At 45.0% G+C, this 141,929-nt stretch overlaps 1 protein-coding gene and 1 pseudogene across 2 annotated transcripts; one reads left to right on the top strand and one right to left on the bottom strand.

Moving 5' to 3' along the window:
- Positions 1-23,865: 23,865 nt before the first annotated feature.
- On the bottom strand, positions 23,866-24,373 carry LOC307112668 (small ribosomal subunit protein eS24-like; annotated as a pseudogene). The gene has a single exon. The product of its transcript is annotated as a small ribosomal subunit protein eS24-like (transcript).
- Positions 24,354-86,347, top strand: FRMPD2 (FERM and PDZ domain containing 2; the record flags this gene model as incomplete). The annotated part of the gene is given in 24 exon segments (XM_079793245.1): positions 24,354-24,395; positions 24,726-24,872; positions 30,518-30,553; positions 30,557-30,592; positions 43,049-43,143; positions 43,145-43,175; positions 64,582-64,626; positions 64,630-64,683; positions 65,704-65,739; positions 65,743-65,797; positions 66,613-66,643; positions 66,645-66,690; positions 66,694-66,699; positions 66,702-66,710; positions 68,653-68,683; positions 68,686-68,799; positions 70,110-70,117; positions 70,467-70,518; positions 70,521-70,654; positions 72,547-72,564; positions 72,567-72,597; positions 72,600-72,681; positions 85,072-85,246; positions 86,255-86,347. Coding segments are annotated over 24 exon segments (1,407 nt in total).
- Between the last annotated feature and the right edge of the window lie 55,582 nt (positions 86,348-141,929).

Genomic DNA, 141,929 nt, shown 5'->3' with positions numbered 1-141,929 from the left:
GTGCTGCCCTTTCCCCCGCCATCTTTGCTGGTTTAACGTGTATATTTGCTCCTGATTGGCTGGTGGGCGTGGCTGGTGGGCGTGGCTTATGGGTGTAGCGAAGGTGCGGCAATTTGCATATTACTGTTTTATTAGATAGGATGACCTGCTTTTGGTGGATAGATTTGGCTATGACACTGCTTCTCCTCTGGAGGAAACATTAAACCAAATATTCTTTTTGTGGGTTTGTGGCCCATAAGCCACTTCTCAACCTGCATTCGGTTGGGAACCCACTAAAGGCCCTACCATGCCTGGGTCCCTCACCAGAGACTCAGCGCCCAGCTGTCGCTATGGGGGCGGGGGGGGGGGGGGGCTGGGGAGAGAGCTAAGCTCTCTGTGGAGAGGGCCTCCTAGGCCTGTTTGCTCCTGAAGGAGGCAGTAGAGTGCTTCTTGCTAACTGCACTCACTGGTGGTTTTCCCAGCACACCAACCGCTTCTTTCACCTCTCCCTCTCCCTCTCCCTCTCCCTCTCCCTCTCCCTCTCCCTCTCCCTCTCCCTCTCCCTCTCCCTCGGGCGGCAGGACCAGTGAAGGGAATGAGTGTGCATCGTGGCTGCCAGGCAGAAAGGTCAGTTTAGAAGTGAGGCCTGTTTAACGTAACAGGCCCCGGGGAACATCCGGAGGAGCCAGGGCCAGAACCCGGCCTGCCAATGCCACTCTTGAAACTTTAAGTAGGAATAGTTATTCTACTATTTTATTTTATTAATAGGCTTTCTTTTCAGAGCACCCAGTATATATGCCCTTGAGGCCCAGGCAAGTTGGTATACGTGTTGATAGCTTGCTTTTCGTTGCTGAGTAGTAGTCCACGGTACAGCTACACTGCAGGCTGTTGAACACTCACTAGGCACGGACTTTTGGTGGCTCACAGATTTTGGTTGTTATGAATCAAGCACAAATAGTTGTGTTCAGGTTTTGGTGTGGACATGTTTTCATTTCTCCGGGACACGTGCCCGGAGTGGAACTGCGGGGTCCTGTGGTAAGAGCCGTTAGTTGTTCCGAGTGGCTGCAGCCCACAGCCCAGCCCGAGGTGTCGGTTCCGTCATCCTCAGCAGCGGTCGGTGCCATCGCTCCCCGCTGTGACGGTGGGCAGTGCTGTCACATCCCTCCCTCCCTCTCTGGCGAGCAATGGTGAACATCTCTTCATTTGTTTACCTGCCATGCATATTTCTACTTCATTGAAATGTCTCTTTATGCCTTTCCCCATCAAACTAAAAAACAAACAAACAACAGAATTTATTCTTTTTAGAGTACTTAAAGGTTTATAGCAAAACTGAGTGGCAATGGACAGAGATTCCCCATTTGCTCCCCACCCCCACTCCGGCGTAGCCTCCCCATCACAGCCCCCTCCTCAGCCTGGGGGATGAACTGCTACTGCTGGTGAGTATCGTACAAGTAGTTTTCCTGCCCTAAGAATCCTCTTATCCCCCCCCCCCCCCAGCCACCCCTTCTCCCCTCAACTACTAATCTTGTGACTGTCTCCACAGTCCCGCCTTTTCCAGAATGTTGTGTCGTTGGGATGACACAGTAGGTATCCGTTTAGGTTGGCTTCTCTCACTTGGTAATGTGCAATGACGTTGCCTCCATGTCTTCCTATGGTTCGATAGTTCATTTCTTCTTGGCACTGAATAATACTGCTTTTTCTGCATGTACCACCATTGCCCACTGCAGGAGACCTTGCTTGCTCGCACGTTTTGGCGACTAGGAACAAAGCTCCCTGGAACAGCTGAATGCGGATTTCTGTGTAGACATACGTTTCCAACTCCTTCGGGGAAATCCCAAGGACTGCCCCTGCCGGTCATACGGTGAGAGGGTGTTTAGTTTTGTAAGAAACCGCCAAGCTGTCTTCCAGTGTGGCTGCGCCCGGTGGCATCCCCACCAGCAGTTAATGGAGGTCCAGGGCTCCGCAGCTCCGTCCATGTTTGGTGTCAGTGTTCTGGGCGTTGGCCGTGCGACAGGGGCACAGCGCCGTCTCCTGCTGCTGGCCCTCGTGTCCCCTGATGGCGTATGACCTCCTCTCCTCATGCGCTTCCCTGCCACGGGGCCATCTCCTTTGGTGGTGCCTCTGTTGCGATCATTAGTCTTTTATTAAGTTGGGTTGTTTGTTTTCTTATTGTTGAATTTTAAGGGTCCTTTGTATATTTTGCATGACAATTCTTTATCAGACGTGTCTTTGGGAAATATTTTCTACCAGTTTGTGGATTGTCTTCACATTTTCTCTTTTCCTTTTTGTTGAATTTATGGGGGTGACATTGGTTAACAAAATTGCGCAGGCTTCGGGTGCACAATCCTACAATACATCATCTGCACACTGTGTTGTGTGTTCACCACCCTAGGTCAGGTCTTTGTCCATCACCATTTACCCCCTAAACTGTCCTCCACCCCCAACCCCTCTCTCTGCAGTCGCCCCACTGTTGTCAGTGTCTATGACTTTTTCTTTTTTGCTTAATCCCTCCACCCCCCTCACCCAGCTCTGCCACACCCCCAACAGCTGTCAGCCTGCTCTCTATCTATAAATCTGTTTCTATTTTGCTTGTCAGTTCATTTTATTGATTGGATTCCATATATCAGTGAAATTGTATGGTACTTGTCAGAAATTCGTCAGCATAATGCTCTCCAGGGTCATCTATGCTGTCCCAAAGGGTTAGATCTCCTTTTATATGGCTGAGTAGTATTCCATGGTGTAAATGTACCACAGCTTTTTATCCACTCATCTACTGATGGACACTTGGGCTGCTTCTAAACCTTGGCTATTGTAAGTAACCCTGCAATGAACATGGGGGTGCATATATTCTTTCAAATTAGTGTTTCAGGGTTTTTCAGATAAATTCCCAGAAGTGGGTCATAAGGCAGTTCTATTTTTAAAAATGTTTGAGGCACCTTCATGCTGCTTCCCACGGTGGCTGCACCAGTCTGCATTCCCAGGAAAAGTGCAGCTGGGTTCCCTTTCTTCCACATCCTTGCCAATACTTGTTGTTTGTTGTTTGATTGATGGTAGCCATTCTGACAAGTGTGAAGTGATGGCTCACTGTGGTTTTAATTCGCATTTCTCTGGTGATTAGAGCATTTTTTCATGTGTCTAGAGGCCATTTGTATGTTCTCTTTAGAGAAATGACTAGTCCAGTCCTGCCTCCATTTCTTAATTGGATTGCTTGTTATTTTGGTGTTGAGTTGTATAAGTTCTTTATAAATGTTGGAAGGTCATGTTGTTTACTGTTCTATTCATAGCACAGAGCTTAAAATATAATAGGTCCTTGATAAGCATTTGTTAACTAAGAGATGGCTGAGGCAAGGATGTGAGGACAACTTCCCACAGGAAGTTCAGGGCCACTGCCCCAGGGCCCACGCCAGGGAGTGGCCATGCCAGGCACTGAGGAGCCTGGGCCCAGGTGGGGCTCCTAGGCCGGGCCAGGCTCGGGGGAAAGGGCTGGGCGGTGGAGGCCAAAAGAGAGTCCCTGGGAGGCAGGATGCACCACACCGTGGACTCAGGGGGCCTAAGGAAGCTCTGGGATGGGCCCTGGCCTCGGATGGAAAGGAGACTTTCAGGCAGTAGACGGCCATGGGGGCCTCAGGGAATGAAGTCAGGGCAGAGGACTCCGCCCATGGGGCTCCCCGGAAGGCGCATGGAGATGCACCCTTGGCTGAGGCTCCTCCCAAGCCTCCCTGGGGGAGGACAGGGCTTATGTGTGGGGGTCCCGCCCATCCTTCAGGCAGTTAACGACCCTGTTTAGTCCACGGTGCAGCCACCTCAGCCACCAGACTGTGAGGAAAACTGGAAGAGAAGCCCAGAGGCATTGCCGCGGGCGGTGAAAGGCTCCTGGTGACAACTTCATAGCCTGAGATGAGCACAGGCGCAGCGTCCGGAACAGCCACCAGCAGGCGCATAGCAAGTACCTGTTGTCCTAGAGCAGTGGTCGGCAAACTCATTAGTCAACAGAGCCAAATGTCAACAGTACAACGACTGAAATTTCTTTTGAGAGCCGAAAACCGACTTGTGCACATGGGCCACGAAGTTTCAATCGCACTGTACGTGCGCGCCCGCACGTGGTATTTTGTGGAAGAGCCACACTCAAGGGGCCAAAGAGCCGCATGTGGCTCGCGAGCCGCGGTTTGCAGACCACTGTCCTAGAGGAAGCACCAGTTGGCTCTGAAAGGGAATCTTCACCAGGACACAGAGATAACAATGTTAATGTGAGGGCGGGGGGTTGAGAGAAGTCCCTGGAGCGTCCCCAGTACTTTGTCCGCATTGAAGTGCAGGGGTGTGGCTAGAGCTGCCGGAGAATCCAGAGGCCTGCGGTTCCCAGGCCTCGGCACTCTCCGGCGCCAGCCCAGCCCTGGGAGCAGGTCCTGGCACTCAGCTGTGACACGGCGTGGGACAGGGTCTTGTATACAGAAAAGTGAAAGGTACACATTTTCCTGCAGTAGGATCATGCATGTGCTTTGGAACAAGTGGGGCAGTTTTGGTTTGTTTTGCTTAATGGGAAGGGTAAGGAATACTTTGCTGGCACGGACTCCTGGCTTCAAGGCTGCGTTTGCTGTGAAAACTGTCATCCTGACACATCCACAACCGGGGCCTGACTGGGGATGATCAGTTACACGGTTTTCTAGATGTTAACCTCCTGGTCTCCCTCTCTCTCCTGGAGGGGAAGAAAAACATCTCAGGCATTTACCTGGTAAGCATTTGTTAGCAGGGTTTCGGGATAACTCTCTTCAGACAAGTTTAACCAACTGATGAAAGCTTTTGGATTCAATTTTCAAGAAAGGAGGTGGAAATGTGATATGCTCTTTCTTGGATTTGCTTTAAAATATTTTTATGAGGGCAATGCTTGCAATTGTTTTAAGCTTTTATTTGTAAAATAACAGATACAGAGACCCAACAACAAATGTGTAGCTTAGTGAGACATTATAAGGCAAACACCTTTGTAATCATCACGCAGGCCAAGGAATAGGACTTTGCCACCCATTCCAGAAGCCCCCCAATATCCTCCGTCTCAATCACAGTGCCGCTGCTCCCCCAGAGGAGGCCGCTCTCTGGCCATTGCAGTCGCCGCTTCCTTTTTGTTTCTTATGGTTTTATCCCTCCAATGTGCATTTCTAGATGCTGTTTTAAGTCTTGCTCATTAAAAAAATTGAAATGTCTTTTAGTTACAGGTTCTCCTCCATCTCTATATTCTCTCTCTTTTTTAAAAAAATTATTGAGAGATAGCTCACATACCATAAAATCTACTTTATACAAGTGGACAATTCAGAAGTTTTATATGTTCACAGACTTGCATAACCATCACCACTAATTCCAGAATATTGCTCTCCTTCTCCTCAGCAGGAACCCAGGCCCACCAGCAGTCTCCCCCCAGGGAAGAGGTCACATTGTTCTGTGGGTGTCTGATCTTAGGATGCTGTGTCCTTTGGTATTACGGTCCTACTGGCTTCATAGAAGAAGCTGAGAAGTGTCCCCTCCTTATCTATTTTTGGAAGACTTGGGAATGTTGGTGTTTATTCTTCGTTAAATGTTCTTTACAACTTCACCAGCGAAGCCACATGCCCTGAGCCTTCCTTGTGGGAAGGTTTTTGATTAGTAATCAGTCTGTTCACTTGATCTGTGGGCGCCTAATCAGATTGGCATTCCTTCAAGAGTCAGTCGGAGCAATTCGTGTCTTTCTAGGAATTTCCCATTTCATCTATAATTACTTTTATTTCTGTAAGATTGATAGTAATGTCCAGTCTTTCATTACTGATTTTAGTAATTTAAGTTTTCCCTCTTTTCATCTTGGTGAATCTAGCTAAAGATTTTTCCATTTTGTTGATTTTTAAAAATAACAAACTTTTTCTTTGTTCATTTTCTCTATTGTTTTCTAGTCTGTTCAATTCATTTTCTTTTCTTTTTTTTTAAAATATATTTTATTGATTTTTTACAGAGAGGAAGAGAGAGGGATAGAAAGTCAGAAACATCGATGAGAGAGAAACATCGATCAGCTGCCTCCTGCACACCCCCCACCGGGGATGCGCCTGCAACCAAGGTACATGCCCTTGACTGGAATCAAACCCGGGACCCTTGAGTCCGCAGTGTACGAATCCCTTTCCACGTCCAGCGTGGTCCAGGGTTCCGGTTCAGGGTTCGAGTTCTGGAGAAGGGCCGCACACAAATGAATGGAGACTTGAAGAGATTCAATTTGGCGAAATGGGGGGCCAGGCGGTAGTCCACCTCTAGTGGGAGAACTGACAACTGTTCTGGCTCTGCCATCCCTTTTATTGAGGCTTTGGGGAAAACATCTTAGTCAAGATAAACAGAAATATACATGTAGCCCTTAGGCAGGAAATAACAAAAACTTAATGGGACAAACCAAGGTGGAGGCTGCTTCAGCTAACAATGTAAACAACTAAAGGGTGAGTGGTTAGAGCAATTAAGGTTGTTGACCAGCCTTCCTGGCTTCCTGTCAACATCTCTCTTTTAGTGAAACTGATTTGTTTCCGGCACCGCAGGCCGACGCTCTATCCACTGAGCCAAACCGGCTTCGGCTTCAATTCATTTTCACTCTAGGCTTTATTATTTATGTTCCTTTTGCTTGATTTGGGTTACTTTGCTCTTCTTTGTCTAGTTTCTTAAGGTGGAACATATGGTTACTGATTTGAGGTCTTTCTTATTTTTAAATATAAACATTTGCACATATACTTCTCCTCTAAGGACTACTTTAGTTGCAACTGGTAGATTTGGTATGTCAGATTTTTGTTCTATTATCTCAAAGCATTTTCTAATTTTCCTTGTGTTTTCTTCTTGAGCCACTGATTATTTAGGAATATCTATATATATAAAAACCTAAGTGACTGACGGACTGACTGGTTGCTATGACATGCACTGACAACCAGGGGACAGACACTCAATGCATAGGATTGGGCTCCCTCCTGTCTGGATCAAGCCTGCAGGGATTGGGCTAAAACTGGCTATCTGACATCACTTGAGGGGTCCCAGGTTGCGAAGGGGCGCAGGCCAGGCCAAGGGACCCCACCAGTGCACGAATTCATGCACCGGGCTTCTAGTATTTTATAATTTCCACATTTGTCAAGTTTCCAAATTTTCTCCTCTTACTGATTTCTAATTTCATTCCATTGTTTGGGTACATAACTTGTATAATTATGGTCCAGTGGCAGGTTTATAGCGCCTCTGGGGTTAGTTGACTTGGAGTGTTGGTAAGTCCTTGCTGGTCCCTGCACAGCTGTTCTATCCACTATTGAACATGCAGTGCTAACGTCTCTGCTATTGTTGAACTGCCCATTCCTCCTTTCAGTTCTGTCAGGTTTTGCCTCATGTGCTTTGATGCATGGTTTTCAGGTTCATATAGATTTATAGTTATTCTATATTATAGGTGGGTTGATCTTGTTATCATTGTAAAGTCCAATAATGAGAATTCTCTGAACATCGGGGTTTAAAAGACCTACAACCATGTTTTGACCCTTACAGTGTCTGCTAAGCTGGTTTTATCCTTGCTTTTATGGAGGGAAGGTTTTTTAGAGGTTCTGATTCTGGCATTCCCATTACCTCATCCCCCCTTTTCTTATGATCTATTTATTTTTGTTATTTTTAATAATTTTAATATTTTATTTTTTGGTCCTCACCTGAGGGTATGTTTTTTACTGATTGAGAGAGAGAGAGAGAGAGAGAGAGAGAGAGAGAAGAGAAATGTTTCTCAGACAGAGAAACATTGATGTGAGAGAGATATATTGATTGGCTGACTCCCATATGTGCCCCTACCGGGGATTGAACCCACAGCTAGGTATGTGCCTTGACTGGGAATTGAACCTGCAATGCTTTGGTGCACAGGACAATGCTCAACTAATTGAGCTCCCTGGCCAGGGCTCTTGAAACATTTTTTTAAACAATCGTTCATCTGTTGGAGAATCTGGGCTGTGTGACTTGCAGCTTCCCAGGTTGGATTTTGCAATGGCACACTCTCTGCATTTCAACATGTTCTCGTGTGAAGCTCACAGCTTGGCAGCTGAGTGCAGAGCCCTGGTCTGACTCAGGTTTGGCCCCTTTGGTAGGACTTCAGATGGTGCTGTGTCATTCTACGGAGGCACAATGTTTGAATTTTTAGGGCAAATCAGTAATGCAGTCAAATTTAGTTTCAAGCAGGGAGGCAAGTACATGTATATTTTAAATTTTTTAAAAAGGACAGAAGTTTTGCCCAGCTGACATTGCTCAGTGGCTGGGCATTGACCTATGAACCAGGAGGTCACAGTTTGATTCCCCGTCAGGACACATGCTGGGGTTTCAGGCTCGATCCCCAGTGGGGGGTGTGCAGGAGGCAGCCAATCAATGATTCTCTCTCATAATTGATGTTTTTACCTCTCTCTCCATCTCCCTTCCTTTCTTAAATCAATAAAAAATATATTTTTGAAAAAGGGCAGAAGTTGTAATCAACAAAGCCTAGGTCAGTGATGGGCAACCTTTTGAGCTTGGTGTGTCAAACTTCGCCAAAAAACTGAGAATAACTCGGGTAGTGTGTCACTTTGAGGAAAAAACATTATTTAGCAAATGTTTCATCCTTGGCATGCGGCCGCCTCAGCGGCCGCGTGTCATCAGAAATGGCTACGCGCGTCAGTGCTGACACGCGTGTCATAGGTTCGCCATCACTGGCCTAGGTCCTCTTAACTGGCTACTAAATAAGAAAATTCAATATGTTGGTTTGTTAATCTAGATTTTTAGGTCCAAGACCATCTATAACTATAATAACTAGTAATATTTCAGTATAGTACATTAACTACCTACGCATGCTGGGTTAGAGTTGCCCAGTAATAATCATAAAAGTTAATACTTACAAAATGCTTATTTTGTTCTACATACCATTCTAATCTCTGTTGCGTGTTGTATATATTTTCACTTGCCTCTAGTTGGCCTGTGGTAAGTTGCAAGTGTGAGCATATACAGTACATACATTTCCCTTCCTGTTCAAAGACTGGAAATGTATGTCCAATATCTCTAAGTCCCCAACTTCAGTCTCTTCATTTTAAAAGTCTACATAGAAACCTGTGGTGGGCAAAATATTATTTTTCTGCTCAATTGTAGCTCTTCAAGAGATGATGTTAGAGTATCACCACAGGATATATCTGCTGAAGAAGCAGGTATGGCAACTGTAACCATTTCACACACATGTGTGCATTCATGTGCACGCCAGTGGGTGTGTCCACATGGTGCCATCCATGTTCACCTAGTCCAGTGTCACTCCATGCCTGAGAGCCCCATGAACTGAGCAACCTGACATGCGAGTTTTATTTTTACATGCATGTTAAAATGTATTAGTTCATGCTGATTTATTTTCCAAGATGGTTGATTGAACCAATTTACATTCTCATCTGCAGTGGATGAGAGTTTCACTTTAGTTCAGATATTTGCCAACAAGTGGTGCTGGACCTCTTATTCTTCCCCATTTAGTTGATGAAAATATATCTCATTGTGTTTTTTTTAATTAAACTTTTAATCTGGAGGTAATTGTAGATTCACATGCAGTTGTAAGAAAGAATGCAAAGAGATCCATGTACTCTTTACCAAATTTCCCTCAATGACAACATCCAGCAAAGCTATAGTAGAATATCACAGCCAGGAGATGGTGTGGAGGCAAGGCCAGATCCTGTTCTGATTTCCCACCTGTGCTCGCGTTAACACCTGTACTAGCAGTAGTGTTAGTTCGAGTAATTTTATCGCACGTGTAGGTTTGTGCCTACATCACTAAGTTGAGAAGAACAGTTCCATCCCCACAGGACCCCATCTGCTGCCTTTACTAGTATAACCACACCCACTTCTCCTCCATCCTTAAGCTCTGGCAACCACTAATTTGTTCTCTATTTCTATAATTTTTGTCATTTCAAGAATGTTATATGAATTGGAATCATACAGTATATAACCATTGAGACTTTTTCTCAGTATATTTCTCTGGAATTCATCTAAGTTGTATGTGTCTATAGTTCATTCTTTTTAATTGCTAAATAGCATTTTATTTAGTACCTGGTTTGCTTAATCATTCACCTATTGAAGATCATTTGTTTTGCTTCCAGTTTTTGTCTATTACAAATAGAGCTGCTACGAACATTCACGTATAGGTTTGTATGTAAATATGGATTACTATTTCTTTGGGGTAAATGCACGAAGTGTGATTGCTGGGTTGGATGCTAATTGCGTGCTTAGTTTTATAAGAACTGCCAAATGCTGTGTAGGCCGCAGCGCCATCGCATGTTCTCCTCAGCCCGGCCTGAGGGCCCAGCGTGTCTGCAGCCTCCCCTCCCTGGTGTCACAGTTCTCCCCACTGGCCATCTGGGAGGTGTGCAGGGGCATCTTGTCATGGTTTTAATGTTCATTTCTCTAATGGCTAGTGGCCTCCAACATCTTTTCTCAACTTCTTTATGATTTGCATATTCTCTTTGATGAAATATCTGTTCATGTCCTTTGCCCATTTCCTAAATGAATTGTTTTTATTATTGATGAGTTTTGCGAGTTTTTAATGTATTCCATTTATGTGTACTTTGTCAGGTATGGGGTTTTCAAATCTTTTCTCCCAGACTGTAGCTTTTAACAGTGTCTTTCTCAGAGCAAAAGTTTTTAATGTTGATAAGGTCCAATTTGTCAATTTTTTCTTTCAGAAAGTGTGCTTTTGGTGTTGTTTAAGAACAGTTTGTCTAGTCCTAGATCCTGAATATTTTCTATTTAAAAAAATAGTTTCATGTTCTACTTACCTCTATGATCCATTGTATAAGGTGTGACTATTTTCATGTTGAGCCCAGCACTATTTCTTGAAAAGGCTGTTTTTTCTCTATTGAATTACTATATTGAAATGATGGTCTTAATTAGCTACATCAGCCTAGAAGACTTTTAATGCATTTTTTTTAGTCTTAGATTGATTAGAAATAAGAACAATGGGAATGCCTACTCCATAGGTTTCAAACAAAGGTTAAAAAAAGAAATAGGATAAAAAGAAAAGAAAAAATAAAACAAGAGCGGCCTCCTGGACTTCAGCGTGAGTCCATCTATTTTGACCGGAACCTTGGACTGCTTTTCTGTCTGTAATGGGATCAACAGTCTCTCTTCCCCAGGCTTCCTGGGATAAGTAACACCTCACACCTAAAGCTCCCCGCCCAGTACCTCCTCCTGCCCCGGGGGCAGGTGGAAGAGGAGGGCTCTTTCTCCTGGGAACCTGCTTCCTGGGGCCTTAGGAGGCTGGGCTCAGAGGCATGAGCAGGGACTGAGCAGCTGGTGAGTGCAGAGCTTGGATGAGCTCTTTGGATGGAGGGCTGGGTGCCGCGGTGAGCTCCCCACCCGCCCCCAGCATAGCACCACCATCCCTGAGCTCTGGCTGTACAATGATCCATGACGTAAATGATTAGCAGAAGCCTTCCTGGCCTCTTCCTGCTGCCACCATGCTGGGGCTCTCCTTGATGGAGGTCAGTGGGTGGCAGCCTTGCCAGGGGCACAGACATGTACATGTCAGCACTGGTTTCAAGGAGCTCTTCTAAGAAGAGCGGGAAGAGAGGCCCAGCCTTCTGCACCCGCCTCCGGCAGAGCAGCCTGGCGCTTCCCTGCGAGTCTGCACCTTCCCAAACACCGCCTCGGCCTCCCTATTGCTTCTAGCGACTTCCTCTCGTCAGGCGGGTGCTGGTGACCATTAGAGACAGGACTGGGGCTGGAACCAAATCCAACTTCGCACGTGGCGGCTGGAGAGGAAGAGACCTGGCCCATCTATCCCAGGAAAGCGGGTTGTTAACCCAGTTTCCAGGGAAGGAAGCGGGCAGGCGAGGGGCTGCACCTGGCAGAGGTCGCTCTCTGCAGCAGCTCACGCCCAGCCTGGAGGGGGCGCCATTCGCGTGCTCATTTATGCATTCATTTATTCACCTAGCCCGTCATTTGGGAGTTTACTTATTTAATTCTCATTCACTGAGAGCCTATTAGCCAGCCAGCCTCTGACGAGCAGGTCCGGGGCGTAGCTCTGCGGGAGGAGGACATCTGGTCGCTCTTGTCCCTGGCGGCTCCTGGAGGACCCCTGTGAGGGTAAGGGGGGTGTTCGGGACATCTGAGTGGCAGGTGTGGGGTACAGGGTGGTGAGTGTGAAGCTTCCCAAACAAACACATTTCTGGGTGCTGCTTCTTGATCAGCCTGAGAATGACAGTGAGTAGGACCTGCATGCACTGCCTGCCTGCCCCCCCCCCCCCCCGCCACTGGCCGGAGCTGCACTGGGGGGGCAGGCCGTCTCGGACCCATGGCCCGGGGCAAGTTGGAAGAAGGCGAGCTTCTGCCTTGGCATTGCAGTTGTTCCGGGCATGGGGGCGGGGAGAGCGGTGGCCTGTCCACCGCTTGGGCATGGGGGGGCACACCAGAGACAGGAGGGGGTCAGCCCCTGGGGACGCTGTGCAGCCTGTGGTCCATCCAGAGCTGGAACCCACACTCCTGGTCCAAACAGGGCAGGGTAATGCAAAGAATGGTTCCACTCCACTAGAAGGTCCTGTAAGATATGAGGAAACCCTACACAGCCCCCTAGGGCTGAGGGCGGTCCCAGGGGGGACACACTTTGGGGGACCCGGGCCTGTGCTGCGGTGCCTGGCCAGAGTGGGTCTGTAGTCACTAGACAGGCAGGGGCGGGGATGGGGGTGGGGGTGGGGGTGGGGATGGGGATAGGGGGCCAGGCGGGTTTTGGGGCACCAGGAAGCAGAGGAGTTGGCAGCCAGAACCCATTGCCAGGGTGGGGAGGCAGGACTCTGTGAGCCCACGCTCCATGCATGGCTTTTGTCCTGTTGGCCACACTTGGAAAACACATGTTCAAAGATAGAATCATTACGATCTCACGGGGGCAACTGCAGAACATTGAACCCAAGCACAGCGCCCTTCCGAACATGGGTGACACTTTCCTCCCTCTCCCTCTCTCTCTCCCCCTGAACCACGTTAAGCAGCTGCTCAGGGGGTCCCGGGGGGCAGCAAGGGCGGCACCAGCAATGAGCTCCGGGCATCTTGCACAAATCTCCTCCCCCGGAGTCCTCAGATCTGCACTGGCCCCTGGAGTGCCTGGAGGATCAGGGTGTGGGCTGGTCTCAATGGGACTAAAGCCACAATGTCATTGTCCACCCATGACTGTCCTCTAAGGAGAATGTCCCAGGGAGGTCTGGGCCAGGCCCACGCTGGGCTCTGAGGCACAAGATTCTGTAGGAGCAGAGAAGGGCAGGGCCCTGAGGAGTCTGGCCCCTTCGCGGGAGCTTGCCCTGTGGACGGAGGGAGAAGCCCTCCATGTGGTGTACGGTGTAGGCAGAGATAGGCTGGCAGCTGGGGCAGTGGGAGAAGGCATTCTGGCTGCTGAGCAGTGGTGGGGTGGTCAGGGTGTGGTGGTCAGGGTGTGGCTGTGGTGGTCAGAGTGCAGGTGTGGTCAGGATGTGGCTGTGGTGGTCAGGGTGTGGCTGTGGTGGTCAGGGTGTGGCTGTGGTTGTCAGGGTGCGGCTGTGGTGGTCAGGGGTGGCTGTGGTGGTCAGGGTGTGGCTGTGGTGGTCAGGGTGTGGCTGTGGTGGTCAGGGTGCGGCTGTGGTGATCAGGGTGTGGCTGTGGTGGTCAGAGTGCAGGTATGGTTAGGGTGCGGCTATGATGGTCAGGGTGTGGCTGTGGTGGTCAGGGGTGGCTGTGGTGGTCAGGGTGTGGCTGTGGTGGTCTGGTTGTGGCTGTGGTGGTCAGGGTGTGGCTGTGGTTGTCAGGGTGTGGCTGTGGTGGTCAGGGTGTGGCTGTGGTGGTCTGGTTGTGGCTGTGGTGATCAGGGTATGGCTGTAATGGTCAGGGGTGGCTGTGGTGGTCAGAGTGCAGGTGTGGTTAGGGTGCGGTTGTGATGGTCAGGGTGTGGCTGTGGTGGCCAGTGTGTGGCTGTGGTAGCCAGGGTGTGGCTGTGGTGGTCAGGGTGTGGCTGTGATGGTCAGGGTATGGCTGTGGTGGTCAGAGTGCAGGTGTGGTCAGGGTGTGGCTGTGGTGGTCAGGGTGTGGCTGTGGTTGTCAGGGTGCGGCTGTGGTGGCCAGGGTGCGGCTCTGGTGGCCAGGGTGCGGCTGTGGTGGTCAGGGTGTGGCTGTGGTGGTCAGGGTGTGGCTGTGGTGGCCAGGGTGTGGCTGTGGTGGTCAGGGGTGGCTGTGGTGGCCAGGGTGTGGCTGTGGTGGTCAGGGTGTGGCTGTGGTGGTCAGGGGTGGCTGTGGTGGTCAGGGTGTGGCTGTGGTGGTCAGGGTGTGGCTGTGATGGTCAGGGTGTGGCTGTGGTGGTCAGGGTGTGGCTGTGGTTGTCAGGGTGCGGCTGTGGTGGCCAGGGTGTGGCTGTGGTGGTCAGGGGTGGCTGTGGTGGCCAGGGTGTGGCTGTGGTGGTCAGGGTGTGGCTGTGGTGGCCAGGGTGTGGCTGTGGTGGCCAGGGTGCGGCTGTTACTTTGGAGCCCGGACTTGGTCTGTGCTGTGAGAGGAGAGGCTGACGCTGTGCGTGTTTGGACGGGTCTCTGCTGTCCTTTTTCAATGCCAAGCGATCCCCTGGCTCCGCCCTCTCTCCATGGGATGTGTGGCAGCCCAGGTTCACCCAGCCGGGCTCTGGGGGCCTGGGGGGCAGTGTCCGGTGGAGCGGTGGCCCTGGGGAGTATGGGTTACGGATAAAGCCCTGGCAGTCGGTTTGGGAAGCAGAGCCCCAGGGACAGCGGGGCTTCCTGGGCGGCTCAGTGAGAACTGCCTCCAGGCGTCCTGGTCCTGCGGGCCCGGCAGGGGCGCCTCCCCATCGCTGAACCCCATTTCTCATTGCTGAACAGTGAGCCCCTGGGAAAGGCTCCATGTTTCACAATTATTGTTACAGTTGATAATACTGTTGTCTTCAGACCAAAAAGGGGAAATCCTTTGGAGTGACTTACCCGCAGGCCCTTGTGTGGAGCTGCTGAGTGGCAGGGTCTGGAGGTGCCGTGTGACACCTTCCATGCTGTCGTGGCCTTCGCCCACCTCGGGGTGCTCGCCTACTCTGGCCTGGCTTACAGGAAAGGTGAGTGTCCCCCGGGGAGCCCACAGCTGGCCTGGTGCCTCAGGTTCTCAGGCATCTAGGCCCCCGAGCACTCTGCCTTCCACAGGGGGCCTGGGCCCGACCCTGCGCACCTGGGGGTGAGCCCTGAGCACCAGCTGTGCAGCGTCTGGTAGTGTGGAAGCGGTCGTGACCTGGGCTTCTGTGATGTGTTGGGTCTGGTCCATCCATCTCGATGAACTGACAAGCAAATGTTAAAAATGCTGAAATGTTGAAAACGTTTCTATCTAGGTGGGATTATAAAATGGTGCCGCCACTGTTGAAAAGAGCAGGGTGGTTCCTCAAAAAACTACAACTAGTTTTACCTCAATCCAGTGATTTCGCTTCTGCATAAATACTTGAAATACTTGAAAACGGGTCTGTCAGAGATGCTTGTACACCATGTTTCTGGCAGCGTTACCCACAGCAGCTAACATGTGGAAGCAGCCATGTCCCCTGATGAATGGATGGATCAGCGAAATGTGGCCCTTAACCCAGCGGGATGGAACTCAGCCTTAAAAAGGAAGGACGCTCTGACACAGGCTACAACATCGATGCAACGTGAGGACGTTGTACTAAGTAAACTAATTGCAGGAAAGACAAGTACTATACGATTCCGCTTATGTAAGGTCCCTAGGGTAGTCCAATCCACAGAGACAGTGATGGTGGTGGCCAGGGGCGGAGGCAGGTGGGGTGGGGATGTACTGTTTAATGCGGATCGAGTTGTAGTTTTGCAAAATGGAAGGGTCTGGAGATGGATGGTGACGATGGTTGCTCAGCAATGTGAATGTACTTAACACTGCTGAGCTGGACACTCAACTATGGTTGAGATGGTAAATTTTATCTTATGTGTGTTTTATCACAATAAAAAATTTAAAAATTTTCATCTACTAATACAGTACTAATGGGAAATGAGCACCCCACCCTAAGTCAAGGATCCATTCTGAAGAGCCAAAGAAAAGGGTCTTCACACCCGCCTTTCATCTCCGCCTTCCACGGAGGGACTCTATTTCCCTCGCCATCTGATGTCCCTTCGCTGTGGCTGGAGCCCTTTAACCACTGTGTGGAGCAATGGGAGGGAGCCGCGCTGGGGTCACGTGGGCCTTCGGCTAAACCCTGGCGCTCCCAGGCCACCTTGCTAGGTATCAATCTCGGTGTTCTTCTCTTCTTCCGTCTACCCCACCGTGGGAGGAGCTACAGCTCTTGTGGGTCATTCAGCAGGCCATAGGGATTAGGGGAGTGCCCCCCCCCACCCCCCAGCCATAGTTCTCAGCAGACCTAGGAAGGCCCAAGTAAAAAAAAGCAACCATTCTATGCTTTGATGTGATCAATTGATGTGTGCTCCATCTTTTGTAAATTGTGAATAGAAGAATCGTTAGGGAACATTGTTTTTATTGGCCTGTAACATGCAGTCTAAGTAAAACCAGTGAGCTTGCTCTGGGAGTACACCTGGCCTCCGCCCACTGCCTCCTTCCGGTCGGTCAAGTGCTGGCCTAGGACCCTCCCATTCAGACTTTGAGAGCCGTTTAGCTGGGGCCTCCTGGGTAAGTCACTCAGAAGTGACCAGTCTGGGGTCTGGATATAAACCCACTTGGGAGGGTTTGCCAGCCAAACTGTAGCAGGGACCTGGCATTCCCTGGGGAAGTGACCCTAAGGGAAGGGTGAGTTGCCGTGGGAGTCTGATTGGGCTGCGAAGATGAAGGCACGGGAACCCAGATGAGGTTGCTTGAGTGTTTTTAGTTGTAGTTTTTGGCACTTCGGTATTCCTTTACCAAGACCTGGTACTTTTATTATCAAGAGCCTCCTGTGCCCCTCCCCTGGGTGGCTAGGAAACGTGGTGACAATTAGTTGGCTTATGCTTTAGGAGGCCATTTCTCAAAATCATTATATCGATTTCTGCCTTTTTTTTCCTGAAGTTGTGCTTCCCTAAAATGTTTTAAGCACTTAATTTTGCTTTTATATTGTTAATTGTCTTTTATTAAATCAAACCATTAATAAAACATGTTGCCAACCTGGAATTAATATGTTTTATCGAAATCACTGGCGCTGCGCGCTGACTGCTGTTTGAACTTCCACGGGCACCTCCTTCCCTCTCCCCAGCGATGCTCCGCAGGACCCCTGGGCCAGGCAGCCTGCCGGGAGTTCTCTGCTTGAGGGCGGAGTGTGGAGAAGGGGGCGCAGGGCAGGCCTGGGCCCTCCACAGGAGGCCCTGGGTGAGGGGGAGTGGCTGGGGGACCCAGGCCGAGGGGGAGGTGCCCAGAGGCAGTGGCACTGGTTCTCCTCCCTCCATAGGGGCTCCAGGGCAGACTCCACAGGAGCTGAAGTCCTGAGCCTGGCATGACGGAGTTTTCCAGCTGGCAACATTCCGGTCAAAAGGCAAACGAGGCTCCACTTATTCCCTCTTAGTCAGCTCGGCTGCTGAAACAAAATACTGTACCGGGGCCTGAAGGTCAGATGCTTATTTCTCACAGCTCTGGAGGTGGCGTCCAAGGCCAGGCCTGAGCTTCCAGGGGAGGGCTCTCTCCCTGCCTGTGGCCAGTCGTCTTCTCAGCGTGTCGCACAAGGCAGAGGGAACCCTGGTCACTCCCTCTTCTCCTTACATTAATCCCTCCGTGAGGGCCACCCTTCGGATCTTTGCTAGGCGCTGGGGGATTGGAAGGTGAACTAGTCAAGTGTGTACATTGCAATGTAGTTCTAGTCTAAGGTCCCTCCTAAAAACAGTGATTTACTAATTTATTGAGTTATCATCATCATCATGAGCAGCCAACCTTTATTAAGAGGTCATTGTGTACCTGCCATTGACCTAGACATTTTCCACAGTGTTAACTCACTTAACCATCAAAACAAAATTGCACGGGTGATACTCACATTTTCTAGAAGAGCAATTTGAGAGTCATGTGGCAAGAGAGTGGTAAAATCTAAATTTGAGCCCAGGTGCATTTGACACCAAGGCCAGACCACTGCCAGACCCAGACCCAGGGGGAGAGGCCCCTGTCCCCGAGGCCACGAAATCCTGTCGTTCTGTCGCATTGATTCTGAAAGGGTCATGAGCCTGCCCTACACCGATCCATGTGCAGGGAGATGCTGTGCGCTGATTGGCTGGACTGGAGTGGCATGGCCACCCTGGGAGCCAGGGTTAGAGCTTACACTAAGCAAAACGCTCACGCTGACTGGGAAGAGGGTGGTTCCCACTTCCAGAAAAGGGGGCACCGTTGCACGTGACCAAAATACGTGTCCACCAGTGAGCACTCTGTGGTGAGCAAAGGAGATGCATTTGGCTGAAGTTCCACATCTGCTGGGGTCATCTGAGTTTGGACTTGTGTTATACGTTGAAGTATGTTCCCCATAATTCATCTGTTGAAGCCCTAACTCTGGGCACCTCAGAATGTGACTGTATTTGGAGAAGGGTCTTTCATGTGGTGATTCAATTAAAGGGAGGCTGTCTGGGTGCCCCCAATCCAATTGGACTTGTCCTTATAAGGCGAGGGGATGCGGACCATCAGCGGGATGCAGGCCAACAGGGGGAAGACCACGAGAGGACGTGGTAAGAAGGCAGCTGCCTGCAGGTCAGGGTAGAGGCCCTGAGAAAGCATCCCGCTGACCCTTTGATCTCGGACTGCTAGCCTCCAGAACGGTGAGGAAATTAATTTCGGTCGTTTAAGCCCATCAGCTTGCTGTGCTCATGGCAGCCCCGCACTAATTGAGCGTGAGTGGAAGAGGAGGGGCTGCAGAGTGGCTGCCTCCATAGCTTTCTCTGTTCCTCATTCTCCAGGCACGGCGAGGGGGCGGGGACCTCAGCCACAGCATGCCTGCCTCATCCCAGGAACCGGGTTTAAGCGCAAGGACCAGCTCAAGCGTTAAAAGGGTTCTTTGAGACCAGTGGCTTTCAAACGCTCTGTGCCATGACCCATGCTAAAGAAGACCTTATAACCCGACATACACAGTGCACGATAACAGAACCGAGTCAAAGCTTTCTCCTTGTAACATTTCTCACCACCTTTATTTGCCAGTCTAGCGTCCTCTCCACTGGAATGAAAGCAGCCTGAAAGGAAAGGTTGGCTCGTTTTATCCTGCCATTTCCCCAGCACCACGGTGTGCCTGAGTCACAGCAAGTTTGCTCAAGAGCCATTGGTGAATGAGTGGGTACAGGCGTGGGACTGGATGACACTATGGATCAAAGTCACCTTGCTTGTCAGGTGATAACTGTAGCTCAATTCCCAGCCACCCCTCCGCCCTCACACCCCTGTGCCCACCTTGTCTACAGAGACTGGCTCCACTGGCTCCCCTGGCACTGCCCCAGCCTGGGAGGGCAGTCTCCCAGCACAGGCCTGGGTCCCGGAGCCTCCTCCCTGCCCCTTTGTCAGGACTTAGCCCTGTCCCGATTACACTGTACCCTCAGCCCACGCGGGAGTCCTTAATGCCTAAGCCAGCTCCTGCTTGCCCTGTGCTGCTGCATTGGGGGCCTTGGGAGGAGAAGGGCTCTGACCGTTGGAGAGGCTCTAAGCCGGGGGCCCAGTGAAGCGGTTGACTTCCTTGCTGCAGCCTCCGGTCCGATGCAGTGTGTGGCCATGTAGACAGGGGAGGGCGGCTTCCAGCCGCTGTGTTAGTCCACCCTGCAGGCTCCACCGAGCAGCATGGCCGCGTTTTGGAGTCAGATGGAACTGGATCCAAACCCTGCCTGTTTCGGTTAGTCGCTACGTGCATGACTTTGGGCACGTTACTAGGTGTACCGATTAATAATATGGATTTTTTTCAATAGATGGAGTTACACATATGTTGATATATATGTGATTTGATATATATGCTATTTTGTTGTATTGAGAGCAAGCTTCAAAACTTCATATGTCAAATTTTCTGAAGGTGTTAACATCATAGATATTTTTATGCTTAAAAATGTTGAATTTCATGCCAAAAAAAGAGCATTTGCGGGACGTTTTAATTCATTATTTTATTTTGAAGAAAAAGTTATCATATACTTCAGGAAGCTTATGGTGAACATGCTCCAACTCAAGATACTTGTGAACGCTGGTTTAAATGCTTTTAAAAGTGATGATTTCGATGTGAAAGACAAAGAATGTCCAGGTCAACTGAAAAAGATTGAAGACCAACAATTACAAGCATTATTGGATGAAGATGCGTGTCAAACTCAAAAACAACTTGTAGGAAGATTAAACATTGCTCAGTAAATAATTTCCGATTGTTTACAAGCATTGGGAAAGATTTTCAAGGGAGGAAAATGGGTGCCACATCAACTGAACGAAAGACAAATGGAAAACCAAAAAATCATCAGTAAAATGTTGCTTCAATGGCACGAAAGAAAGTCTTTTTTGCATCGAATTGTGACTGGTGATGAAAAGTGGATTTATTTTGAGAATCCCAAACGCACAAAATCATGGGTTGATCCAGGTCAACCATCAACATTGACTGCAAGGCCAAATCGCTTCAGAAAGAAAACAATGCTCTCCATTTGGTGGGATCAGGAATGTGTGGTGTAATATGAGCTTCTAAAACCAGGAGAAACCGTTAAGACTGATCGCTACCAACAACAAATAATCAATTTGAACCACGCTTTGATTGTAAAACGACCAGAATGTTCCAGAAGACATGGCAAAGTTATTTTGTTTCATGATAATGCACCATCACACACTTCAAAACCAGTTAAAGACATTTTAAAAGATCTTGCCTGGGAAGTATTAACCCACCCGCCGTATTCACCAGACCTTCCTCCTTCAGATTACCACTTGTTCTGATCGATGGCACACACACTTTCTGAGCAGCACTTCAACACATGCAAAGAAGTGGAAAATTGGGTCTCTGAATGGTTTGCCTCAAAACAAGAAAAGTTCTATTGGGACGGTATCCACCAATTACCTGAAAGATGGGGGAATGTATAGCTAGCGATGGAAATTACTTTGAATAAAGCACTTTTGATGTTTCTCTTGAAATTACTGTGTTTTCTTTGATGACAAAATCCGCATTATTAACCAGACACCTCGTATCTCTCCGAGCTTCAGCTCTTCATCTGCAAAATGGGAACAATCGCCGGTCCCTGCAAAGCTCCGTAAGGGCGGCAGAGGCTCTGCATGTATGACCCCCGCGTGCAGCAACTGCTCTTTGCAAACTTCCTTCGCCCCCGGAGTTAGGAGTTCTCTACAAACCACACAAAGGCCCGGCTTTCAGCCTCGGGATTCGGGTGGGGGATGTATAAGCTGAGACCTTAACTCTCGAGTTGGTGGACGCTGTGGGCCAGGTCCCCTGAAGGCAGCTGGGAGCCGGAATAAGACTCAGCCCAGATCCTTCTTGTGGGCTCACTTGTCCCAAGGCTCAGGGGCCCAGACCTGTCTGTGGGTGGCCCATTGGTGCCTCCCTATGCCTGTCCAGTTTTTGACGAACCTCACCCATCCCCTACCTTATTGATCTCACCCTCCATCTCTGTCTCCTCTCCCAGGCCCTGCCCAAGCTCAACCTCTCCCTCTGCCCTGGGGTCGGAGTCGTTCTGAGAGCTCTGATGCTCCCACATGGCCCCCACAGGCAGACCTTCCCCTGTGCTGTGTGTGGGAAGGCAGCAGGTCACACAGACATTCACCGTGCGCCCACTCGCTCATACTGTGTATGGGGCCTGCTCGGTGCCCGGCATCACCTAAGCCTGCGGCAGCCCTGCAGAGCCAGTGCAATTCGCTCTGCAGCTGAGAAACATTCTGCCTCTGTGCGGGGAGGGGAGCTGGTGAGAGCACCGCGAGGACCCATTCTCGGGCCTGGCTTCCCTGCGCTGCAGCCACTGTGGTGGGCACGTCAGAGGGCGTTGGGGGACTCAGAGGGAGAGCCCCTCCCTGCGAGTGTCAGCCAGTGCCTAGGACAGAAGGCTGCCTGTCCAGAGCGCGGTGGGTATCTCACCGCGGCTGCAGGGGCTGTGGGCTGGCGGCACTGCCATGGGCCCAGGAGGACCTAGTGTGCCCTCCTAAGGGGCTTGTGTTTTGTTTGATAAATGGTTCTAGTGATGGAAAAAAATAATTTGAAAATCACTGTAGTGAAAGATTGGGAGCACGCATGAATTCTAAGCAGGGAAGTGACATGATTACATTTGCATTTTAAAAAGAGACAAAGACAATTTGGTATAAAAATAAATCTTCTAAATCACATCATTGCAGCAGAACAGCCTTCCCCGGGGCGCCTCCCCTGCAGCCGTGTCACGTGCCGAGAGGCGCACGGTGTGAACACTGCCAGGCTGCATCCCTCTCTCACCCGATGGCCCATGAACTGCAGCCGCCTCGTGACCGTTGGGGACAGCTCTGTGTGACCCTCAGGGCTGGACCCCACTCGCTGGTGGTCAGAATGCTGAGCATCACCTAGAGGTGCCATCAAAGTGGTAACTGCTGTTGTTATTATTCCAGCTGCTGATCTTCCCTCGTAATAAACGACGTGGAAAGCCATTCTGGTGCTGGAGCTGTCGCAGCTGCACGCCGACGTCTCCTCTTGGACATGTTCCTGGCAATGAGATGCTGGGTTAAAATTCATAAAGACTTTAACAGAAGTTTAATAGTTTTCAGTTCATAGCAATGGCAGGAAGGTACAGAGAGTTCCCAAATACTGCCTGTCCCCCCTCCCCCCAGGCTCCCCCATTTTCAGCATCCCCCGCCAGAGTGGTACATTTGTTACTATGATGAGTCTACACCGACACATAAAACCATAGTTTACTGTACGGTTCCCTGTTGCTGTTGTATATTCTATGGGTTTGGACAAGTTTATAATGACAAATATCTAGTGCTACAGTGTCATACAGACTAGTTTCATGGCCCTGAAAGTCCTCTGTGCTCCGCCTATTCGTCCCTCCTCCTCCCACTAACCCCTGGTAACCACTGACCTTCTCACGTCTTTATGGTTTTGACCTTTCCAGAATGTCATATAGGTGGAACCCTGTGGTACTGAGTCTTTTCAGATTGGCTGCTTTTACTTGCTGATATGCACTTACCTTCCCTCCATGTCTTTTCATGGCTTGGTAGCTCATTTCCTCTTGGCTGGATGGACAGTTTATTTATCCATCCCCACGGAAGGACATTTCTTGCTTCAGGTTTTGGCAATTGTGAATGAAGTGCTATACACATCTGCATGCAGGTTTCTGTGTGAACAGATGTTGTTACCTCCCAAGGAGCACGCTGCCGGATCATACGGTAAGGGTCTGCTTAGTTTTGTAGAAACCGACACAGTGGTTTGCTCTGCTCGTGCGCTGCAGCCTCAGGTCCGCTGAAGAGCAGCCTTGGTGGGGGCTCACCTGGCGCAGGTGGGGCTGTCAGGTCCTCCCTGGTTCATGGGGCAACTTCTGATCACCTGCTGTGGACAGAGCGTCACAGGCAAGAGCTCCCTTGGAGGAGGAGGGGACAGTGCGCCAGGAGCACACATGCATAGAAATGAAAAGAATCAGACTTTCAGCTCCAGGGCTTTCTGTGCTGTGGGAAGTGGCGTGGCGTCATGGCATGTGGGAGGGCTTGGTGACCACATCTTGTTTCTGTCACTTACAAGCGGTGTGACCTTGGCCCCGTTGGGCGACGTCCCTCCTTGGTCATGGTGCTCATCTTGGCAGTGGCAATACTAATGCTGCCCCTGAAGGATTACTGTGAGAGCCAGAGAGGTGTGGGCTGAGGACCCACTGGCATACAGAAGGGCTCACTGATGGGTGGTTCCTCTCTTCTCTCCCTTCTATTCCTGTCATATGATTGGCCCAGCCTCTAACATAGAAAGAGGTGTGCCCGGTGGGCACTCCGAAGGAGCATCCTTGCCCTGGGGGCCTCACCTGGGTGTGCTTGTTTTAAAGTTTATAGTTTATTAATCCTCTCACGAAAAATCTGCACAACCATCACAGATAAAGTCACCGAAGAATCTTTACTCCTTCTGTTGTTCAATCTCCAGCTCACTTTTTGCCAGCACCAACATTGGCCTTTGCAGTCCCCCTGACTTTCTTCATCCTGTTCTTGCATTCCTTTCTCTGTTTTCTTGAGATCTTCTTCTCATAGAGGCCATGTCTTGCAAGTCTGTGTTTGGGTTCATTTTTCTTTGCGTAATCCAAGGATCATAAATCATGCCAAAGCCAGTTGTCTTGTCACCACCAAAGTGGGTTCTGAATCCAAACACAAAGATGACATCAGGTGTGGTCTTATACATTTTGGCTAGTTTTTCCCGAATTTCTGTCTTGGGTACTGTTGCCTTCCCAGGGTGAAGGACATCAATGACCATTTGCTTCCGCTGAAGTAGTCTGTTGGTCATGAACTTCCTGGTCCGAATGGTTACCGTGTCATTCATGATGAAGATTTATCTTCAAGCAGCCAGGGGGAAAAAACTGTTTGTTTGTTTTTAATGTTTTTTTATTTTTTATTGATGTTTAGAGAGAGAGGAAGGGAGAGGAATAGAGAGATAGAAACATTGACGAGAGAAACAGCATCAATCAGCTGCCTCCTGCACACACTCCTACTGGGGATCGAGCCCGCAACCCAGGCATGTGCCCTGACCAGGAATAAAACTGGTGACCTCCTGGTTCCTGGATTGATGCTCAACTGCTGAGCCACGCCCGCCGGGCCCACACCTGGGTTTTGACTGCAGCAAACTTCTGTTCTGCCCAGAGTGCCACAGAAGGCAACCTGGCTATGCCCTTTGGTCAGCATCTTATTTCCAGCAGGCAGCAACCAACGCCTACTTCCACGTTGCAGATTTCATCCCAGCAAGTCTGATCGAGAAGATGACTGCTCACGGGGTCCAGGTCCCAGTCTCAGCGATGCACCGCCACAGCCCCCTGCTGGGGGGAGGCCTGGCTCCCTTGGAAGAGGTGTGGGTGCTCAAGGGCACACATCAGCAATCCCCTCTAAAGCCATCGCTGAGGGCTCATGTGCTCAGACCCGTGAGGAGGTATAAGCGAGGCTGGGGAGAAAGGAAGCTCCAGTGCCCCGTGGGGCAGAGAGGCTCCTGAAGCAGGTGCATTGGAAATGATCCCAAAGGATGGTAGGATTTCGTGGGCCAGGGTGGGTACGGCAGGGCCTTTCTTCAACCTTAGGCTCATAGTCACTTTTCTGGGAGTGTTTCTCGTAGATGACACGTGGGACAACTGAAGTGCAAGGTTGGGGTGTGAGCCCAAAGCAAAGCCCTTGGAAGACCCCAAGTTTGCACCTTCCAGAAAATTCTCCTTAGCACAGCAGAGAGTGTGGTCCATGCATCCGGGTGCCCCTCGGGTCCGCTCTCTCCTCAGTCCTTAGCAACGGGAGCAGCATTTCAGGCCCCATGTTTGTGGGCACAGAGTCTATAAAGAGTAGGCTTTGCTCACTCTTAGGCTCACGCCTGCTGAAGCCAGGCACTGCGGGCTCTGCTGCCTGCCCCAGGGAGTCCCAGAGGCCTACACTGTGATAACTACCCAGAGGCCAATGGCAAAGCGGTTACTCTCAGGGTTGGAGCAGGTGACTCTTATGTCCCTGGAGATGGAGCTGGCAGCATGTGGGAGGAGTGCCCCCAGGCTCCTCCAGGGCAGGGTACTTGGCGGGCCTTTAGTGTTGGAAGCGGTTTCTAAAAGAAGCTCCAAAACTTGCACATTTCTCTGTACACAGTCTCCCAGGCAGATAGAAATAGTCTGTCATTGTTTTTTGCCTTTGATAGGGACAGGCATCAGGACGCCAAATGCGGAGGGAGGGCTGGCCTTTCCTTTCTGATGGGCCACTTGGCAGAACTGTTGGTATCACCCAGCGCGTGCAACCTGCAGGGGGTCATGTGAGCAGTCCTGCAGAACCCAGCCTCACGTGCTCCCTGTCAAGAGGGGTGGCAGGGGGCAGGAGGGGACTCCCAGGCCATCAGAACACATCTGGGGGAGAGCGGCCACAGAGCCACTGAGCCAGCGGGGAGGTCCTGCGGGACTGAGGACCCCTGCCCACCTCTGCTCAGGCCTGGCTCTGTGGCCGGGCTCACAGTGTCCCTCGCTGCCTTGGGAGAAGAATGAAACTGATCGTAAAGGAAGCCACCGTCTTATGAGCAAAACCCTGCATAGATCTGATTTCTGTGGCAGGGATCTTATCAGTTTCAAGGAAGTGGTTTTCCAAGTTCCCCTGGTTGGCTCTATGAGACTGTACCCGCTGCAGTGCAGAGGCAGGATCCCGAGGGCGTGGCGGCCCAGAGCACATTGTGACCCTCCTTGCTGGAGTGAGTGTTAACAAAGTCCTTCCCCCCAAGATTGTAAAAGCAACCTTTGGTCCCGACTCTGCTCCTGTAGACAGCACAGTTACACTGCGTGCACTTACTCCTCTCTCTATGTTCTGGGCATTCACAGGTGTATATGTGTATATATTTTAAATTTTTCTCAATACTCTGTTGTTTAGCATATAAATTGTTTTAAACATGGGACTATTTTAAACAATACTGAGATCAGTACCTTTTTTTTACATAGGTCTTTAGCTGCACTCTGCTCAGTTCCTTAGGAATAGAAGCTCATGAACGGAATGGCAGGGCAGAAGATGTGAACATTTTGAACATTTGAACATGCTAACACGCTACGCTGCAGCATCTCTGTGTATTTCTCGGTCCCTCTCCTAGGTTGTAAGTGCCAGAGGGCCCCTCTGAGAGCCCAGATGCTCCATATTTAATTACCACTCCCTGTGGCTCCCCTTTCCATGATCAGATGGTGCTGCTGGTCTCTGGTTCACGGATGACGAATCCTGCTAGTTCATCATCTCGCACTGGGAGACTTGGCAGCAGTCCAGTTTGAGTGATGCTGAATAACATACTTACTCTGCCTGGAAGGTTCACAGCTTCATTAGCATGTAAATCCCAGAACATGTTCAAGGTTAACTCAGTGTTTTCCAAGTACCCCAACCATGGAGCCATTTCCCGCATGACTAGGGGTTCTGATTTGCTATTGAAACATCTTTTGCTGTTGAAATCATAGTTATTGTATCTTGTATTTTCCTCCACTTAGCATTACAACATCTGCATTCCCGGGTAATTGCAAACGCTTTGTAAATATCCTTTGTTAAACTGCCTGATAATTCCTTTCAAGGCAGTCCTGTCTTTAGGAAACCATTGAGCTCTGGGTCTGGTCCTCCCAACCCAATCTTGCAAGTCTACACTGAACATTGCTACGAGAAAGCTTTGTACTGATTGTATAGTACATTCTCTTAGGACGGATTCCCAGGGTGGAGTTATGGGGTCAGAGGATATGAATTATGAATTTCTTGACAAATATCTGGAAATAAACCATTTGTTCCAACAGTTTTCAATACAAAGAGTGTGCTGTGTGGCTGGGAGCCCCGAGAGTCTGAGTCTAGTCGCGACCTTGCTGCCCCTTTTAGGGAGAAGGGGAGCAAGTGAGATGGTCCTAAGCACGTGGCGAGGAAGGGACCCTGAGAGGAAGGCCGGTAATAGCACCCCGGGACCAGGAGCGCGGCCGCAGAAGGGTCCCTTGCAGAGCATGGAGATGTAACTTACGTTTTTACGGCTTGAAGATGCCCTTGACCTTCGTATATTCACCATATTTCCAGACTTTACAGAAACGCTGTACTTGAGCGGGAAGACTCAGAAACAAGACTCCCACTGGGAACCTCAGCAGACTACTCAACCCTTCTGTGCCCCATTTTCTCAGCTGAAAAGACATAGTTACAGCTCTCTCTTACGGAAAATATTAGAATGGTGTTTTACCACTTTAAGAATTTTGTGGCTCTAAATATTTCAGTGTTTTCTCTCTCTCTAATTAAAAATAAAGTTTATACTAAATAATTAAAAATGTAAGCAAGCCTATGAAAGGCATATTTATTATAATGAAGATGACTTTAATGCCTTAGGGTTTTGTTTTAGAAATATCACATCAAATACTTTAAAATAATTCACCTACTTGTTTTGGGGTGACTTGTTTTGTCATATCTCAAGCACATGCCTAGTCAGGCCACTGGTTATTTCCACATCAGAGCTCAATAAAAATTGTTTGGATGATGGTGACAATGATGATGATGATGATAACAAGGTCTCTCCAAAGTTAAAAAAAGGAGGCTCAGGGTCCAGAAAAAAATCATGATTCAATGAAGACCTGAAGGCTCTGCAGGCGGCAGAATTTATCTATAGAGATTACTTATGAAACGCGGAACCAAACTGAAATGCGTGGTTTCTTCTGAGCAGGATGCAAAGGTGCTTTCTTTCCTGGTTCTTGTCCAGGTGGATTCGAAGAATGAAGCCAGGGACAAAAGGTGGCATATGGAAAGGTGACAATTTACTGGAAAACAAGCACAGACTCCCCGTCGGGAGGGGGTCCCAAAGTGGGTAGCTCACTAAGCCCCCTGTTTTCTAAGGCTTATAAAGGCTGCAGTGCTTTGTGTCCTGATATTCCCTTCTGATGGTCACTATAGCAGCTTCAAAGCCCAAACCCCACGTGGGCCACCCTCTGTTTCTCCCCCTCCTGTGGTAGAATTCTCTACCCCTGTGAAAATCTGTTTTCCTCTTTCTCCCTTTTGTCAGCATTTCTCTGCTCCCTGTGGCTTTCCCTACCTTCTGTGAATGGGTGTCTTCCTCTCCCCTGTCCTGTGGCGCCTTTTGTTCTTTGTGAATGTATGCTTTTGGCAGCTCCAAGTCCCCAGCCAACTGTGCCTCCCTCCCCCCACCCCACCCCTCACCCCTGCCGACCCCCTAATTCCTAAAACTTCCTAAACCTGCCTATTTTACCCCTAAATACTCATTTCACTTATCAACAGAAGGAGAGAGGAGCTCTCAAAAGCCGCAATTTGTCTCCGTTTTTGTGACCCTGCCTGGGGGTGAGGGAGACTGGACAGGACATAATGTTTCTGCTGGGGCAGGACAGACGAGAAACCGGATTTCACCACTGAAACCCTTCTGGGAGGTTGTCAAATACCTGGAGCAAGATGTTGCTGCTGTGAGTCCAGGTGCACCAACCTCCTGATGAGAACTGGAGCGGTCCAGGTGAAGATGAGGATGGGAGCGACCCAGCCAGGATGCAACTAAAAGCCTGGTTAGGTTCTACACCAGTTTCTTAAGGGTGTGGCTGGCCTGATGCAGTCCCAGCTTTGGATGATAGGCCACTGACAAAATTCAGTCTCCTAACCTGGTAAACTGGTGAACTGAGGACAGAACTTGGGCTGCCACATGGTAAGAAATACCAGTGGCTGGTCATTTTCTCTGCAGATGTTCATGGCTCATTCTGCTTTAACGGTGATGTTACCCATTTGGAGCATTGTTTTCTGTACCTGGGCCTTAACTTCTCTATAAAAGGAAGGGGTTGGACCAGGTAATTCTGCAGTTGACTTTGATTGATGCAATTGAAAAAGGAATTCCTTACTGTGAGATTACCCAGAAGAGTCTGAATTCTAAAAATGTGTCCAGAATATTATCATGCTATTTTCATTTTCACAGCAACTGTATTCCAGGTGTTGTTTTAAAAAAGGATCCCTTGTGGGGTTGGAAGGAAAAAAAAAGAAAACTGCTATCATATCTGAGGTGGAGAGAAATTATTAAGTAAGGAGATCTGTTTAGCTCAATGTTTCCTAAACTTGTTTGGCAATCCTATTCTTTCCTTCCTTCTTTATTTTTGAAACATATATTAAGGCGTTTTCATGGAATGGCTTGAAGCCCTTTATTTCTACCAGTGTGCCTGTGTCTTCTAAATTAGCCTTTTTCTTGCTCCAGGTCACTCAGCAGCTTCCAGAATATGGTGTATTGGTTCACCGAGTTCTCCCAGAGAATACAAGGCTCTGAGGGGAGATGGCCTTGGGCAGTGGTTGGCAAACGCAGCTCGCAAGCCACATGCGGCTCTTTGGCCCCTTGAGTGTGACTCTTCCACAAAATACCACGTGCAGGCACGCACGTACAGTGCGATTGAAACTTCGTGGCCCATGCGCAGAAGTCGGTTTTCGGCCTGGGCGAGTCTATTTTGAAGAAGTGGCGTTAGAACACTCAAGGGCCAAAGAGCAGCATGTGGCTCGCAAGCCACGGTTTGCCGACCGCTGGCCTTGGGGATTTGTGCCAAGGGCCTCATAATATTGTTACAGAATTTACCGAAAAATATGCAGGAGTACCGGAGGCACAGGAAAAAACCATTTATTTCCAGACACTTCACATGTACCAGCTCAGGACTCAGTCTCCCTGTTTCTCTCCAAATCCTGAGCAAAACATGGAAGAAGCCCTCCCCTTTTATATCTTTCCAGCCCTTTGTCTTCCAAATAAGGGTTTTTCCAGTCCCCTTTGCAAGTCGTTGAAGAACCCCATGTGCTGGGGCCTTGAGACCACAACTAAAGGCCTGGCCTGGCACCAGCACTGATAACTCTGTCTGGGGATAGTTTATGGCCTCTCTAAAATGGGAGTAAACAGGTCTTGCAGGACCAGACAATTAAAGGGGCAGTGGCTAGACTATAGGCTAATAAGAATGTGCATTATGCTAATGGCACAGATTCAGATTGCTAGCCCCCTAAAAATGTCTCATTTTCCCCATTAATATATGAAGTGAAAAACAGCAGCAGAATTGCAACTTTATGATTTCAGTGGAGAAAAATTGGGAAGATGTCAACTTATGTGAGTGCAGCTCAGCTGAAAAAATGGCCAATGCTTCATTTTCCTTTGATCTGTTGCCTCTTTAAAGGAGCAATGGGGTCACGCCATCTCTTGTCCAGATAAGCTCAGCCTGCCAGCTGCCCTGTGCTCAGATGCACCGTGGCACATGGGGAGGGAGTGAATCAGGGGATATCTGAGAGTGATCAGGAGGCCCTTCCTTCCTTCTTTCCTCCCTTCCTTCCTTCCTTCCTTCCTTCCTTCCTTCCTTCCTTCCTTCCTTCCTTCCTTCTTTTCTTCCTTCCTTCTTTTTATTGATCTCAGAGAGGAAGGGAGAGGGAGAGAGAGATAGAAATATCAATGATGAGAGAGAATCATTGATTGGCTGCCTCCTGCACGCCCCACATTGGGGATCAAGCCCGCAACCTCCTGGTTCACAGGTCTAAGCTCAGCCACTGAACTATGCCAGCTGGGCAGATGTTCAGAATTTTAATGACACATTATTTCAATTCAATTGAAGATTATTTGGAGAATTTTTATTATTGAATTAATTTAATACCATTGCATTACTCCCTATTTTGTTTACATAATGTTTAATTGTTCCAAATTTTTAATGTGATTTGTTTTAACACAAATCTGTAAAAATGCAGATAACCTAAAAAGTAATTTTACAAAATAGAATTTTTTGAAATTGTAAAGAACAGCTCCCTAACTAATACTTCAGTTGGTTTAATTTTTACAGATGTTTATTTTACCCGCAACCAAGGATAATTTCTTGATTACAGCTGAATAGTCATCAGGTTCACAAGTCAAACTGAGTAGCTTGAAAACGACATTGTCACAATTGGGATTTCCATGCCCTCATGAGCACCCTCTTTCTCAGCATGAACGCCTTTTCTAGAGTAAAGTCGCCAGAGGCGTAATTCCTCCAGCTGCTTGCCACAAACCAGGTGTCTTACACAGAAGATGACTTGAACTCTTCACTCTTCTGCAAACACAGAATAGGGACTCTGTGAACAATGGAACATGGACTCAGGAAGCTGGTTTGGAATTTGCTTAATTAATAGTGGAAGCCAAAATGTTCAAACAATCACAGATCATCCATCTTGCCTGCCTGCCGGGAAGTAGCAAAAGAAATAGAGAAAATTGCCCTTTTCAAAGACGATAACTTGTGGGTGCGTTGGCAGCCTGTCTGTGACAGAGACAGCATCAGTTCAGAAGTTACTCATTCGAGAACATGTTCATTGTGCAGTGATGCTGGTCACTGACCTTGGTTAGCAATAGCCAAAACGTCTGAAGAGAAAAACACAGATTTTGTGGGCCTCTCTTGAAGAAAAATAATGCAAAAGTTCAAAATAAAAATTATAATATGCAAGTGAATATTCATTTAGAATGAGAAAGGAAATACCACAATGTGTGCATTTTTAAAAAAATACTGAAAAAATACTGCAAAACCACAAAAGCCAAAAAATAATGTTTTTATTAACTCCCTGGAAAACTCTATAATTCTTTTTTTTCTTTCAACTTTTTTTTGACATCTACTCTGATTACATTTTTATATGATGACACTTTTGTAATATTTCTCTAGAGAACAATACAATTTAGTCTTTCTTCTAGCATGGCTGATTGAAGATTGCTTTTATTTTTGATGCATAAAACATGCAGCTTTGCCCGGAGAGTAGCTGCTCTTTGTAGCGCTGCCACAGGTTTCTGTGCTACCAACACTAGACATCCAATAAATGGAATTTCACGTAGTTCCCTTCAGGAGAGAAAACGCTGTGTGGTGCACTGATGATCAGTTTATACAACTGTATGAGGTAACCCCTGACAGGACAGAATTCCTACTTGACTCGGTGTTTTTAAGAACTAAACTACAGTTTTTTGTTTCTGACCATTGACAAGATTTCCTATAGACTGGCCTCTGGCTCTGTACATGGCCAGCCCAGTTCCCCTCCAGCGTTGCCCAGTGCCCCTGGTGCTGATACAGGGAGAGGGAGGGTGGGGGGAACACGGTCAGTGTCGTGTGGCTGCTGCCTGATACCGTATTCAGAGACTTTTGGTGAGTTGGCCCAATGGAAGGAGTATTCTGGATGGCTAGCAATAAATTACTGCAGCACAGACTGCAAACCACATGAACAAATCCCACTAAGTCCACACTGCATTATTCGCATCTCAGCTTCTCCTTGGCGGGCTCTGTTCCACACCACACACCCCTGAGGTGAGGAGCAGTGGGGAGGAGCTGGGTGGAAGGAAGAGTCCGCAGTCTTCACTGACTGTGGTGAAAGCATATTATTTTCCACACTTTTCAAGAAAACACGAAGACTCTGCCAAGGCCCCTCCTGGGAAGTGGCCCACCAGGTGAGGGCCCCGGAGCTTCAGCTTCGGAGCTGCCTGGCCAGTCCGCCTCGGCTGATCATCATTGTTCTGCAAAGGGGCGTCAAAGCCACCAGAGTGTGAGCAAGCAGCACCAGCAGGACAACTACGGGGAAGAAGGTGAAATGGTAAACCAGTGCTTGGAAACAAACATGCCATCTCGGAAGCACTGATATGTTTGTGCTGCGACCACGGGGTGTAAATAAATTCTCCAGGTTTGTGCTGAAAATCCTGAGGTCAGGCTACACATCATCTTGTTCGCCGAGCAACTCACCCATGGGAAAGTTTGCCTGCAGGTGTGATTTCTCATTAAATGATGTTATCAGATGGAAAAGAACCCGAAACACACAGTCAAGACTGTTGTCAGCTTTATGCCAAGAAATGGCACCCGAATCCCATTCTCTGTGATGTTTAATACGTTAGAGCAGTGATTTTCAACCTTTTTCACCTCATGGCACACATAAATCAATTACTAAAACTCTGCAGCACACCAAAAAGTATGGTATACTGTATTTTTTGCTGATCTGACAAAAAATAGGTACAATTTTGATTCATTCACACTGGATGGCTATTGTTATATTGGATGTTGTCATTTTTTTATTTGACAATCTAAGGAAAAAGGGGTCAGTATGCTGAATAAATAGTCAGGTTTTGCATATTTAAAAAATTCCTGCAACACATTGGGTAAAAATTGCTGCCTAGAGCATTGATATCCAAAAGGAGAGTTTTGCTGAGAGTTTATGAGCTGAAAGAAAGACCAAGTTCTATGCGTGTGTGAAAATGATTCTTACTCTCTTTTCAGATTAAAGAATAGATATTAGATTAAAAAATGACATCTAACAATTTTTAACACCTGAGTGAACTGAATATAAAGTTATTAGGACTGTAGGGAAGCATATCAATATGTACTGAAAGTAGATGAATTGCAGGCAAATATTCAAGCTTGGAAAGTGTGGATAAAATGATCTACTACTGGAGTGTAGGCATTATTATAATTTGAATACTAAAGAAGAATTCCTAAGGCTAGTAGGACAGCACCTATAAATATTTGAGAAAATACATTGTTTAAAAAATAGCAGACATAATATAGTTCAATTGGATTAAAAATCCATTCACATTAGTGAGGCTCAACATTATGCCTATCAATAAAAGGAAAGAATATTTAGAGATTGCTTAATTATCTAAAATTAGGTTAATGACAAAGAGGAGTTTCTCAGAGAAAATGTGATGACTAGTGATCTACCTTTGCTAATATCTGATTTGTGTGAATGGGATTCGTTAGAAATGGTGACTTATGAATAAAAGAACCAACACGAAAGAGGATTGGGAGTTTCAGGGAGCCCTTGGAAGCACAAACCTTATAATTATAAGGTTATCTTTATAGGAGCAACCTAAGGTTCTTATTGAAATATCTAGAATATAGATTTTATTTGGAAGTTATGTTGGAAGATTCCCATTGTCTTCACTATCAGAAAAGTGTATCCAAGGAATGCAGAAGGCTCGTGAACTTTGAGCTCTGGCAAGGGCTAGAGCTATGCACCAATTGTTTAGTCGAGACAATGGTGGTTCAAGCAATTTTCTAACCAAATAGTCTCAAAGTAAATCTTTATTAATATTTACTGACCTTTAGGATAGTCTGTCTGTTACCAGAATTGCCTGCCTGACTAAGGGCAATATGTCAATACATGTATCCAAAATTGAATAAAAGGTTGGCAAGGCCTGGGCACCAGGGAAGTCCTTCCTCTTGCGTTGGGCTCTCTGCCTGGCCCCCAATTTCCAAATTATTATTTCTTGTCTTGTCTCGTCATTTGTCCGTGGCCCTTCTCCAGATCCCGAACTCTGGGCCAAGCAGGACGTGGCCTTTCACATCTGATGCCTCAAATGACGGATGTCTGGAGAAGAAGATTCACCCAGAGTGGAAAAATGAAGTTTCACTGGCAAGATGGAGAAAAAGAATTCACTGGATAGGTGGGGAAATTCATTGCATGCAAAGCCCAGGGCCAGCTGCAGAAGTCTCGATCCGTAAGTAGGGTGGGAACATCTTGTTTTAGCCAGGCTAATGGGGCAGAATTTGTCAAAAGGGGAGACGTTTTATTGTAGACTTTTGGTTTGCATGCTTAAGGATAAAGAATTAAAAGTGTCAGAAGCTATTCTCTTACAGTTTTTGCATGTTATTATAGCACATAACCCTTGGTTTCCTGAAGAAGGTACATTAGATGTTGAATGTTGGGAAAGAATTGGTCAGAATTTGAAAAAAGCTCAGCAGCAGGGGAAAAATTTGCCTCCAAATTGTTTCTACTTGTGGAACACGGAATTGCATTTGCTAGAGCCTTTTAGAGAGATGAAAGAGGATAAACCTCTTCCTCTTGCACTGTCCACTCCTAAAGAGGAGCAAAAAGAAAAATTGGAGGAATGGCCTTGATGGCCCCCTCCACCACCATGTCCTAATCCTGAAACATTTAATTCACCATTAATAGAATCACCAATGCAAAGAACTATCCGAGAAGTTTAAAGGACATGACGGTGGATGACAGATTTGCTTTTCCTATTATACAGGTAGCTGACCCACAGCTCCCAAATCATATAATGTGACAGCATGAAAAATTTGACTTTAAAATGTTAAAGGCCTTGCATGAAAGTGTAGTCCAGAATGGTCCTACAGCTCCTTTTACCAGAGAAATTATGACTAATATTTCTGAAGCATTCTTAGCTCCTTATGATTGGTATTCTCTGGCTCGTGCAACTCTGGATGTAGGAGATTATTTACTATGGAAGGGAGAATATTTGGAGAAATGTCAGGAGCAAGCCCACACAAACTGCGGGCTGAATGCTCAAATAACTTATGAAATGCTGGCAGGACTAGGACAATATAATGATGTGCAAAATCAGCTAAATTATGTGCAACAGGCATATGAGCAAATTAGACTTTGTAGAAGAAAAGTTTGGTGGGCTTTACCAGTAAAAGGGGACCCTGAGGGAGCTTTTAGTAAATGTATGCAGGGGCCTACAGAGTCATTTTCTGACTTTGTGGCTCGCCCCACTCGAGCAGTGAGATGACAGATTCAACATGAAACAGCAGGAGACATTTTAATTCAGCAATTAGCTTATGAAAATGTCAATGCTGATTGTAAGAAATGTCTGACGCCTCTGAGAAAAATAGTACCATTACAGAAATGATTCAAGCATGTCAGAATGTGGGGTCAGGCACTTTTCAAGCAAATTTACTCGCTGCCGCTGTAACAGTAATAAAATGTGTTATAAAAACACAAGGTAGCGCTCTAGGGAAAGGCGTGAGCATTCTGCTTCCTGATTCAATCAAAGCAGATTCAACTTCTCTGTGTCCTAGATGTCAGAAAGGAAACCATTGGGCCGGTCAATGCAGATCGAAATTTCATAAAAATGGGCAGCCGTTAGATCACAACATATGGAATGGCCAACTGCAGGGAAACGGCCAGAGGGGTGGCCCCCAGCCTTGTCATTAATAGGGGAAGTTTGCCCTGCAAGGCCCACAGTGGACTCCCTCATCTGAGCCACTCCAGGGAGTGCAGGCCTAGATCTTAACAGTACTATAGCAGTCACTTTGACCCCCGATATGGCTCGGCAAGCTGTTCCTACAGGAATCTGGGGACCTGTGCCACTGGGAACGTTAGGATTAATCTTAGGGAGAAGTGGAAACACTCTGAAAGGACTAACTGTTCTGCCTGGAGTCATAGATTCAGACTATGAGGGAGAAATTAAGGTAATACTAGAATGTAATCATATTATGCAAATTACTCCAGGACAAAGAATTGCTCAGATACTACTTCTACCTTGTATTCAACAAGGTGAAGCTATAAATAGGAAAAGAGGAACACAAGGATTTGGAAGCTCAGATATCTATTGGATACATGAAATTAGCAAAACCCGTCCTATGGTATTAACTTAAGAATAGAGTGGAAACTGTTTAAAGGATTAGTAGACACTGGAGCGGATGTCAGCATTATCAGCAAAGAATTCTGGCCTCCAAGCTGGTCCATGGTAGAAGCTATAGGCTCTATCAGGGAGTCGGAGTTCCTGATAATACACAATGCAGTGCTGCAGTGTTAAGGTGGCAAGATGAGGAAGGACAAACAGGATGGTTTCAGCCTTACATAGTCTCTGGGATTGCAGTCAACTTATGGGACCGGGATGTTTTAGAAGGTTTACAAGCTTGTGTTATTACCGGAAAAGGACAGCAGTTAATAACTCAGATGGGATATCAAACTGGTCAAGGCTTAGGAAAAAATAATCAGGGAATTAAAGAGCCCATCCAAGCCAAAGGAAACCCAGAAAGATGAGGATTAGGATGTCAACCTTTTGAGGAGTGGTCACTGCTCAATCTCCTCACCCTCATGCAGATCCTATACAATGGAAAGATGATAGACCTATATGGGTGGATCAGTGGCCATTAACCAAGGAGAAATTAGGTCATATTCATGAATTAATACAGGAACAAATAGAGGCTGGCCACATAGAGCCTTCCAATAGTCCTTGGAATACACTTATATTTACTATACCCAAGAAGGCAACAGGAGAATGGTGATTGTTACATGATCTTAGAGCAGTTAATGCTACTATGCATACCATGGGAACTTTACAGCCTGGACTCCCAGCACCTTCGCAAATCCCTCTAGATTGGTCTCTGATAGTAGAAGATCTTAAGGACTGTTTTTTCACCATTCCCTTGGCACCTCAAGATAAACTGAGATTTGCATTTTCAGTGCCAGCTATTAATAATATAGAACACATGAAAAGATATCAATGGAAAGTTTTGCCTCAAGGAATGGCCAATAGCCCTACCTTGTGTCAAAAATATGTAGCTCAAGTTGTTCAGCCATTAAGGGACAAATATTCCTGATGTTACATTATTTATTCATTACATGGTTGACTTGCTCTTAGCAAGTCCATGGGAAGAGCAGACTTTGGCAATGTTTTCTAATGTTGTCCCAATTAGAAAAGGAACTCCCTAAATGGGGCTTAAAAATTGCTCCAGAAAAGGTACAGAAAGAAACATCTTTCAAATATCTGGGAACCATAATTGAAAACCAATGTATTAGGCCTCAAAAGATGGAAATACAAAAATATTGCCTTAATATTTTAAATGACTTTCAAAAATTATTAGGGGCATTAACTGGTTAAGACCTTATCTGAAAATCTCTATGGGAGAAATGACAAATTTATTTAATATACTTAGGGGTGACTCTAATCTTTCCTCATCCCGAAAATTAACAGATGAAGCTAGGAAGGAGTTGCTAAGAATTGAGCAGACACTCTCCTCAGCCCAAGTAGCACGGGTACAGCCTGAATTGCCTTTATTGGGACAGATTAACCCTACTGCAAATAGTCCCACTGGAGTCATCTTCCAAAATAAAAATTCTCCTGCTATTATTGAATGGGTCCACCTAGGGCATCAATCTTCTAAAACTGCAGTTACATATATAAAACTTGTGGCTCAGTTGATATCTCAACTTAGAAAGCACTGCAGGGAGCTTAGAGGAGAAGAACCCCAATGCATTTTCCTTCCCCTCACTAGGAAGCAATTAGAAATGCTATTTTAAACTGATTTGAATTGGCAAATTGGACTAAGTGGATATTCAGGGGATCTTAGTTGTCACCTATTAAAAGACAAATTACTACAATTTTTATCTTATACCCCCATTATTATACCAAAAAATACTAGGCAGGAACCTATTCCTGGAGCATTAACTTTTTTTTACTGATGGATCACCGAATGGTAAAGCTGCCTATCATACAATGAATTCAGACAGAGTCATACTGACCAGTCAAACTTCTGTACAAAGAATTGAATTAGAAGCTATTAAGGCTGCATTGCAGGATTTCCAAGAGCCTCTTCATATTATCTCTGTCTCTTCTTATGTTGCGGGCCTAGTCAATAGAATTGAAATTGCTTGGTTAAAATGGCTCAGTGACCAAAGTTTATTTTTGCTATTTCAACAAGTTTAGCAGATTGTACAACAGAGACAATATCCTTTTTATATCACTCACATCAGGGCTCACAGTTTATTACCCGGCCCATTAACTAAAGGAAATGCACATGCTGGCCAACTGGTTGCTTTATTAAAACAGGCTTCAGAATCTCATCAGCTTTTATATCAGCCAGCCAAAATACTATCTAGACAATTTTCAATCACTCAACAGCAGGCAAAACAGATTATCAGAGAATGTTCCACTTGCATGTTACATCTTCCTTAAGAGCCTAACACAGGAATCAACCCTAGAGGATTGATAAGGGACCATATCTGGCAAATGGATGTAACACATTATACTCCTTTTGGATGCCTTGGGCATTGCATGTCTCTGTAGATACCTTTTCAAAGGTCCTATGGGCTACTGCATCTATAGAGGAAACAGCAAAACAGGTTACTAATCATTGCCTAGCTGCTTTTGCTATCATGAGAATTCCAAAAATTATTAAAACTGACAATGGACATGCTTACACAAGCTGTCATTTCCAGCAATTTTGTAAAAAGTGGAAGATTCAGCACATTACAGGAATACCATATAATTCACAGGGACAGGCAATTATAGAACGCCAACATCAAAGGCTAAAATACCAACTTGAAAAACAGAAAGGGGGGGATATGGAGAAATGGCCGGTAGGTAGACTACACCAAGCCTTAATTACTTTAAATTTTTTCACTTGTGATGCCGATGGCAAGACACCCATGGAAATACACTGGTGTCAGAATAAGCCAAAGGAAAATGCTCTGGTTAAATGGAAAGATCCCAAGTCTGGTTTATGGAAGGGCCCTGATCCCCTGTTAACATTTGGTCGAGGGTACACTTGTATATTTCCAGAAATTTCTCGAAGCCCGTGTGGATTCCTGCAAGAAATATTAAATTCAACATGGATCCGAGGGAGAAACTGGCCAGGTTAATGAGGACCTTGCACCTGGAGCCATGCCTTACAGCTGCAGACAATTGACTACCCCAGCTGCAGACAACAGCAGCCCCAAGCAACCCATTGAAGATAAGGAGTGGGAGGAGGAAAAGGTGATGACAAATAGCCCGGAGGTCACCTGCGACATGGTGAAGAAGATGGTCCATAAAGATGAGTGAATTTGTGAGGAGACCGGAACCCCAAGAACACCTGAGAACGTCTTTTTTGCCCTGCTAAGAGTCATCAGCTGTGGGGTAATACTACCAGGGGCAAATGGGGAAGTATTTTGGACTTAAGTTCCTGACCCACCATGGGTAAGACCCCTTATGTAGGCTGATCCCCTGCCTAACATAGTCACCAATAACACCAAACACCTTGGTCACCCAGGAGGATCACGGGTGGGGCAAGAAAGTATATGGGCAAAGTATAATTACACAGATATCGCCACCCAGCTTCCCTTTTGTATGACACAGGATAAAACCACAGCTCCTTTGTGTGTAAAATTAAAAAAGAGGCTATGGCTAGCATGGACACCAAAGGAGGGGGAAGCAAAAGCCCAAATACATCTACTATCACTACTTGCTCTGAGGAGAGGTGCAGCAAATGTAACTTTACTAAGACATCCCCCCTCACCACTAAGCCATTATGTAAAAAGTCTTATGAATGGCACCCCACCAAGGAAGAAATTAATTGGCAAGACTGTTATAGTGATTACCCTACCACCAGCAAACTTAATAACAGTTTTTCCTTTGTGGATTGTAGTCTCTATGGGTCTGCATACAGTAACAATCGCACCCTAAAATGGAAGGGGAACACATCCTATCTATATGTTGAAGCTAATCACTCCATTTCCTGGCATGGAGGAGGATTTGTTGGATCTCAATTGCAACATGACAACTGGCCCCTACAAAATACGCAATGGAAATTAGCTGCTGCACTTGCACCAATTAAACGGTATAGTTTTAACTATAGCTCAGATAATTCCATTCGTATCTCATGGGGAACTTCCAATAAGACAGTATTTGCCACCACCTGTGTATTTGATCAGTTTGTACTCCTCTCAGGCCCCATCCAGATGCACCTTAATGTTACAAGCCATGTGTATGAGGTGTCATGCACAGGCTGCACACTATCCCATTGTATTAATTCTACATTCCAAAAAGATTCCCTTATGATTTTAAAACAACCTGCTTTTGGTTAGTTTCCTACTAATCTAACTGAGCCTTAGGAGTCTCATCAAACCTACCAACTGTTACATGATCTGATAAAAATCTTAAAAAGACAAAAAAGATTTCTTGGAATGTTAATTGCAGGAATCTTTGCCCTCGTAACATTACTTACGTCTGTGGGCATTGCTGCTTCATCCATGGTACAAACTGTCCAAACTTCTCAGTTTGTACAAGTTAAGGAAAATGTAACTAAGACCTTTGTCTATACAAAAAAGAATTGACAGCCAATTTGAGGTAGAATTATCAGCATTAAAGTCTACAGTCTTGTGGATGGGTGATAAAATCCACAGCTTAGAGCAAAGAATATCTTTGCAGTATCATTATACTTTTTCCCAGATTTGTGTTACCCCTGTTCCCTATAATAGTACCTTACACCCACCCTTGGGAATCAATAAAAAAAATCACCTTCTTGGTGCTTGGGGTAAAGGTAACACAACCCTTGATATTTCAGAATAACAACAGCATATTGTACAATTAACCCAAGCAAACTTACAAACTAATTCCTTAGATGCCAGGCAGCAATTTAAAAAAGACATGAAAGAATTTAATCCCTTCTACTGGATCTCCTTACATTTGCCTCTCAGCATAACCACTATTGCTTGTCTCATTCTTGTTCTTATATGTTTATTTCTAGTCTGCAGATGCAAAATGAAGAGTCTTAAAAGGACTTGAACCCTTCAGGCGGCATTCACTTTTCAAGATTTATTAAGGAAAAGAGAAGGGGGAGATGTTGGAAGCTACCCATTGTCTTCACTATTAGAAAAGTGTAAACAAGGAGCACAGAAGGCTCGTGAACCTTGAGCTCTGGCAAGAGCCAGAGCTATGCACCAATTGTTTAGTCGAGACAATGGTGGCTCAAGCAATTTCTTGACCAAATAGTCTCAAAGTAAATCTTTACTAATATTTACTGACCTTTAAGATAGTCTGTCTACTACCAGAATTGCCTTCCTGACAACATGTGTATCCAAAATTGAATAAAAGGTTGGCAAGGCCTGGGCACCAGGGAAGTCCTTCCTCTTGCGTTGGGCTCTCTGCCTGGCCCCCAATTTCCAAATTATTATTTCTTGTCTTGTCTCGTCATTTGTCCGTGGCCCTTCTCCAGATCCCGAACCCTAAGCCACGTGGGACATGGCCGGCCTCTCACAAGTTATATATAAATTTATATTTAATGTCATCTCTATTACTTTGTATTTTATTATCCTTCTTAGAATTGTAAGTTACAAAAAGTTATGGATTTTTTCCATGAAGCTTTACATAGATAACTCTGTACAGATAATCTTCTGCAGTGCATCCCGATGAGCTGTGCAAAGGGTGTCACTTTGTATGTGGGCCTTGGAGGTATACATGCGGGGAAGTGTTTCATGGTGATGGGGCCTGAATTCCTGCTGCATTCTAAGAGCTGCTGGTCTGTTCCCTTACCCATAGAATAAGGACAACGTTAGGCTGTCCCTCATCTGGAGCTTTAAGGAGGAAGTGAATTAATATCCAGAAATCACTTAGGACAGAGCTTGGCTCATATTGTAAGAAATATGAGAACATATACAGTGCTTTATCTTTTCTATCACCCTACTAGCTGAGATTTTGTCTGCAACTTCTTAGAGTTTGTACAATGAAAACTATGTATGTTCAATGGCCTTCAAAATGTGCACTGAGGATCAGTCCTTGCTCAGGGCCAGTTATGTGTACCTGACTCATTTAGTAATCTCTTCACCTAGCACACCTTGGCAGGTCACCTGATCAGCAAACATTTGGTTTATGAGTGATGGAAAAATCAAAAGAGGGATTTTTCTTAATCAGAAAGAAAACATTGAGCTGTAGTCAGATGACATGTACCATACATTTCTTATGCCTAGAACATTGACATTGAACTGAGGCCCAGCATTTGATTACTCTCTGGGCAGTCATGCTTTAATGGGTAAGGCTGGTCAATATATTAATGTCTGTGTTTGCTTCCTTCAGCAAAAGAAGTTCACCATCACAAGTAGCATCACTGGGAAAAAGCACATGTTTGTCACTGATTCAGCCAAGACCTGTAAATATTTGCTGGGCCTCTGCTGCCCAGTATGGCTTTAATGCTCAGATGAATGCTCCCTGAGTTGCAACTGGTGAGTAGGCACCATGTTCTCAACCTGGAGAGATTTGGCTTTGAGTGCTGGACTCTCACATTTGCGATTGATCTCTAATCATCATTTCTTATTTGGTTTTGAAAGGAACAATATGTTATCCCAAAAGGCAGTACATTCTTTCTTAATGGCTGAATAATATCCCATTGTATACATAACCACTGTTGATGGACACTTAGTTTGTTTCTCTATCTTGGCTATTCTGAGTAATGCTATAGTGAACATGTGAGTGTAGATATCTCTTCAATAGCCTGTTTGCACTTCCTTCAAGTATATACCCAGAAGTAAAATTGCTGAGTCATATGGTAGTTCTATTTATAATTTTTGAGGAACCTCTGTGCTCTTTCCCATGGTGACTCTACCAATTTACATTCCCACCAACAGTGCACAGAGCTCCCTTTTGTCCATATCCTCACCAGTTCTTACTATTTTCTGCCTTTTTGATGATAGCCATTCTAACAGTGTGAGATGATACCTCATTGTGGTTTTGATTTGCATTTCCCTGATGATTAGTGAAGTTGAGCATTTTTTCATGTACCTGATAGACATTTGTATGTATTCTTTAGAAAACTTAAGCAATTTTTCTTTGTCTTTTAAAAAAATTCTTCATATTAGAAACTCTCTACAGACACCATTTTCAATGATTGCATTCAGGTGAGAACCAGCCATCTTCATCTGATGGCCCCATAGAGTCCTCAAACACAGTATGTCCACAGTTGCCCTCATCCTACCACACAAATTTCCCTACCATGATCTTTGTCTTGTTCACTGAGACCACTCATCCACCTTGTAAGAAACTGGGAGGGTCTAAATCTGCACCCTCTCTTCCCACCCCACCTGATACCAAGTGCTGGGAGTCATGCCCTCCAAAAACATCTTGCTCTAAGCCTTCCAAGTGACAAAAGGACCAATCCAATCATGTTCTTCCACACTGAAAATCTGTCAGTGGCTCTCTGCTATCTCTAAGGACAAGCCTAGATTTCTTAGGATGGCATGTCAGACTTGGCATTTGGCCCAGCCCTGACTTAGCCCTTGCTGTGACTCCTTCACTCCGCTTTCCAGCTGCGCTGCTTGCTGCTTGCAGACTGCTGAACAGACAAGGATGTCTCAGGTCTGAGGCCTGTGTGCTCGGCATGGCCTCTGCCTGCAGAGCTGTTCCTGCCCTCTCCCAGACTCAGATCACCACGGTAAGCCCAGTTCTTCAAGAATGAGTTCAAGGACAGCCTTTTCTAAAGTTCTGATTGACTGGCCCTGTCCTCCCTTACAGGTGTTGACCACTCCCTCTTTTGTGCAGACTCCATCCTTTCACCTGCTTTCTCTGCCCCTTATATTTGTGGGCCTGTCTGCCTCCAGTCTGCAGGGCAGGGACAGTGGCCCACGGCCTGCACGGCTCCAGTATGGAACAGAGCTCTGTCAAGTGGGAGGTGGCCATGCAGGGTTTTTTGAATGATGGGATGATTTTTGAGTGTGGAAATGAAATCATTTAATCACTTTCCTATTTCGATTTTAAGTTGCTTTTCATTCTTCAGTATTCTAAGTAATATTGCAATAAACATCATTGAAAGACAATTTCTTCTGTACCTTGCAATACCTTTAAGCTAGGTCTTGGAAATGTAGTTACTGGGTACAAAGGCTGGGCCCTCGCTGTTTCCTGGGTTCCCATTCCCAGTATCACCCTGCCTGTTGCACTGCATCCTTGCAGAATGGATTTTATCATGTTTGCCTTTGAGCATTTGATAGGCAAAATGATTTCTCACTGATAATTTATTTGGCATTTCTTTGATTCTTGAGAAGTTGAACATTTCCCGAATGTTTCTTAGTTGTTCTTAGGTGAATTGTCTCAATGAGCATATTACTTTATAGTTAGTTATACTTGGTTCCCTGGGGAGAGAGAAAAACCACCATGATTATACTAGTGCATAATTTCAGGACTAAATCAGGCAGGCTGTCATCTGTCAGCACTGCAGAGCGGGGCCTTGGGCTCTCGCTCTTATGGCTGGTGGCTGTAAAACTCTGCGGCTCTTCCGAGGGCTGCCCAGAATTTGGCCCTGGTTCCCTTGTCATTTTCTTCATGGCCCTTGACCCTGGTGACTCCTATGCCCTTGAAACACTGTAACTAACCTGGATCCCAGAGCTTGCCATGCAGACCAGTTGGGACATTTGTCAGCTGCTTTCCTGGTGCCACACTCATGCTGTGAATCACCGATGGCCAGTGGACAGAAACCATCCACTCTCCTTGGCATGCTGGTTGGTGGCTTTGGAACATTTTTGGCAACACTTCCTTCCATTCCTGACGTTATCAACTCTTGGCTCTCTTACCTACCAATCAATTCTTCCTCCACTGCTTGTCTAGCCAATAAAACTCCCAAGCTGTGGCCTAGTAATGGTAACATGCTCCCCACCAGCCCCACCGGCCCGGCTCTGTGCTGAGCGGCTGATGCTAACTGTGTGTCATCTGGGGCCCAGTTCCCTGACTCTCTGTGGCCTCTGTCCTCCCCAGAGCCCTGAGCTATCGGGCTTGTTGCTGGGGACAGCCCTGCCTGGAGCCCACTGGGGCTCTCCCAGCTACCTTCCATGAGACCTCGCCCCTAAGGGACAGCCCCTTCTTTCTGTACCCTCAACCTCTGTGCAAAGGCTTCCTTCAAACCCACTAAACCTCTCTAGCTGAGACCCCGCCACCACCATCTCTTGCTGGAGTGTCTCTCTGAGGGCATGAGTATCCATCAGGCTTAGCTAAGCTCACAGTCCCCGTGGGCCTGGTCGGAGGCTGGGCTGTGCACTGCTCTGTCTCTGTATATTCGGCATATTCATTTCCCGGTGTGGGTTAGCTGACTTGAGTGAGAGTTAGCTCTGCCACCCACCAGTCCTGACCTTGAGGAAATTATGAACTCTCTCTGACCTCACATTTCTCCATCTATAAAATGGTTTTAATAATGTCTACTCCACAGGGTTATGGTGAGGATTAAATGGTACAATGCAGATCCCGTGCTTGCCGCTGTGCCCGGCACATCAGCACATGGGAGTGGTTGCTGTTGAGGTTACTGTTGTGCTATGCATCTGAACAGATCCACGCTCTGGAGTGAGATGCTATGCAATCTGTGCAAGAGCTGCAGGCCACACCTGAATCACTTCTCTTCATGGGTTCATTCTTGTTTACTCTATGTGAGTCATGATACCAATGCCTCACAGGCAGAGGAAGTTTCCAAAGCGTTTTTTAAAGGCTGCCTGCTTCAGTAGGCAGAGGGCTAGCAGTGAACCAGAGGCCGCTGTGGGGAAGGCAGGGTCTGTCTGAGGAATGAGGGCCACAGACCCTCCCAGTGGAGGCTCTTTCCTTCTGGGCTTTACAGGGAGCAGGTGGCCGCAACATAGTCCTTCTTTTCCTTTTTTCAAAATACAACTGGCTTTGTGTGAGGCTAGTTAGCTTACAGGATCTATCAATCAAATCCCCGTTTCTTCTGAGCAACACGAATAGTGAAGCAGTGAGAGTCTCCTTTCACAGTCTCAAGTTAGGACTTCATTTATCCCATCTTTCTACGTGAGGGCGGAAGGGGTGGCAAAGCTGGGGGCTCAACACATCAGTTATGTCTATAGATTTTACAAAATCTGACTTTAATTTAGAGATTATTGTATTACCAGGAAACTAAACTGTGTAGAGAGTGAAGACTATATTCCACAGGGCAGAGCCTAATTTGGGAGCCCATTGGTTACAGCAGTGTTTGTGGTTACAGCAGTGTTTGCAGAATGGATGGTGGCAGTGGCGTTTACACAGGGCTCTGCTGGCCTGGTGACATGGCCCAGGGTGCTGCCGGTTTCCACACATCAGACCTTGGGTCAGAGTCCTGTTGGCCACAGGGGGAGGGCGAGCATCTCTCCTCACCCTTCCTAGGTCTCCCAGGTTTCTCTCATTAGCGAGTGCTCATTAGGGAGACTTGGCATCTCTGGGCCAATCGCAAGAACCCCCCAAAGTCACAGGAGGAAAACCAGCAGGAAAAGAAAACAGAACAGAACGTGGGGCCTGGGAGGTGTTGCTGCCACAAGAGCGATGGGGCCAATGCCATTCTTGTGTTTATGACTTTTTATCTTTTTCTGCCAAATTTCAGACTGTGGTGGGTGTGAGCAAGTGGCCAATTTGAGTCTTGCACACCTGGCCCAGCCTGAGCCTGTCACTTGGATTCAGAGATTGTCACGCTCAGAAAGAGTGCTGGTTGCATCCAGGCAGGAGGACCCTGTAGGAGGCCTGCTGGGCACGTCAGTGGACAGCTTCACCGTGGCCACTGGTAAGGAGACGGGGGCCGTCAGAAATCGGAGGCAGATGGGCTGGACACATCTGTTCCCTGGCTCAAACCAGCAGGCACTCGGTGCTTCGAAGAGCCATCTGTGCCTAAAGAAATTGTTCAAAGGATGTCAGAAGTCCAAGGGAAGTATGCATTCACTGGGAAACTATCAAAGGCTCCCTGAAGGCTGAGCTGGGGAAAGGGTGTGCTCCACACTACAGGCAGATATCCCATCTCCCCAGCATGTTACTCTATCTTTGGGTAGAGAAAGAACTAGGTGACAATACAAAATTGAAGAGGACAAAATAAATAACTTGCACTGAGCCGATTGGGTCTCATCATGAGCTGTTCTAAGCACTTGTATACATCAGTAACCTCACAACCCTCCACGGTAGTGTCCATTGTGCTACCGACAATCTGGGGAAGAAGCAGAGTCTGGGATTCGAACCCACGCAGCAGCCCTGTTGCCGTTACTCCTAACCTCTGCTCTAGGCCACTTTCTGTCTGAATGGATTACTTGGAATTCAATTTGCAAGTAAAAATAATGAGCTTATAAACACAACTCGATGTTATAACACAATGATTCATAAATTCAAAAATAGCCTAGAAATTGGATTACACCTACTTGGCAAACTATATAAATAGCACAGATTCACAGGCAGCACATGACCGGCGAAGGTCGCTGAAGGAGCCGTGTTCTTGGATAAGTTACACGCCTGCTTCAGCAAGAGGGTATGGATGTTTCATTTGAACTTTGACTCTTAAAGTAATTCTTAAAAATTATTGTCTTACATCCTGTTGATGCAACTATGTATCACCATGTACTGCAGACTAAATCAGTAGTGGAGCAAAACTGTCCATGCATCTGTCGCTGGACCCCGAGCCACTCCAAGGCCCAGTGGCTGAAAGCAAGCCCCGCTTTGCTGCCCTGTCTCACCATTTCCTGGGTTAGAAAATCAAGCATGGCCAGGCCGGCTGAGCTTTTGCTAGGAGGTGTTGACTGGAGTCACCTGACTGGAGTTGGCAGGGCTGTCTGGAGGCTTCAGCACAGCTGTGCTCATGTGCCCGTCCCATGGTGGGCAGGCTGGGACGGCGAGCTCCCCTCGCCCCTCTCACTCCTGCAGTCTCAGGTCTTCTCCACGTGGTGCCTCCAGCAAGGTAGTCAGGCTTCCACGTGGCAGATCAGGGCTCCAAGGGCCACGGCGAGGCTGCCAGTCTTCTTCAAGGCTGGGTGTGGAGCTGGCACAGCGCTGCTCTGCCGTTCTCTTTGGGTCAAGTAGTCGCAGATCAACGCAGATTCAAGGGTAGCAGGAACAGACTCGGCCTCTTGATGTAGGAGTGTCCAAAAATTTGTGGCCATTTTTAATCTGTTATTCAAAGTAATAGTACTTTATAGCACTTCGTAGTTTAAGAGTCTGAGGAAGTTGTGACTGGCTCAAGGTCATCTTCAGGAGGTGTTGATTGCAAAGTATCCTTCCCGAGGACGGTGGGGCTTCTGATGACCTGCCCGTGGGCACGCGCAGTAGGGGCTTTGAGCAGGGTATGGCAGCCAGCCTTCTCAATACAAAGCTGGGTTAGTGTCCTCAGTAAACTCTGGTACCATTCTAATTCTAGTTTACAAATGCCAGGTGTTCACAACCCTTGCTAGCTCCCTATAACCTCACATGAAAAGGGGACTCTGGGCCCTCGGTCATCTGGAGGGCCCACAGAGCACAGCCCGAGACAAAGAGCTGGTGCTTGTGGTGTTTGTGGAGACGATTCCAGGAAGTAGGAGTGAGCACAGAGAGTGAGGTGGCGCAGAAGGGAAGGTCAAAAGCGGGTGGGGGCTCAGCGTCATCAAGGTAGCGGTGTGGGCATCGGCTTCATTTCAATTAGATTTCACAGAGGCCTCCAGAACTGTTCATCTGAAGGACAGGGGGTGGACACTGCTCCCACTCCCTCTGGGGGAAGGTGGTCTGGGAGGTATTAATGCTCCTTTACTTTGGGGCCAGGTGGGAGCAGTGGAGGTGGGGGGCACCCAAGATGTACAAGGAACTCTAGGACAGGAGGACCAAATTTGACACAGGATGTTGTCAGCACGGGCTAAGCCTGAGCTCAGTGGACCTGCCCACCGTCGCTGTGGTCGAAGTCCGGTGGGCCAAGGGCTGACATCCTGTGGTCGTTGATGTCTGTGACATGGATGGGACACTCAGCATTTCTGGGGGGCTGGTCTATAGATGGCTCGGCCGTGGATCCCCTTCAGACAGAATTCTGGAGTGAGCCCAGTGTTTTGAAATCTATTGCCAATACCTGCTCAGCTGTCCTCTGCTCTGTAATCTTGATCAAGTTATCACACCCGTGTCTCAGTTTCCTCATTTGTCCAGTGATGATAACAGAATACCCACCCCTCAGGGTGACTGTGGAAATTAAATGGTGTTATAAAAGAATGAACATGGGCTGACTCAGCGGTAAGTGTCCTAATATTGGTGCCCTTCTCCTTGTCTCTAGGGGAGATGTAGGAACACAGTCCCTCTAAAGGGGAATAGAATGGGGTTAAGGTCTAAGGCAGACACAGATACAACAGTGTTATGGCTCCCTTGAGGGTGAGGTTATTTCCAAGTAAGGAGATTCGGGGAGGCATGGGTATGTGACATCAGTAGGATGAGAGGGAGGGAAGACGTGCAGGAATGCCATGAGCTAAGGCCCAAGTAGTCTTGCTAGAAAAATTAGTTGAGCACCTGCTGTGTGCCTGTCCTGGGCTAGGTACTGAGGAGTCATCAGCCATCAGAACAGACATAGTCTCTGCCCCATGGTGCTCTCAGAAGTGACAAAACAGGGCCTGTGTGGGCAGGTGCAGTGCGTGCTATTGGTCTGGAGCCCAGGGCATGAGACGGAGTGGTCCAGAGCCAGGACAGGACGGGTGGGACCGCATGCAGGCATGTACATGGAAGAGGTGGGCTCCATACCCACGGCCATTCGTGAGCAGTTGTTTACTCAGCAACCCATAGAATGGGGCGGGGGGGGGGGGGATGGGGGAACGTCCAGTCTGCAGGCTATTAGGGCCCATGAAGTCATTTGGTCTGGCCTTGCCAAGGCATTAGGGGTTAGTTAATTAAATGTTTGACGAAATAGAGCAGGCTAATTTTTAAGTTGATAATTTTATATGGCCCACAAAAATGATGTTATAAATATCCAAATGGCCCTCGGCAGAAAAAAGGTTTCCCACCCCTACCTTAGACTAAGGATACAAGGGGGGTGCCAACCTGATATACAACCTCCACCCTGCCCTTCTCCACCAAGGAGCTGGCCACCTGCTTCTCATCGCCTTTGCTGTGACAAAGGGGTAGCTGCTTGACATCACTGGCCCCTGCACCCCAACCTGCACAGCATTTATCTGTCTGTTGGTTAAACAGTGAACCTCCAGACAACACAACAGGCCTGTTCCCTCACTCTGGCACCCTATGGAGGCTTTCAGTAAATGGCTTTTTTAAGGTTTGCATTTAAAAAGTTTACTTTCACTGCAGTAAAACACATGTAACATAAAACTTACCATCTTAACCATTTAATTTTTTAAAAATTAAATTTATTAAGGTGATATTGGTTAATAGGAGCATGTAGGTCTCAAGTGTAGATTTCTACAATGCATTATCTGTATATTGCATTGTGTGATTCCCACCCAAAGTCACATCTTTCATCACCACATATTTGACCCCTTTACCCTTTCTTCTCCCCAATCCCTTTCTCCCTGGTAACCACCATATTGTCTGTCTATGAGTTGTTGTTTGTCTTGTTTGTTCATTTGTTGCTTTCAGTTTTATATCTCACATATGAGTAAAATCTTATGGTTCTTGACTTTTTCCATCTGACTTATTTCGCTTATCATGATATTCTCAACAATATTATCCATATTATTGCAAATGGCAGTATTTCATCTTTTCTGATGGCTGAGTATTATATATATATCCTATATAATGAAAGCCTAATATGCTAAGTGTCCGGTCATCCAGTTGTCTGGTCGTCTGTTCAACCAATCAAAGCGTAATATGCTAATGTTATGCTAAGGCCGCTGAACCGCTCACTATGATGTGCACTGACCACCATGGGGCAGACGCTCTGACTGGTAGGTTACCTTGCTGCTGGGGTCTGGCTGATTAGGACTGAGCAAGATGGGTCAGACATGCCCTGGAGCCCTCTCACGGTCCCTCCCCAGCTGGCCAACCTCCTGCAACCCTCCCTGGCCCCGATCACACTGGTGGGGTCCCTCGGCCTGGCCTGTGCTTTCTTGCAATCTTGGACCCCTCAGGGGATGTCAGAGAGCTGGTTTCAGCCTGATCCTGCAGGCCAGGCCAAGGGACCCCACTGGTGCACAAATTTGTGCAATAGGCCTCTAATATATATATATATATATATATATATATATATATATATATATATATATATATAATTCTTTATCCAATTGTCTATTGAAGAACACTTTGGTTGTCTCCATGTCATGGCCACTATGAATAATGCTGCATGAACATAGGGGTGTATATATCTTTGTGAATAAATGTTTTCAAAATTTTGGGGTAGATATCAAGAAGAGGAATTGCTAGGCCATGTAGTCTCTTTATTTTTAATTTTTTGAGAATCCTCCATACTGGTTCTCATAGTGGCTGTACCAGTTACAGTCACCAACAGTGTGTGGCAGTCACATGGGAGGAAGACAGAGCTGCTCTCAGAGCTGAATGTGTGTAGTAAGCATACTGCCTTGCTTGGTTAAAACTTGGCATGTTAGAGACTGACAAATAGAGTGAAGTTTGGTTTTTCAAGGTGCTTTTATTCATCCTTTGGTAAGAGAGAGAGAAACAATTGCCATAGCAAACAATAATATTATGATGTTTATTTGGGGCACGTTTGGAGAGTGATGGAGGTAATAGGGGAATGTTAACATCCCCTTTCCTTCTAGTTGTCTGGGACCACTGCTGCTTTTTGGTTGCATGATCCTGTAGCTTAACAGAGGCTGCCTGCAAATCCAGGCTCATGGGTGTCTCTCAAAGTCCAGGCTCAGTGTACGATTTCCCCTTAGTACAGAAATGATTCTCATCACGCCAGCCAGCATTTTCTAGATGCCTCACCCTTTGAAAACCACACACTCTCACTCTTGCACATGAATGCAATGCACCATCACCAGATGGCTTTCCTGGTCTCGCAGTTGCCTATGGGCCAGAGAGGATGGGAGCTGGCAAAGCTGGACCCTCAGCCACGTGCCTTTTATCCTGTGGTTGGAGCAGACGTGGGGCCTGCCCCAGCACTTCACACAGCAGCCCAGCTCTGTCTGTTGGACTTCCCGACATGTCACAGTTCTTCCCACTGTGTTAGCTCCTCCCCCCCCACTTTGCACAGGGGTAGGACTAGAAGGAGTAATAAAACTATCCTTTTTTTTTTTAAAATCAAGAAACATAATGCAGCTGAGCGGGGATCAATTGTGTTGTTCAGGAATGGACTGCTGTGTTATGGACAACCAAGCACCTCATTCTTGGCCTCTGGTTGGTCCTCATGCTGCAACTTGGCTCTTGACAACCACACAAGGAGGAAGAAGACCAGGCTGACTTTGATGTACAGAGAGCCAGATTTCAGTCCCAAGATTCAAGCCACAGTCTCAGATTAGAATTTAGACAATGAGTGTTTCACAATGCCTGTGGGTTAAAGGACCTCTCACCGCAGGTCTGTCACTGGTAGGTAAAACTGCCTCACCACAGCTGAGGTCTCTTACACAGCTTCTACCACTGGAGGAAGAACTTTCCATGGGGATGCTGGCTGGGTGACTGGGCAGAGGCTCGACAGCTATGAATTTCTACTTGGTTAGGCTGCTGTTGGGGCAGGCAGTGTAGACTGGGGGTCAGGGACAAGACATAACATTCCCATCATGAGTGGCCATCATGGTCTACAATAGATTGAGTTTTAATTACTGTAAAAGTTCTCCTCCTAGCTTGTATTTCCATTAGGCAGGACACAAGTTGTACAGCTCAACTTTTTAATCAGTCATAAGTCTTGTCTTCACTTTTCATGGAGGGAGTAGAAGAAAATGAACAGATGCTTACAACATTGGCAGGAGGTCAGTGATCTGTGAATGAATGTCCAGAAATATGGCCTTATAGACAGTGGCCCTACCATTATCTACTGAGTGCCTCTAGTTTGAATAACTCCAAATCTACTTCAATAAAGTAAGTGAATTCAACATGTGAGTTTGGACACTTCTCTGGGTGCTAATGAGTCTGTATCAAAAGCAGTAATTCTACTTGTATGTTTCTATATCCAGATCTAAAGAAAATCTAACTTGTATGCCTTCTTTCCACATACATTTGTGGAGCAGCTAATATTAACATATTGACAATCAACATATTTATTGAGGCTCTACCAGGTACCAAGCTGTAATTTCTCCTTAATCTCTCTCTCCATATGTATATATATCCTCTAAGCCTCACCAACCCTATACAGTATCTGATATTATCACTATTTTAGGTATAAGGAAATTAAGGTCTAGAATAAAGTATCTCTCCCAGGTTTTAACTTTTGATTCTCAGCGTCATGTTCTTTACTCTGTTCTGTGCCAAATCAAGGGTCAGACATGGGGTAAATATAAGCCATGGCCCAGACTTCACCCACAGGGAGTCCAACATATGATTATTATCAAGTCCCCCAAAAGGACCAGATATTTTGACCTTTGGATCACACGGTGATTGTCCAGAAGAGGCCAGCGTTAAGATCACCACCAAATGCTGGTTGTCAGATCTTGCTAATGCTGCTTCATCTTTCTGACTCTGCTTTTTCATGATTGAACTGGGATAACAACTTCCTGCTGCAAATGATGAAAAGTTGGAAAGGGGTGTACGTGTGTGTGTGTGTGTGTGTGTGTGTGTGTGTGTGTGTGTGTGTTGCTCATCACACATGGCTCTTCAGGGGAGCTGGCATTATTAACTCTGTGGCTCCCATATTTGCACAGTTGTGTCCCAAGGCTCTAAATCGCATCCAGCATCTTCCCTTCCTATATTCTAATGCATCATCCTCACAAGGTACTAAACTCACATCATTCCCAGAGCTGTAAAGGTCTTTCTGCCATTGGTGAAAATGCTGTGCTCCACCCAGAGATGCCACTGAGATGTTAGCTTTTCCAAGCTGTTGACTTCTTTCTTGGCTTGTTTGTGCAGGTGTTGGTGGAAATACCCCAAGACAGGAGAATAGCACAGCCAATTCTGGGGTCTTCTCTCCAGACAGCCTGAGCCCTGGGCACCAGAGCAGTTTTTCAGCACACACACAAAACCAGAAGAGAAATATTGAAGAGCTAGAAATGCCTGGAACTCAGAGCTTACTGTCCAGGTGGAGGCCTCAGCCATGTGCTCTCCCATTAAAGGTAATTGTACTTGTGGTTCATTCTCTAGATTTCGAAGGAAAGAGAACAGGCTGTGGAGCCCATCAGCCCTGGCCTCCAAGTCCCTTTTTGCTGTTTACCATGTCAGGTGGAGAGAGGTTATTTAATTCCTCTGGCCCTCAGCTTTCTCATTTGCAAAATGGAAATAAATACCTGCACTGCATGGTTGTTGAGAAGAATATACAGGGGAAAGGCAAAGCCCCCAGCACAGTGCCTGGGCCACAGGCTGTGTTTCAGCCTCCAGTGTCCTTAGTCGCAGATGCTCCAATGTGGTCTGAAGCTGTCAACTGAGTGTGCTGGTTCAGGGGCCTCCTGGGAGGTTCAGGCCAAGGTCAGCTACCACCTTTGCCCTGCCCAGGCCCACCTGGCATGAGCTACAAAATATTGTGCAGATGTTTGCTATGTGTGCTGGGCATGGAGGAGCTTAAGAGAGCACAGGCTGTGAACCAGAGCTGGCTACTGCTAGTGCTAGGTCAGGGGCCACTTATTGTAAAATATGGGACACGCTGAGGGCAGATGCTGATTGCTTGAGAGATTTTAAGAAAGTTCACAGCTTGAGACAAGATAGGTTGTTTGTATGGAAAAGCTACTGGGAAGGGCTTGGGTGGGCTCAAAAGTTGGGTTGGATGGTGTCTCAGGGAATCACCAGGGCAGGGGTAACAGTGTGAGCCAGATTGATGGGGACGCAGATGTGATGCTCACCTGTCGGGTCTGTGGAGGGAGGGCTCAGCAAAGAAACAATGGTTTCTGCCAGCACTTCTGCCTGGGAGAAAGCTGCCCCTGCAGCCCTCACCCTGGTGCCAGACAATTTAGTTCCTTCCGTATATCCCTGGCACCTTTCCAGCATCTGCCCCAATGCTGGAGCTCAGAGTGAGTGAGTCTGAGTAAGTTTGTGTGTGGGTCCTTTAAGAGGAACACCTGGGACTCCAGCTTCCTCCTTGTCACTCAACCACAATCCTTGCTGGTTTCCATAGCCAGAAGTTATGGGGACTTCTCTTCTTGGCACTGGAACCCTGGGCTGGGGGGCCTGGTGTGGTGGGGCTGGGACCCCTCACTCCTCAGGATGCAACTCCACAGTCAAGATATCCTCCTTATTTGTATCCACCACGTGTGTGTGTGTGTGTGTGTGTGGGAGCAACCTGTTCCACTTCTTCACCCCTCCTACTAGTCTGGATGTGGCTTCCTCTTTATATCCTTAGTTATAGGACTTCTATTCAGCTAGATTTCAGGTTGTTCTCAATGATGGATGTTCTGTAGTTTAGTTATAATTCTGATGTGGTTGTGGTTCCTAGTACTGTGTTTACCTATGCCACCATCTTGACTGGAAGCTCTCAGCCTCATTTTTATCTTTTGTGGTTGAGGTAATGATGCACCTTCACAGAGCTGTGGAGGGAAAAGTGCCTAGGACTGACTCACAGTAAAGTTCTAAGAATATTAGTTCTTTCCTAATCGGTCATGGTGCTCACCTAGACAGTGTGCTGCATGAAGAGCCAGATGTGGGGTCAACAAGAGAATAACACTAACAGTGGACATTTATTGAGTACCTAACCATGGGTCAGGCAGGGGTCTGAGCACTGGGATGTCTATCTATATATATAAAAGCCTAAGTTGTCAGGAGCCAAGAGTCAATGACAAATTAATTCTAACATTATTTCAGTAAGCTAATGAAACAGAACCTCATGGAAACTTGGTCCTCACCATTGGCTTACTTCCTCATGCCTGAGGACAAAGCATTCTTCGCATAGCTGCCCTTCAACCGCCCCATCCTTTATCTTTAGTCAACACCCTTTACGACCTTAGCCAAATTATCTAAGTCCACATGATCCGCTCAGCCCCTATCCCTCCTAGACATCTCCCCTTCTAGAACTTCCTCATACCCCCTCCCCTGCCTGCAGCCCCTGCTGGCAAGCACTGATAGGTCCACAGTTCACTCCCCGCGCCCCACCTCCCACTCCCTGACTTGGATATAAGGCATCGCTGTAAGAATAAAAATTTGAGGCTTGATCAGAAACCCATTTGTCTTGCCTCCATTCTTCGCGTCCCTTGTTTGTTTCTCTCTCTTAGGTTCGTCTCTGGTGTCCGTGTTGTTGCCCCGCGGGTCGGGGCAAAATGGCGCCCAACGTGGTCTAGAGACCCTCCGACGAGAACATCCACTGGAAAGGCCTGGCCAGGCGACCCTCGGATTGAATTCCGCGACCTTCGGATTGAATTCCGCGACCCTCGGATTAAATTCCGCGACCCTCGGATTAAATTCCGCGACCCTCGGATTAAATTCCGCGACCCTCGGATTAAATTCCGCGACCTTCGGATTAAATTCCGCGACCTTCGGATTAAATTCCGCGACCTTCGGATTAAATTCCGCGACCTTCGGATTAAATTCCGCGACCCTCGGATTAAATTCCGCCCTAGATCGCCGCGCACCCGCCGCGAGTCAGATCGGAGTAAGGTAAGTAGATGATTTTACAAACAAGAATTTCAGAGCATTTTCACCCCTCTCTGCTCGGCTGTTATTATTGGCTTTTCGGGTCAATTCCTCTAGCCCACTAATAAGCAGTCACCTCACCGTACTGGGGAAGAGTTAAGGGTACCCAGTCTCGGTAGTGACGACTCTGAATCACTTGACCTAGTATCCCTGCTTGATTTCTCTGTCGGAAGCTTCTCACTGAGTAAAATTGCCCTCCAAACCTTGAGCTTGCTATGAACGTAAGGTCGTCCACCTCATAGACTCAACCACGAGGAGTTCACCTCCCCGATCCCTACGGGACGGGGACATCAGGGATCTTCCTCGTCTATGAGGGTCCGAGTAGGCGGGTTATACCTACCGACTGTTTCACGCAAGCAAGGGAGTAAAGAGCAATATTGAAAGGTGAAAGTTCCGCTTTGATTTCACAGTTGGCGAGAAAAGTCAGGCTGACCTGGCGTGGGGTTTATACAGCCCGGAGGCTTACGTGGGAGAGGATAATTACCTAAAAAGCCATCCAGCCGACCAGATATGGGGCATTCCCTGGTTCCCCCTAGGAGGAACCATCAATCATAGACGATGGGCTAGAGTAGGCAAGCCTTTGGCCCTGAAAAAATTCCTGTAACGTACATGCTAAAAATCCACTCACATGACCCTGACGTTCAGGAAGTTATTAAAACGGGGGAGGAAATTCTTAAAGAAAACTCCCATCCCCCTTCCACACGCCCTTCAGGATTATTATGAGACTTTTGGTCCAGAGAAAATTCCTATTTTAATTGGTGATGGCCTTGATTCAGCACAGGAGAGTTTAAGAATGTCTAAGTGGGGTGCAGCCACGGCCTTACAGCCTGCAATGGAAGGGTGCAAGTCTCTAATAATACCATCTGCACCTCTTATAAAAGGAACTTATCAGCAACGGCCAATAATTCTTTATCTTAAAAATCTTTTCTTTCCTTAAAAATAAAAATAAATAAAAATTGAAAAAAGTAAATAAAATAAAAACAGTAGATGCCAGACCAGTACTGAATCTTCCCCCTAAGAAAGAAGGAGGTGGGGGAAGGGAGACACGTGGTGATCCAATATGGACGCCACTCCCCAAGACAGCCAATTTGAAAGGCCTCATCTTTGTCATCTTTATTTATTTTCCAGCTAATGACTTAAAGCTTTTACAAATTCATAAATGCATCCGGGATTTCTGTGCACATGCAAGGGAAAAGGCCAGTTTAAAAACGAGTGCGCATAGTTTTGAGCTGGACTTGACCTTTTTCTGTGTACAGAATAAAAACCCGAGACTATTTTGGCTTTAAAGATGGTGGAGATGAACCGGGGAGAGAAATAGAGGCTGGTTTCCCAAGGTGATTTAAAGTAACTCTTTTGAAATCACCCACCCTGAGGCAAGTAACCCCCAGGAAGTAGAAAGCAAGTTTACATGTGAATAGCTACGTGTTTGTTTCTTGACTTCCTCAGCAGGAATAATTCTTTAAAAAATTTAGTGGCTGTGCCAAGCCTATTGGCTGGATATTTAAAACTTTTAAGTTCAAATGATCTAAATGTATTGAAATTTAAAATAATGAAATGTTGATCTGAGTATGCCTAGTATGAAGTCTAGATGATATAAGTTAATCTATTAATTGAATATGCCTTATATTTTATTTGAAATGTATCCTTAAAAATGTAAAAGTATTATTGATTTGAGAAATGCTAAGTATTTAATTTTGCTACCTAGGATTTAAAGCTCTGAAAGTTTAAGGTCTCTTTACTCTCCATTAAAAGGTTTTAAAGCTACACCCTTTTTTATGGAGGGAGGGGTGGACACGCCCTTCCCCTAGCATGCAGGTAGGCTGGTTCCCCCCAGCAGCCATCTTAGAAGAATGTTAATTTGCATTTCAATGGCTACACCTTTTGCTAGCCGACCTTCCCAGAAAAGGTCAAGTGGCTAGGCCAAACCCAGCCAGAAAAAACATGATTTAAAGTTAACTATTAGATTTTAAAATTTATTCTTAAAAATTATAAAGGGTTATTAATAAAGAACTGCTAAATATTTGACTTACAAACTCTGGAAGTTTAAGGTTCAGATTGAATTGGGAGAACTTACATAATTGTGGTAACTAAATGCCTAGAGTATAGCAACTTAATTTTTGAGAAAATAAAATGTTTTCTCTTAAATAATTAGGAATTCAAAACATGTTACTTCTTGGTCTGATTTAAAAAAGAGAGTTAATTCTGCGATACAGTTTAAATTTAATTGATATTCTTTAAGATAATTTAAGTATTATATGTTTGATCTTTCCAAGGTATTTCAAGGTTTTAAGAATAGCTTTTAAGACATTTCACAGGCCCTTAAATGTATTTCAAAAGTCTATTCTCTCTTCATGGAAAGCTTTATAAAATAATGAAAGTTTTTGCCTGTAAGAAGGGCAAAAACAATATATTTAAATATAGTCAAAATTTTCAACAGCAGTAGAATTTCTAAAAAGACAAAAGCCTCAAGCAGCCTGCATTTTTTAATCGGCTGGAGGTGGGACACTGTTTGTGCTTTTAGATCAGACCAATAAAGTATCAAACCTATAAGTTTACTGAATAAGTTTCTTTGCCTTTTTTTTAAATTAAAGATATCTACTTAAGTTACCTTATAAATTGGATTTTTAAAATATAATCAATGTCTCATATAAATTAAGTTACATGAAAAGCCAATGTTTAAATAATTGATTTAAGAACAGATTGGAAGCCACCATTGTAGCCACCAGCATTCTTAATTAAGCTAGAGGCGGGACAACATTTGCCGCTTGTGAGGCAGCCGCCATCTTGCCTGCCTCTCTGGCCACGTGGTTACTGCCCACCATCTTGTAATAACAAAGGCCAGTCCCCTTCCTTTAAATAAGCCAATGTCTTTGTAAGCAATTTAAATAAGTTTTCTAAAAGGGTTACTGAAGGCTTCCCATGATTCCTCTGTATATTCAAATAAGCCTAAGAGGATACTTTAAAAATATAATTATAAATTTATAAAAAAGAAATTTTAAGATTTTAAATTCTATTTCACTAACATTTACAGTATAAACTGAAAATTGTTATTAAAATGTTAAATCTGAAAGTAAATTAGTAGTCAGCCTTACTGTAAGAATACTTGTAATATAGCTAGCTAGTCGCCTGAGGCTTGCCTTTCAAGCTGTAACCATACAGGTTGCTTGTTATAAAAAGAAAGACAGATATTTAAATGAAACTCTCTGTAACCTGAAAATTATTTTGGAAGGAAATAGAGGTTTCCTTCAAATATCATAGAGACTGTAATTGATAACCAATGCATTAGGCCTCAGAAGGTGTAGATAAGAGAAGATTAAATGACTTTTAGAAATTATTAGGAGACTTTAACTGGTTAAGACCTTTTCTATATAAAAGGAAATTGATAGCCAGTTTGAGATTGAATTGCCATGGCCTAGAACAAAAAATATTCTTACATGATATTTTACAATTTCATTATAATTTTTGATATTTTACAACAGCACATTGTACAATTATCCCAAACTTACAAATTAATTCTTTGAATGTTTGGCAGCAATTTAAAAAAGGACATGAAAGAATTTAATCCCTTCCACTGTGTGGAAGGCCCCTTGGGAAAGCATTTGAGCATTCTATATTGACCCTTCTTGCTCTTTTTTGCCAAGAGGGACCCTCTTCTCACAATCCAATTGCCCACAGCTGTTGCCTGAGTTTTCTGTTCATGCTGAGGTTAAAGCCTCATAATGACTGGTACCATGGATCTGTCTCTCGCCCAATGGCGTGAGATGGGCCCTCCCTGGAGAAGAAACCTGGGTTCCCCAAGATATGTGATCAATGCCGGGGCCCCGCCAGCAGGCGAGGGGATCCCAAGGCAGGTACTGGGCATGGAGGCCATAGGGGCATAGGCTACCAAGGAGACAGAACTGAACCTCACATCACCCTGCTTGGCCCCGGAGGATGGCTGGTTAGCCAGAGACGGGTAAGATTCCTCAAGGGAGGAACAACCTAAGACAGGCACAGTCGCAGAGGGGCCATCAGGAGAGAACTTGGGGGTCAACAGAGGTGGGGCACAGAACCTCACCCCCCCAACATTGCAGGGGCTTGAACACTCGCCCCTTCTGAAGGAGGTCTCCTGCCCCATGGCTGCTTCGCGCTTCCCATGCCAGCTCAAATCGGGACCCAGGCAACGTACAGAGACTTGGCCCAGCTTAGATTGAGACCCAGGCAACAGAGAGTTGGCTGATGGCAGCTGCCCTATATCTAAATCCAGGAATGCTCAGGGCTTTCTCAAGGATGCAAAATAATCCTTTCCATTAATATTTACTGAGTAAACTAAGATTGTTGTTATTTAATGAGTATTAAATTTGACAGTAAAATAGTCAAGTTTTCAGATTAATTTAAATTGGCTAATTGAAAATAAGTAAATATTCAAGAAAATGTAATTGTACAAAAGCTGTTCCTAAAGTATTAACCAAAATTTCTATTGATGGTTCATTTCATGGTAAAATTACTTAACATGCAATGAACCTAAAGCAGTCATATTTTGTGCAAAAATTAAAATTTAAAGTTATCAAGACTGCATTATAAAAATCTTCCAAAGCCTCCTAAAAATTAAATAAAAAAGGGGGATAGTGGAAAAATACCATGTAAGAAAAAATATCCTGTAAGTAAATTACATCTAGAAAAAACATTTTACTTTGAAAATTAATTTTCATACAGCAGGACACCCATGAAAAACATATATGGTGTCAAAATAAGCCAAAGGAAAATTGTTTGGGCAAAAAATAAAGGATCCCAAGTAAAATTTATAGAAAAGATTCCTCTATTAACTTTTGGTCGAGAATGTGTTTGTATATTTTCAGAAAACAACTCCTAGACCATGTGGACTCCTGCAACAGAGAGGAATTAACAGGAATGCTCCAGCCATGAAGACATTTGGCCCTTGGGCATTTAGAAAAATAACCGACCTCGTAAAACAGCAAATAGACTCAGCTTTAGCAAAACCCATTCAGATTCATTATCAATGCCTGGAAATGGCCGATAGGTGGGACTCGGTTTACCAAGAGCGAGAAAACCTCCAGACCCAGACTCGCTCCTTCCCTACGGGGACAGCATCTTAACCAGAGGGATGCTTACCTACGCTCTGGCCAGAGCCAGAGGTATGGGTATCAAACCGAGTGCAGAGCAAAGCATTGCAAGGGAAGATTGGGACATTTTTTCCAACCTCCTCTGGATTTCCCTGAGAGTACACCTGGTTTGCATAGAGGTTGACATCAATAAAAATAATGGCTCTGCCTCTCCTCCCCAAAAGATGTCAAGAGCCACACACGGTGGGTGTGCAAAGCCCACGGGAGGAACCAGGTCGATGTCTCCCCGGTTGGTTAAGGCCCACTCCCTTCTCTTAAACAGAGAGGGAGGAGATGTCAGGAGCCAAGAGTCAATGACAAATTAATTCTAACATTATTTCAGTAAGCTAATGAAACAGAACCTCATGGAAACTTGGTCCTCACCATTGGCTTACTTCCTCATGCCTGAGGACAAAGCATTCTTCGCATAGCTGCCCTTCAACCGCCCCATCCTTTATCTTTAGTCAACACCCTTTACGACCTTAGCCAAATTATCTAAGTCCACATGATCCGCTCAGCCCCTATCCCTCCTAGACATCTCCCCTTCTAGAACTTCCTCATACCCCCTCCCCTGCCTGCAGCCCCTGCTGGCAAGCACTGATAGGTCCACAGTTCACTCCCCGCGCCCCACCTCCCACTCCCTGACTTGGATATAAGGCATCGCTGTAAGAATAAAAATTTGAGGCTTGATCAGAAACCCATTTGTCTTGCCTCCATTCTTCGCGTCCCTTGTTTGTTTCTCTCTCTTAGGTTCGTCTCTGGTGTCCGTGTTGTTGCCCCGCGGGTCGGGGCACTAAGTGACCGTTATGGCTGAATGACTGGTCGACTGGTCGACTGGTCACTATGATGCACACTGACCACCAGGGGGCAGATGCTCAATGCAGGAGCTGCCCCCTGGTGGTCAGTGCACTCCCACAGCCAACCTCCTGCGGTCCCTCCCCTGGTCTGGGTGAGACGGTCCCGATCATCTCTGATGGCCAGCCAGGCCGAGAGACCCCACCTGTACACAAATTTGTATACCCGGCCTCTAGTGTTATATAAGGTTCATGATAAGCCTATGAGATAGTTACTCCTTTTATAGGTGGGGTACCTGAGGCACAGAGAGGAAAGGAAATGCCTATGGTCTCTCAGGGAGTAAATGGCAGAGCAGGGATTTGAATCTGAGGAGGAGACTCCAGAGCGGAAACCTTCACCCTGGGCCATACTTTGGAAGGCCCCTTTTGTAGGAAGTGGGGCATAGAGGGCTTCTGTTGAACTGATCACTTTTTAGCTTATTTTATCCTGTTTAGTTTCCTATGTGTTAATTGTGTCTTCCAGCATGGTGGACTAGCAAGCAGCTAACTAACCAAAGGGGGAAGATAGACAGAAAGCTAGTAGTATCTGCGGCCCCATATTCTGGCACAATTCAGGAAAAGTCTCTCCCCCACTAGACAGGAGGTTGATATGGGCAGGTCTGTCTGATCACTGACATCTCCCTGGCTACTTGCACAGTGCCTGGCACATAATAAGTGTTGTTGCATGATTGGACAAATAAGTAAACAATCCTACCTGGTTACTGTCACAATACCAAGCAGATGCCTGGCATATGGTAGACAATTCTTCTCTTCTGTCAAGGATTCATCCACTGTACAGTAGAAACCCAGTGCCGCTGCTCTTGCTGGGGATGATTGGAGGTCCTCCTGAGGTTTTCTTCTGCTCAAGGAGCTGCTGTGATCTGGTATCCAGCATGCCATCACTTGGCTGGTGTCATACGTGAAGCTACTGGATGACTTCTTCTTTAATGATATTTGCATCTTGAGTAGAGACAGGAGGGGACTTACACTTACTGAGTTCCTGCTATGTGCTGGGCATCATCTGCTGTCACAGTTAGAAGAGGAGCTCTCATTCCAGTTCGGTGGACTGGAAACTAAGGACGGAGAGACCGAAGACTGGTCCAGGGTCATGTAGGGAGGAGCTGATAAAGCTGGGAACAAATCCCCTGTTGGCCCAGCCTTGAAGCTAATGCCCCTTGTGGTGTGCAATGCTAGCAGTTCCTGAGAGCAGGTGAGAGCTAAGAGGGGCCATCTGCTTAGGCAGGGCAACTGACCTCATGCTGTTATTGTTTTTGTTTCTTTGGGGCAGGGTGCCGGTTCTTGTCCTCCATCACTTTCAGAAACCAATGCCAGTTGAATCTACTTTGTGGCACTGGTTAAAGAAGTTGGGATACTTGGATTCAGTATGACTATAAGAGTTATTGGAGAGCTCAGAAAGTAAACAGTTAATCAGATGTTCATCTGGAGCCTTGGTGGGCATTCCACTCCTATGGAAGCCTCTGATAATGTGCTCATTGGTACACGCAGCACATGGGAAATGGGTGAACCAAAAAGTTGGTGGGCGCCTTTGTAGGAAGGGGAGGTCAAAAACAAACTGGGAGACACAGGGCAAACTTGGGATTAGCAGTATGGGTAGGATTGGGTGATGGTGCTAACTCTGAGGTTCTGCTGGGCAACAAGGAGAGGGCAGCAGGGTGGGGCTGGAGAGAAACAAGCCAAAGGTGAGAGGGATAATCCATAGTCATGACAGAACCTGGTGCTCCCAGTTCCAAGCTCAGGATGAAGTTGGGTTGGCAAGACCTCTGTTCAGGACAGATACTTTGCATCTGGTTGGTGAACTCTTTCTGCAGACCCTGGAGGAGGGAGGAGACACCTGGACAGGATGATGTAACCCCACTGATCTAGGAATCTGTATAGATGTGTGTGTACACATATGAAGTAACTAGAAGAAAACAATAGAGTTGAGTCTTTATCTAGTGACCTGCAGGGGTGTTCATGATCAACTATTAAGTTAAAAAAATTAAGTTGCAGAATACCATGTAGTTTAATTCTACTTTTGTATCCACAAGCCAAACACAAGCATACAGGACATGCCTGGCACCAGTCAGTGGGTGAGCCAGGTACCAGCCCCTCGCCCTGTCCACCTGTGTTGGTTATTGCTTATGGAGAGATAGTATGGTGCGTTGACGAGACTCCGATTTTCCAGCACCTGCCATGGGCCACTGCTGGGGCTGGGTCCGGCCCAGCTCCCCCACGCAGCTCTTATGAGCACCTAACCTTACTGCTCCTGGGTAACATGGGGTTAACAAACCAGTGAATATATAAGCGGTGTCACATGGAGATGTGTAATGGGAGACAGTGGCAGGCAGATGGGGGCTCTTTCAGTGGCGAGTTTTTCATTATACTTTCAGGGTGGCCATTATACTTTCAGGGTGGCGTTAACACCGGGGTGCTGCATGGAGGGATCTAGGTGAAATCCATGGTTCCTGGAGGGCCAGGTGCCAAGGAAGGGCCGGTCCTGCGGGGTGAGGAATGGAGCTGTGCTTGCTGGGCGCCGGGAGTGCTGCCACTCCCACTCTGAGGCCCTGAGAAGTGACGGCCTCACAGGTCCTGGCTCCCTCGCCTGGAAAAGGGACATGTTAGCCTGGCCCACCACCCGATAGGTTCCTATTGCAGCCAGATGTCTATAGGGGCACGTTGGGAACCGTAAGGTGAGTTAAAAAGGTAAGATTTAAAATAAACATGTTACCGTTTGCCTTCGTGGGAGCAAACAGTGTTTCCCGTGAAGGACAAGTGCTGGGTGATGCCCGCCTGAGCGTCTGGGAGGCCTCTGCTGAGCCTCCTCTCTGCCCTTCCTCATGTCCACTCCCTAAAGGAAGGGGGATTTACGTTGTTCTCCAAAAGCCACAGTGAAATAAAAAGGGAACTTAGCACCTTACTTCTCCTCCCCTAGAATTTCAGTGTCTCTGGCATCAACCAGGTCTCCCTGATCTTTTTTGAAATAATAAAAAAAAAGTATCCTGGAGATAAATATTATTTTAAAAGGGACTTTTAAAAACTTTCAAAAACAGTTTGCCAGGAAGCCAGGAGAAAGGGTGAGGTTGCACAGAGATGGCTAACCCGTCCATCGAAGGAGTTCTCTGTCCCTGGCCTGTGGGCTGTTCAGGGCCCCTGGTCTGCGGGGTGTTCAGAGCGGAGCTGATACTCAGGCCTGGCTGTGCTCCCGCAGCCTGGCTTCCTGCCTCTCCTAGGCTGCATGGCTGCGCATGGGCAAGGACTCCCAGAGAGCCCTTCCCGCAGCCTCAGGAACCCGTGGGCATGGCATCTGTCTCCCTCCCAGGTGACAGGCTCCTGCAGATAGATGGAACGAGTGAGTGGCCTCACCCACAAGCAGGCCGTGCAGTGCCTCAAGGGCAGGTAAGTGCACCCTCTGGGCAGGTAAGTGCACCCTCTGGGCAGGTAAGTGCACCCTCACCCATTACTGGGAGAGTCCCTTCCTTCCAGAGCTTTCTGCACAATATTAGACACTGCAATTGCCTCTGGGTGGGAGGGGCAGGAAGGAAACAATTGCCTCTTCTTCTCTTGCTTCTTCCTTTAGTACAACTTTTCCACATGGATGTGAAAGCCAGGAGGAGGCAGACAGATGTTAAGCAGAACACTTACTGTCTATAAATAGCCTTGAACAACTTACTTGTCATTTGCCTAGATTCTGGCATCTCAGAGCTGGACAGAGCTGACGGAGTGTGGCCGCTGCCCCGCCTGGCTCTGGCTGCCTCTCGCTGTCTGCTGCAGCTCCCACTGACCACTATTCCACCTGCTCCCAGGCCCTCTCGCTAACCTGCCTTTGCACATGCTGCACCCCCGCCCAGTTTATACCATTCCCATGCTGCTGTGTGGTTACAAGCCACGTTGTCCTGAGAATCCTGTCATTACAATGAGCTAGGAATTCAAGACTGAGAGCTGGGGGCATTCACCCACTAGGTGCTCTCTATTCTGCGCAGTGCCCAGGCGGCATCTGGGTATTGCCACGTTGTGTTCCACCTTCTGCCTTTTGCTTGCCCCAGCATCCTGACCTGCAGAGCTCGCACCACTCTCCTGGGAACTGGGGAGCCAGCAGAGACAGAAAGGACTCCTGGGCCCCTTCTGGCAAACGTTGCTTTCTTTCCCAAAGCCGTCTTCTGGCTGACTGCGATTTACTTATATCGGCAGCCTCGGTTCACATATCTTGGGAACAGAATCATGATTTATTAAGTCTCTGTTCTTTAGACCTTTGCTAATTAATGTGATTACAAAGGCTCTGGGCCAGCCTACTGGCGGTGATGACAGGTAGGAACGGGCGCTCGGATCGTGGGCTTAGTGCTAAATGATATGCAGGGGAGGAATGTTAGTCGGGCCAAGGCCCCTGAATGGAAGCTTGGCATTTCTGAAAAGCAGCCAGGTGATATCTAGCCACTGGCCCTCGGACCATGCTTTGGGTAATAGGAGTTAGAATGTGGGGGGAAGAGAATGGAAATTGAACCAGAAGGAAGGGGGTCAGGTTGGCATTGTATACCATGCTAGGGGTGGGACTTTAGCTGATAGGAAACATTGGAGACTCATTATTATTATGTATTAAAATAGATTTTAGAGAGAGGCAGAGAGAGGGGGAAACATGGGTTTGTTGTTGCACTTATTTCTGCATTCACTGGTTGATTCTTGTATGTGCTCTGACTGGGGATCAAACCTGAAACCTTGGCATATGAGGACAATGCTCTAGCCAGCTGAGCTATCCAGCCAGGGCTGCACTGGAGATTCTTAACCCAGAGTGTTGCCTTTTCAATTTGTGTCTCTCATCAATCCCTGGTGGGTAGCCATGAGGAGGGTGGGCCACAGGAGGAGATAGGGTCCAGCAAGCCAAGGAGCTGGCCACAGTCCAGCTGGGCTTGGCGGCAGGAGAGGGAGTGGACAAGTCTGAGGGGAAGCTCCTGAAGGAGAACATTCAAGCCTTAGAAGCAGATGGGAAGAAGGGCAGAGGGAGAGCGGGACCACTGCGACTGTGGCCCTGGGACGTTAGAGGGATGGCTCCTCATTCTAAATGCACGGGAGAAATGTTTTAGGCAAAACGAGGGGGAGGAAGTGAGGACGGGTGAGGGAATAAGATGAACTTGACCTTGAATACCCTGAAATAGAGGCACGCACATTACTTTCACGAGCACTTGTCCAATAGGCAGTGGAAATACGGCTTTGGATCCTATCAAATAGGCTGGCTTGGAGATTTTGATTTGAGATTCAAATGAAGCAGCTACTGAAAGTATCAGAAAATTAAAAAGCATTTGCAGGGTGAAGGGGGAGCCTCCTGGGTGCCATCTGAAGTATAAACCGAGTTTGTTCCCCATCCTAGATTGCAAGCCTGGTCTCAGAGAGAAGAGGCCCAGGACTGCACAGCAGTGTCCTTCCGTTAATAGCAGGACGGGAGTTGAATGCACGGCTGTTTCCTTGGCAACAGCCTTGCCTGGCAGGCCTGCAAGCTGTGTCTCGGCGACAGATGGTGAGAGGAGAGAGAATCCAGTGTTACTATTGTCATGTCATCCTGGGTTGCTTTCAAATTGTCGGCTCGAAAGGGGAAGCGGGAAGGCTTCCTGTGCGTTCTCCAAAGATCGTGAGCAGCGGCGGTCGTGATGTGGCGGCTTTCCGAAGGCAAGCTAACGAAACCTGTTTCCGGAAGAATAATGCACCGTCCCAAATGGCTGCCAGGCGTAATTCTGCCCTGAAGCCTTCTGCGGTTTCCCGATCAGCTGCTGCTTGTGTATAACATTCGGGGGTGACAGTGAAAGGAAAGGGTCATGCATTTTCTGACCAAAGCTCCACACTCCAGCCGAGACATTTGCCGCAGGAGCCCCGAGGAACGATGGGGCCGGCCTGGAGAGGCGGGCGCTCAGACGCAGCCTTCGACGAGCAGCGTTTAGAAAGCAGACCCACAGTCAGTGAGCGGGCACGGCCGCACACCTGCGGGCGTCTGCCCCTGCGCGCCCCTGGGATTTTGTTTCCTGCTGGGAAAGGTTTGTTTCCTGGGATATGATCTGGAGCTTACCATTTCCGATCCCTTTATAAGGTGTTCTGGAAGGTGTGAGGCAGGTTGAAGGCAGGTAGCCATGGAGAGTGGCGGTGCCTGAAACAAGTCTGTCCTCTTTCGTTGCTGCTCGTGGACTCCGGTGAGGACTCGGGGAACTCACCACGCAATGAGCCGAAGGGGCCAGGTGACGGCGAAGGTGAAATTAGTCTCCGCACACTTGAACCTAAGAGCTTCTGGGGCTTTTATTCTTGCCCCAAGTCAGAGTTCACAGGCGCTCTGTCCCTCCGCTGACGGATTGCCAGCTGAGCTGGTGAAGGGAAATGAGAGGAGGCTGAGAGGCCCAGCGGCTGCCAGACCACCCAGGCTCCTGGATTGTGTCCCTCTTGGGTGCCCAGAGGCAGCTGTTTTGTCTTATGATCAGCCCACCAGGTTAAATAAAACAGCAGCTAAAACATTTCCATGGAGTTGTCTCCATAGTCTAATTATGCAAAATTTAGTTTCAGGGAAATTAAAAAGTGATGGAGGCTCTAAAGGAGTCCGAGAAGTGTGTGTGATACTAATTTTACTAAAGGCCGCAGGCAGACTGTGTCTGACCATGATAGGTCTTTACAGCCAGACTTTGCTGATCATCTGTCCGATAGGAAAGCCACTCGTCACATGTGGCCATTAGGTACTTGAAATGTGGCCAATCCAAATCAATAACACACACTCGCAATTCCTGAGGACCTGGTTAATGAGAGGAGTGTAAAATAGCTCATTAATAATTATTTTGTGTTGATTATAAGGTGAAATGGTAATATTTTAGATATATTTAGATATATATTCATAAATAAAACATGATTACGTTTACCTGTTTTGTTGTTAAACATGTAGCTATTTGAGAACTTTGACATTACATATGTGGTTTGCATTTGTAGCTCACAATATATTTCCATTGGACGATACTGATCTACAGCATGTATGAGACTCTCATAAAAATTAGCAAAATGAAGTATTTTTATATAAAACACAGACTCCATCTCCTTAACAGTTTGCCTCCTGAGGCTGGTCAGGTTCACGTGTAACGTGCTGAAGGGCTGATCTCCCTCCCACCCTACCACACAGGTGCGAAGTTTGAAGTCACACAGTCAGCTGTGCGGTAGGGTGTGAGGGAGACTGCCGGTGGTGTGGGATTCCGCTTCGTGCAGATGGAGAGAGCTGCAGCCGCCTCAGGAATGATCTTGTGAGGGTTAAGCGGCTCTTCCCAGGGCAGCCGGCTGAGGAGAGCGGCCATGCAGCTGGTGGCATTATCCTGGCTGCAAACGGAAAGCCACGACGGCTCCTCTTCCAGGTGGGAGGCCATGAAGGCTGCAGCCTGGGTGCAAGCTGGTGTCAGCCATGCTCTTCCAGGCCCACCCACTGCGGGGATGCTCTGGGCTCTTGACAATCAGTCCTGGCACCTGCCTGTGATCGCCTAAATAGAGCAGTCGGCAGAATATTCTCACATTTAATTTTTCATCTTAGTTTTTAAATATATGACCTCGAGTCAGCCTTGCTTTAATTAGGTTCATAATAAAATGGAAGATAAAACCCTGGCTTTTGTGTTGTCTAAAGGTCTAACACATTCTGGAAGGTGAGTGTGAGGGCTGAAGGGACTCCAGTGGGTCCCTTTCTGTCCTCCCCGCCTTTTCTACTAAATTTACAGCTTTTGATGCATAGTGTTGCATTGCTTATCCTATATGATCAAAAATCCTATATAATGAAAGCCTAATATGCTAAGTGTCTGGTTGGCCATTCAACCAATCAAAGTGTAATATGCTAATGATTTGCTAAGGCTGCTCAACTGCTTGCTATGATTTGCACTGACTACCAGGGGGCAGACAGTCGACAAGTCGACCAGTCACTACAATGTTCACTGATCACCAGGGGGAAGATGCTCCAACTGGTAGGTGAGCTTGCTGCTGGGGTCCGGTCAATCGGGACTGAGTGAGATGGGCCGGATATGCCCTGGAGCACTCCCACAGTCTCCCCTGGCCCTGATCGTGCACCAGTGGGGTCCCTCGGCCTGGCCTGCACCCTCTCACAATCTAGGACCCCCTTGGGGAATGTCAGAGAGCCGGTTTTGGCCGATCCTGCAGGCCAGGCTGAGGGACCCCACTGGTGCATGAATTTGTGCACCGGGCCTCTAGTGTAATTTATAAAAGACAGTGAAAAGTGGATGCTTTTCAATGCTTATAGCACAAAAGCTCTATGGAACACTGTACATATCAGTTAGGGTCCTGACAGAAAATTGAGTCATTTGAGGAGAGTTTAATAAAGGTGTGGGCAAGGGAAATAATGGAGCCCTGGGGCTGGGAACTGGGGTGCAGTGATCCACTCCCCCAAGTCCAAAGGGACATGGGAAGGAGCAATTACCACACCCCAGAAGCTGAGAGCTGGATGGAGCGAGTTCACTGAAATGAGCTATGACATGAACTGAGGGTTGCAGTCTCCTGTGACTACTCCACTGGGAGGAAGGCAGGCGCACGCATGTGCACACACATGCGCACGTGCGCGCACGCGCGCGCGCACACACACACACACACACACATACTCCCCAGCCTCCCTCTCCTCCCACCCTGCAGCCCTCACATACACACCCCCAGAGCACAGGGAATGCTGACAAAGCCAGAGGAGGGCCCCGGGGTGGGAGAGGAGAGCCCAGGGTGGGAGAGGAGGGTCCGGGGTGGGTGAGGAGGACCCAGGGTGGGTAGGGAGGGCAGAGAGTCCCCAGGACAGTGTATGTGTGGGTGGGGATGCCTATCCATCGGCTTCAGATCTCAGAACTGTCCTCTAGAAACTAGGACAATAGTATAGGTGAGAGGTTCCGAGGGTTGAGCTGAGTGTTGGCTGATGATGCTGAGAGGAGGGCCTTGGGAGGGAAGGAAGGTTGAGACAGCAACAGCCACTTGCTTGAGCCACTGTGTCCCTGAAGAGAAGGCATCGTTATTGGCAGACGCTGTCACAGAAAGGCCCTGGGCAGACTCCTGCCATGTCCAGCCCCACATGGTGCACTCCCTCGTGGGAGTGCAGGCTCTGTCCTTGCCTCCGCCCACCCTGGGAAATCAGCCCCAGTGTCTTCTCCAGTTTTCGGAACTGAGGAGCTTATCCAGGTGGGGTGGGGAGCCGGTGCCAGGGGGTGGTTGAGAGCTCGGAGGGGACCACAGCCATCCAACCCCGCCCCTAACCGTTTGCTTCCTGTAGGCGGTGCTCCATTTACTATGAGGGGCCTCTCCGTAGTCAAGCTCCTGCTTTGCCCACCCCTCCGGGGGTCTTGCCTGAGATGGACCAGGGCTGGCAGGCAAGATGTGGTGCCCCTGCCCTCTCCATAGGCCTCATGTCAGGCACCCCGTTTCCTGGCTGATGGTTCTGAGAAACCCAGCTTTGCCTTAGGTAGGGTTCAACGCCACCTTCTCACTGGGGCCGGAAAATAGCTGGTCCCCAAACCTCCATTGGTTGCAACAAGTTCCTGAGGTCTTATCTCTGCCATTTCCTTCCCCTCCCTGCTTCTGCCTCTCCTGACCTTTGAATTTCCCTGCATGTGATCACATGTGCAGATCTCAGCCACGAAAGCGCTAGAGCCAGGCTCCCCGGCAGCCCAGGCTGATTGTGGGAAACTGGAAACAAGGGGAATAGATGGGAAACTAGAGTGTCCATTCTGAGGAGTGGAATGGGGAACAGAATGTGCATCTGCCCTCCTGAAGCATGAGTTTGGCATGTGGTCCAGGGAAAAGAAAGGCATTGGGATCAGGGAAATTCAAAAGTTTTACCTTGATGCCTGTATTGGGTTCTCTAGAGAAACAGAACCAATAAGATGTGTATGTGTGTAGGTATATATGTGTGCCAATAGCAAGTACATATACACTGAGTGGCCAGATTATTATGATCTCTGAACACATAATAATCTGGCCACTCAGTGTATATCTTATATAATCCTATATAATAAAAGGCTAATATGCAAATTGTCCCCTTGACCAGGAGTTCGACCAGCAGGCAGGCCAGCCAACTGCCTATGTCCCCTCCCCCTGGCCAGGCTGGCCGGACCCCACCCATGCACGAATTATATATATATATATATATATATATATATATATATATATATATATATGAGGCCCGGTACATATATATACTGAGTGGCCAGATTATTATGCATTCAGATATCATAATAATATGGCCACTCAGTGTATATGCATAGAGGAGGGAGGGAGGGAGGGAGAGGGTGAGTAGGGAAGGGAGAAGGAAGGGGTGGGAAGGGGAGGAGAGAGGAATGGAGAGAAATTTGAAGGAATTATCAGGGCTGGCTAGTCTAATTCTGCAGGGCATGTGGGCAGTCTGGGGGCAGTGTTCATTCTTTCTTGGAGATCTCAGCCTTTTTCTCTTAAAACCTACAACTGATTGATGAGGCCTGAGGGCAATCTGCTTTACTCACAGTCTACTGATTTAAACATCAATCTCACCTGAAAAATACCTTCACAGAAACATCTAGACTAGTGTTTGACCAAATACTGGGTACTGTGGCTTGGTCAAGTTAGCACGTAAAAATTAACCATCACAATGCTGAGTGTTGGGTGCCTGGGGCACAGACTCTGCAGCAGAGATTTACTGCTCCTGGGGGGATGAGGGAGGCAGGGCGGGGGCAGGGCGGTGGAAGTAATGTGGTGCAGCTGTAACTGGGGCCTTGGCTGACCCCACAGAGATCTCAGAGCTGGGAGGGCCTCTCTGAGCTGTCCTTAAGGGGGGCAAGAGAGCCTGTGTCTTTTCATGAGCATCAACCAGCACTGGGCATGGCTGCCTCAAGGGAGGGGCCTGACTCTGATTTTGGCTGAGGAAGCTCCCTTGAGCTGCATAAGGGGCTAGCTGAGTGCCATCAGCAGCCAGCACTCCTAGCAGCTGGCGGGAGAGGACCTCAGTCCGGGAGGGTCTGTGTGGATACCCTGGAGTCTCCCACACCTGCTCTGCACTCGATTGCTGCATGGGCCTTGGGCAATTGCCTAACTTCTCTAGGGCTCATGATTCCTCATACAAAATGAGGATTAAAATGATCACTTATCATCATTGAAGGTGACGGTCACTAGAGACAACACATGGGACTTTTTGACTCAGATCCGCTTGATGCTCAGACTCCAACAGATTGTTTAATACTGACTTTGGTGAGAAAAGAGCTATGGAAAGTTGCCAATTTAGAAAAAGCTTAGCGGACAGCAATTGTATTTTACATTCGACAGGTTGAGAGAGGGTCAACTTTTGCACACAAAAGTTGTCAGGCTGAGGGGCTTTGTACCATGGGGTTCTGTTGAGATACCTAGGAAATGCCAGGGGAAAAGTTGTCATTTTGTCCTTGAGAATAGTTCCACCTGGAGAACCCACAAGAGCGTGGAAGGATGGCTTGGGGTAAGGTATGGTGGGGCATGCTTTCTAGCTCCTACCTGGGGCCACGTGGAGAGGAATTTTAATTCATTTGTGTGACTCCAGAGGTCAGATTGATGATCAAGGAAGAGAACATTTAATTCAAAGCTAGAATAAAGTAATAATGAAAAGAGGCAGCTGTACAAACATTTTGAGTAAGGTTATTCCAGGCAGAAAGAATATCAAGTGCAAAGGCTCTGGGACAGGAATGACCTGGATGTTTGAGGGACAAAAGATAACAGTTGGTGTCTGGACTGGAGATAATGAAGGGGAGAATGGAAGGAGACGTGTAGAGGCAGTTGGGCCAATTACCTAGGACCTTGTAGGTTTGGGAAATGTGCTGAGTCCGTACTGTCTGCAATGGACGCCACTGGAGGGTGGTGGTGCGAGGATGAGGGTTCAGCAGGAGCAGAGCCTCGCCTGGTCTGTGCTCTAGGAAGACCACTCAGGTTGCTGGTGGGAATGGATGGGGAGAGATAAGCCAGCGGTCACTCAGGGAAGATATTACTGTGGCTTGGACTCCGGCTGAAGCCGAATAGTTGATGAGAAGTAGTCAGATTTGGAATAGGTCTGGGAGGCAGAGCCCATAGGATTACTTTTCAATTAGATATGGGTATGAGGAAAGAAAACAAAGTTTGGCTTGAGAAACTGGATGAATGGTGTGCACTTTCCAAGATGGGGTGCTCAGATGGAGCAGTTTACATGAGAAGAAGCAATAGCTGTTGATAGCACTAAATGGAAATGTCTATGGAACAGCCAAGTGGACATGCCTACTAGGTAGTTATTTGTGGAGAATTGGCATGAAGTCAGGGCTGGAAAAAGTGGATTTGGGAATTTCCAGCAAACAATACATTTAAAGCCATGAAATGGATGATACCACCTTGGCAAAGATACAGAAAAAGTCAAGAAAAGGGCTGAAAAGTAGGCCATGGGCCACTCCAACATTGAGAGGTCTGGTTCAAAGAAATGAGACAGCAAATGGGACTGAGAGGAAGTGGCCTGGGAGGTGGTAGGAAAGGCAGGTAAGGACAGTTCAGAGTCAACTTGACATTTAACTAGAGTAAATGAGTGAGGGGCCAATTATGTTGACTATTGCTGAGCGGTAGAGTGAGATGAGGACAGAGAGTTGTCCTTGAACTTTAGAAAGAAGTAGTTCATTAGAGACCCTAATTAGAGCAATTTCAGTTGGTGACTGAATGATGGGGACAGAAACCTGGTTAGTGGGGGTGCAAGGGAGAAGGGAGAGGTACAGAAATAGTGCGTACAGGTACTCCTTGAAGAGCAGAGATCCAAGGTGGCTGGAAGATGAGAAGCAATTTAGAGAATAGAGAGAACAGGAAACAGAATTTACTGAGAAAGTAGAGAAAGACTATATGGAAGTCTTGAGTGCCCATTTGACCTCTGCACTCATACATTTGGTATTTGTCAGTGTCTCACTTCAGGCAGGCGCGAAGTCCACATGTACACAGTCTCACTAGGAATTGGAATTACAATATAGCACCTGAAAGTTAATGTGTGATGGAGGTAGAGGGGGCAAGAGGATGAGACCTCAGGGTTTCTTTATTTAAAAAAATTTAAAAAATATTTTTATTGATTTCAGAGATGAAAGGAGTGGGAGAGAGTGAGAGAAACATCAGTGATGAGAAACAATCATTGATCAGCTGCTTCCTGCACGCCCCCTACTGGGGATTGAGCCTGCAACCTGGGCATGTGCCCCACTGGGAATCAATCGACTGGGAATTGAATTGTGACCTCCTGGTCCATAGGTTGACGCTTAACCACTGAACAACACTGACCAGGCAGGATTTCTTTATTTTTCAGAGACTGCTTATGGGGCTGACACGGCCATGGGATCTAAGCAGAGAAAAAGGAGAGTGAGGACATCAGTGCCTGGGAGGGAGAGTGGTGGTGAAATCGCAGCAGTTGTATTTTCTGGAAGTTTTGAAGAGGATGGAAGGAGAGCAATGGTTAACAATGAGATTGTGGAGTTCTCCCAAAGAGTATGAGAGAAAAAATAATAATTGCTTTTCCTATTTACTTTTACCCATGTCAAATTTTGCTTTTGCTATACCCTTTATAATGTACATGGTATATTAATAGAGACCTAGTGTTTATGGTTCATATTGAAATAAAAGAACATATTTGGGGGTCCCGTTCATTGTGGGGGGTTAGCAATCAGGTGGGTGAGGAGACTGTGAGGCTGGGTGGAAGGTTTTTCTTGTAGGTGATGGCAGGGATAGGGGCTCAGCCCCGCATGCCTGAAAGTTCTTGTGCTCCCTTGCACCATGGATGTGGGTCCTGGGATGAAGTAACAAAAGATAATTTTCAGGAAAAGGTAAAATCATGACTCCAGGTAGATGTAAAAATGAACACTTATTAAAGATTTTATCTAACTCATTCATTGAGGGAACCAGGCAGATACTAAAGGTAGGCCAAAGAGATTTCAAAGAGCACGTTTGTTTATGCAGAGTTATGGAATATCTCAGAGCAGTGACTACAGCTCGGTGAGATCACCATGGGGTGCTGTGGACGAAGCACAGTTTCCTCCTGAAGTACAGGTTCCTTCTTTCCTCTAGATCAGTGGTTCTCAACCTTTCTAATGCTGCGACCCTCTAATATAGTTCCTCATGTTGTGGTGACCCCAACCATAAAATTATTTTCGTTGCTACTTCATAACTGTAATTTTGCTACTGTTAATGAATCGTAATGTAAATATCTGTGTTTTCCGATGGTCTTAGGCTCTACAGCAGGTTGTAAATATTACTCATTTATTTTAGCCCTTTGTATTCAGCATGTTTCTATGAAAATTGAAGCTTTTGTTTTTTTGTGGCCACATAAACTTAAACCTTGTTTATTTGGCCCATGTTAGCCTTTGAGTTTGACATGCTTGCTCTAGAAAGTTGAGTGGTGTTAGTGCACCATAGCCATCGAAATCAGAACTAACAGGCCCAGTGAGAATGTAGACAGTTGAGGAGAATCAAGTAGCGTTTGGGGAAGTGAGGAGGAGACCCGGAAGGCAGCATGGCAGGAGGGGAGGCTGTGCAGAGGCCGTCCGGGGTGAGGACAGATGAAGACAGCCAATCTTAAAAACGTTTCCTATTGGAAGGCAGGGTAAAGGGCAGTGTTACTTGTTTTCATATTGTTTAAATGCTCAAAATACATTTCACTAGAAAATAACACATTTATCAAGAGCTTCCAATAGCTCAAGCTAAGGGGCTTAGAGATGGTTAAGGCTGTGCCTAGGCTGGCGGGAGCTGGGGTTCTGACAGAGGGAGGATGGTCCAGAGCTGCTCATAACTATTCTGTTCTACAATCACATGAAAAACACATGATTATTTTTTTAAAGAAGCAATTTTTAGATTCTGCTCAGGCTGCACCATGGATCTATTAATCCTTAGCATTGCAGACAAAGAATTTACCCGGGCATCATGCATTGTTGGGAGCAGCAGCCTGGATCAAGAGGACAGCAGAGGAGGGGGAGGGCAGTGCCTCCCCAGACACAGGGGAGGCCTGGGTCCCAGGCCCGAGTCTTTCCAACAGGCCACCAGCGAGGCACAATGGGACCCAGATGGAGAGCGACCCTGCCGCGCCTGGGCTTCCCAGCCTCTTTCAGGGGGACGCAGCAGGAAGTCGGGGCTGCGGTGCTGGCTAGGCTCTGGAGGAGGATGTGAGGCAAAGCTGCAGTTCGGTTTGTGATATCAGAAGACTTGCAAGGTGAGACTCACCACATTTGCAGATAATTTGTGAGCTGTATGCCCTTCATTGCTAGAAATTCCAACCGAGCAGTCAGTAACTGTGCTCAGACGCCACCTAGGCCAGCAGCCCTCTGCATTGGAGGGGAGGAAAAATCCAGAGAAGCATAAGATCTGGAGCCATGGTAACTGAGGCGTGGGAGCTTTCCGGAAAGCCAGCCTCACCCAGTGGTGCCCGGGGGCTAGAGATGGCAGGCCTGGGCTCTTGCAGCTCACAGCTCTGTCCCGCCTCCCGCTGGCCTCTTGAAGCACTGCGGTAAAGAATTCCCGCTGTGCATCATCATTTCTTTGCTAATACGATGCTTCACACTCAACTTTTCTTAAGAAAACAGATCTACAGTCCTGTCCTGATGGATGACATACTATTTGGTTCAGTTTGGCAGTATTTATTACAGATACCCAAGGTGCACGGAGTCCTGTTACGGGCAGAGAGACGGTACGAATACTGAGAAAGGGTGGGGTACTGCGCCTAGGCGTGTGTGCATGCGCACAAAGCAGACAGTAATGAGGAAGGGTGGTGTGGAACCATGCAAACCCACTGAGATTACATGGCTTGATTTTGTTGATCATATTAGAAGGCTGACAAGGGCAGATCTGTAGGAACTGGCCGGTGACCGGAAGCATGAGGTAGCTGACGAACTGCATTAGGAAGGTGAGATTTGTGACCAAAGGGAGACAAACATATCTTCCCTAAAAGTATTCAGACACCTTTTTAAAAAGAATTCCCTGCCAAAAAAACCCAACTAGCCTGAAAAGCAAAAAAAAAGTGGGTAAGCACATTCGTCAGTGGTATTCTTTTCATTGTCTGAAAATGCACAAGTGTATTCTAGGCCATAACTGGAATATTTGGGTAAATGATCAAAGAAATAATGTACAGAGATTAATCTAAGGACAACTATTCATATAATCTAATAGGAAACATACTTCCATGTACGTGGGGCCTCTCTCGGATTTTAACGGTTTTACTGCCAGCTAGTTTGGGGCGATGGACAGAGACCCTGAGAGCTGGGTTAAAAAGAGACTCTGGGTTTAGGTACAAGCCTGGAGTTTGACTTGCCATGTGCTTTTAATCTAACATGGTTATCAGTTAATATTACTACTTTTTTCCCCCTAATTATTAGTATAGGTAGTCTGCCCAGGACCAATTCCAGCATGTAATAATTATAAGAGTTCCGTCAAAAGGTTGATGGGACTTGGGGGGCTCAACAAGGGTGAGCCACATATGTAGTTTACCTGTTGGAAACGGCTAAACGGCACTTCCCCCAAACATGAATGGTTTTGTTAGCTGCCAGACAGCTCAGGGCATTTTACTGCCTCCTGTTGGCCAAACACCTGAACAGCTGTAGGCTATTCCCCAAACTGACAATCTCTGTAAACCCTTTGATACCTTACCCTTTGAAGTGTATATTTCCACCTTGCCTTGGGACAAATTGTGTTTAATAAAAGCACGTGTCCTGAGACAAGGAGAGTCTTCTAGCTCCTTCAGCTGAAGCTCCTCTGACCCCCAATGCCTTTCAAAACTATCTTTCGTCCATGGACTCTTTAATCATCTACGCGCAGCCCCTTTCTCCAGAATGCTGAACCCTTTGTAAAGCTGGGAAAAGAACCCCGGCATAGTCACTGTTTCATTCACTAACTCACAGAAGCTTGGGGTTTTTCAGTATGAAAACAATGGAACCCAACCTCCTAGCCCATGCTGGAATCTGCTCTGCAGCATCCCTGAAACAGGGGACCTGCTTTTGCTTAAGTATCTCTAGGGGTGCAGAATTCGCTTCTTCTTGAGGTGACCCATTTTATCATCATGTTCCCAAAGTTAGGAGTAAGGTGAAAATCACACCAAGCCACATTACCCTTCGCATCACTGTAGAAGATGTGACGTCCCCCATGGTGTAGGAACAGATCACATTTTCTCTGGTTGAACCTCAGGTGAAGTCTGATGACTTGCATTATGGGATCTGCAGAATGCTCATCTGTGAATGCTGGCTTGTCGGGATGAAGAAACGGCAGGTTCACTTTCCACACACACTCACTTCAGGGCTGACTCTCACTGAGTGGAAAGTTGGTCACTGCAGAATGTTTAGTTCTCTCTCTCTTTCTCTCTCTCCCTCCAACCCCCCAGCACATATAGTTAAGTTCATGTAATTAAACATGTAGTTTCAGCAGCCATCGCTTAGTGAAAGAGGTGATGGAAGCCTTCAGAGCCACTTAAGAGTCCTTGAAATAAACTGAGTGACTGCATGGCTTCTGGGAGGGAGGACTGTCCCTGGAATAACAAAGGGTGATAAGGAGGCTAAAGGTCTAACACTGCAGCTCACCTGCCAGGTGTGTCATCAGAGCAGCTGGCTGAACCGTGAATGAGGCTGCCAGGTGAGGGCTCTTGGTCACATGGGAGGGCACAGGGGACCTGTGAGCTGAGGGGAGCCAGTGAGGCAGATGCCTGGCTAGGAACAGGATGGTCTAACAGCAGAGCAGAGCCCTCAGTAGGCTGGGCCTGGTGCTGCCTTCAGCAGGTTCTTTCCACATACAGGCTCCCAGGGGACCGCCCCTTCTGCCGCCTCGACCTGATACACACCCTGACAACTCCCAAATCCTGATCTCCAGCTCAGGATCATCGTTTGAGCTTCAAGCCCAGCAGTCCACTGACTTTTCCACTAGCCGTCCTAGAGACCATGCAAATCCCGCCTCCAAATGCGAAACTCGGGACTCTTGGAACTTGGCCCTGAGCTCCCCACCGCCACGCTAACCAGGGCTGATGGGAACGTGGGTGGGGCCTGTCCCTGGAGAACTGGAGAAGGCTCAGCCTCACAGAAAGACACAGGACCTGAGCTTGGCTGTGAGTTTAACCACAGTGATTAGGGCGATTACAAAACCGTAGTATTGCAGCCTAGAGATGCCATTTACTCATTTGACTTGTCTTCCTGGAAGGTGGACTGATTTCGGTGACCACGTGTCTCAGGAGCACTGTCCAGGGAAGTACACACCCTTTACAAGCAAACGCCTCACAGTGACTTCACTGGCTTGGAGCCTAGCGGGCCTCCTCCTTGGAAGCAGCTCAGGAAGAATGGCCGCATTTGGGTTCTAGGGCCCTGCCAGCTTGTGTGAGGAGGATGGCTGGGCGGGGAGCTCACCTGGGGTCTCCCGATCCTTCTCTAGGATCTACAAGAATAATAGACAAATGTGTAAATTGACCATACATCTGTGACACCCACAACCAATCAGGAGTGAGTATGCAAATTAACCCAACAAAGATGGCGGACCTGTGGGTGTTGCAGAGGTATGCAGGCGCTGAGCGGCAGGGGGTGGGGCGGGACACCGGCATCGTTGCCATAGCGATGCAGCGGGTGTTCCCACCCCCTGGCCACTCGGCACCAAGCACGCAGGTGCCAAGGGGTGGGGTGGATGTCCCTGAGACCCCACCCGCTTCAAGCCTATGGCCAGTGTGTGTGCACACCGGCGCCAAGTGGCCGGGGTTCCGGGGACAGGTTCGGTCCTGTCAGCCCGGCCTGGGGGCAGCTGGAGTTCGCAGTCCTTTTCCTTTGTGCAGCCCCTGGACCGGAAGCAGAAACCAAGAGCGCAGGAAGCACCAGGAATTCTGGGAATCATAGTTCTGGTGGAAGCCCAGAGCATGGGGAGCACCAGGAATGCTGGGAATCGTAGTTCTGGTGGCAGACGCATTGTGGGATCTCCTAGACCAGTGATGGCGAACCTATGATGCTCGTGTCAGCACTGACACGCGTAGCCATTTCTGATGACACGCGGCCGCATGCCGAGGATGAAACATTTGCTGCTCCTGAGGATGAAACATTTGCGACTAGAGTCTTGGAGTTAGTTTTTTCCTCAAAGTGACACACTACCTGAGTTATGCTCAGTTTTTTGGTGAAGTTTGACACACCAAGCTCAAAAGGTTGCCCATCACTGTCTAGACACTAGAGCAAAGTGAGCCTGGAGCAAGTTACTGTTGCAGGTGGGGGATGGAGGGAAAGCAAAGGTGAGAGACATAAGTGAAGTCACAGTGTCGAGAAAAAATTAAAGGGAAGATATCCTGCAACTTCTAGGAAATCTCCACCAATGGAGCAAAGAAAAAAAAAAGACCTCTATTATTCTGTGAGCACCAAACCAAACTGGGTTGGGGTCTCAGACAATTCGCTCATATGATTGCAAAGACAGACAGAAACTCTCGGATTGGAGAGGGCTCCCTGAGGGCTCCCAGATTGAAAAGGGTGCATGTCAGGCTGAGAGATCCAAACCCCTCCCCCCCTGCACGAATCTTCATGCACCGGGCCCCTAGTGTGTCTATAAAAGGCTTCTTCTGTCAGACAGCTTGGGAGGGAGGGGGAAAGGACGGGAGCCACTAGGTCATTGACTGTACCTGGAGGTCGGCAGCGAGCTCTCGACCTTGGGCCCCTCAGGCTCTAGGTGGGAGTCCTGCTGCATTATTCCCGGGCGCCCTGAGCTGGCTGTGAGCCCTGATGAAGGACTCTGCCTCTTCTCCCGGCGTGGTCACCTGCCCAGACATCTGGCCTTGCTCTGATTCACTCCCCAAGTCTCCAGGTCTTGCCCCTTCCATGAAATGGCTGTGCCTTGGGGCTCTCACAGGCCCTTTGGCCCCTGTTTTTCTTGCTCACCATTCCCCACACCCATGATCAAACTCCAGGTCACAGCTCCAGGGCAGACTGGTGGTATGAGGAAGGGCGGGAGGAGAGGCGGCCGCTCCCTGACTTGTGAGGGATGATGGCCAGGGCTTTTCACCCTGGGGGTCCCAAGCCATCTCCGAACACTTGGACCTCTTGACCTTGCCTTCCCGGCTGATGCCTCCCTGGGTCTCTCTTCAGGCGGGGCCCGTAGCTGGAGCCCCAAATCAAAGCAGGAGAGCAAGGGGTTCGTTAGAAAGGGGGAGCAGTGTGGTGGTGGACAGTCCCTCACTGCTGTGGCTGATGGACATGTCTGCAGAGCAATGCTGCTGGGGGGCTGGGGGCGGGGGAGGGGGCTGGGCAACAGGCTGGCTTCCCCGTTCTTTGACAAACCTCCATGGTTTTCAGCACAATTTATATACAATTAAGAAACCACATATTCTATACAATCCAGCCAAGTATCTTAAGGTTTAAAACCAATTTTCCCTTGAAGTGCTTAGCGATTTTTAAATATTGCTTCTTTTTAAATGAATGTTCCTCTTTAGTCTGTTGCATAGCCTCCTTATATACACAGGAATGAGTGTATACCTACATGAAATGCACATTTGCATGCACCCTGTAGCTCTCATGAGCAGAAGTAAGCTCTCTTGACAGCAAAACTGAGGTTGGAGCAGACACTGGACTCTACTGGAGAGGAAGACGGCCCTGTTGTGGTCGGGGGCTTGTAGCTGTCGGGAGGTGCCAGAGCGGATTTCAAGTGCAAGAGACCTTACACCCCATAATGTAACAAAGCCAAGCCATTGATTTGGCGGTGGGGAGGGAGGCTCATGAACAAAGAGGCATATATTTAGTAAAAAACTAGATCTGTGTGCATTAGTTTCAGATTTTCTTACTCGTCATCTCTAACCAGACCTTTGACAGATACTTTCTGAGCACCTTCTCTGCATGTGCAAAATGCTCCGCCGTCTGCATGGGCTGCTCTTTGTAACGAAAAGCATGCGAGCTACTTCGGGCAGCCTCTAGAAGCCGTTCTTTCATTGTTGTGTCTGTGTTTTCGCTGCCAGACACAGTCCCAGCATTCATCTGCCTCTGGTGTCACACAAGGAGGAAATGTCCTTGTAGTGGCTGCCTCCGAACGGGCACCTCTTCATGCTCAGGAAAGGACCTGATATTTGCACAAAGTGCTTTGAAGGTCACCTGCCCGAGTTGCACCCAACCCCCTGCTTTCTCCTTTTCCATCGAATTCTTCTGTTGAAGTTAACAATTACAGTCAGTGTAGTAACAGCATCTCCTACTTTCTGAGATCTTTTTTTGTAATAGGAACCATGGATGGCTGAATCAGAATTATTTAATTTAAGCATCCCAACATCCTGTAAGTTGCTTGACCTTCCCATTTTTCAGATGAGAAAACTGAGGTTCCAGATGAGTTAATAAACTTGCTCGAGGTCTGACTGACTCCCATGTGAAGAGTTATTCCTGGAACTGGGTCATCGTTCCACTTTCAAAGCTATGCCCTTTAGCAAGTCCCCATGGTCTCCTGGGCTTGGTCAGGGGCTTCCCCTGAACCCATAATGCTTTGTGCTGCTTCTACCATAGCACTCATTACCTGAATTGTGACATTTACTGTTCACTATTCCCATTAAATTGGGGGCTCCTCCAGGGGTCATGCCTTACTCACTGTTTACCTCCTGGCCCCAGAGCAGCTTCTGGCAAGAACTGTTTGAACCTTGGCTGGCTTTCCTGTGATGTGTCATGATAAGAATCCTGAAAAGCAAGGGAAGATGGGGAGAGGCATTTCTGATCGATGTCAGAAGACATTGGGTTTCTGTTCTCTAGTCCTGAATTGGATGGTGCGGAAGCTGGCATGTGCCATCCAGCTGAAGTCCCTTCTCCCTCCATGGAGGATGAAGTGTATCTTCCCATCAACTGTGCGTCTGGAGACTGGCTGCCTGTGGGAAATGTTTGGAGGCCGATTCAGGGAGCATTCCCTTGCCACAGTTCTATTCTTGGGGTGCTCTCTCAGAGTCCTTGCCTCCGGAACAGTCCCATGATAGTGAGAGCGAATGGGAGGATGGTGAGGAGCTCACAGACCCAGTTGATGGCGCCCTCAGGTGGGTATCACTTTGGGCAGAATGGGGCTGGACTGAGTTCTCCCAGTGTGGCTCACTGTTTCAGCCACTCTGGCTGCCTGCTGGTCTGTGGGCAGCACCGTGCTCCCATCACGGCCCCTCTGGTCACATGTCACCATGCAGGTGTTTTCACCGTGGTCCATGTCCACGACAACCACCCCATAAGAAAAGGTTATTATTGCTCACACTTACAGATGACACATTTGGGACTGTCCCAGCATCTCACAGTGAGTAAGTAACAGAGTCCCAGTGCACCCTAGTCTCCTACTCTGTGCAGGATGAGTTCAGTGCTACCCTGCCGCCTCGCATACGCACAATCACTGTGTGCTGCCTGTGAAGTGCTGGCTCCTGCTTCCTTGGCTCCTGCCTGCCTCTGGGTTTGGTATTGAAAATTTCAGAAAACATGTCCTGGTATCATGTAATGTGGCCCTTCTTGTTGAGCCACCGTGGCTCAACACAAGCTCCTTCTTGATCAAGAAAGCCACTAGAAGTAGGGCTGGGTCACCAGGCTGGGGTCTGATTGTGCTGGTGAGATCACGGGAGGAAGAAGCGTAACAATGTCAGACTGAGAGTAGAGCGAGTTGACATCTTGACAGGATGTTAAAATGCCTCCACATATGTAGTTCTAGTCTTAAAAGAATGCTGCGTGTTCAAGAAACTTCCACATGAACACACTCTGAAGGTGCACTGAGATGTGCTGGAGCACTGGCTCCTGGATTTGAGCTGTAACTGAAACACACCCGTTCACTTTCATCCACGGTGGCCCAGCACACTCTCACCACAAACGATTGGACTGGACTCTTAGAGGACAGGGGCAGGCAAGCTGATAATGTGGGTGGGTATTTGAAATTCAAATATGACAAGAGGGTTCGTTCTTATCTGAAATAGAAAACAAGTTAATAGGGGGCACGACATGGAAGCTTTGAAGACGGCACATGCTATTTATGGGGAAGTGGGACATCTGACAACTGTGGGAATGAAACATGATTCACAGAGTGTGGAGCTAGCAGGGAGCGGCTGCTCCGTGGAGGGCAGTCTTCTGGAGAGAGCTCCTCAGGGCTGGGGCTACGAGAAGAGTCAGCTTTGAGGACTAGGGACGCCCATGAGTGCTGGGCTTGTGAAATGCCCAGGAGCTTTCCGTGCTATGGAGGGAGGCTGTGGAGCCCAGAGAGGTGGGAGCGGTGCTTCGAGGCAGAGCGGCTCAGGCTCTGAACCTAGCTCCACCCTTAAGAGCGGGTGACCTGCAGCAAAGTGGTCTTCAACCATCCGAGACTCAGCTAACTGATTGCCAAATGGGGATAACAATCCCACCGCATGCTGTTATTGTAAGAGTCAGGGGACAATCCGTGCCAGGTATGTGGCACACTGCCTGGCATGTAGTAAGGGCTCAAAAGGTGTCAGCTATTTTTATTATAAATCAAAAGGGAGGAAGAAACATCAGTGAGATGATGCAGCCTTATGAACACATTCAATCCTTTTGGATTTTCCCCACTTGACAAAGGAACTGGCAGTCAGACTTGTGCCCTGAGGTGTGGAGTGGGGTGGGGAGAAGTCCTGGTTTATGGGAAGATGGCCAGGGTCTGGGATGGACTGAATAGCCCTCAGCTGTGGACAATGGCTTAGGATGTAATTAGGCTGAGTCTTGTCACCGTCACTCCTCCTTTCCTGCTGCTGGAAGGCGGGCGTGCAGGTGGGACTGCTCAAGGCCTGCGCGCTTAGCCTGGGCTCCATGGAGCAGCCCACGGATGTGCTTCAAGGTGTCCATTGACCTCTGCACCTGGAATGTTGACTTGTGTGGTTCTTTTGGAAAAAGCAGCTCTTCACATTCTTTAAATTTTCTCAGAGATCTATAACCAAAAGGCTGAGGACCTACCTCTCTTGTAAATATTTCCACTGTCATCCCGGTGCGGGGAGAAGTCCTGGAGGGCACAGAGGACTGTGCTTACAGGTGGAACAGTGCATCCTTTGAACCTATATAACAAATTATTTTCTTTTGTCCTATTAGACAGGAATAGTGCAGAGGAAGTTTCTATCAGTGATTGAATTTAACCCTCATATCAACTTTGAATGATATTCTCATTCCTCTTTTATAAATGGGACTTAAAATGTTTATTTAATTATTCCAAGATCATGCAGCTAACAGAGGCAGATTCACACTGCATCTCCCTGATTCTACTTTTGGCACATTCTTGCACTTCCCTTGAATGTGTCTTTCGGTGTGAACTTAATATAACATAGATGCCTTTCCATCACGTGTCACGAGTCCTGCTTTTCCCTTACAGAACATTTCCCCCTAAAGAGGCTAAAACAAGCCCTGCTATCCAGTGGGACTGGAGTCAATGCAAAAGTTCTGTTTAGGAAAGGCTGCTGGCCAAATGGCAGAGGCCACCCAGTCAGAGCTTTGTATTGTTCTGGGTGAACACAGTCTCCCGAGGGAGGACCTGAAGTTACTGTGTGAATGTCCTTTTGACTGTGGTCACATGGAAGAGCCCTCAAATGACCTTGGTCCAGAGAAGGTGCCCTCAAGCTCCACCACCAGGAAAAAGAAGGTGCCTGAGAAGATGACCGTGATGTCCACCCTCTGAGATGGAGGGTCTGGTCTAGTTTTTTAGAACTAACGTTGAAAAGATAATGCCTGTCACTTCTGAGGCTCATTTGGGTAGTGTCTGTGACCTCTCTTCAGTTCTGGGGTGTATGTCAAGTGTGTGTGTGTGTGTGTGTGTGTGTGTGTGTGTGTGTGTACCCTTGCACTCATGGCTGGGGCGGGGACTTCCATCTGTGCAGGATGTTGAGAACCAACTTCCTACATTAAGATAAACTTGCCCAACCTTGGAACAAGGGGAGGCACTGGTGCCCACTTTCTGGGGCAGATGCATTGTTCTAGTTTGCACCATCTAGTTCCCCATTAGTTGAAGCAGTTTTTGTGGTTTTCAACATGTCCCTATTCAGCTCAGGGTCTTGGCTCAAAGGCCATGAGAGTCATGTGTTTTGACATCTTTCTGTTTCTTCCTATGCAACTCCCTATGGGTATAAATTATTTTGAAAGTGTTTTCTTTTGGGATTCAACAACCTGATTCTCAACCTGGTTCTAAGGATTATATTAAAGAAATATAAGATGGGAACATATAATACAAGAGGAAGAGTGAAGAGGTAGACCCAGCATTACCAGGTGTTAGACATACAGCCAACACCATGACAAAATCTAAACCAGCTGGGAATAGCAGCTGCACAAAAGAAATAGATCTGGTGGACCCAGGTGTGAGCAGGGGGCATACTCAGCTCTACATGATGGAGACACATGGCAGTCAGTGTCTCTGTGTGGGGGAGAGAGGGCACCTCACAGAGGACAAGGATGGCTGACCCATGATTAGACTCAAAGGTATTTCATCTACTAAAAGTACATTCAGATAGATTAAATGCACAGGAACACATCAGAAAAAGGCTGGTAGAAAACAGACTTTGATCGTATCAGATCTACAGAGTCATGTGTTTTGACATATTTTTATTCTGGTTTACAGTAATATATAAAAAGCATAACGAAGAAGAATTACAAAGTTGATGATATTAAAATAATGACAAAATTAATGAAAAATAGCAATGGATTGGGAAATCATTTACATAATTGTGAGTAAAGATTGATTTCGATAATGTTTGTAAAGCCCACTATAATTTATAATAGATTAATAAAAGATTTTAATAGCCAAGGTATATAATGAAACACAAATGGTAGACAATCACATATTCTAATAAAAATAACGTTAATGTATTCATTTTCATTCAACCATATTTGCCAAATTAAAAAAGTAAAATCCAATTTTGACAAAATTTTGAAGCTGATAGACTCAGAAATATTAAAATCCATAATTATGCTTATGTCCAATGACTTAACAATGCCATTCCTGAGAATTTATCCCAAAGAAATTTGAAATCAGAAGTAAAATCTGTATATTTTAAGATGTTTATTGAAGTGCTTTTGGTAAAAACAACAGATTGAAAATAGCTAAAATGCCTTAGAATATGGTAATATTATAGACAATGATGTCAACATGGTGAAAAATGAAAAAAGTAGAAATGGTGATAGAATAAAATACAGTAATATTAGTGTGATGGGAAAACAAAGAGACAGGGTACAGTAGCATAAAGAAATTTTATGCAGCCAAGAAAACAATAAAATAAATACAAAAAATGACAACTTAGAAAAGTGTTTGGAATAGTAATGTCAAGTTGAGCGCTCCCTGATGCCAGCTACAGAAGAGCGTGTACTCACACAGGTGCAGTGAATAGAAGGCAGGTGCAGCAGTGAAATCAAAATCACCTGGTGCCTGGGTAATGGGATTAGGAGACTGTACTTCATCATGTTAAAGATGCCTTTACTTTTATATATTTACTAGTGGCCCAGTGCACGAAATTTGTGCACATTAAAAGGGAATTAATTAGAGGAAATATTTCAATATTGCTATTTGCCCTTTCTCTATAATAGAAGTGTCAGAGATGAAAGAAAATTAGTAAAATGTATATGAAAATCTTCCTCCTGACAGAGTCTGGGGCATGCCATGGGAACCAGAGTCAAGTCCCTGCCCACCCACGTGCGCCTTGAAATTGCACGAGACCCAGACCCAGCCGGCTCCACCCCCATTGGGCTAGATCCAGACCCAGCTGGCCCCACTTCCATCAAGTCCCGCCAGGTGGGGGGGCGCAGCCTGAGGTCCCCCGTCAAGCCCTGCCAGGCGGGGGGTGCAGCCTCATGTCCCCCAGCCCGGGGTGGGGTGCGTGGCCTGAGGTCCCCCAGCCCGGGCCAGGGCAGGGTGCATGCCTTGAGGTCCCCATCAAGCCCTGCATGGAGGGGGGTGTGGCCTCAGGTCCTCTGGCCTGGTGCCTGAGGTCCCCCGGCCGAGCAATGGGGCGGGGGGCACGGCCTGAGGTCCCCTGTCAAGCCCCACGAGGCTGGGGGGCGTGCAGCCTCAGGTCCCCTGCCCCAGCCCAGCGCCACGCAGCCTCAGGTCCCTGCTGATTGCTCGTTAAGGCTCATTACAGGAACTCGGTCCTCATTGTTGGCACAGCCATCTTTGTGTTATGGCGTGATGGTCAATTTGCATATTCCCCTCTTTATTAGATAAGATTACTTATGTAATGAATTTTACATTAAAAATAAAGAGACTGAAATAGCCAACAAACAAAACAACAAAAAACAAAACTAAGAAGAAAGAAAGCAACAAACAAACAGAACAAAGGTTTGAAAATGCCTAAAAACCTGTGCTCTAAAAACTAATTTATGCACGCTCCTCTGTGTGCCTTTCCTTCTCATTTCCTTCCAATTGGCTTGTTCTGCTGTCTACGGAAAAGGAGTTTCCAGGCTCTGAAGAGTCTGGTGTCAGAGGCTCCCAGTGCAGCTCCCTCGGTGCAGGGTGCTGACTTCCAGAGTTTGTCGGCCTCATGCAGGGAGTTGATCAAGCCCACAGAGCAGTGAATGGACAGTATTGCTTGGAGCTGCTTGCCCTCTGCTGAACTTCAGCTCCTCAGTTCCTATTTGGAAAAGAAATGGGTCGCTATAGGTTCAAAATGGACCTAGCCTCCCCTTTTCCCAGGCCTTTTTACGCATTTTGAGTCCTATCTCATGAAGAACTTGTTCATTTGTTTTATGCAAACTTGATTGCAACTGCCACTCACTTTGTTTCAGGGCAAATGTCAGAACAATGCAGTCCTGAGGGACTCATCTCATAGCCTGAAAACCGCTTCTCCATCCTACATTCTCAAGTCCCGCTCACCTGAGAATGAAGTCTTGCCAGTTTTAAAAACAATGGGCAAAAGGGGGTCAAATATATGGTAACAGATGGAAACTGGACTTTAGAAGGTGAGCACACACAAGAGTATACAGATATTGAATTATAATTTCATACACCTGAAATTTATATAATGTTACTGACCAATAATACCTCAATTACAAAAATTAATTAAAAAAAGAAAAACAATCAGATTGATAGTATCATCCCTGGGGACTCTGAATCAGCAGGCCTTGGGTGAAACCAGAAATCTGTACTTTTATGAAGCTCAGAAGAGGGTGTGGGCCTGACCAGGTTTGGGAACCAATGACCCACACACACTTCAAGAATTTGCTTGGCCTTCCCATCCTCCATCCTCGCCACAAACATTTACTAAGCTCCCATTATGTGCCAGCACACCATTTGTATAAGGTTGCTCAAACATATGCATGTTTACCACTAAGTTTTAAAGCAAAAGTGGGCTTTTCAATCAAAAACAGTAAAGATTAAGTTAGAGGCCTATTGCAATTCCTATCAAATTCCCAGCAACGTTTATTGTAAAAAGAAACATGCTTATTCCAAAATTCATTTTATATATTTTATTTTATGTTTTTAACATAATTTACATCATAGAAAGAAAACAATATGTCCTGAAATTTATAGGAAAAGGCACAGACCTAGATTACAAAAATATCTTGAAATAGCAGAATAAAGTGGGAGGAATCACTGTACTCTATATTAAGTCTTATTATATAGGAAATGCACTCAAAACATTATAGTATAAGCCAGTGATGGCGAACTTATGACACGCGTGTCAGCACTGACACGCGTAGCCATTTCTGATGACACGCGGCCGCATGCCGAGGATGATACATTTGCTGCTCCTGAGGATGAAACATTTGCAACTAGAGTCTTGGAGTTAGTTTTTTCCTCAAAGTGACACACTACCCGAGTTATACTCAGTATTTTGGCGAAGTTTGACACACCAAGCTCAAAAGGTTGCCCATCACTGGATAAGCAGATGGACAGACATATAGATCAATGGAATAGAATAAAAACCCTGGAAATAGACCCACACAGAAATTTCCTACTGATCTTTGACAAAGGCGCAGAAGAAATTTATTTTTTTTAATTAATAAAAATTTGTCTTTTAACAAATAGTGCTGGAACAATTGGATATCCATAACAAAAAAAAAAAGAACATTAACATAAACTACACACCTTGTACAAAATTGAACTCCAAATGGATCACATATTTAAAAGTCAATGTAAAGCTATAAGATTTTTTTTAAAATAAAAAATCTTTGGGATTTAGGACTAGGCAAAGAGTTCTTAGGCTTGACATAAAAGCATGATCCATAAAAAAAAAAAAGGATAAACTGGTCTTTCCCCATATCCAACAAAGAAACAGTATCTGGAATATATAAAGAACTCTCAAAACTAAACAGTAAAAAAACCCAAAAATCCAATTAGAAAATAGGTAATAGGCATTTCACTGTGGATGATAAGCAGATGGCAAATAAGAGCATTAAAAGATGTTCAACTTCATCAGTTATTAGAGAATTGCAAACTCAAACCTTTAATAAGATATCTCTATATATATATCAGAATCTATACTAATAAAAGGGTAATATGCTAATTAGACTGGACATCTTCTGGATGTCCTTCTGGACAAAGCCATGGTGGCGGGGGCTGAGGCAGAGGCAGTTAGAGGTGATCAAGCCAGCAGGAGAGAGCAGTTAGGGGCGATCAGATTGGCAGGGGAGGGCAGTTAGGGGAGATCAGGTCGGCAGGCAGAGGTGGTTAGGGGTGATCAGGCAGGCAGGGGAGCAGTTAGGGGCATCAGGCCAGCAGGCAAAGGTGGTTAGAGGTGATCAGGCAGACAGGCAGGTGAGTGGTTAGGAGTCAGTGGTTCCGGATTGCAAGAGGGATGTCCAACTGCTGGTTTAGATCTAAACAAGCAGTTGGACATCCCCCAAGGGGTCCTGGATTGGAGAGGGTGCAGGCCCGGCTGAGGGACCCTCCCCTATGTGCACAAATTTCATGCACTAGGCCTCTAGTGGTCAAATAAAAAAAATAGTGACAATACCAAATGCTGGTGAAGATGAAGTGGGTCCCTCATTCATTACTGGTGGGAATGTAAAATGGTTCAGGCACCCCAGAAAATTTTGGTGGTTTCCTAGAAAAAAAAAGTGAACATACAATTACCCTAAGACCAAAAATTGCATATGAGGTATTTATCTCAGAGAAATGGCAAACATGTTCACACAAAAACCTGTACATGAATGTTCATAGTAGCTTTATTTGTAGTAGCCAGAAATTGGAAATAATCCTGATGCCTTCAACCAGGTGAATGGTTAAATGAACAGTGGTACATTCATACAAAAATGAGTGAACTAATGGGACACGGTTGATAGAGGTGCAGAGAATGAGGTTGAAAAAGCCAATTCCAAATGTTTGTACAGTATGATTCCATTTATATGATCTTCTTAAAGTAACAAATTATAGAAATGGAGAGCGGATCTGTGGTTACTATAGGTTCAGGAGGGAGCAGGGCTGCAGGGTTAGGTAAGAGGGCAGAGGGTGTGGCTGTAACAAGGCACTGGGAGGGATCCTGGTGTGAGGGACTATTCTGTGTCTTGATGGCGGTGGTGGATACATGGACCTGCTAAGGTGATAAAACTGCATAGAACTTAATATGCACACACATACGCACACACTCACACACACATGAGTATAAGTAAAACAATAGAAATGGACAAAGGACCTAATCAGACACTTCTCCAAAGTGGACATACAGAAGGTTAAGAGACATGTGGAAAAATGCTCAAATTCACTAATCATCTGAGAGATGCAAGTCAAAATGACAATGAGGTATCACCTCACACCTGTCAGAATGGCTTCCATCAACAAATCAATAAATGACAAGTATTGGTAAGGTTGTGGAGAAAAGGGAACCCTAGTACACTGCTGGTGGGATGCAGACTGGTGCAGCCACTGTGGAAAACAGTATGGAGTTTCCTCAAAAAATTAAAAATGGAACTCCCATTTGACCTAGTGATCCCACTTTTAAGAATGTATCCTAAGAAATCAGAAACACCAATCAGAAAATATATATGCACCCCTATGTTCATAGCAGCACAGTTTACAATAGCTAAGATCTAGAAACAACCCAAGTGTCCATCAGCAGATGAGTGGATAAAAAGCTGTGGTACGTTTACACAATACTATGCTGCTGTAAAAAAGAAAGAACTCTTACCATTTGCAACAGCATGGACAGACTTGGAGAATCATGCTAAGTGAAATAAGCCAGTCAGAGAAAGACAAGTATCACATGCTCTCACTCATATATGGAATCTAATGAACAAAATAAATGGATGGACAAAATAGATCTAGAGGCATAGAAGCATAGAACAGAGTGCAGAATCTCAGAGGGAAGTCCGGGGGAGCAAGGGTGGGGAGTGATTAACTGGGCAACTTATATGCACATGTGGACACAGACTATAGAGTAGTGAAGGCCTGGGAGGAGCGGGTGTCAGGGGGGAGAAAATCAATGGGAAAAACAAAGAAAGGGCCACCTGCTTTACTTTCAACAATAAAAGGAAAAAAAAAAGAAACAGCAACAAAAAAAGAAATTTAAACAAGAGGGATGGCTTGTCTCAATGTCAATCTCCTGGTTGTGATATCTACACTAATAAAAGAGAAACATGCAAATTGACAATCACTCCGCAATACCCACCAGCCAATCAGGAGGGACTATGCAAATTAGAAGGCCAAAGATGGCGGGCGCCCAGCTGCTCCAGGTGAGGAGTGGCCGGGCAGGGCAGGACGCCTGCTATGAGAAGGAGGGCGGGGGTGAAGGGATCTACAGGAGCGGCACTCCGGCTGCAGCGAAGACGAAGATGGCAGAGTCTGGCCAGAGTCTGTAGGGAAGATGAAGATGGCAGACTCTGGCCTGAGTCTGCAGTCAAGCCGAAGGCTGCAGACTCTGGCCAGAGCCTGCAGCAAAGACAAAGAAGGCAGACTCTGGCCGGAGTCTGCAGCAAAGGCGGCAGACTCCAGCCGGAGCGAAGGCCTGGGTCCCAGGTGCTGGAGGAAAACCGGTGCTGGAAGCCAAGGGAAGGAAGGCCTATTGCACGAATCTCTTCGTGCAAAGGGCCTCTAGTTGTACTATAATTTTGTAAGATATTACCATTGGGGGATATTGGGTAAAGGGAATCATCTTAAATATTTCTTCTAATTGTGTGATAATCTATAATTATCTCAAAAAAGTTTAATGAAAAGAATGGTCTTCCCAATTCTGCTTTAACCATGGCTAGTGATTGGAAGATCCTCTGAATATTGCTTACTAAAGTTCTTAGAAATCTCCACTTTCACCATAACTTTCTTTTTTAAAAAAAATATTTTTATTGATGTCAGAAAGAGAGAGAAAAACATCAATGATGAGAGAGAATCATTGATCGCTGCCTCCTGCACGCCTCCCACTGGGGATTGAGCCCACAACCCGGGCATGTACCCTGACCAGGAATCAAACCGTGACCTCCTGGTCCTTAGGTTGACACTCAACCACTGAGCCACACCGGCCTGGCAGGCTTCTGCTTTTGAAATAACTGTCTGATGCAGAAATACATCTGGCCTGATTTGTCAAGGGTATCCAACCTTACCCACAGCAGAACAGAGACCATGACTGCGGCGGGTCCCCTGCTTGGAGAGAAACCGAGAGATGGGCACAGTGAGCACAGAGGCTCTGGGAGAGCCACGACTTGGGAACCGTGTGGCTCTAACCTCCTGGGAAGGGAAGCAGCACTTGGCGCCAGGCACAGTGCTGGACGCTCCACCCTTTGTCTCATTAAAGGCTGATTACCCAGTGTCCTCTTTCTAACAAGAGAGAAAGCAAGCCCTAACCGGTTCCGCTCAGTGGATAGAGCCTCGGCCTGCGGACTCAAGGGTCCCAGGTTCGATTCCAGTCAAGGGCATGTACCTTGGTAGCGGGCACATCCCCAGTAAGGGGTGTGCAGGAGGCAGCTGATTGATGTTTCTCTCTCATTGATGTTTCCAACTCTCTCTCCCTCTCCTCTCTGTAAAAAATCAATAAAATACATTTTTAAAAAAGAGAGAAAGTAAGCAGAAGTTGGAAGTTAACTTGCCCGAGGTCACCAGCTATCCCTTGGCAGAGCAGGGACTAAGTCCAGGCCGGTAAGACCCTTGCACTACTGATAACTGGCAGAAACAGGGATTTGAAATGGCCTCCAAAGAGTGGTAGACACCTTGTGAAAGCACTAAACTTTATAGTTCTTTGATTTTTTTTTCTCTAATAAAAAGTGAAACAGCCAAAAAGAATCTTCTGGCGCAGTGGTTTCTGGGAGTATTGTGTGGGTTAGCAGGACGTTAGGAGGGGAGGAGAGACTTCAGGGCCCACCCCCGTCAAGTGTTCATTGTTCCCCATTCACCCGTTCCCTGGTTCTGTGCTCGGGAATCTCCCCTCTGGCCCACGCCACCATCCCCGTGGGGATGCAGCTGTGTCTATACATTCAGATTCCATCGTGCGGCTCATAGCTGTGAAGTGGTGACCACGTGCAGTTCTGTAAGACACACCTGAGTCCATCTTCACGCGGAATCCCACGCTGACACTGCGCTGTTCACGGGGGGGGGGGGGGGGGGGGGGGTTGGGGTGGGGGGTGCGGGCGTGCCTGGCTGCGGAGAGCAGGCGAGGCCCGGCTGGAGAGGACGCCTCCGCCTCCCGAGACTCTCAGAGCAGGAGGCTGGTCCCTCCAGGCCCCTGCAGAGGGCCTGCTTTTGCTCAGCCCAGTTCAGCTCAAGGATATGGTCCTCTCCTTGGACCAACACTGAATGCCATGGGCTAAGAAGGGCAACCCTGTCATGCCTTCTCGGGAGATGGGACCGTCAGAGGGGCTCTGCTCAGGACCCCGTGGAGCGAGGTAGATTCCGGCTCCAGGGGCTGAGGGATGTCCACGCCTGAATCCCCCCGCCACTGGCCTCTCTAGCTGCAACTTCAACAAACCTGGCCGCACCTCTGGTTCAGGTGAGTGACCCCTGCAATAATCTTCGTCCAAAGTGCCTCAGCACTCACCTGCCCCGCTCCCACACTGCGAACCCACGCCAAACCCTGCCGGCTGAGAGTCAGTATTGGGCTCAGGGCAGATCTGAGCAGGGACCACCCTGGCGAACAGTGTTCAGCGGCTCAGGAAGCGGGGATGGCTGCAGAGCCCAGCGTGGGCGTTGTGGTGCCCGCGAGGGCCAGCCCGGGGTGGGCTGGGGGGTGGGCGCTGTGGCTCCGGCCCAGCCAGGTCAGCGGAAGGCCGCGGGGAGGCTCTGTGCGCAGGCTCGCGGGCACAGCTAGGATTGGACTGCACCGATCCCGCGGGATGTGGGCTCCCGCGAGAACCAACTGGCCGGGCGGTGTGGGGGCAGGCGGGCAGTTGGGGCCAGGTGAGGGGAGTTGGCGCATCAGGTAGGCCAAGGGGAGGGCGCCGACTGCCCGCTGCTCTGTGTCATGAGAGGGCGAGTCCGGCCCCCAGGGGTCCCGAGTGGAAGCTGCCATTGACTGAGCGGGGCTCCCAGACCCCAGGAGGCCTTCCGGGGCTGGATTTGGGCGGCTCTTAGCCGAGGGCGGGTGCGGGCACAGCCTGCCAGTGTGATGCGCGGCTGTCCTGTGGCAGCTGCCCCAGCGTGTGACAGGTTTGGGACAGAAACACGGGCTGTCTGGCACAGAAAGGCCTTGAGCTCTCGTTGAAGAGCCTGGGGCTGATGTGAGTGGTAAGAAGACAGAACCAGGTTCTGAGTCGCGGGCGCTGGCCTGGGCTGGGGAGCTTTGGAGGCCAAGAACATTCTCACTACGGGACCGGTGAGGCTTGAGGGACTTAGAGACAGAGCGTAATTCGTCAATTAGTTCAACAGCTGTTTTTGAACACCTCTTAGGTGCCAGGTACTGTTCTAGAAGTTGGGAATATTGATGAACAAATAGTCAAGGATCCTGATTTTTTGGAAGAGATAGAATCAAGAATTATGTTTTGAATATGTTAGGTTTGAGATGCCTAGTAGGATTTTTCCAACATAAAACATCCAAACAGTGTAGGTTGAAAAAAACTTTCCAGTGAACTCTGTATACCCTCCACCTCTATCCCACCATTAACATTCAGTTACACTTACTTTTTTCACACATCTATTCATATCTCCAGCCCTCTTCCATCTGTCAATCACCTGGTAGATTTAGCTTTTATTGTGATAAAATATACATAACAAAATTCACCTAGTAGATATTTAAGTTGAGATGTCACATAATCCATTGGAAATTTGAGTCTGAAATCCTGGGGGAATGTCAGGGCTAGAATTGATCTTTGGAATTATCACCATATACATGGTGTTTAAACTAAGGAACTGGATGAAACCATCTAGGTAGAGCATGTGCTCTATCTAGGGAAGCTAACAAAGGGGGAAGGTGGTGGTCAACTGATGAATCCTATGTAAGGTGGACTTGGCAATTCAGAGGATTTTAATTTAACAAGAACAACTATAGTGGAGTAAAGGGCCTTATGATCAAGGGAGATTTTTTTTCTTTTTAAGATAGGAAAAAAGAATATGTTTGTATGCCAGTGGGCTCAAACTCATAGAAAAGGAAACATGATACATATCAGAGGGAACATTGCAGGGGGAGCTCCTTGAATACCTGCGAGTCCCGGAGAAATCATAGAGCAGGTGGACAGTTGGCTTTGAAATGAGCAGGAACACATATTTTAAAGTAACTGGAGGGGACACCAAGATAATGGGTGCGGATGCAGGTAGTGTACAAGCAAGGCCTGTGAAGGCAGTCATTGGCTGAGAGTAAGGGCGGCAGAAGAGAGGGTAAGAGATGCTGGAACTTGGAGGAGAGACAAGTGACACAGTCCTTCTGGAGAGTGGGAAAGTGAACTAACTAGGGAAATGGGATTGGATTGTTAGGCAGTGTTGAGTACCCGTTTGAGATGTAAAGTCATAAATTTAAAGTGGGATTAACCATTGGGGGTTGTGTGGTTTTCTGTGGGAATGTTCAATGTTGGGAGGGTGCTGTGAGGATTAAATGAGATAATGCATGTGTAACAGTATAGTGAGAAGTATATGATGAGTGTTACATATTTTTTTTGAGTCCTCATTTTTTCTTTTGTTTATATAAATGGGACTGAGGAGGGGTGACATTGTGACATTTAGCATCTAATGGGATCTTCTGTCACATGTTTTCCAGCCAAACCAGAGACCACTGCAGTTCGCATCTTCTTGGAGTCTGACTTCTTATGAACTTGCATTTATATAGCTTGAAAATTGAGGATGTTTGCTAAAAATAAGCAAAATAGAGCTCTCCATTGTCAGACTAATTCATAGTCTTGGACTGGACGTGCTGCAGATTTGTCATAGTGGCAGTGCGTAAGTTTTTTTGTGAAAATCTTTTATTAGGTATTTCATATTGGATCTGATATACTGGGAGTCTATGGAATCTACAGCTCTAAGATCACCAGGGCAATTTTCATTTTAATAGTTTGTCATTTCTCCCTGACCACTTGGGATGTATTATGATAACTGTACAAATAATAATAGTGGCTGATATCGACAACTCTTGAAAGTGCCAAGCACTGTTCTAAGCACATCATATATGTAATCTTGGGACTACAACTCCGTGAGGCGAGTACTATTGTTATATCTAAACTTCAGATGCAAAAATAGGTTCAGAGAAGTTAAGTAACTCATCCAAGGTATATATAGTTTGATCTCCATTTTCTGCTGCAGACTTTAACTTTTTGAAAAATGACTGCTTGACCATCACTTATCTATATAGTAGTGCAGGGGTAATGGACTGATACAGATGATCCGGGTTCAAATGCTGCCACTTACTAGTTATGTGACTAGGAGCAAATTATTTAACCTTTGTTTCTTTATCCATGAAATGGGAATAATAATAGTCCTGCCTGAAGGATCACATGACTTAATGCATGTAATAAGCTTATTTAAATGCTGCTATTATCATTTGCCTGGTCCTGCAACCATGGTGGTATGTGCGATGATTGATTGACTTCCTCATAATTAACTAGTGACCCAGTGCACGAAATTGTGCACTGGTGGGGTCCAGCCAGCCTGCCTCTGATGGGGGCCACCGGAGGTGGTGGGGTGAGGGGCCCTGGGCAGTTTGCTGGCTGGCCCCACCCCCGATCAGGGTGGGGGGGCGATGGAGGGTGGGACTGGGTGGGACAACGGGCCACAGGTGTCTGGTTGTTCTGTCGTTCTGTCTATTTGCATATTATTCTTTTGTTATATGGGATGTGTCCTGTGACTGTGTCTAGAGTGAATTTAAAAATTGCAGAGCATTAGGCTAATGCTCCCAACTCAGGCATCAGCTTTGTTTCCTTTGTTTTTATTATCTATATGATGGAAGCAAACATAACAATATGGTTCTCGGTGCAGTTAACAACTCAGACTTCATTCAGACACATCTGACCAATGATGTTCATTTCATTAGTCTAGGCATTGCATGCCACTTATAAATGAGGCTTAATGTGATACCATTTTGTCTTTCCCAAATGGGCAGCCTATGGGAGAGATTGTTAGAAAGGCTAATGGACTACAGAGCTGGTGCTGGGCAGTGTTGTCGTTGGATTGTACATAAAAGTTCTGAAAAGATCTGTAAAATTTAGACTTGCTGTGATGTGTGGCATCAGTTACTGCTTAAAAGTAACTAGAAAGGCATGGCATGGGAAGCCAGTGAAAATTCACAAAAGGGAGAGTAAATGCATGAAATGAAGCAGAGTTCCAAGTGGGTTTGCATCAGAACCACCAGGGGGAGCTTTGCAAAATATAGGCTCCATGTCCACAGAGTCTAAATCAGTAAGTCATGACAGGATTGTGGAATCAATCTACTTTTTTAAAGATATACTTTAATTGATTTCAGAGAGGAAGGGCAAGGGAGAGAGAAACATGAATTATGAGAGAGAATCATTGGTTGGCTGCCTCCTACATGCCCCACACTGGGTATTGAGCCCACAACCTGGGCATGTGCACTGACTGGGAATTAAACCATGACCTCCTGGTTCATAGATTGATGCTCAATAACTGAGCCATGCAGTTGATGCTCAATCAACTTTTTAAAAGCTCCCCAAATGACTCAGATGTGCAGTGAGCATGGTATATCAGTACAGAGCAACGTGTTTCAGCCCTGAAGCTGTTTTAGAATCACTGTTCAATTAGCTTTAAAAAAACACACAAAACAATGATGTTCCACACCCCCCTAGGGATTCTGGTTTAATTGACCTGGATGAGGTCTGAACATTTCATGTTGGTATTTTGAAAAAAAAAAAAAAAAAAGCTTCTTAGGTAATTCTAACTTGTAGCCAGGTTTGAGAATCATTGGTTTAAATGATTAGCTAGAGTTCCCTTCAGAGTTTAGTCACTCATAGATTTAACATAGACTTAACTTCAGGCAACATCTTATCAGAAAAGTTAAAAAAATTAGCATTTCTAAACTTGTTCATGCAAATATTCAATCTAATAATAAGGTAAATAATGAATGACATGAATTGATAACTGAATTAGCATTTATCACACAATAAATACTTCATCAAGTTTTCCCTGGAAATGAGGTTAACATTTACTGAGAGCTTTATATATAATCTCAATCTAACAGCAAGTAGGTGTGCATTATACTCATTTGTAGATGAGAATTTTAGGGCTGAGGGAAGTTAAGTAGCTTGCGCAAGATTTACTTCCAGGTGTGTATAGCTCCAAAGCCAAGGTCCCATTTCCTCAGTGCTTCTCAGCCTACACTACACATTTGGATTACCTGGGGAATTTAAATAACTAGTTCTTGGGTCCCATACTCAGAGATTCTGATTTTATTGGTTTGGTGTGGCCTGAACTTGGGATTTTGCAAAGTTCTCTAGTGTGTAGTCCCTTTGGTTTAAATCAGCGGTCACTAACTGGTGGTACCCGGACCACTGGTGATCTGTGAGGTCCAAAAGGTTGGTGATTGCTGATTTAAGAAAACCTTTGGAGCAGTGGTCACCAACCAGTGGTCCGTGAAGTCTGTAAGGTTGGCGACTGCTCATCTAAATTAATTTTCTATCACACCAGCAGGTTGTTCCTCCTCAGACTACTGTGACTGGGCTCCACACCCCTACACATTTACTTAGCTCAGTGTGCTTTCTTTCTGCTCATTCCTTCTTTTAAATGAATCTGTATTGAGTGCCCACTTTGTGTGTTGAGGTGACACAGTGGTGACCAGAGACTCAGTCAACAACCTCATTGTGCTTATATTGAGGGAGATAGACACTAAACATGTGAGCAGATTCATATGGACTTACATACATAAGTACACTTTAAGCCTTTTGGACCTCATGGACCACTGCTTTAAGGTAATTGAAAAGTGCTTTTAAGAAATAAAGCAGGGGAAACGATCCAAGATGGCGGCCAACAGGACAGCATTGATAAAGAGAGTGTGAGTGAGTGAGAGAACGAAAGGGGAGTGCATGGACATGTGAGGCATGTGTGTGTGTGTGTGTGTGTGTGTGTGTGTGTGTGTATGAGGGACAGTTATATTCTGCAGGACTGTTGGGAACTGGTGGATCAAGCTCTCCTAGCCAGGCAGCCTCTACTACCACTGAAATCTCTCACAGGGCAGCCAGCTCTGCCACAGAGACCATGCCATCATGAAGGGGAGAGCAGCTGTGTCTGGGAGACCAGGGAGTCCTCGTACACCACCCAGGATCCTACAGCCACACTGGCCATGGACCAGCTGCCTTGGCTGTGAACCCATGAACACTGAGACACCAGCCTCCCTGGCTGTGGGCTCCTAAAAAGTTTCTCCAGAGGGAGACAAAATGGCGGCTGAATAGGTGGACAGTTCCAGTGCCTTCTCATGGAACAGATAGAAGAAACAGCTGAATCGAATAATATCTACCTGGAATTGGCGAATTAAACACAGCTGGAGAGATAATCTGTGGATAGAAAGATCAGAGGTAGCCTGGAGACTGATGGGATTGGGGATCTGGGCTGGAAGGAGAAATGCACTCAGCTGGGACTAGAGTGTCAGAAGGAGACTGTGCTGCACCAAGTCTGTGTACACTGGGGACACTTGTAGCACTTGACAGTGGAAGGGTGTCCACAGGGCTGCTGGCAGTGGGGGACTCTAGATCTAAGCCCACAGCTGTGGGAGGCTGTGCCCAGAAAGGCAGCCTGAAGTTCTGAAGTTCTGCAATGGCCATGTATTGCCGGGGCGGCGGGCCTAGGGGGAGAGAGACACGTTAGCGGCATGGTTGCTATGTCTTTATAATTCCCTTGCTTTTACTTGCTAAATCCAGGATCTTTAAATTACAAACACTGACCAAAGCTACAATGCAGAGGAAGGTGCTTTTATGGAAGCTGGGGAACAAAATAGGGGAAGGTGGTCAGGAAGCCAACTCTGGGACACTCTAATCCCTCCAACCCTGAACAGACATTTTTCTCCTGAAGACTAGGCCCCTCCTAGCAGCACAGACACACCCAGCCTTGAGATTGGCAGGGAAACAAAGATTCGAAATACCCCCAGGGAGCCCTTGGGGACTGGGTTGTGGGGCCATTTGGTCCCAGAAACTAATACAGAAACACCGCCACCTATAGGCCGTGTCAGAAATATAAACACTTGTGTAAATACAACTGAAAGCAGGCAGAAAAACCAAGTGGGCAGATTGGTCCCGCCTGGCTGAAACCAAGGCTGTGGCGTCTGAAACAGAGAAGTGGTGGATCCCTGGGAGCTTCAACAAGATGCTGATTGTCTAGCAGGAAGCTGAGACATGGCAGACAGAACAGTGGAGAGGGGTCTTAGACCAGCCCTCATGGGACATTAAATACTCAGCTGAATTGAACAAACTTCACTACTTCACTTTTTAAAAATCTTATACTTAAGAAAATACTTTTTTCTTTATTTTACTTTTTAAAAATTATTTTTATTTATTATTATTTTATTATTATTATTTAACCTTCTTAAACCTTTTTTTGGATTAGTGTTCTACATTTTATTTTTATTTATTTTATTTTTTATCATTATTTTACTCTATGCCATTTTTTCCTTTATGACAACCCTTTCTTCCTCACTTCCCCCTTTTTCAGCCTGTTTCTCCTCTCCTATTCCTGCTTTAGTTTTTCTCCTTTCTTTTTACTCCTTGTTAAAAATTGATCTCCTTTATCTGCTCTACTGATGTGTTACTATTATAGTAGTCTCAGTTGGCTTACTCATATATCTAATTTCCTCTCCCCTTCTCCAAGTCCATGCACCCTTCTCTTTTCTCTTTCTTCACTAGCCATTTTTTCCTGATGTCATTGTTTGATTGCTTGTTAGTTTGTTTTTTATTTTATGCTTTTGTTTTTCCTCTCCTTGCTTGTTGTCTTCATCTACTAATAGCTTAATTAGTTTCATTCATCAAACTCAGGCCTATCTGCTCCTTACTCTAGTCTCCTTTTCCAAAAATAGATGAATAGATAGATAGATAGATAGATTAAAGAAAGGGGAAAATTTTTTAATTTTTTATTTTTATATATGTAAATTTTAATACATATTTTTAATTATTGTTTTTAATTATTTATTATTATTTCTTTTTTATTGAATATTTTGTTTTTTACTTTTCTTTGTATACACTCATTCTCTTTCTACCACTTTCATACTGAATCGTGGCCATTCCCCCATTCATTCACTTCCTTTACCTTACCATCTGGAAATAAGCTCTGCCTCTTCAGATACAGTTCCACTCCTTTTTTTCTGGGTATTTGTTATTTGTATTTTTTGTTTTAGTTGTTGGTTTTGGGGAGTTCCCCTCCCCCCCAAATATGTATATATATTTTTTATCCTTCTTTTTTCTTCTTCTTCTTTTCTCTCTTACCTTTTTTCCTTTTCTCAATATCATTTTTTTGCACTCTTTTCTCTCCCCTAATTCTCTTTTCTCTGGTGGCCACCTTTACTTGGGGTTTTCGGGGTCATGAATACATTCGTATTTTGTTCCCTCTGTGTTGTGTCTTGTTGAGTTGTATTTTGTGCCTTTTGGTCAACGTGGTAGGGAGTGAGCCACATAACCAGACACCCGGAGAGGAGTGAAAATGGGGAGACAAAGAAATAGCTCCCATATGAAAGAAAAGGAGGGATCACCAGGAAAGGAAGTAAATGAAATGGAGGCAAGCTACCTGTCAGAGAAAGAATTCAGAGAAATGGTCATAACGATGCTGAAAAGGATGTAAGAAAAATTCAACATGTGTAAGAATCAAGAGGAAATGAAGAAGAACCAGGAAGAAATAAAGAATGACATAGCTGCAATAAAGAACAAAATAGAAAGCATCAACAGTAGATTAGAAGAAGCTGAGGACTGCATCAGTGAGTTAGAAGACAAGATAGGAAAAAACACCCAAGCAGAGCAGCAACTGGAATAAAAACTTAAAAAACAGGAGGAGAGCCTAAGGGAGTTTTGGGACAACACGAAAACAACATCCACATAATAGGGGTGCCAGAAGCAGAAGAAACTGATAAAGGAATAGAAAACCTGTTTGAAGAAATAATGACAGAAAACTTCACTGTTATTGGGAAGAAAAACTCATACAAGTCCAAGAAGCTCACAGAGTCCCAAACAAGATGAACCCAAAAAGACCAACACCAAGACACATCATAATTAAATTGGCAAACACCAACAACAAATTAAGAATCTTAAAGGCTGACAGAGAGAAACAGAAAGTTACCTACAAGGGATCTCCAACTAGACTATTAACTGATTTCTCAACAGAAACACATCAGGCCAGGAGGGAATGGAATGATATATACAAAGTGATGCAAAGTAAGAGACTGAATCCAAGAATACTATACCTAGCAAGGCTAACATTCAAAATTGAAGGTGAAATCAGGAGCTTCACAGACACAAAAGGGCTAACAGAGTTTAGTACCACCAAACCAGCAATGCAAGAAATGCTAAAGGGACTGCTTTAAAAAGAAGAAATAGGAAGGGAAGAAAGAACACAGGCATTAAGAATAAAAATGGTGACAAACAAGTACCTATCAATAATAACCTTAAATGTAAATGGATTAAATACTCCAATCAAAAGGCATAGGGTATCTGAATGGATAAGAAAACACGACTCATATATTTTCTGTCTACAAGAGGCCCACCTCAGAACAAAGGACTCACACAGGCTGATAGTGAATGGATGAAAAATTTTTTTCAGGTGAATGGAAATGAAAAAAAAAAAAAAAGCTGGCATAGCAATGCTTATATCTGGCAAATTAGACCTCAAAGTGAAGGCCATAACGAGATAAGGAAGGCCACTTCATAATACTAAAGGGAGCTATTCAACAAGAGGATATAACTCTTGTAAACATATATGCACCCAATACAGGAGCACCCAAATACATTAAAAAAAGACCCTGGAAGATATCAAGGGAGATATCAACAGCAATACAGTCATAGTAGGGGACTTTAATACCCCATTGACACCACTGCATAAATCCTCTAAATAAAAAATCAGCAAAGGAACAGTAATCCTAAATGGCTCACTAGATCAGATGGACTTAATTGATATCTTCAGAAAATTTCACCACAAAGCTACAGAATATATGTTCTTCTCAAGTGCACATGGGACATTTTCAAAGATAGACCACATATTGGGACACAGGCAAAATCTCTTCAAATTCAAGAAGATAGAAATCATATCAAGCATCTTCTCAGACCACAATGGCATAAAATTAGAAATCAAGTACAATAAAAACAATGAAAAAAAAATCAAACACTTGGAGGCTAAATAGCATGCTATTAACCCTACCAGACCGCTGTACCGATTTTTCGGTAATTTCCGAATCTGCTGCTATACCGCTGTACCTAATTTTTGGTGCTTTGCCTAGTACGTGAAAAAAATGCATCACAAACTAAAAATAACCAACCAATCGTTGTCAAAGCTCATGGTAAACCATTGCAAATGTTTGCCCCTATGTGTTTGAATTGACTTTGTGTGGTTTAATGTGAAAAAATTCTGAAAATTCACAATGAAGCGAGCAGCTGATGAACCAAGCACTTCAATAGGAAAGCGAAGTAGGTCTAGGCTTATCACAGTCCAACAGGTGATCGATACTTTGGTTGATTCAGACTCTGAGGAGTCAGAATTTCATCAAGAATATGTTTCCAGTTCAAGTGACACAGACAGTGAGAGCTCGAGTGATGAGGAGAATCTTGAACCTTATAGATCTAGAGCTAGATCGATAGTAAGAGAAGGGGTGTGTGTCCCTCAAACAGCTGATGGGGGAGATCTAGGTGGTGATGAAGGTTGGACAAGGAATTTTGTATCACCAAATACAGATCTGAATTTCAATGAGGATGGAAAAGGCCCAGTGAACATTCCTGGATCTATCACAGAAGAGAGTGAACCGATTGACTTTTTATCCTTGTTTTCAGATGATACTTTCTGGCAAAATTTGACAGAGAAAACCAACCTCTGGGCATATAGCAAAGCCCAACTCCTACAATGCCAAAAATTTCAAGGATGCCACAGTGGAAGAAAGGAAGGCTTTTCTTGGACTGAGGATCTATATGGAATACTTATGTATAAAGCCCAGCTATCGGGATCATTGGACAAATGAGGGCTCTTTGTTGGGTTTACTCCGGATTTCGAAATGTTATGACTCGAGACAGATTCTTGGCCCTTTGGAGTTTTTTACACATAATTGATGAGGAAGACACAGATATCAATAACACAGATAGAATATATAAAGTTAGGCCTTTCTTGGAAAGTCTGCTCCCCAAGTTTTTCCACTTCTATCTGCCAAAGCAACATTTGAGCCTAGATGAGGGGATGATCCCAACAAAAAACCGCTTGGCCATCAAGCAGTATATCAAGGATAAGCCCACAAAGTGGGACATCAAGTCTTTCCTTCTCTGTGAAGGTGAGACTGGCTACAGTTTGAATGCAGAAATCTACACTGGTGCTGCACCAATGCCTACAAAAGACTTGGGCGCAGTAGGAAATACAGTCGTTCGTCTCCTGACCTCATATGCAATGGAAAATAAATCTCATGTGCTTGTCATGGACCGGTTCTACAACTCTGTAACCCTTGCTAAATATGCACTGTCAGAATTACACACAGGAATTGTGGGAACCCTACAGCAAAACAGGAAGCAGTTTCCTAAGTCGCTGAAAAGTGTAAAAAAAACTTGCTAGAGGTGACAGTCAAGAAAGTGTAACATTTTTAGTTTGGCAGGATAGAAAGCCCATCACATTTATTTCGAACTACCACGATCCAGCCCAAAATGTAGTAATAAACAGAAGAAATAAAGATGGCAGTGTGCAAGAAATACAGATGCCACAGCTGGTGAAGGACTATAATAAATATATGGGTGGCTGTGACAAAATGACCAGATGATCTGCCTTCACCGGTCTCATCATCATTACTGCTGGCCCCGGCGGCTTTTCATAAAATTTTTTATGTGGGCCAGTTATAATTCTTATATCTTGTATGCTTCAAAGCAGCAAACTGCTTCAAAAAAGCCAGTTTATTTCACCAGATATATTCAGAAACTGTGCCTGCAACTTATTGGTGGATACAGGACATCAGCCCACCGCCACCCACAAAAGGAACCCTGCCCTCAATGGATGACCCCAGGCAATCATTTTCCAGAGATTCCCCCTGGGACATCATCTAATCATATCTGTGTTGTGTGCATGGAAAAGCACTCCAGGTACAACAAGCAAAATCCTGGAGTGTCTTACGAAGACAATCCATGCAAGAAGGTTAAGAGCAACATCTGGTGCTCACTTTGCAAGAAGTACCTCTGTGAAACAAGGCTCATCCTGCTGGGTGGATTGGCACACAAAGGTTGAATATTGGTGCTAGATGAAAGGTAGACTTATTTTCTACAATGTCTCCAAGACCCATCTTATTCTAACCACTTGTTTGCATGTAACTAACATTTTTCTATATCATGTTGATTTTTTTCTCTTTAATGCTCAGGAGGCCAGGTATAGGGGACAGTTAGGTTCAGGGCCTCAGGTCTGGTAGGGTTAAACAATGATTGGGTTTCCAAAGAGATCAAAGAAGAAATAAAAAGCATCCTGTTAGTAAACGACAATGAAAACACAACAATCCAAATTCTATGGGACACAGTGAAAGCAGTCTTGAGAGGGAAGTTCATAGCTCTACAGGCCTACCTCAAACACACACACACACACATACACACACACACACACACACAACACAACACAAGAAAAAATGGTAATAAATTATCTAACCCTACATCTCAAAGAATTGGAAAGAGAGCAACAAGAAAACCTCAGAGTAAGCAGAAGAAATGAAATAATAAAGGCCAGAGAGGAAATAAAGGACAAAGAGTAAAACAAACAAACAAGCAAACAAACAAAAAAACCCAATACAAAAGATCAATAAAACCAAGAGCTTGTTCTTTGAAAGGATAAACAAGATTGATGAACCTCTAGCCAGGCTCACCAAGAAGCAGAGAGAGAGGACCCAAATAAACAAAATCAGAAATGAAAGAGGCGAAGTACAACACACCCCACAGAAATACAAAGGATTATGAAAAAATATTATGAACAACTATATTCCAACAAACTGGACAACCTAGATGAAATGGACATATTTTTGGAAAAATACAAGCTTCCAAAACTCAAGAATTAAACCTGAATAGGCTGATAACTACTGAAGAAATTGAAGCAGTAATAAAATCTTCCAACAATAAAAACCCTCATCCAGACAACGTTAGAGGGGAGTTCTACCAAGCATTCAAAGAAGAACTAAAAACCTATCATCCTCAGTCTATTGCAAAAATTTCAGGAGGACGGCACACTTCCAAGCTCTTTCTATGAAGCCAACATTACCCTAATTCTAAAACCTGATAAAGACACCACAAAGAAAGAAACTAAAGGCCAATATCCTTGATGAACATAGATGCTAAAATCCTCAACAAAATTTTAGCAAATTAGATCTAGCATTACATTAGAAAGATCATGCACCAGGACCAAGTGGTATTTATTCCAGGGATGCAAGGATGGTACAATATCCACAAATCAATAAATGTGATACATCACATTAAATTGAGAAAGAAAAATCACATATATCAATTGATGCAGAAAAAGCATTTGACAGAATCCAACACCCTTTCTTGATAAAAACTCTCAGCAAAGGGGGAATAGAACGATGACGAAACCAACATCATCATATGAGCCAACATCATACTCAATGGGCAAAATTAAAACCATTTCCCCTAAGAACAGGGTCAAGACAGAGATGCCCACTTTCACCACTCCTGTTCGAGATAGTACTGGAAGTGCTAGCCATAGCGATCAGAAAAGAAGAATAAATAAAAGGCATCCAAATTGGAAAGAAGTAAAATTGTCATTATTCACAGATGACATGATACTGTACATAGAAAACCCCAAAGACTCCATAAAAAAACTAGTAGACTTAAAAAATGAATTTGGCAATGTAGCAGAATACAAAATTAACACCTAGAAATCTTTGGTTTTTTTATACACCAACAATGAACTCACAGAAAGATAAACTATAAAATCAATCCTTTTACCATTGCACCAAAAAAAATTAAGATACCTAGGAATAAACTTAACTAAGGAGGTAAAAGACCTTTTTGTGAAAAAAGAGATAGAGGAAGACATAAACAGATGGAAGAACATACTGTATTTATTGATTGATAGAATCAACATCATTAAAATGTCCATACTACCCAAAGCAATTTATAGATTCAATGCAATTCCCATTAAAACACCAATGGCATATTTCACAGACCTAAAACAAACTGTCCAAAAATTCATCTGGAATAAAAAAAGACCCTGAATAGCCACAGCAGTCCTGAGAAAGAAGAACAAAGTTGGAGGGATCACAATACCAAGCTATATTACCAAGCCACAGTTCTCAAAACTGCCTGGTACTGGTACAATAACAGACATATAGACCAATGGAATAGAACAGAGAACCCAGAAATTGACCCAAGAAATTATGCTCAATTAATATTTGACAAAGGAGGCAAGAGCATACAATGGAGTCAAGACAGTATCTTTAATAAATTGTGCTGGGAAATTTGGTCAGATACATGCAAAAAAAAAAGAAAAGAAAGAAAAGAAAAAGAAAAGAAAAGAAAAAAGAAACTAGATCATCAACTTATGCCCTGGCCAGCGGGGTCTTCTAACGAGGGTACCAAGGCGGCGCACCTAAGAGAATGAGAGACAGACAAGGGACGCAGAAGAATGGAGGCAAGACAAAAGGGTTTCTGCTCAAACCTCCAATTTTATTTTTTACAGCGTTCCTTATATGTGGTTCCTAGTAGGGGTGGGGGCTGGACGGGCTATGTAGGCTTATGTGATTGGCTAAGGTATATCAGGTAAAGGTGGTGACTATAGATAGGGTATGTGGCCGTTGAAGGGCGGCTACAGAAGGAATGCTTTGTCCTCAGGCAAGAGGAAGTGGGCCTGCGGTTGGGACCTAGTTTCCGTGAGTTTCTGTTTCAGTAACTTACTGAAGTAAGGTCAGAGTTAATCCTTTGACCAACTCTTGGCTCCTGACAAACTTATACCATACACAAAAAACAAATTCAAAATAGTTAAAGGACTTAAATGTAATATGGGAAACCATAAAAATCTTTGAAGACTCCATAGGCAGCAAAATATCAGGCATATGTCCTTGCAATATCTTTACTGATACAGCTCCTAGGGCAATGGAAACTAAGGAGAAAATAAACAAATGAGACTACATCAAAATAAAAAGCTTCTGCACAGCAAATGAAATCATCAACAAAACAACAAGAAAGCCCACTGCATGGGAGAACATATTTGTCAATGCTATTTCAGATAAAATTTTAATCTCCAAAATTTACAGGGAACTCATATAACTTAACAAAAGGAAAATAAACAATCCAATCAAAAAACGGGCAAAGGACCTCAATAGATACTTTTTGAAAGAGGACATACAGAGGCCGAGAGATATATGAAAACATGCTCAAAGTCACTATCACTAATATTCCAAGAGATGCAAATTAAAACAATAATGAGGTACCATCTCACACCTGTCAGAATGGCTATCATCAACAAATCAACAAACGACAAGTGCTGGTGAGGATGTGGAGAAAAAGGAACCCTGGTGCACTGCTGGTGGGAATGCAGACTGGTGCAGCCACTGTGAAAAACAGTATGAAGTTTACTCAAAAAATTAAAAATGGAACTCCCATTTGACCCAGTAATCCCAGTCCTAGGACTATATCCCAAGAAACCAGAAACACCAATCTGAAAGGATATATACACCCCTATGTTCATAATAGCACAATTTACAATAGCTACGATTTGGAAACAGCCTAAGTGCCCATCAGCAGATTAATGGATTAAAAAATGGCGGTACATCTACACAATGTAATATTATGCTGCTATACAAAAGAAGGATCTTTTACCATATGCAACAGCATTGATGGAACTGGAGAGCATTATGCTAAGCAAAATAAGCCAATTGGAGAAAGATAAATACCACATTATCTCACTCATATGTGGGATAGAATGAGCAACATAAACTGATGAACAAAAATAGATTCAATGACAAGGTAGCACTGAACAGATCATCCAACCTCAGAGAGAAGGCAGGGGAGGGGGTGTTACAGATCAACGAAAAGACTTGTATTCTTGCATATTAGCATAACCAATGGACACAGACACTGGGGTGGTGGGGGCTTGCCCTTGGAGGTGGGAGTGGCCAAGGGGGGTGGTCAATTGGGGAAAAAAAGACATGTAATACTAAATAATTAAAAAAAAGAAATAAAGCAGGGGAGATTACAAATGGTGGTGGAGTAAGTGGATGCCACACATACACATTCCAAGGACCAAACTGGAAAGAAAAAATACAAAAACAACATCCTGCATAATCAACTGAAGACTAGCTGGAGAGAACCATGATAACCAAGTATGGGAATTGAGACAGCATAGAGACTGTTAGGAAGGGCAGAGCCAAGAAAGGGCTGGCAGGGCTATCACAGACAGCAGCTGAAGTTCTGGAGAGATATATCAGCTGTGTGGGGTTTAGAATGCTGGGGTCTAAACCCCAAGCTGCCCCCCCCCGCCCCGGCAGAGAGCACCAGAACTGAGAAAGGTGCCCACATAACATATGGCTGTGAAAAGCATCAGGGTTGCTTTTGCCAGGGAGAGACATCTATAAATGCAGGTACCCTCTTAAAAGGACAATGCATAAAATTTTGTATGAAGCCACTCACCTTGGGCTCCAGCAGATGGAAGACAAAGTGCACTGGAGCTACTTAAGCCGAAGCCAAGTTTGGAAGCTCTTGGGGTAGAGCTCAGAAGGCAGACTGCACAGTTTCCTGTGCTGAGTCATTCCTTCATGCTTTGGAGGATATCTTTCTCAGGCAGACCTTTGCTATCCAGGTGGTTTTTGCCTCGGGAAAAGATAGTTGCTTCACCCTGTGGAGTTTCTGAGGCCCACTAAGAGACTGAGAAAAACAATTAGCCTTCAGGCAGAAACAGTTGCCCCACCCTGTTGGTAAACCTCTCGCCCCACATGTGGACAATTGTCTGAGGCTACTCAAGGCTTAATGTAACCAGTCTACAGGCAGAGAAACGTCTTTGGAATCTTTGAGTCCTTGCCTGATCTAATTAGTCAGAAAGAGCAGTAGTCACTGTCCTGCAGTAGAGGCATAGTAGATTTATATAATACATAGTCATAAACCCAAACCAGCAGCCAAAATGGGGAGGTAAAAAAAATCCCCAAATGAAAGAACAAGAGAATTCTCCAGAAGAAGAGCTACATGAAATGGAGATAAGAAATTTTTCAGACATAGAGTTCAGAATAATGATGGCAAAGATGCTCAATAGCATGAGAAAAGATATAGTAACTATGAAGAATAACATAGCACTAATAACACAGTGGAAGGAATACACAGCAGATTAGGGGAAGCCTAGGAACAGATCAGTGCATTAGAAGATAGGGTAGAAAAAGTCAGGGAACCAAAAAGAAAAAAACAGGAGGATAGCTTAACCTTTTGCACTCGGATGTCGAGTGTGACTCGACACAGTTAGCATCGGTAGCAGCTCGTATGTCGAGCCACACTCAACACGTAGTTTCACCGCGGGGGGAAGGGGGATTTTTGTCTATTTTTCCAGTATCTTTTCTTGTTTTCCTTAGCATGAAAGGACAAGTAAAATGTAAATGCCGTCTCAACTGATGCCAAAAAAGAAAAAATGAAAAACCGATAACGCATGTGAAATTTATTAGGAAACTAGTACATGATCTTGTTGGAGAATTCAGAGATGGTACACTAACTTCCAGGGGTAGATTATTATCCACTAACTTAGAGCAACGTTTAGATAGAAAGCTCCATATAATCACACCTCACCCTAACAAAAAACACAAAGATTGTGTTGTTTGTTCTAACAGAAAAATCAAAGGAGGAAGAAGAGAGATGATTTATATTTGCGAAACATGTGAATGTAAACCAGGTTTTCATGTGGGTGAATGTTTCAAAAAATATCACACCATGAAAAATTATAGAGATTAAAATTACTCTTTGAATATATCAATAATTTGAAATATAAAAAAATCCAAATAAATAAGTTTGTATGAAAAGAAACTCCAGTTTTTTATTCTACTGCTGTGCTTTGTAAAATCTGGGGTATTTAAAAAATTAAATCCCGAGTAGAATAAAGGAATCGAGAAGAAAGCAAGCAAAGGGTTAAGGGAGTTGTGGGACAACATAAACTGTAACAGTCCTATATAATAAAAGGCTAATATGCAAATAGACTGAATGGTGAAACAAATAAACAACCGAACAATTGGTCACTATTATGTGTGCTGACCAGCAGGGGGCGTGTGCCGAAAATGGAAGGTGTTGATTGTAGCTGGATGGTGGAGCAGGTGAGTGGGGATGTCAAGTCAAGACAGTGCGCCAGTCACTGTCATCGGGGCGAGTCTCTGGTGGTTACTGAAAATTCTTTGCTCCCATGTGCTGTGGTCCTGCCCGGCACTTGCACCTGCTGCTGGCACTGGCCCTGCTCACACCTGCTGCCAGCGACAAAGCCACCACTCTCACCCACTGTCAGCGTTGGCCCCACTCACACCTGCAGCTGGCACTGGAGCTGCTGCTCACACCCGCTGCCAGTGCCCAGTGCCAGTCCCAATCACTCAGCACCATCAGTGGGTGTGAGTGGTGGCTGCCGGCCCTGATTGCCCCTGAAAGCTTCTCCACCTCCCTCTGCTCCTGAGGGGTGATCAGGGCAGCAGTCACTGCTCACACCCACTGACAGTGCTGGCCCCGCTCTCACCCACTGCTGGCACTGGCCCCAAACGCTCCATGCTGTCAGCAGGTGGGAGCGGGGCCAATGCCTAAGCATGTGGGAGTGGCAGCGGCAGGAGTGGGGCTACTGGCAGACGGGACCAGGGCTGCGGCGAGAGGAGCTGGGTGGGGTCGTGGAAGATGGGCCGAGACCCACCCCTGTGCCTACCGCAGCCTTGCAGCCCACAGTTCCTTTCAAGGTGCACAAATTCGTGCACTGGACCCCTAGTATTCACATAACCGATGTGAAAGAAAGAGAAGAAATTGAGCAAGGCATAGAGAATGTGTTTGACGAAATAAAGGCAGATACCTTCCCTGGTGAACAAAAAAGTCACATAAGTCCAGGAGGCACAGAGAAGACCAAACAAGAACCCAAACAGGCTCATGCCCAGACACATCATAATTAAAATGCCAAAATTAAAAAAAACACAAAAACAATCTTAAAGGCAGCAAGAGAAAAGCAATTTGTTACTTACAAAGGAGCTCTCATAAGGCTGTCAGCTAATTTCTTATCAGAAACTCTGCAGGCTGGAAGGAAATGGCATGAAATACTCAAGGTAATGAAAAACAAGGATCTGAAACCAAGATTACTATATACAGCAAGGCTATCATTAAAAATAGATGGTGAAATAAAGAGTTTCCCTGACCAAAAAGAAAAAAAGGCTAAAGTACTTTTATCACTACCAAATGAGAACTATAAGAAATGCTAAAGGGACTGGTGTAATGAGAACAAGGAGTATATATAGAGAGAAGTGTAGGCATACAAAATTACAATAGCAATAAAGAAATACCTATCAATAATAACTTTGAATGTAAATGGATTAATGTTCCAATCAAAAGACATCGTGTAGCTGAATGGCTACAAAAACATGACCCAACTATATATGTCTACAAGAGACCCACCTCAGACCAAAAGACTCACATAGGATGAGAGTGAAGGATTGGGACAAATTTTCCATGCAAATAAAAGTGAAAAGAAAAAGCTGGGAATTAATACTCATATATGATAAAATAAACTTCAAAATAAAGGCCATCACAAGAGACAAAAAAGGTCACTACATAATACTAAAGGGATCAACCAACAAGAGACTATAACCCTGGTAAACATATATGCACCCAATAAAGGAGTACCTAAGTATACAAACAACAACAACAAACTTCTAGAGGACTTTAAGTGAGAGATCCACAACAATGCAGTCATAGTAGGCGGCTTTCCCACCATGCTAACCTCACTGGATATCTTCCAGAAAAAATTTAACAAGGAAACAGTGACTCTAAATGACATACTGTATCAGATGGATTTAATTGACATTTATAGATAATTTCACCCCAAAGCTGCAGAATATACATTCTTCTCAAGTACACATGGGTCATTCACAAAGTTAAATGACATGTTGGGACACAAAAAAAGTCTCTACAACAAGCATGTTAAACTCAAAGGCTAACATGGGCCAAATAAACGAGGCATGTGGCCTGTGGGCCACGAGTTTGATATTATTGCTCTACAAGTTAAAGATTGAAGTCATATCAAGCATCTTCTCAGATCACAATGGAATGATATTAGAAATTAACTACAGTAAAAACACTCAAACACATGGAGGCTAAATAGCATGTTATTAAACAAAGAATGGTTTACTTATGAGATCAAGAAATACATAAAACACTTCCTGGAAACAAATGAAAATGAACACACAACAACCCACAGTCTCTGGAACACAGCGAAAGCAGTCCTGAGAGGGAACTTCATAGCATTAAAGGCCTACCTCAAAAACTCAGAAAATCAATAATAAAGTATTTAACCCTACAACTTAAAGAATTAGAAAGAGAACAATGAGAAATACCCAGAGTAAGTAGAAGGATGGAAATAAAGATCAGAACAGAAATAAGTGACATAGAGACTAAAAAAATAATGTAAAAGATAAATGAAACCAAGATCTGGTTCTTTGAAAAAATAAACAAGATTGATGATTTATTAGCCACACTCATCAAGAAATAAAGAGAGAGGACCCAAATAAATAAAATCAGAAACAAAAAGAGTGAAGTTACAACTGACACCACAGAAATACAAAGGATTGTAAGAAAATACTATGAACAACTATATTGCCAATGAACTGAACAATGTGGATGAAATGGACAAATTCCTAGAAAAATACAATCTCCCAAAACTGAATCAGAAGAATCAGAAAACTTGAATAGGCCAATAACAACAGAGGAAATAGAAGCTGTATTGAAAACACTCTCAGCAAACAAAAGCCCGGGTCTGGATGGCTTCACTGGCGAGTTTTTCCAAACATTCAAAGAAGAACTAACACCTATACTTCTCAAACTATTCCAAAAAATCCAGGAGGAAGGAGCACTTCCACGCTCTTTTTATGAGGCCAGCATTACTCTAATTCCAAAACCAGGTAGATATTACAAAGAAAGAGAATTACAGGCCAATATTCCTTATAAACATAGATGCTAAAATACTCAACAAAATATTAGAAAATAAAATCCAGCAATACATTGAAAAGATCATAAACCATAACCAAGTAGGGTTTATTCCAGGAATGCAAGGCTGGTACAATATTTAAAAATCAATAAATGTGATACAACATATAAACAAATTGAAAGACAAAAACCACACGATCATGTTAATAGATTCAAAAAAAGCATTCGACAAAATCCAACACCTATTTTTTGATAAAAACTCTCAGGAAAGTGGGAATAGAAGGAGCGTATCTCAACATGATAAAGGCCATATATGACAAACCTACAGCGAACATCATACTCAGAGGGCAAAAACTAAAACCATTTCCCCTCAGAACAGGAACAAGACAAGAATGTCTGCTTTTACCACTCTTATTCAACATAGTACTAGAAGTCCTAGCCATAGTGATCAGACAAGAAGAAGAAATCAAATGCATTCAAATTGGAATGGAGGAAGTAAAACTTCATTATTCACAGATGATATGATATTGTAAATAGGAAACCCTAAAGACTTCAACAAAAAACTACTAGATTTCATAAATGAATTTGGCATTTGGCAGTGTAGCAGAATACAACATGAACACCCATAATCTATTGCTTTTTTTATACACCAATAATGAATTCTCAGAAAGAGAAACTAAACAAACAATCCCACTTACCATTGTATCAAAAAATTAAGAAACTTAGGAATAAACTTAACGAAGGAGGTAAAAGACTTGTACTTGGAAAGCTGAAGACATTGAAAAAAAAAGCTAGAGAAAGATATAAACAAATGGAAGAATATACTGTTTTCATGGATTGGTAGCACCAACATCATTAATAGGTCCATACTACCAAAGGTATTCTACAGAGTCAATGCAATTCCTATTAAAATATCAACAGCATTCTTCACAGAACTAGAACACATACTCCAAAGATTTATAAGTACTAAAAAAGACCCCTAATAGCTGAGAAAGAAAAACAAAGTTGGAGCAATAATAATACCAGATATCAAGTTATACTACAGAGCCACTGTAAAGAAAACAGCCTGATAATGGCATAAGAACAGGTATATAGATAAATGCAACAGAACAGAGACCCCAGAAATTGACCCAAGCTATTATGCTCAATTAATATTTGACTAAGGACTCGAGAAAATAAAATGAAGTCAAAACAGTCTCTTTAGTAAATGGTGTTGTGAAAATAAACTAGACCATCAACTTACACCATACATAAGAATAAACTTAAATTGGATAAAAGACTTAAATGTAATTCAGTAAACCATAAAAATCCTAGAAGAAACCATAGGCAGCAAAATCTCACACATCTCTCATAGCAATATGTTTACAGATACATCTCCTAGGGCAAAATAAACTAAGGAGAAAATAAACAAATGGGAGTACATCAAAATAAAAAGTTTCTGCCCAGCAAAAGAAACCATCAACAAAACAAAAAGGGAGCCCACTGTGTGGGAGAACATATTTAGCAATGATACATCTGATAAAGGTTTAATATCCAATATATACCAGTATAGGGAAATATTATAATTTAAGACAGATAATCTAATTAAAAAATTGGCAAAGGACCCAGATAGATACTTCCCCAAAGTGTACATACATATGGCCAAGAGACATATGAAAAAATGCTCAGTCACTGATCATCAGAGAGATGCAAATTAAAATGACAATGGGGTGTTACCTCATACCTGTCAGAATGGCTTCCACCAACAAATCAACAAATGACAAGTGCTGGTGAGGATGTGCAGAAAAAGGAACACTAGTACATTGCTAGTGGGAATGCAGACTGGTGCAGATACTGTGGAAAACAGTATTGAATTTCATTAGAAAATTATATATATATAGAATCGTCATTTGACCCAGTGATCCCACTTCTAGGAATATATCCTAAGAAACCAGAAACACCAATCAGAAAGAATATATTCACCCCTATGTTTATAGCAGCACAGTTTACAATAGCTAAGATCTAGAAATAGCCCAAGTGCTCATCAGTAGATGAGTGGATAAAAAAATAGCGGTTTATTGATACCATGGAATATTACACAGCAGTTAAAAAGAACAATCTCTTACCCTTTGAGACAGTATGGAGGCACCGGAGAGCATTATGCTAAGCAAAATAAGCCAGTCAGAGAAAGAGAAGTATCACATGATCTTACTCATATGTGGAATCTAATGAACAAAATAAACTGATAAACAAAATAGAGGCATAGAAGCACAGAAGAGACTGTGGAATCTCAGAGGCTAGGTGGGGGAGGGTGAGTGCATGGGGAGTGATCAACCAAAGAACTTTTATGCATATATGCACAACCCATGGGCACAGATAATAGGGTGGTGAAAGCCTGGGATGAGTTCGGGCTGGGCTAGAAGTTGTCATTGGGGAACAAATGGGACATACATAATACTTTCAACAATAAAGATAAAAAAAAATAAAGTAAGGTAATGAGTAGAAAAAATGTAACAGCAATGCATGAGAGTTCCAATTGTTCCATATCCTCAGCAGAACTGCTGTGTATTATTTGTGTTTCATTTTAGCCATTTTAGCAGGCACATAGGGTATCTCATTGTTTTTTATTATCCAGTGGTGTTGAGTATCTTCTCATATGTAACTATTTGCATTTCTTTGGTGAAGTATCTGATCAAATTTTTTGCCCATTTAAAAAACTTGGGTTGTCTTCTCTTTTAGTTACAAAGATCTTCATATGTTTGGATACAAGTCTATTTTTAGATACTGTGGTTCATCTTTGTATTTTCTGTTTTTAAAATTCTTAAATAATATTTAGAGAGAGGAAAGGAGAGGGAGAGAGAAACATTGATTTGAGATTGAGCTTGAAACCTGGGAATCAAACCTTGCCACCTTTCAGTGCACAGGACAAGACCCAACCCATGGAGCCACACCAGCCAGGGCTGTCTTTGTATTTTCTTTCTTTTTTTAAAAAATATTATTTTTGTTTAAAGTATTACATTTATTAGTACAGATATCTCCTTTTTTCCCCCCATTGACCTTCCCCCAACCTCCCCTACCCTCTGCCGCATGCCCTCATCCCACCCCCCAGTGTCTTGTGTCCATTGGTGTGCTTATATGCATGCATACAAGTCCTTTGGTTGATCTATTTCCCTCCCTCCCCAACACTCCCCAGCCTTCCCGCTGTAATTTGACAGTCTGTTGGGTGCTTTACTGCCTCTGTATCTATCTTTTTATTCATCAAGTTAAGTGTTCTTTATTTTCCATAAATGAGTGAGATCATGTGGTATTTTTCTTTCATTGCCCGGCTTATTTCACTTAACATAATGCTCTCCAGGTCCATCCATGCTGTTGCAAATGGTAAGAATTCCTTCTTTTTAATAGCAGCATAGTATTCCATTGTGTAGGTGTACCATAGTTTTCTAATCCACTCGTCTGCTGATGGGCATTTAGGCTGTTTCCAAATCTTAGCTATGGTGAACTGTGCTGCTATGAACATAGGGGTGCATATATACTTTCTGATTGGTGTTTCTAGTTTCTTGGGATATATTCCTAGAAGTGGGATTACTGGGTCAAATGAGAGTTCCATTTCTAGTTTTTTGAGGAAACTCCATACTGTTCTCCACAGTGGCTGCACCAGTCTGCATTCCCACCAGCAGTGCACTAGGGTTCCTTTTTCTCCACATCCTAGCAAGCACTTGTTGTTTGTTGATTTGTTGATGATTGCCATTCTGACAGGTGTGAGATGGTACCACATTGTCATTTTGATTTGCATCTCTTTGCATCATTTTATTTGCATCTCTCGGATAATTAGTGACTTTGAGCATGTTTTCATGTGTCTCTTGGCCTTCCTTCTGCCTTCTTTCGAAAAGATTCTATTTAGCTCCGTTGCCCATTTTTTTTATTGGATCATTTATCTTTCTTTTATTAAGTTGTATAAGTTCCCTGTAGATGTTGGAGATTAAACCTTGATCAGTGATAACATTTGCAAATATGTTCTCCCATACAGTGGGCTTTCTTGTTGTTTTGTTGATGGTTTCTTTTGCTGTGAAAAAGCTTTTTATTTTGATGTAGTCCCATTTGTTTATTATCTCTTTAGCTTCCATTGCCCTAGGAGCATTATCGGTGAAGAAATTGCTTTGGCATATGTCTGAGATTTCTCTGCCTGTGGATTCCTCTAGTATTTTTATGGTTTCCCATCTTATGTTTAAGTCCTGTATCCATTTTGAGTTTATTTTTGTGTATGGTGTAAGTTGGTGGTCTAGTTTCATTTTTTGCACGTATCTGTTCAATTTTCCCAACACCATTTATTGAAGAGACTGTCTTGACTCCATTTTATGTTCATGCCTCCTTTGTCAAATATTAATTGAGCATAGTGGTTTGGGTCGATATCTGGATTCTCTATTCTATCCCATTAGTCTATATGTCTGTTCTTGTGCCAGTACCAGGCTGTTTTGAGAACAGTGGCTTTGTAATACAGCTTGAAATCTGGTATTGAGATCCCACCTACTTTGTTCTTCTTTCTCAGGATTGCTGTGGCTATTTTTTTTTTTATTCCAGATGAATTTTTGGAGAGTTCTTTCTAGGTCTGTGAAATATGCCGTTGGTTTTTTAATGGGGAGTGCATTGAATCTATAGATTGCTTTGGGTAGTATGGACATTTTAATGATGTTGACTCTACCAACCCATGAACATGGTATGTTCTTTCATCTGTTTACATCTTCCTCTATCTCTTTTTTCAGTGTCCTGTAGTTTTCCGCATACAGGTCTTTTACCTCCTTAGTTAAGTTTATTCCTAGGTATCTAAATTTTTTGGTGCAATGGTAAATGGGATTGCTTTTTTAGTCTCTCTTTCTGTAAGTTCACTATTGGTGTATAGAAATGCCATAGATTTCTTGGCGTTAATTTTTATCCTGCTACATTGCCGAATTCATTTATTAAGTCTAATAGTTTTTTGATGGAGTCTTTCGGGTTTTTTATGTACAATATCATGTCATCTGCAAATAAGGACAGTTTTACTTCTTTTCCAATTTGGATGCCTTTTATTTCTTCTTCTTGTCTAATTGCAATGGCTAATACTTCCAGTACTATGTCAAACAGGAGTGGTGAGAGTGGGCATCCCTGTCTTGTTCCTGTTCTTAGGGGAAATGGTTTTAGTTTTTGCCCATTGAGTATGATGTTAGATGTGGGTTTATCATATATGGCTTTTATTATGTTGAGGTATGATCCTTCTATTCCCACCTTGTTGAGAGTTTTTCTCAAGAAAGGGTGTTGGATTTTGTCAAATGCTATTTCTGCATGAATTGATATGACTATGTGATTTTTATCTCTCAATTTGTTTATGTGATTTGCAGATATTGTACCATCCTTACATTCCTGGGATAAATCCTACTTGGTCATGGTGTATGACCTTTCTGATGTACTGCTGGATCTGATTTTCTAGAATTTTGTTGAGGATTTTGGCATCTATGTTCATGAGGGATATTGGCCTGTAATTCTCTTTCATTGTGTTGTCTTTATCTGGTTTTGGTATTAGGGTGATGCTGGCTTCATAGAAGGAGCTTAGAAGTGTTCCTTACTCTTGAATTTTTTGGAATAGTCTGAGGAGGGTAGGTTTTAGTTCTTCCTTGAATGTTTGGTAAAACTCCCCCGTGAAGCCGTCTGGCCCTGGGCTTTTGTTTGCTGGAAGCTTTTTGATGACTGCTTCAACTTTTTCCATAGTTATTGGTCTATTGAGATGTTTAGATTCTTCTTGATTGAGTTTTGGAAGGTTATATTTTTCTAGGAATATGTCCATTTCCTCCAGGTTGTCCAGTTTGTTGGAATAGAGTTGTTCATAGTATTTTTTAACAATCCTTTGTATTTCAGTGGGGTCTGTTGTTATTTCACCTCTTTAATTTCTGATTTTGTTTATTTGGGTGCTCTCTCTTTGCTCCTTGGTGAGCCTGGCTAGAGGTTCATCAATCTTGTTTATCCTTTCAAAGAACCAGCTCTTGGTTTTGTTGATCTTTTGTATTTTTTTTTTTTTTTAGTCTCAATATGGTTTATCTCCACTCTGATCTTTATTATTTCCTTCCTTCTGCTTGCACTGGGCTTTTCTTGTTGCTCTCTTTCTAACTCTTTGAGTTGTAGGGTTAGGTAATTTATTACCATTGTTTCTTGTTTTTTTGCAGTCGGCTTGTAGAGCTATGAACTTCCTTTTCAAGACTGCTTTCACTGTGTCACATAGATTTTGGATTATTGTGTTTTCATTGTCACTTGTTGCCATGATGTTTTTTATTTCTTCTTTGATCTCTCTGGTAACCCAGTCATTGTTTAATAGCATGCTGTTTAACCTCATGTGTTTGATATTTTTGGATTTTTTTTTATTGTAGTTGATTCCCAGTTTTATGCCACTGTGATCTGAGAAGTTGCTTGATATGATTTCTATTTTCTTGAATTTGAAGAGACTTTACCTATGACCCAACATATGGTCTATCTTTGAAAATTACCCATGTGCACTTGAGAAGAATGTATATTCTGTGGCTTTGGGGTGAAATGTTTTGAAGATGTCAATTAATTCCATCTGGTCTAGTGAGTCATTTAGGATTGGTGTTTCTTTGCTGATTTTTTGTTTAGAGGATTTGTCCAATGGTGATAGTGGGGTATTATAATCTCCTACTATGATTGTATTGCTGTCAATCTCTCCCTTGATATCCTCCAGGAGTTCTTTTTATGTATCTGGGTGCTCCTGTATTGGGTGCATATATGTTTACCAGTTATTTATTCTTGTTAGATTGCTCCCTTTAGTATTTTGAAATAGCCTTCATTATCTCATTGTTATGTCCTTCACTTTGAGATCTAATTTGTCAGATATAAGTATTGCTACCCTAGCTTTTTTTTCATTTCCATTCACCTGAAAAACGTTTTTCCATCCCTTCACCATCAGTCTGTGTGCGTGTTTTTTTTCCTGAGGTGGGTTTCTTGTAGTCAGCAGATATGTGCGTTGTGTTATCTTATCTAATTCGTTACCCTATGTCTTTTGATTGGGGCATTTAATCCATTTACATTTAAAGTTATTGATAGGTACTTATTTGTCACCATTTTTATTCTTTATCCCTGTGTTCCTTCTTCGCTTCCTATTTCTTCTTTTTTTACAGCAGACCCTTTAGCATTTCTTGCATTACTGGTTTGGTGGTAATAAATTCCGTTAGTCCTTTTTTGTCTGTGAAGCTCCTGATTTCACCTTCAATTTTGATTGATAGCCTTGCTGGGTATAGTATTCTTGGATTCAGACCTTTCCTTTGCATGACTTTGTATATTTCATTCCATTCCCTTCTGGCTTGATTTTTTTCTGTTGAGAAATTAGTCGCTAGTCTGATGGGGTTCATTTGTAGGTAACTTTCTGTCTCTCTCTGGCCACTTTTAAGATTCTTACTTTGTTGTTGGTGTTTGCCAATTTAATTATAATGTGCCTTGGTGTTGGTTTTTTGAGGTTCATTTTGCTTGGTACTCTGTGAGCTTCTTGGATTCATGTGGGGTTTTTCTTCCCTATATCAGGGAAGTTTTCTGTCATTATGTCTTCAAACAGGTTTTCTATTCCTTGCTCAGTTTTCTCTCCTTCTGGAACCCATATTATGCGGATTTTGTTTTGTTTCGTGTTGTCCCAAAGTTCCCTTAGGCTCTCCTCCTGCTTTTTAATTTTTTTTCTAGAAGCTGCTCTACTTGGGTATTTTTTCCTACCTTGTCTTCTAGCTCACTGATGTGGTCCTCTGCTTCTTCTCGTCTACTCTTGATGCTTTCTATTGAGTTCTTTACAGCAGCGATGTCATTTTTCATTTCTTCTTGGTTCTTCTTCATTTCCTCTTGGTTCTTACTCATATTGTCGAATTTGTCTTCCATTCTTTTCAGCCACCTTATGACCATTTCTCTGAATTCTTTCTCTGACAGGTTGCTTGCCTCCATTTCCTTTACTTCCTTTTCTGGTGATGTCTGCTTTTCTTTCATATGCGGGCTGTTTCTTTGTCTCCCCATGGTTTCTCTTTTCCGGGTGTCTGGTTATGTAGTTCTCTCTCTCCTGTGTTGATTTAAAGGCACAAAATACAACACAACCAGGTACAACGCACAAGGTACTGAACAGAAATGTATTCACGATATTAACCCTTTGCACTCGCTTGCTTTTTTCTCGATTCCTTTATTCTAATGCTAACCGTGTCGAGTCACACTCGACATCCGAGTGCAAAAGGTTAATAACCCCAAATAAAGGTGACCACCAGAGAAAGGCAAATTAGAGGATAGGAGAGAAAGAAAAAGAGAAAAAAAAGAAAAGAAAGAAAGGAGTGCAAAAATAAAATTGGGAAAAGGAAAAATAAAGTAAGAGAGAAAAGAAAGAGAATAAGAAAGAAGAGGGGAATAAACTATATATATGAGGAGAAAACTCCAATAGAACAGCCACTAATCCCAACAAATGCCAGCAACAAGTACCTGGAGATGAATACAAAGTACAAACAACAACTAATATCAAGCGAGGTGAGGGAAAATAGAAGCAAAAAACAAAAAAAAACAAAACAAAAACAAAAACCACAAACAAAAACAAAACAAACAAAAAACAAAGAATAAGTAAAACAATCTCACAAACAAGCATAAAAAATCGATATAATCAACATTTAAGCAAACAACAACAAAAGGACAGAGAGAAAAACAATTTTTTGGATAGTGAAGACAGAAAAGAGAGAGGTGTGTATGGACTTGGACCAGGGGATCGGAAATTAGATATATAAGCAGGGTAAAATTTTAACAGGGGGTAAAAAGAAAGAATAGGGAAAATCTAAAGCAGGAAAAGGGTAAGAGAAACAGGACAGCTAAAGGGGAAAAGTTAGGAAGAAGTGATGGCATAAAGGTAAAGTTGAGATAGAGTAAAATGATGCTAATGAAAGATGAAAATAGAATGCAGAACACTAATCCCAATCCTACCTAATAAAATGGTAATATGTAAATTACCATCACTCCGCTATGCCCACGATTGGGCCAGCGGGAGGTGCAGGGGGCGGGATTCGGGGTGGCCGGGGTAGCCGATTGGGCCAGCAGGATGCTGAGCTCGCGTCGCCAGCGAGCTCAGCGTCTGCGTCATGGCTGTGCTGCAGAACAGAAGGGGCCTCTGGGGCAGCGAGCTCACGTCCCACCGCGGACCATCAAAAGCGAGGGAGCTGGGTGCCTATCTGCTCTGGCACCAGGCCTTTCAGAAGCCTCCGCCAAGCCGGAGGCACCCAGCTCCCTCGCAATCGAAAGCGAAAGTGTGTAGGGGACCCTACACGTGCATGATTCAATCATGCACTGGGCCTCTAGTGTAAAAATAAAAAATAAAAAAATGACACTTTTTTAAAAAAAGGTAAAATAGTAGTAGTAATAATACTGATTAAAAATAAAAATGTAATAATTAAAAAGGTAAAATCAAGTGAGGAAAAAAAGTAAAAAAATAGTTTCTTAAGTGAAAATGATGAAAAAAAAGATGAAAAAATAAAAATAAAAATAAATGTGCAGTAGTGAAGGTCATTCACTTCCTCTACTGTTCTGTTTGGCACACCTGTTTCCTAGTCAGGACAGTATTGCAGTTCTCTGCGTCCCACTGCTCCTCAGTGTTGTAAGCCAGTCCTGATTTTTAAGCAAGCAGTGTGTCTTAATTTCTTGTATTCCTTTATTTGTGATAACACAAGAGTCAATTTGTGATTAAACCCCTGGGTGGCAGTGTTTCTGGATTGACCTCGGGTCTATAGGTCCTCTCTAGCCAGTGCTTAGATCCTGCTTTCCCTGTGACACTCAATACTGGTTTGTGGGAGTGGGTTGCCCCAGAGCTGGTTCTCTGATGGTTATTCCCTGCTCTGATTCCCAGGTTCCACAAAAAAAACTTTCCCCTGAAGTCTCTTAGGGTGTCCTCAATTGGGTTATCCTATGTATTGGGCTTAATAATCAGAAGCAAGGATTTAAAGAGGAAAAAAAAAAAAAGAGCCAGCGCAAGTGTGCAAACTCCGGTGCTGCGCGCAAGTCTGTGCAGTCTTTTTTTCCCCCTTGGGTCTAAGAAGCCGGCACACTTTTAAAATTTTTAGGCTGTCCTTTTGAGTCAGACCAAAATGGGTTGCTTTTTAGATATCCCTTCTGTTAGCAGCTCACATTCACGGATCACACCAGCCCCAACAGCCACGGATTTTTCTAGGCGCAGACTTCCCCTGGTACTCCAGCTCCCGCAGTGCGTGTGTTTCTCTCTCCCATGGGGACCAGAGACCTCACCTTGTCCCAGGCGAAATCTGACTTTTCCATGGTGGAGTGTAGAGCTCCTCTGAATCTGCGTGTTTGCGCCAATTGGGGAGCGGTGTTCTGGGGTTCACAGCTGTTTGGTGGGTGCCGTAGTTGTAGATTTTCAGGCTTCCGATAACATCCACTTTCCCCTTCAAGATGCCATGGTCTCTGCATCTGAGCCAGTTGCTCCAGGAGGAACCCAGCAGCAGTGGGGGCTGCCTGGGCAGGGGAGCCCCGTCCAGCAGTCCCCCACCTTCTCCTGGAGTATAGCTGTCCCTCAACTCACCAACAAACACTCCCTGTGCAACCCTCAGCTGTTCTTTCTATCTGCTCCGGGACAAGGCTCGGGACACGTCTGTCTATTCCGCCGCCATACTTTTTTGTCTCTCTTTGTATTTTCTTAATGGTATCATATAAAAAGCAGAAACTTTTAATTTGTGATTCTAATTATCAATTTTTTTTCTTTGTGGTTTGTGCTCTTAGTGTCTAAAGAAATGTATTCTCTTACAGTTCTGGAAGCTTAAAGTCTGAAATCAAGGTGTCAGCAGGGCCATGCTCTCTCTGAAGGCTCCAGGGGAGGATCCTTCTGAATTTATTGAGGTGACATTGGTTGATAAAATTATATAGCTTTCAAGTGTGAAATTCTGTAATACATCATCTGTACATTGTATTTGTGTTCACTGCCCAAGGTCGAGTCTCCTTTCATTACCATTTATCTCCCATTGCTATCCGCCTCAAGCCCCCTTACCCTCTGATAATCAAGATACTGTTGTCTGTGTCTATGCATGTTTTTTCTTAATCCCATCACCTATGTCACCCAGCTCCAAGCCCCTCCCCTCTGTCAGCTCTCAGTCTGTTCTCTGTATTTATGAGTCTGTTTCTATTTTGTTTGTTTATTTTGTTCATTAGATTCCACATATAAGTGAAATCATATAGTATTTGTGTTTCTCTGACTGGCTTAATGCATTTAGAATAATACCTACCCTCTAGGAGTAAACTATGCTATTGCAAAAGGTAAGATTTTTTTTAAGACAGAGTAGTATTCCATTGTGTAAATATACCACAGCTTTTTTTCAAATTTTAATCTTTATTGTTGAAAGTGTTACATATGTTCCCTTTTCCCCCACTAACCCTCTCCAGCCCACCGTCACCCCTTCCCCAGGCTTTCATCACCTAATTGTCCATATCCATGGGTTACGCATATATATACAAGGTCTTTGATTGATTACCTCCCACCCACCCATCCTCTCCCGCCTTCCCTCTGAGATCCTGCACTTCTATGCCTCTGGATCTGTTTTGTTCATCAGTTTATTTTGTTCATTAGATTCCACATATGAGTGAGAGCATGTGGTACTTGTCATTCTCTGACTTATTTCACTTAGCATGATACTCTCCAGGTCCCTCCATGCTGTCTCAAAGGGTAAGATATTGTTCTTTTTTACTGCTGCATAGTATCTCATGGTATAAATGTACCACAGCTATTTTATCCACTCATCTACTGATGGGCACTTGGGCTATTTCCTGATCTTAGCTATTGTAAACTGTGCTGCTATGAACATAAGGGTGCATACATTCTTTCTGATTGGTGTTTCTGGTTTCTTAGGATATCTTCCTAGCAGTGGGATCACTGGGTCAAATGGCAGTTTCATATTTAGTTTTTTTGAGGAAACTCCATACTGTTTTCCAGTGTCTGCACCAGTCTGCATTCCCACAAGCAGTGCACTCCTACCAGCATATCCTCGCCAGCACTTGTCATTTGTTGATTTGTTGATGGAAGCCATTCTGACAGGTGTGAGGTGATACCTCAGTTGTGGGGAAAGTTTGTAAGGAGGACATTCTGAGAAAAGGGAAGTGTGCAGAAGGCTACCCAGCCTGTTTATTGGAATTCTGACTTAGGAAAATGCTGAAGGCAGTGCCCCTAATTATTCCTTGACCTTTCCAAACAAGTCTGTGCATGTGCAGACCCCTGGGTGTTTACTGGAATCCTTATGCTTAATCTTTGTGTGCCCTTGCTTAAAGGATACTTCAAAACACATGTGTGCTCCCAATATTTTTTACCCTACTGACTGTATCTAAAAGAGAGGCTTTATCTCAAACTGCTGCTACAATAAAAGCCCAATGAGCAGACAATCAAGGCTGTTTGGTTCCTTTAGCCAGGTAGTACCTTAGCTCTCTTTCACAGCAAAAGTTGTGTTGGAGTAATCCATTCATTCGTTGCTCATCTGATTGTCAGCCCCAGCACTCAGTGTCATTTTAATTTGCATCTCTCTGATAATAGTGACTCTTAGAATTTTTTTCTTATGTCTCTTGACCATCTGTATGTCCTCTTTGGAGAAATGCCTATTTAGATTGGTTCACCTTTTTAAAATTGGATTGTTAATCTCCCTTTTCTTAAATTGTATGAGTTCACTATATATTTTGGATATTAAACCTTTATCACATGTATCATTGCCAAATATATTCTCCCATACAGTGGGCTCCCTTTTTGTTTTGTTGATAGTTTCTTTTGCTGTGCAGAAGCTTTTTATTTTGATGTACTCCCATTTGTTTATTTTCTCCTTAGTTTCCTTTACCCTAGGAGATGTATCTGTAAACATATTGCTGTAAGAGATGTGTGAGATTTTGCTGCCTATGGTTTCTTCTAGGATTTTTATGGTTTATCAAATTACATTTAAGTCTTTTATCCAATTTAAGTTTATTCTTGTGTGTGGTGTAAGTTGGTGGTCTAGTTTCATTTTTTTTTGCACGTATCTGTTCAATTTTCACACCATTTATTGAAAAGACGGTCTTGACTCCATTATATGCTCTTGCCTCACTTGTCAAATATTAGTTGAGCATAATGGCCTTGCACAATTTCTGGGAACTCTGTTCTGCTGCATTGATCTATATGCCTGTTCTTGTGCCAGTACCAGGTAGCTTTGTTGTGTAACTTGATATCTGGTGTTGTGATTTCTCCAACTTTGTTCTTCTTTCTCAAGCTCTCTGCAGCTATTCAGGGCCTTTTTTTAGTCCACATAAATTTTTGGAGTATTTGTTCTAGATCTGTAAGATATGCTGTTGGTATTTTAATAGGGTTTGCATTGAATCTTCAGATCGCCTTGGGTAGTATGAACATATTAATGATGTGGATTCTACCAGTCCATGAACACGATATATTTTTCCACTTGTTTATATCTTCCTCTATCTTTTTCCTCCCAATGTCTTTAGTTTTCCAAGTACCAGTCTTTTATTCCTAAGTTTCTTATTTTTTTTGTTGCAATGGTAAATGAGATTGTTTGTTTAGTTTCTCTTTCTGAAAATTCATTATTGGTGTATAAAAAAGACATCAATTTTTGGGTGTTGATTTTGTGTCCTGCTACATTGCCATAATTATTTATTAAATCTAGTAGTTTTTTGGTGGAGTCTTTAGGGTTTTCTATGTACAATATCATGTCATCTGTGAATAATGAGTTTTACTTCCTCCTTTCCAATTTGTAGCTTACGAAGTGGTTACCCCAAGTATTCTAGTACCCATCTGACACCATACATAGATATTAAATATTATTGACTATATTCTCTATGCGGTATTTTACATCCATGTGACAATTTTTTATAACTGGTAATTTGTACTTCTTAATCCAGTAACCCCCCCTTACCCACTTCTCTGGCAAGCATCAGTTTGTTTTTTGTATCTCTGAGTCTGTTTTATTTACTTTGTTTTTTATTTTCTACATATAAGTGAAATGATATGGTCTGTGTTTGACTTGTTTAATTTAGCATAATACCATCTACTCCCATCCATTTTGTTGCAAATGGCAAGATTTCCTTCCTTTTCATGGCTGAATAATATTTCGTTGTATTTATGTACCACAACTTTTTAATCCATTCATCTAACAATTGACAGTTGGGTTTCTTCCATATCTTAGTTATTATAAATAACTAGAGGCCTGGTGCATGACATTCATGCACTTGGGGGGGGGGTCCCTCAGCCAGGCCTGCATCCTCTTGCAGTCTAAGACCCCCGAGGGGTCCTTAGCACTGCCGCAGAGGTGGGAGAGGCTCCTTCCATCACCACTGCACTCTCCAGTGGCTTCTGGCTGAGCGGCACTCCCCCTGTGGGAACGCACTGACCACCAGGGGGAAGCTCCTGCATTGAGCGTCTGCCCCCTGGTGGTCAGTGCGCATCTTGGCAACCGGTCATTCAGCCGTTCAGTCGATTTGCATATTAGCCTTTTATTACATAGGATGCTGCAATGAACATAGGGATGCATATAAATTTTAGAATTAGTATTTTATGTTACTGTGGGTAAATACCCAGAAGTAGAATTGCTGGTTTCAGTTAGTTCTATTATTAATTTTTTGAAGAAAATCTATCCTGTTTTCCATAGTGGCTTTACCAATTTTTAGTCCCACCAACAATGCACAAGGGTTCCCTTTTCTACACATCCTTGCCAATGCTTGTTGTTTGTTGATTAATTGATGATTGCCATTCTGATAGGTGGTTTCAATTTGCATTTCTCTGATGATTAGTGACATTGAGCTTTTTTTCATATGTCTGTTGGCCATGTGTATGTCTGCTTTGGAGAAATGTCCATTCTGGTCATCTGCCCATTTTAAAATTCAATTGTTTGTTTTATTGCTGTTAAATTGCGTGTATTCTTTATATATAAATGGGTCTTGTTTTCTTATCCATGCAACAACCATATGTCTTTTGATTGGAGCATTTAAACCTTTTAAATTTAAAGTGATTATTGATAGGTAAGTATTATTGCCATTTTATTCTTTTAACTATGTTCCTTTTTTATGTTCTTCTTAAAGAGGAGCATTTAGCATTTCTTGTAATACTGATTTTTTGATAACGAACTCCTATAGCTTTATCTTGTCTGGGAAGCTCTTTATTTCTTCTTCAAATTTAAATGATAGCCTTGCTGGGTAGAGTAGTTTTGTTTGTAGGTGCTTGCTTTTTATCACTTTGAATATTTCATGCCAATCCTTTCTTGCCTGAAATGTTTCTGTTGAGAAATCAGCTGACAGTCTTATGGGAGCTCCCTTGTATGTTTGTGGCTCAGTGGTTGAACGTTGACCTATGAACCAGGAGGTCACAGTTTGATTCCCGCTCAGGACATGTGCCTGGACTGTGTACTCAATCCCTGGTGGGGCGTATGTGAGGAGGCTGATCAGTGATTCTCTCTCATCATTGATGTTTCTATCTCTCTCCCTCTCCTTCCTCTCTGAAATCAATAAAAAATATTATAAAAGATTCTCTCTTTGTCTTTAATCTTTGTCATTTTAATTATGATGTGTCTTGGTGTGGGCCTCTTTGCATTCATTTTATTTATGACTCTCTGTGCTTCATGGTCTTGTGTGTCATTTTCTTTCACAAGGTTAGCAAAGTTTTCAGTGATTGTTTCTTCAAATAGGTTATTGATTTTTTACCCTGTCTTTTCTCCTTCTAGTACCCCTATGATGCAGATGTTGTTATGCTTCATGGTGTCCCAAAGGCCCCTAATACTATCCTAATTTTTAAAAAATTCTTTTTTCTTTTTGCTGCTCTGATTGGGTATTTTCTGCTACCTTTTCCAAATGGCTTATTTCTTCTAGTGTATTATTCGTTTCAGATATTGTAGTCTTAATTTATGATGGGTTCTTACTATCTTTTGCTCTAGTTGTCACTAAGATTTTTGAGCATCCTTATAACCCTTTTTTTTAACTCTATGTCTGGTAAATTGCTTGCCTCTATTTCATTTACCTCTTTTTCTGGAGGTTTCTCCTATTTTTTAATTTGGGACATGTTTCTTTGTCTCTCATTTTGGCTGCCTCTTTGTATTTGTTTCTATTTATTAGGTAGATCTGCTATGACTTCCAGTCTTAGTAGGATGGCCTTATATAATAGGTGTCCTATGGGACCCAGTGGCACAGTCTCTTTGATAACCTTAGCTGGTGCTCCAGGAATGTCCCTTATTTGGGTTTTATGGGCTTCCCGTTGTAATTGAGTCTTGATTTTTATTGGCCAGTTCGTACCTGGTATTGAATCTCAGACTGGCTTACTCTGGGGATCGATCGGTATGTCAGTGTACAAGCTGCTGTTTGGGTGCTGACCACATGAAGCAGAATTTGCTTCATCAGCATCTGGTGCCTGCTGAGATCTTGGTATATGCTGCTTGTGAAGTTAATTAGATCCTGCTCTGATGTTGTCTTAAGTTGGCCACTGAATGTTTTGGTGTTGGGCCCTTGGGAGGGAGTCTGGTGCAGGCCAATGTCAGCCACTGCCTGTTTGGAGTGGCTACAAAGTGATCCACAGTTTTTGCCTGCCTCTGCTGTGCCTACATCTGCACGGGAAGAATCAAGCTGTGCACCAAGGTCACCTTTTACCATGTTGGTTGTGGACGGGTCAGCAAAAGTCCCAGGAACCCCAAGATCGACCTTTGCCTTCGTCTGCCTGTTGGCTGCTTGTTAGTCACAGTGGATGAAGGATTCTCAGGCAATACTCAAGTTGTGTGGTAGGTTCTCAGTGAGTCGCCAGGTATGGGTGACTGGTTTTTGCCAGATTGATACAGGTTCAAACTCAGGGCCAGTGCTGGGTCTGAGGCCACTCAGCAAATGTCCCAGGGTATACCAATTCTAGCTGCCTTTTTTTGTGGTGCGGCAGAGTCTCAAGGAGTTATCAGGGCCAGTCTATCAGAATTAATCTGGCCCAAACAGACCAAGATTTGGCTATGTGAAAGTAGGGTTCTGCACCAGTTGTGTGTGTATGTGTACAAAGGAAAAAAGCCCCCATCTTAGAGCCACTCAACTCAGTCTGTCCCTGATTCTGCCCAGATGTCCACAGGGCAGAGACACAAGGAGTTGGGAGAGTGGGGCCACTGGGAGCCCAGAGAGTGGGGCTAGCAGATCTCCTGTGATGGGAAAGCACCAGTCAGGTTCAGGGTAAAGTGGTGGGAATGGCCACACTCCCAAACCACACAACTCAGTCACTGACACCTTCTGAGTCTGCCCAAACCTCTGCATGCTGGCCAACTAGCTGACTCTGCAGGGCACAAGCTCTGTAGGGTGGGGCTACAGAGTCCAGAAGAGTTATTGCTTTCCCTCAGGCACTGCCGTATGGAGGCGAATGTTCCATCCAAATAAGATGGTGTCTGCAGTGTGGGATAGGGACTCTACACAGGGATCTTGTCTCCTGTCCCTTCAGCTCTCTCCCCAGAGCCACAAACCCCAGTCTTTCCTCTTGTGACTATAGTCCACTCCACCCTCCCTCCACCAGAGCCTATGATGAGTGGCTGTGAATGAGATTTTGTGCATTGGCTCTTTAAGAGGGTGCTTATGTCTCTAGCAGACACGTTTAGCTCTCTGACAGACAGAATTTCCACTGATCTTCACAGCCAGATATGTGGGTGTCTCTTCCTGACTTTGGTGCTCCTCACTTGAGTTTTAGACCCATGCTTCTCGGGGAGCCTCTGCAGCTGAGATATCTCTTCAGAATCCTAGCCACCACGTGGGAGCGAAACCAGCCCTTTTTGCATCTCCATTCTTCCTACCAGTTTTGGTGTGTGTTCTTTTTTAAATTCTTGGTTATAAGACTTCTTTTCAGCTAGTCTTCAGTTGGTTATTCAAGTTAATTGACCTACATATATATTTTTAAAATATATTTTTATTGATTTCAGAGAGGAAGGGAGAAGGAGAGAGAGAGAAACATCAATGATGAGAGGGAATCATTGATTGGCTGCCTCCTGCACACTCCCTACTGGGGATCAAGCCTACAATCTGGGCATGTGCTCCAGCTGGGAATCAAACCAGTGACCTCCTGATAAATGTGTTGACATTTATTACTGAGTCACAATGGCTGGGCAGAAGTAGGCCTGTATTGCTATGAATTTTAGAACTACTTTTAGAACTACTCTGGTTGTTCCTACTAGATTTTGGGTCATTTGTATTTCACTTTCATTTATCTCAAGGTATCTTTTGATTTCTTCCTTAACCTCATTGCTAGTCAATTCATTGTTTAGTGGCATGTTGTTTAGCCCCCATGTGTTTATGTTTTTTTTCTTATAATTGATTTCTAGTTTTATACCATTGTGATTAGACAATATGCTTGATATGATTTCAATTTTATTACATTTATTGAGACATTTTATGGCCTATCATGTGCTCTATTTGATAATGTTCCATGTGCACTTGAAAAGAATATAGATTCTTCTTCCTTTGTTTGAAATGCTCTAAAAATATCAATTAAGTCAATGTTGTCCATTTGGCCTTTAAGGCCAGTGTTTCCTTGTTTATTTTCTGTCTCTATGCCTGTTCATTGATGTCAAGGGGTGTTATTTCTCCTTCTGTTACTGTATTAATACTGTCAATCTCTCCCTTTATGTTTGTCAATATTTGCTTTATATATTTAGGTGCTCCTACATTGGATGAATAAATGTTTAGAAGAGTTATATTCTCTTGTTTGATTGAACTCTTCATCATTATGAAATGTCCTTTTTTGTCATTTGTTATAGCCTTTGTTTTAAAGTCTTTTTGTCTGATATAAGTAGTGCTATCTCAGCTTTAAAATTTTTTTATTTGCATTTAATATCTTTTCTCATACATTTAGTTTTTGTTTTTGTGCATCTTTCAATCTGAAGTAGGTCTCTTGTTGGAAGCATTTTGATAGGAGCATTTAGTCCATATACATTTAAAGTAATTATTGATAAGTATATAGTTGTTGCCATTTTATTAATTGTTTTCTGATTCTTTTTATCATTCTCTGTTTCTTTCTTATTCTTTTCTCTTGTATGTTGATGACTTCTGTAGTTTTGTGTTTGGACTCCTTTCATTTTTTGCATATCACTTGTAGATTTTTGGTTTGTGGTTACTGTGTGCCTCATATATAACAAGCTATTTCTGTAGCAGTCTACTTTAAGTTGATGGTCACTTAATTTGGAACACATTCTAAAATCACTATAGTTTTTACTCACTCCCTTCATGTTTATGTTTTTGTTATTAGTTTTCACTTTTTGTGTGTTTATATGTGTGTGTGCCCCTTAATTTATTATTGTAATTTCACATGATCTTCCTACTTTTGCCTTTTATTATTATTTTTTTATGAGATAGTTGTTTTTTTATGAGAGAACATTTATTGGATAAATTACAAAGATAGAAAAAGTAATTCCTAAAGAAATGGGCTTAGAAAACAAGTTATGTTATGAGGTGTTTTTAAAATTACGTTATTGATTTTTTTAATTTATTTTTTATTTTTTAGAGAGAGGAAGGGTGAGGGATAGAGAGATAGAAGCTTTGATGAGAGAGAAACATTATTGATTGACTGCCTCCTGCACCCCTCCCCTCTCTGGTAATCGAGCCATGACCAAGAATTGAAACTGACCTCTTGGTTCATGGGTTGAAGCTCAACCACGGAGCCACACTGGCCAGATATCTACCTTTGCTTTTTAATTTTTGTACCAGCCTTATTGTTGGTTAATTCACTGCTTTTATTGTTTGCCTTTTCAGTGAGAATTTTTTACCATTTCATATTTCCTTATTTATCATTTTGATATTTTCCTTTTTATTATAGAAGTTTTTTTAAAAACATTTCTTGTAATACTAGTTTAATGATAATGAATTCCTTTAGGTTTTTCTTTCTAGGACACTCCTTATCTCTCCTTCACTTCTAAATGATATCCTTGCTAGGTAGAGCAATCTTGGTTGTAGGTCTTAGCTCTTTATCACTTTAAATATTTCTTCAATCCCTTCTAGTCTGCAAAGTTTCTGTTGTGAAATAAATTGATAATTTTATGGGAGCTCCCTTCTATGTAACTAACTGCTTTTTTCTTGATGCTTTTAAGATTTTTATATTTGTCTTTGACCTTTAGCTTTTTACTTATGATGTGTCTTTCTGTGAGTAATTTGGGTTCATTACACTTTCTGGACTTGTATGTCTATTTCATTCACTAATTAGGGAAGTTTTCAGTCACTTTTCTTCAAATAGATGTTCAATCCCTCCCTTCCCTTTTCCTTTTCCTTTCCCTTTTCCTTTTCCTTTCCCTTTCTCTTTCCCTTTCCCTTTCTCCTCCCCTCCCCTCCCCTCCCCTCCCCTCTCCTCCCCTCCTTTCTTTCTTTCTTTCTTTCTTTCTTTCTTTCTTTCTTTCTCTCTCTCTCTCTCTCTCTCTCTCTCTCTCTCTCTCTCTCTCTCTCTCCCTCCCTCCCTCCCTCCCTCTTTCTTCCTTCCTTCCTTCCTTCCTTCCTTCCTTCCTTCCTTCCTTCCTTCCTTCCTTCCTTCCTTCCTTCCTTCCTTCCTTCTTTCTTTCTTTCTTTCTTTCTTTCTTTCTTTCTTTCTTTCTTTCTTTCTTTCTTTCTTTCTTCTTTCTTTTTTCCTTCTAGTACCTAGGATGAGATTGTTGGGTACACTTGGTATTTTATTTTATTTCTGCTTATTTTGGATGTTTTTCACTACTTTGTCTACCATATTACTGATTTGATCCCCTGCTTCATCTAATCTGTATTTAATTCCCTCTAATATTTTCTTCATTTCAGTTATTGTACAGGGTTGACAAAAGTAGATTTGCGGTTGTAATACAAATAAATAATATAATAATAAATAAATAATAATATAAGAATAAATTTTTGTATACTCCCAACTATAAACCCACCCCCTTTATTTCTATTTTTATGGTCTCTATCTCTTTGTGGAAGTTCTCATGGATTTTATCTATTCTTTCCTTATGTTCATTGAGCATTCCTATAACCAATGTTTTGAACTTCGTATCTGGTAGATTGCTTGTCAACATTTTGTTTAGTTCTTTTTATGGATTTTTGTCATGTTTCTTTGTGCCCTCATTGTGGTTGCCTCCCTGTGTATATTTATATGTTAGGTAGATCTGCTTTATCTCCAAGTCTTACGGGTGGCCTTATTTAGTAGGTCTCCCTCTGGGGCTCAGTGGCACATTCTTCTTGGTCATCTGATCCAGGTGCTCCATGGATGTCCCTTGTGTGGGTTGTGGGTGTGCCCTCTGGTTGAGTTGAGCCTTTATTGCTGTCAGCACATTGGTGGGATTGATAGATCCTCAGGCTGACTGGCTTTGAGGGCTGTTTGTGACAGTGTATGAGCTGTTGTGTGAGGGCTGACTCCACGGAGTGGGATTTGCTTTAGTGGGGATCTGGTGGCTGCCAAAACTGTGTTTTCTTTCTTTTTTTTGTTTGTCATTTACGGAGCTAATTTGGTGATGCTCTGGTGTTGTCTGAAGCTGCCTCCTGGTGTGTTGGTCCTGGGGACTATTTATAGGGACCAGTGTAGGCCAACGTCAGCCACTGCCTGTGACTGGCTCAGGGTACTAACAATCTGTGGTTGGTTGCCACCTGTGCTGGGCTTAGGTACCTGGAAGAGGCTATGCTGTGAACCAAGGCTAGCTGCCAATAGTGCTCTGCTTGGGACCACTTAGCAAGAGCTACAGTGCATTTTGAGACCAGCTGCTGTTTGTTTGGGATTTGTGTAGTAGGAAAGTAAACAGCATGAACCAAAGCAGGCTGCTTATGTAGAAACTAGACGCCCGGTGCATGAAATTCATGCACTGGGCGGCGGGGGTGGGGGTGGGGTGGTGTCCCTCAGCCCAACCTGCACCCTCTCCAATCTGGGACCCCTCGGGGGATGTCCGACTGCCTGTTTAGGCATTATCCCATAACAGGCAGTCGGACATCCCTTTCACAATCCAGGACTGCTGGCTCCCAACTGCTCACCTGCCTGCCTGATTGCCCCTAACCACTTCTGCCTGCCAGCCTGATCACCCCCTAACCAATCCTCTGCCAGCCTGATTGACGCCTAACTGTTCCCCTGCCGGCCCGATAGTCCCCAACTGCCCTCCCCTGACAGCCCGGTCACCCCCAAATGCCCTCCCCTGCATATTCCCTCTTTATTAGATAGGGTATTTTCTTTAACATATTGGACAGTGTGCCTGCCGTGGTCTTGACAAACCAGTAAAAATGTAAACCCAAATTAAAAGTGTCATAAAATAAACTCATTAAACAGGAATTTCATGAGACCTTGGAAAGGTGATATCATGTGGTTGTTTCTTCCTTTTTTCCTTCTCTTTCTTTTTCTTGATGTTTCATCTTTTGTCCTTTCTTTCTTTTCTCCTTTTATTCTTTTTCTGTCTCTAATCACTCTGCTGGGGGCAAGGGAAATTCCAAGGCTATAGGTGTGTGTGGGGGGATCACTCCATGGGGGCGCAGGCCATTTGGAGGCTGACACCCCAGGCTGCCCCAGGGAAGGGATAGCTCTTGGGGGCACAGATGCCTCCCAGGCCTACACCCCCCGGCTGTGGATGGGAGCTGATCACTGGGGGGGGGGGGGGGCGAGGGGATAGGCAGTTGCGGGCGCCTCCCAGGCCCACAGCCCAGGCCGAGGCTAGGAGCAGATCCCGTGGGGATAAGGGGGTGGGCAGGGGAGAGCGCGGCCACCGCCCAGGCCATGGCTCGGGCCACCGCTGGGAGCAGATCGTGCAGGGGGTATGCGCCGCCTCCCAGGCCTAAGGCCCAGGTTGCAGCTGGGAGCTGATCACGCCAGGGGTGCACGGCCACCTCCCAGGCCACTGCCCAGGTCGCCACTGGGACCTGATCGCCCCAGGGTGTGTGCCGCCTCCCAGGCCTACGGCCCAGATCGCGGCAGGAAGCGGATTGCGGAGGGGTGCGGTGCGCCGCCTTCTAGGCCGACAGCCCGGGTCACGGCTGGGAGCGGATTGCGCAGGGGGTGCGCGGCTGCCTCCTAGGCCTACGGCCCAGGTTACAGTGGGAGCTGATCGCGCGGGGGGCGGGGGGGGTGTTTGCCCCCTCCCAGGCCTATGGCCCAGGTCGCGACTGGGAGCTGATCACACTGAGGGTACGCGCTGCCTCCCAGGCCTATAGCCCAGGTCGCAGCTGGGAGCTGATCACACCTGGGGTGTGCAGTCGCCTTCCAGGCCACTGCCCGGGTCGAGGCGGGGAGCGGATCCCGCCGGGGGTGCGAAGGCGCCTCCCAGGCCAACAGCCGGGGCCTCATGCTGCCTGCTCTCAGTGGCAGCCCGCCCTGTACCTGAGAGGACTGGGCACCACCATCTTGTGTCTATGGGTGCCACCATTTTTGTTGTGGAGTGACAGTTAATTTGAATATTACTCTTTTATTAGATAGGATGCTACTGAAAGAGGTTGGGCTATGAGATGAGTTGGCTATGGCTTGAGTTGGTTATAAGCATGAGGTTCTCAGGGAATCATCAGGGTGGGGTGGACAATGTTAGCAAGGTTAATGGTTAACCAGGTGCCTGTCTGCATCTGCCCGCTGAGTAGGGAGAAGGTTCAACAAAGGGACACTGACATTTGCTTGAACTTCCATCATGAAGAGAGCTGCTCTAACGCCTTCCCCTCAGCCCTCATTCTGAAGCTAGTTAATTTAGTTTCTCCCTGTATGTCCCTGGAGCTTTTTATGCTGCTATCCTGGTGCTTGAACTCAGAGCAAGTGAGTTAGTAAGTGATCTGTGCTCACTCCCTTTAAGACCTGCAGTGCCTAGGTCTCTAGCAGTCTCTTGTCTTTCTCTGACACAATTCCCAGTATTTCAGGCAGGTATTATGGGATTCCTCTTCCTAGCACTGGCAGCCTGGGCTGGGACCCCTCACTTATTAGGGGGGAACCCCACAGCTGAAATATTCCTCTGGATTCTTAATTACCATGGGACCTGTCTGTTCCACGTCTGCACCCCTCTTACCAGTTTCACTGTGGCTTCTTTATATCCTCATTTATATGAATTCTCTTCAGCTAGTCTTCAGTAATTCTCCATGATCTGTAATTTAGTGATAAGTTTGATGTGGTTGTGGGAGATGACCAGCACAGTGTTTACCAATTCTTGACTGAAGTCATTAAATCATTTTTAAATGATGTTCTTAGAGAATAGTTACTTTTACT

This window comes from Cnephaeus nilssonii (genome assembly GCF_951640355.1).
Source record: "Cnephaeus nilssonii genome assembly, chromosome: 16".
NCBI lineage: Eukaryota > Metazoa > Chordata > Mammalia > Chiroptera > Vespertilionidae > Cnephaeus > Cnephaeus nilssonii.
The sequence above is the reverse complement of the archived record's forward strand: the minus strand, read 5'-3'. Positions and strand labels throughout refer to the sequence as shown.